This window comes from Salvelinus namaycush, unplaced genomic scaffold, assembly GCF_016432855.1.
Source record: "Salvelinus namaycush isolate Seneca unplaced genomic scaffold, SaNama_1.0 Scaffold4, whole genome shotgun sequence".
Taxonomy (NCBI): domain Eukaryota; kingdom Metazoa; phylum Chordata; class Actinopteri; order Salmoniformes; family Salmonidae; genus Salvelinus; species Salvelinus namaycush.
Window position 1 is genome coordinate 579,913 of NW_024061007.1, and position 144,179 is coordinate 724,091.

At 43.4% G+C, this 144,179-nt stretch overlaps 4 protein-coding genes, 2 long non-coding RNA genes and 1 other non-coding gene across 8 annotated transcripts in view; 3 read left to right on the forward strand and 4 right to left on the reverse strand.

Moving 5' to 3' along the window:
- The window catches only part of LOC120040995 (tripartite motif-containing protein 16-like), an 11,672-nt gene extending 10,208 nt beyond the window's left edge, over positions 1 to 1,464 (reverse strand). The window contains exons 1-2 of one of the 2 annotated variants that reach the window (XM_038985963.1): positions 809 to 1,463; positions 1 to 19 (exon numbers count right to left, since the gene is read on the reverse strand). The exon at positions 1 to 19 is cut by the window's left edge and continues 77 nt beyond it. In XM_038985963.1, the coding sequence (XP_038841891.1) occupies positions 1 to 19; positions 809 to 1,405 (616 nt within the window). In that variant the 5' untranslated portion in view covers positions 1,406 to 1,463. Of the gene's footprint in view, positions 20 to 808 lie in introns of both variants that reach the window. The other variant, XM_038985962.1, reaches the window with a different exon arrangement.
- A 2,516-nt stretch (positions 1,465 to 3,980) lies between these two features.
- Positions 3,981 to 4,717, reverse strand: LOC120041029. The gene is made up of 3 exons (XR_005475814.1): positions 4,429 to 4,717; positions 4,191 to 4,243; positions 3,981 to 4,066 (listed from the first exon to the last, which is right to left on the reverse strand). It is a non-coding gene; the product is annotated as an uncharacterized LOC120041029 (long non-coding RNA).
- A 23,390-nt stretch (positions 4,718 to 28,107) lies between these two features.
- LOC120041008 (stonustoxin subunit beta-like) lies at positions 28,108 to 28,974 on the forward strand (the record flags this gene model as incomplete). The annotated part of the gene is made up of 2 exons (XM_038985976.1): positions 28,108 to 28,132; positions 28,369 to 28,974. Coding segments are annotated over 2 exons (555 nt in total), but the record flags the coding sequence as incomplete, so codon positions are not given.
- A 14,908-nt stretch (positions 28,975 to 43,882) lies between these two features.
- LOC120040986 lies at positions 43,883 to 46,585 on the reverse strand. Its single transcript, XM_038985954.1, has 2 exons — positions 46,411 to 46,585; positions 43,883 to 44,533 (listed from the first exon to the last, which is right to left on the reverse strand). Exons 1-2 carry the CDS (start codon positions 46,411 to 46,413, stop codon positions 43,883 to 43,885), a joined length of 654 nt encoding a protein of 217 aa, XP_038841882.1. The 5' UTR covers positions 46,414 to 46,585.
- trnat-ugu lies at positions 45,921 to 45,993 on the reverse strand. Its single transcript has one exon. It is a non-coding gene; the product is annotated as a tRNA-Thr (tRNA).
- Positions 46,586 to 52,805: 6,220 nt separating the features above from the next.
- On the forward strand, positions 52,806 to 70,044 carry LOC120041001 (tripartite motif-containing protein 16-like). The gene is made up of 6 exons (XM_038985969.1): positions 52,806 to 53,546; positions 53,970 to 54,065; positions 58,868 to 59,101; positions 68,884 to 69,043; positions 69,169 to 69,228; positions 69,465 to 70,044. Exons 1-6 carry the CDS (start codon positions 52,950 to 52,952, stop codon positions 69,971 to 69,973), a joined length of 1,656 nt encoding a protein of 551 aa, XP_038841897.1. The 5' UTR covers positions 52,806 to 52,949; the 3' UTR covers positions 69,974 to 70,044.
- A 60,635-nt stretch (positions 70,045 to 130,679) lies between these two features.
- Positions 130,680 to 131,725, forward strand: LOC120041030. Its single transcript, XR_005475815.1, has 3 exons — positions 130,680 to 130,803; positions 131,164 to 131,263; positions 131,374 to 131,725. It is a non-coding gene; the product is annotated as an uncharacterized LOC120041030 (long non-coding RNA).
- Positions 131,726 to 144,179: the final 12,454 nt, after the last annotated feature.

Here is a 144,179-nt window from a genome sequence, read left to right on the forward strand (position 1 = left end):
GACTCATCCCCAGCTGCCTCTGTGGAGAATCACTCTTCAATGAGCTATCAAGCTTTATTAGTCCAGTAGATCAATAGTATAGTAATGTGACATAGGACCCATAGAGAGGAAGGGCTACAATCCTGAGGAAGTCCCTTTACAATATTATATTATGTTGCTATGTGAATGATTATAGTTTTTATGGTAGGCCTACATGTATCAAGTGGTTGAGACTGAACTTTGGACTCATAAAAGGCCATTCAGAATGATAATAGTGTTTGACTTTAGAAAATGGTGATACATTTGGAGAATCTGGGTTAACATATCTATATACTCAAGGTTTGTGTTCATATTTGTGGATCCATTTCATTTTTATTCTCTCATATTCAAACAGATTTAGTTCCTACTGTATCTTTAATTCTTTGTTTATCAGACAGTCACCAACAAGTTTTTAATAGGCAAGTCAGTTTAGAGCAAATTCTTCTTTACAATGACTGCCTAGGAACAGCAGGTTAACTGCCTTGTTCAGGGGCAGAACGACAGATATTTACCTTGTCAGCTCGGGATTCAATCTAGCAACCTTTCGGTTACTTGCCTAATGCTAGGCTACCTGCCACCTCTACACTCTAACCACTAGGCTACCTGCCACCTCTACACTCTAACCACTAGACTACCTGCCACCTCTACACTCTAACCACTAGACTACCTGCCACCTCTACACTCTAACCACTAGACTACCTGCCACCTCTACACTCTAACCACTAGGCTACCTGCCACCTCTACACTCTAACCACTAGTCTACCTGCCGCCCCTGTTGTTCTGGTCTTACCTGTTTCTCAGTCCTCTCTGCTGCAGCTGACACTGTATCATGGCCTTTATGTTCATCCATTGTACACAGATAACAGATACACTGCTGATCGGTACGACAGTAAACCTCCAGCAGTTTGTCATGATGAGAGCAGATCTTCTCCTGTAGTTGTGCGGTGGCTTTGACCAGCTTGTGCTTCTTCAAAGCAGGAGATTCATAGTGAGATTGGAGGTGAGTCTCACAGTAAGAGGCCAGACACACCAGACAGGACATGAGGGCTTTCTGCTTTCTGGTCCCAGTGCAGAAATCACACGCCACATCTCCAGGTCCAGCATAGCACAGAGCAGGAGGGGGAGCAGCCTGGAGTCCTGTCTTCCTCAGTTTCTCCACCAGCTCAGCCAACATGTTATTTTTCCTCAGATTAGGCCTTGGCGTGAAGGTCTCTCTGCACTGAGGACAGCTATAGACCCCTTTCAGAACATCCTGATCCCAGCAGCCCTCAATACAGCTCCTACAGTAACTGTGTCCACAGGGGATGGTGACCGGCTCCTTCAGTAGATCCAGACAGACAGAACAACAGAACTGGTCCTGGTCCAGCAGAACTCCTTGCTGAGCCATTTGAACGGTTGTTCACTCTCACACAGACAGACGACACAGAGACTCAGATCAGTTTCGTTTCCTCAGAAGAGAGTTTGTGAAGGGGAGGGACTTCCTGGTTCTGCCAGAGGGCTGGGGTTAGATGGAGGGAAGGAGGGAGTGAGAGAGGGAGGGGTTAGAGGAAGGGAGGGAGAGAGAGAAAACTGCAGGCAAAGTTGAGAAGGAGACAATATTTTAGTTCCTAGGTTAGGACCCTTAATATGGAATAAATGAAATAGAGTGGTTAGAATATATAAAGGGTAACAGTTTCTATGAAGTACATATCTATAATGCTTTTAATGAATGTTGTAATGTCTTAAACTGATATGCTGTGATATTAACTATAAGCGTCCATAATAACTCATACGTGGTTGTAAAACTGTACAATGTGTTCTAGATAATTAGCTACAATGGGGGGAGGGGGACTTGAAATGGATACAATGTACTGTAGGTGAAATGAATACTGGATGTATAGACTGATCATTGAGAATGATGTAACACTTTACATTACAGTGTGTTTAGTAGTGTGTAATTGGTTCTGTTAGTACAGTGGTGTAACAGGTACTGTGATGCCTCATTCTTCCACTGTACCAGCAGCAGTAACCCTAACCAGTAATAAGGCTACTGTCATGGAAAGTGGTACAGCAAATATAAAGTAAGGATTTATACATGTCATCTAGGATATACTGTATGTAATGATATGTCTCTGTCTTCTAGATGGTGTTCTATACTGTATGTAATGATATGTCTTCTAGGTGGTGTTCTATACTGTATGTAATGATCTGTCTTCTAGATGGTGTTCTATACTGTATGTAATGATATGTCTTCTAGATGGTGTTCTATACTGTATGTAATGATATGTCTTCTAGATGGTGTTCTATACTGTATGTAATGATATGTCTCTGTCTTCTAGATGGTGTTCTATACTGTATGTAATGATATGTCTCTGTCTTCTAGATGGTGTTCTATACTGTATGTAATGATATGTCTTCTAGATGGTGTTCTATACTGTATGTAATGATATGTCTTCTAGATGGTGTTCTATACTGTATGTAATGATATGTCTATGTCTTCTAGATGGTGTTCTATACTGTATGTAATGATATGTCTCTGTCTTCTAGATGGTGTTCTATACTGTATGTAATGATATGTCTTCTAGATGGTGTTCTATACTGTATGTAATGATATGTCTTCTAGATGGTGTTCTATACTGTATGTAATGATACGTCTTCTAGATGGTGTTCTATACTGTATGTAATGATATGTCTTCTAGATGGTGTTCTATACTGTATGTAATGATATGTCTTCTAGATGGTGTTCTATACTGTATGTAATGATATGTCTCTGTCTTCTAGATGGTGTTCTATACTGTATGTAATGATACGTCTTCTAGATGGTGTTCTATACTGTATGTAATGATACGTCTTCTAGATGGTGTTCTATACTGTATGTAATGATATGTCTCTGAGCTTCGTGAACGGAAAGGCACTGGAGCAACAAACCGCCCTTGCTGTCTCTGCCTGGCCGGTTCCCCTCTCTCCACTGGGATTCTCTGCCTCTAACCCTATTACAGGGGCGGAGTCACTGGCTTACTAGTGCTCTTCCATGCCGTCCCTGGGAGGGGTGTGTCACTTGAGTGGGTTGAGTCACTGATGTGATCTTCCTGTCTGGGTTGAAGCCCCTCCTTGGGTTGTGCTGTGGGGGAGATCTTTGTGGGTTTCAACTGTTCTGCCTGCGGCTATGGAACCCTGACCTGTTCACCGGACGTGCTACCTGTCCCAGACCTGCTGTTTTCAACTCTCTAGAGACAGCAGGAGCGGTAGAGATACTCTTAATGATCGGCTATGAAAAGCCAACTGACATTTACTCCTGAGGTGCTGACTTGCTACACCCTTGATAACTACTGTGATTATTATTATTTGATCATGCTGGTCATTTATGAACATTTGAACATCTTGGCCATGTTCTGCCATAATCTCCACCCGGCACAGCCAGAAGAGGACTGGCCACCCCTCATAGCCTGGTTCCTCTCTAGGTTTCTTCCTAGGTTTTGGCCTTTCTAGGGAGTTTTTCCTAGCCACCGTGCTTCTACACCTGCATTGCTTGCTGTTTGGGGTTTTAGGCTGGGTTTCTGTACAGCACTTTGAGATATCAGCTGATGTACGAATGGCTATATAAATAAATGTGATTTGATATCCAGTCTAGCGCTGCCATCTAGTGTTCATTCATTGTCATAAAAAAAAAGAGAAATGTCATTTAGCAGACTGTTATCCAGAGAGACTTAGTGAGGTTTGAGGAGGGGGGGGGGTGAGGTTTGAGGAGGGGGGGGGGGGAGGTTTGAGGAGGGGGGGGTGAGGTTTGAGGAGGGAGGGGGTGAGGGTTGAGGAGGGAGGGGGTGAGAAGGGAGGGGGTGAGGTTTGATGGGGGAGGGGGTGAGGAGGGAGCGGGTGAGGGTGAGGGTTGAGGAGGGAGGTGGGGTTGAAGGATGGAGGGGGTGAGGGTTGAGGAGGGAGGGGGTGAGGATTGAGGAGGGAGGGGGTGAGGTTTGAGGAGGGAAGGGGGTGAGGGTTGAGGAGGGAGGGGATGAGGTGTATGGAGCAACCCAGACAGCACAGGACTTGACCATCTCAGGGCTTTCTGCGCCTAAAACCCAAACAACATCATATTAGTTCCGCTGTCTTTAGAAATATATTAATGTAGAAAATGTTCAGCAAACACGTTTCAAGGTATCGCAGACAATAAAACCTATGGTAGAAATGAGTCTTACCTCTGATATCCACGGTGCTGGTAGCCTGGACCCTGGATCCATCCAGCCCTCATCTGGAACACACAATGTGGAAGCTTCTAGAATGGTTATGATGACAGCCTGGTACGAGATGAGATTGCGCGGTCTTGAAAACTCCCTTTGGTCAGTCAAGGGCGACAATGACCATACGAGATCTGATCTGGGACCAGACTAAAAACAGTACAATAGCCAGTGTAGTGAGTGAAACACCGTCTCTTACCCTGGTCTCCACGTCTGTCCAGTGTCCCTCCGTACAGTCGTCCCCCTGGGAAGGGCTGCCCTCTGATGACCTTCTCTTACCCTGGTCTCCACGTCTGTCCAGTGTCCCTCCGTACAGTCGTCCCCCTGGGCAGGGCTGCCCTCTGATGACCTTCTCTTACCCTGGTCTCCACGTCTGTCCAGTGTCCCTCCGTACGGTCGTCCCCCTGGGCAGGGCTGCCCTCTGATGACCTTCTCTTACTATACCATACAGTAACCAGGAGGAAACTATACCATACAGTAACCAGTAGGACCAGGAGGAAACTATACCATACAGTAGCCAATAGGACCAGTAGGAAACTATACCATACAGTAGCCAGTAGGAAACTATACCATACAGTAACCAGGAGGAAACTATACCATACAGTAACCAGGAGGAAACTATACCATACAGTAGCCAATAGGTCCAGGAGGAAACTATACCATACAGTAGCCAATAGGACCAGTAGGAAACTATACCATACAGTAGCCAGTAGGACCAGGAGGAAACTATACCATACAGTAACCAGTAGGACCAGGAGAAAACTATACCATACAGTAACCAGGAGGACCAGGAGATAACTATACCATACAGTAACCAGTAGGACCAGGAGGAAACTATACCATACAGTAGCCAGTGGGACCAGGAGGAAACTATACCATACAGTAGCCAATAGGACCAGGAGGAAACTATACCATACAGTAACCAATAGGACCAGGAGGAAACTATACCATACAGTAGCCAATAGGACCAGGAGGAAACTATACCATACAGTAGCCAATAGGACCAGGAGGAAACTATACCATACAGTAACCAGGAGGTAACTATACCATACAGTAACCAGGAGGACCAGGAGGAAACTATACCATACAGTAACCAGGAGGACCAGGAGGAAACTATACCATACAGTAACCAGTAGGACCAGGAGGAAACTATACCATACAGTAACCAATAGGACCAGGAGGAAACTATACCATACAGTAGCCAATAGGACCAGGAGGAAACTATACCATACAGTAGCCAGTAGGAAACTATACCATACAGTAACCAGTAGGAAACTATACCATACAGTAACCAGTAGGAAACTATACCATACAGTAACCAGTAGGAAACTATACCATACAGTAACCAGGAGGAAACTATACCATACAGTAACCAGGAGGAAACTATACCATACAGTAGCCAATAGGACCAGGAGGAAACTATACCATACAGTAGCCAATAGGACCAGTAGGAAACTATACCATACAGTAGCCAGTAGGACCAGGAGGAAACTATACCATACAGTAACCAGTAGGACCAGGAGAAAACTATACCATACAGTAACCAGGAGGAAACTATACCATACAGTAACCAGTAGGACCAGGAGAAAACTATACCATACAGTAACCAGGAGATAACTATACCATACAGTAACCAATAGGACCAGGAGGAAACTATACCATACAGTAGCCAGTAGGACCAGGAGATAACTATACCATACAGTAGCCAATAGGACCAGGAGGAAACTATACCATACAGTAACCAGTAGGAAACTATACCATACAGTAACCAGTAGGAAACTATACCATACAGTAACCAGTAGGAAACTATACCATACAGTAACCAGTAGGACCAGGAGGAAACTATACCATACAGTAGCCAATAGGACCAGGAGGAAACTATACCATACAGTAACCAGTAGGAAACTATACCATACAGTAACCAGTAGGACCAGGAGGAAACTATACCATACAGTAGCCAATAGGACCAGTAGGAAACTATACCATACAGTAACCAGGAGGAAACTATACCATACAGTAACCAGTAGGAAACTATACCATACAGTAACCAGTAGGAAACTATACCATACAGTAACCAGTAGGACCAGGAGGAAACTATACCATACAGTAGCCAGTAGGATTTTGGATCCGTTTTTTTGTCTGAAAACAGCACCAAAAACACAGCTGCAGGTTACATATTACAATTTACACACATTTCTAGGTGGATTAATGCTGTCTGAAAATAGCAAACAAACAAACACAGTCCTTTGACATACAGTACTACAATTACACAGAAGACATTTGATTATTTTCATGCGGACGTCAGTTAGGATTTCTCAGAAGCAGATGATGAATCACATCAGAAAACAGAAACGAGTCGCAGGTCATAGGTCATCCTCAGACGTTCCTGTGCCGGTGTTTTTAGGGACACCCTCGTTGGCTGGTTCTCCCTGTTCTGGCGCTCCAACAGAACATCTAAGCGATTGTGGACCTCCATACCATTCTCATCATCCGCCGTGAACACCTGCACATTTACATCAGGGTGGAAGTAGATAGATAGTGACGTCACGTCTCATCCATTACGGAACGAGTAGAATTCAAAGACGTCTCAAACGGGATCTATATAACAGGTGGAATTAATGGACGAAGCTCGACTTGGGACTAGTTTTTGAAGAACGAAAGTATTGATCTTTAGAGAGCGATTACAACACGTGATGAATGACAAACAAAATGTTGCTTATTTTCCTTATCAAATTGTTTGGCCTGGTACGGGGGGGGGGGGCGATGCTGTTGAAGATCATGTCTAAGGAGCGGGGCAGGAGCCCCCCCTCCCTGTCCTGGTGACCCAGTCATAGCGAAGGTCTTCCCACTGCCCGTCACCCCATAGGTAAACGATCCTCAAGACGATCCTCAACTTGCTCAATTTCCACATTATTTATTACAAGATTTAGTTGAGGTTTAGGGTTTTAGTGAATGATTTGTCCCAAATACAATGCTTTAAGTTTTTTTTAAATATTTAGGACTAACTTACTCTGTGCCAACCATTCTGAAACTAACAGCAGCAGTCATTTCAGTCACTGTGACAGCTGACGTGTTGAGTCATCCACATACATAGACTATATTACCTTTATTTGACCTTTATTGAACTAGGCAAGTCAGTTAAGAACAGATTCTTATTTACAATGACAGCCTACACCGGCCAAACCCAAACCCGGACGACGCTGGGCCAATTGAGCGCCGCCCTATGGGACTCCCAATCACGGCCGGATGTGATACAGCCTGGATTCGAACCAGGGACTGTAGTGATGCCTCTTGCACTGAGATGCAGTGCCTTAGACCACTGTGATGCCTCTTGCACTGAGATGCAGTGCCTTAGACCACTGTGATGCCTCTTGCACTGAGATGCAGTGCCTTAGACCGCTGTGATGCCTCTTGCACTGAGATGCAGTGCCTTAGACCGCTGTGATGCCTCTTGCACTGAGATGCAGTGCCTTAGACCACTGTGATGCCTCTTGCACTGAGATGCAGTGCCTTAGACCGCTGTGATGCCTCTTGCACTGAGATGCAGTGCCTTAGACCACTGTGATGCCTCTTGCACTGAGATGCAGTGCCTTAGACCACTGTGATGCCGCTTGCACTGAGATGCAGTGCCTTAGACCGCTGTGATGCCTCTTGCACTGAGATGCAGTGCCTTAGACCGCTGTGATGCCTCTTGCTTGAGATGCAGTGCCTTAGACCACTGTGATGCCTCTTGCACTGAGATGCAGTGCCTTAGACCGCTGTGAAGCCTCTTGCACTGAGATGCAGTGCCTTAGACCGCTGTGATGCCTCTTGCACTGAGATGCAGTGCCTTAGACCACTGTGATGCCTCTTGCACTGAGATGCAGTGTCTTAGACCACTGTGATGCCTCTTGCACTGAGATGCAGTGCCTTAGACCGCTGTGATGCCTCTTGCACTGAGATGCAGTGCCTTAGACCGCTGTGAAGCCTCTTGCACTGAGATGCAGTGCCTTAGACCGCTGTGATGCCTCTTGCACTGAGATGCAGTGCCTTAGACCACTGTGATGCCTCTTGCACTGAGATGCAGTGCCTTAGACCACTGTGATGCCTCTTGCACTGAGATGCAGTGCCTTAGACCGCTGTGATGCCTCTTGCACTGAGATGCAGTGCCTTAGACCACTGTGATGCCTCTTGCACTGAGATGCAGTGTCTTAGACCACTGTGATGCCTCTTGCACTGAGATGCAGTGCCTTAGACCGCTGTGAAGCCTCTTGCACTGAGATGCAGTGCCTTAGACCACTGTGATGCCTCTTGCACTGAGATGCAGTGCCTTAGACGACCGTACGGAGGGACACTGGACAGACGTGGAGACCAGGGTAAGAGAAGGTCATCAGAGGGCAGCCCTGCCCAGGAGGACGACCGTACGGAGGGACACTGGACAGACGTGGAGACCAGGGTAAGAGAAGGTCATCAGAGGGCAGCCCTGCCCAGGGGGACGACCGCACGGAGGGACACTGGACAGACGTGGAGACCAGGGTAAGAGAAGGTCATCAGAGGGCAGCCCTGCCCAGGGGGACGACCGTACGGAGGGACACTGGACAGACGTGGAGACCAGGGTAAGAGAAGGTCATCAGAGGGCGTCCCTGCCCAGGGGGACGACCGTACGGAGGGACACTGGACAGACGTGGAGACCAGGGTAAGAGAAGGTCATCAGAGGGCAGCCCTGCCCAGGGGGACGACCGTACGGAGGGACACTGGACAGACGTGGAGACCAGGGTAAGAGAAGGTCAGAGGGCAGCCCTGCCCAGGGGGACGACCGTACGGAGGGACACTGGACAGACGTGGAGACCAGGGTAAGAGAAGGTCATCAGAGGGCAGCCCTGCCCAGGGGGACGACTGTACGGAGGGACACTGGACAGACGTGGAGACCAGGGTAAGAGAAGGTCATCAGAGGGCAGCCCTGCCCAGGGGGACGACCGTACGGAGGGACACTGGCTATTGTACTGTTTTTAGTCTGGTCCCAGATCAGATCTCGTATGGTCATTGTCGCCCTTGACTGACCAAAGGGAGTTTTCAAGACCGCGCAATCCCATCTCGTACCAGGCTGTCATCATAACCATTCTAGAAGCTTCCACATTGTGTGTTCCAGATGAGGGCTGGATGGATCCAGGGTCCAGGCTACCAGCACCGTGGATATCAGAGGTAAGACTCATTTCTACCACAGGTTTTATTGTCTGCGATACCTTGAAACGTGTTTGCTGAACATTTTCTAAATTAATATATTTCTAAAGACAGCGGAACTAATATGATGTTGTTTGGGTTTTAGGCGCAGAAAGCCCTGAGATGGTCAAGTCCTGTGCTGTCTGGGCTGCGCCATACACCTCGCCCCCTCCCTCCTCACCCCCACCTCTCTCCTCACCCCCCCACCCCTCCTCAATCCTCACCCCCACTTCCCTCCTCAACCCCTCCCTCCTCAACCCTCACCCCCACTTCCCTCCTCAAACCTCACACGCTCCCTCCTCCCTCCTCACCCTCAACCCCTCCCTCCTCAACCCTCACCCCCACTTCCCTCCTCAAACCTCACCCGCTCCCTCCTCCCTCCTCACCCTCAACCCCTCCCTCCTCAACCCTCACCCCCACTTACCTCCTCAACCCTCACCTGCTCCCTCCTCACCCCCTCCCTCCTCAAACCTCACCCCCTCCCTTCTCAACCATCCCTCCCTCCTCACCCTCAACCCCTCTCTCCTCAACCCTCACCCCCACTTCCCTCCTCAACCCCTCCCTCCGCAACCCTCACCCGCTCCCTCCTCACCCCCTCCCTCCTCAACCCTCACCCCCTCCCTCCTCAAACCTCACCCCTCCCTCCTCAAACCTCACCCCCTCCCTCCTCAAACCTCACCCCCTCCCTTCTCAACCATCCCTCCCTCCTCACCCCCTCCCTCCTCAAACCTCACCCCCTCCCTTCTCAACCATCCCTCCCTCCTCACCCCCTCCCTCCTCCAAACCTCACCCCTCCGTTCTCAACCATCCCTCCCTCCTCACCCCCTCCCTCCTCCAAACCTCACCCCTCCGTTCTCAACCATCCCTCCCTCCTCACCCCCTCCCTCCTCACCCCCTCCCTCCTCACCACCTCCCTCCTCAAGCCTCACCCCCTCCCTCGTCACCCCCACGCGGCTGGTGTGCAATAGCTAACACTCAAAACTGGTGAACTATATATATATAGTATAGAGATGGACTACGGTGTTGTGTTTCATAACTAACGGTCCCACAAAGGTCCCATAACGGTCCCACAAAGGTCCCATAACGGTCCCACAAAGGTCCCATAACGGTCCCACAAAGGTCCCATAACGGTCCCATAATGGTCCCACAAAGGTCCCATAACGGTCCCATAACGGTCCCACAAAGGTCCCATAACGGTCCCATAATGGTCCCACAAAGGTCCCATAACGGTCCCATAACGGTCCCACAAAGGTCCCATAACGGTCCCATAACGGTCCCACAAAGGTCCCATAACGGTCCCATAACGGTCCCATAACGGTCCCATAACGGTCCCATAACGGTCCCATAACGGTCCCATAACGGTCCCACAATACAACAATGGTTCATTTTGTTTTCACACAGGTACCTTTTGGATTTTCTCAGCGATTTTTATTAAAATTTTAGGACCCTTATATTTTCGTTAATTGACACAGTGTGATGTCACTGAAGAGTAGCAGTGTCCCAGATCAGTTTGTGTTGTCTGCTCGACAATGTTTGGATACATTTTGTCTCTGAGTTTTTCTGTCTCTTGTTGCGGTATTATTTAGTTCAAGCCATCATTCATGTTCAGTTGGTATTATATTTACATATTTCTAAATAAAGGTTTAAAGATATTTTCTTCTGGCTCAAACTAAACTGATCTGCGCAGAATTAATTGTAACAATCGTTTAGGAAATAAATTCCTTTCAAAGCACCTTTTTGTGTGTGTTATTTTTATGATAAACAGTGGAATGAGTTTTATCAATGTAAAGCAATGAGTTATTACGGTGTAAAGTGCTGAAACGTCTAACGAACTAAGTTATGGTACACAAATATCCCTGTTTATAATATTACCACGTGGCTGAGTTGGTAGGGCATGGCTCTTGCAATGCCAGAGTTGTGGGTTCAATTCCCACCGGGGACTAGAATGAAAATGTATGAACTCACTAAGTCTCTCTGGATAACAGTCTGCTAAATGACATTCCTCTTTTTTTTTTAAATGACAATAAATGAACACTAGATGGCAGCGCTAGACTGGATATCAAATCACATTTATTTATATAGCCCTTCGTACATCAGCTGATATTTCAAAGTGCTGTACAGAAACCCAGCCTAAAACCCCAAACAGCAAGCAATGCAGGTGTAGAAGCACGGTGGCTAGGAAAAACTCCCTAGAAAGGCCAAAACCTAGGAAGAAACCGAGAGAGGAACCAGGCTATGAGGGGTGGCCAGTCCTCTTCTGGCTGTGCCGGGTGGAGATTATGGCAGAACATGGCCAAGATGTTCAAATGTTCATAAATGACCAGCAGGGTCAAATAATAATAATCACAGTGGTTGTAGAGGGTGCAACAGGTCAGAACCTCAGGAGTAAATGTCAGTTGGCTTTTCATAGCCGATCATTAAGAGTATCTCTACCGCTCCTGCTGTCTCTAGAGAGTTGAAAACAGGAGGTCTGGGACAGGTAGCACGTCCGGTGAACAGGTCAGGGTTCCATAACCGCAGGCAGAACAGTTGATACTGGAGCAGCAGCACGGCCAGGTGGACTGGGGACAGCAAGGAGTCATCATGCCAGGTAGTCCTGACGCATGGTCCTAGGGCTCAGGTCCTCCGAGAGAGAGAAAGAAAGAGAGAAGGAGAGAATTAGAGAGAGCATACTTAAATTCACACAGGACACCGGATAAGACAGGAGAAGTACTCCAGATATAACAAACTGACCCTAGCCCCCCGACACATAAACTACTGCAGCATAAATACTGGAGGCTGAGACAGGAGGGGTCAGGAGACACTGTGGCCCCATCCGATGATACCCCCGGACAGGACCAAACAGGAAGGATATAACCCCACCCACTTAGCCAAAGCACAGCCCCCACACCACTAGAGGGATATCTTCAACCACCAACTTACCATCCTGAGACAAGGCCGAGTATAGCCCACAAAGATCTCCGCCACGGCACAAAGCAAGGGGGGGCGCCAACCAATTGTAGTATGACTACAATGTACTGAGCAGAGGTACCAGCTGTTCTGTTCCCACAAAATGAACTAAGACAGCTCTGGAGGGGAAACAGATGGGGGAGGGGTGATGCATAAACAACAACACCTCCTATCCTCACATGATAACCTCCCAGCCTGTAGGACTCTCTTTTAAAATAAGGGTTAGGGTTAGAAAATCTGATAGCAGCCAGTGTGCCTGAATGATTGGACCAGAGCCGGAGCCACAGGGAGCTGGAGCCACAGGGAGCTGGAGCCGGAGCTACAGGGAGCCGGAGCCACAGGGAGCCGGAGCCACAGGGAGCTGGAGCCACAGGGAGCTGGAGCCGGAGCCACAGGGAGCCGGAGCCACAGGGAGCCGGACCCACAGGGAGCCGGACCCACAGGGAGCTGGAGCCGGAGCCACAGGGAGCTGGAGCCGGAGCCACAGGGAGCTGGAGCCACAGGGAGCTGGAGCCGGAGCCACAGGGAGCTGGAGCCACAGGGAGCTGGAGCCGGAGCCACAGGGAGCTGGAGCCACAGGGAGCTGGAGCCACAGGGAGCTGGAGCCGGAGCCACAGGGAGCCGGAGCCACAGGGAGCCGGAGCCACAGGGAGCTGGAGCCACAGGGAGCTGGAGCCGGAACCACAGGGAGCCGGAGCCACAGGGAGCTGGAGCCACAGGGAGCTGGAACCGGAGCCACAGGGAGCCGGAGCCACAGGGAGCCGGAGCCACAGGGAGCTGGAGCCGGAGCCACAGGGAGCTGGAGCCGGAGCCACAGGGAGCTGGAGCCACAGGGAGCTGGAGCCACAGGGAGCTGGAGCCGGAGCCACAGGGAGCTGGAGCCACAGGGAGCTGGAGCCGGAGCCACAGGGAGCTGGAGCCACAGGGAGCTGGAGCCACAGGGAGCTGGAGCCGGAGCCACAGGGAGCCGGAGCCACAGGGAGCCGGAGCCACAGGGAGCTGGAGCCACAGGGAGCTGGAGCCGGAACCACAGGGAGCCGGAGCCACAGGGAGCTGGAGCCACAGGGAGCTGGAACCGGAGCCACAGGGAGCCGGAGCCACAGGGAGCCGGAGCCACAGGGAGCTGGAGCCGGAGCCACAGGGAGCTGGAGCCACAGGGAGCTGGAGCCACAGGGAGCTGGAGCCGGAGCCACAGGGAGCTGGAGCCACAGGGAGCTGGAGCCGGAGCCACAGGGAGCTGGAGCCACAGGGAGCTGGAGCCACAGGGAGCTGGAGCCGGAGCCACAGGGAGCCGGAGCCACAGGGAGCCGGAGCCACAGGGAGCTGGAGCCACAGGGAGCTGGAGCCGGAACCACAGGGAGCCGGAGCCACAGGGAGCTGGAGCCACAGGGAGCTGGAACCGGAGCCACAGGGAGCTGGAGCCGGAGGCACAGGGAGCTGGAGCCACAGGGAGCTGGAGCCGGAGCCACAGGGAGCTGGAGCCGGAGCCACAGGGAGCTGGAGCCACAGGGAGCTGGAGCCACAGGGAGCTGGAGCCACAGGGAGCTGGAGCCACAGGGAGCTGGAGCCGGAGCCACAGGGAGCTGGAGCCGGAGCCACAGGGAGCTGGAGCCACAGGGAGCTGGAGCCGGAACCACAGGGAGCCGGAGCCACAGGGAGCCGGAGCCACAGGGAGCCGGAGCCACAGGGAGCCGGAGCCACAGGGAGCCGGAGCCACAGGGAGCTGGAGCCACAGGGAGCTGGAGCCGGAGCCACAGGGAGCTAGAGCCACAGGGAATGAGTTTACATTGGATGATTGGACCAGGATTGATGGAGCCACAGGGAATGAGTTTACATTGGACCCTCACTCTAGGTATCTAGTGTGATGGCAGGAATCTGTGAGGTACGGAAGGAGTGATCACTACCCCATTGCACAGCCACAGGAAGTAGGGTCGCTGAGGGTACTGCAGCATCCCCTGAAAAATCTGTATTTGATAAAAAAATACAAATAGTAATAACAATTCCACATTCTAATTCAATTCCCTCAGTATTTCAGGCTGATCACTTCACTTTTCAGACAGCCTAGCTATACTAAGTTTCATTAATTACATTAACTGTGAAATGTACAAATATTTAACTCCAATTCAATTAGTGAATTCAAGAATTGAATTGGAATGTTATATTCAATTGGAATTGACCCTGAAGCTTTCACAGTGTTCACAATTCTAACTTCTAACATTATGAGATCTGGGTTATTTATATGTCTGAGGTCCGGGTTATTTCTATGTCTGAGGTCTGGGTTATTTCTATGTCTGGGTTATTTCTATGTCTGAGGTCTGGGTCATTTCAATGTCTGGGTTATTTAAACTGACTGAATATCACAACCTAAAGAATGAAAATGCCATTCTAGAGCAGTCCATTCTAGAGCAGTACACTTTAGAGCAGTCCATTCTAGAGCAGTCCATTCTAGAGCAGTCCATTCTAGAGCAGTCCATTCTAGAGCAGTCCATTCTAGAGCAGTTCACTCTAGAGCAGTTCACTCTAGAGCAGTCCATTCTAGAGCAGTCCATTCTAGAGCAGTCCATTCTAGAGCAGTCCACTCTAGAGCAGTCCACTCTAGAGCAGTCCACTCTAGAGCAGTCCATTCTAGAGCAGTCCATTCTAGAGCAGTCCATTCTAGAGCAGTCCATTCTAGAGCAGTCCATTCTAGAGCAGTTCACTCTAGAGCAGTCCACTCTAGAGCAGTCCACTCTAGAGCAGTCCATTCTAGAGCAGTCCATTCTAGAGCAGTTCACTCTAGCGCAGTCCACTTTAGAGCAGTCCACTCTAGAGCAGTCCACTTTAGAGCAGTCCATTCTAGAGCAGTCCACTTTAGAGCAGTCCATTCTAGAGCAGTCCATTCTAGAGCAGTCCATTCTAGAGCAGTCCATTCTAGAGCAGTCCACTTTAGAGCAGTCCACTTTAGAGCAGTCCACTCTAGAGCAGTCCACTCTAGAGCAGTCCATTCTAGAGCAGTCCACTCTAGAGCAGTCCACTTTAGAGCAGTCCACTTTAGAGCAGTCCACTTTAGAGCTGTCCATTCTAGAGCAGAGTCCACTCTAGAGCAGTCCTTTCTAGAGCAGTCCACTCTAGAGCAGTCCACTCTAGAGCAGTCCATTCTAGAGCAGTCCACTCTAGAGCAGTCCACTCTAGAGCAGTCCACTCTAGAGCAGTCCACTCTAGAGCAGTCCACTCTAGAGCAGTCCACTCTAGAGCAGTCCACTCTAGAGCAGTCCACTCTAGAGCAGTCCACTCTAGAGCAGTCCATTCTAGAGCAGTCCATTCTAGAGCAGTCCAATTTAGAGCAGTCCACTTTAGAGCAGTCCACTCTAGAGCAGTCCACTCTAGAGCAGTCCATTCTAGAGCAGTCCATTCTAGAGCAGTCCACTCTAGAGCAGTCCACTCTAGAGCAGTCCATTCTAGAGCAGTCCATTCTAGAGCAGTCCACTTTAGAGCAGTCCACTTTAGAGCAGTCCACTCTAGAGCAGTCCACTCTAGAGCAGTCCATTCTAGAGCAGTCCACTCTAGAGCAGTCCACTCTAGAGCAGTCCATTCTAGAGCAGTCCATTCTAGAGCAGTCCATTCTAGAGCAGTCCACTTTAGAGCAGTCCACTCTAGAGCAGTCCACTCTAGAGCAGTCCACTCTAGAGCAGTCCACTCTAGAGCAGTCCATTCTAGAGCAGTCCACTCTAGAGCAGTCCACTCTAGAGCAGGCCACTCTAGAGCAGTCCACTCTAGAGCAGTCCACTCTAGAGCAGTCCACTCTAGAGCAGTCCACTCTAGAGCAGTCCATTCTAGAGCAGTCCACTCTAGAGCAGTCCACTCTAGAGCAGTCCACTCTAGAGCAGTCCATTCTAGAGCAGTCCTCTCTAGAGCAGTCCATTCTAGAGCAGTCCACTCTAGAGCAGTCCACTCTAGAGCAGTCCACTCTAGAGCAGTCCACTCTAGAGCAGTCCACTCTAGAGCAGTCCATTCTAGAGCAGTCCAGTGGAGGCTCCTTAGAGCCGGCTCTATCATCGTTCAATGATAGACCGTTCATGTTTGGAAATGATTCATCACAATATAACGTGGCGTCTTGTTAGTCCTCCCTCAAGGTATTGATTGTAAAAATAGCCACGGCTGATCCAAAGGGTTCCATTATGGATGCAGTCCATGTTTATGAGGCCTTCAGTGTTTTCTCCCCTCCTCCTGGCCTTATGCACACTTAGCAGAGAAATCAAGCTGTGATTTACACTATTTACACCACACTAACTACTCTGATTTACAGTAAATACACCACACCACTCTAACTACTCTGATTTACAGTATTTACACCACACCACTCTAACTACTCTGATTTACAGTATTAGTGTTTACACCACACCACTCTAACTACTCTGATTTACAGTATTTACACCACTCTAACTACTCTGATTTACAGTAAATACACCACACCACTCTAACTACTCTGATTTACAGTATTACACCACACCACTCTAACTACTCTGATTTACAGTATTTACACCACACTACTCTAACTACTCTGATTTACAGTATTTACACCACACCAGACTACCACAGAGAGGCCTGTTTTGTTTCCTGACCTTGACTACCACAGAGAGGCCTGTTTCCTGACCTTGACTACCACAGAGAGGCCTGTTTCCTGACCTTGACTACCACAGAGAGGCCTGTTTCCTGACCTTGACTACCACAGAGAGGCCTGTTTCCTGACCTTGACTACCACAGAGAGGCCTGTTTCCTGACCTTGACTACCACAGAGAGACCTGTTTCCTGACCTTGACTACCACAGAGAGGCCTGTTTCCTGACCTTGACTACCACAGAGAGGCCTGTTTCCTGACCTTGACTACCACAGAGAGGCCTGTTTCCTGACCTTGACTACCACAGAGAGGCCTGTTTTGTTTCCTGACCTTGACTACCACAGAGAGGCCTGTTTCCTGACCTTGACTACCACAGAGAGGCCTGTTTCCTGACCTTGACTACCACAGAGAGACCTGTTTCCTGACCTTGACTACCACAGAGAGGCCTGTTTTGTTTCCTGACCTTGACTACCACAGAGAGGCCTGTTTCCTGACCTTGACTACCACAGAGAGGCCTGTTTTGTTTCCTGACCTTGACTACCACAGAGAGGCCTGTTTCCTGACCTTGACTACCACAGAGAGGCCTGTTTCCTGACCTTGACTACCACAGAGAGGCCTGTTTCCTGACCTTGACTATCACTACTGACACCTGACCACAGACACACGAGCCTCATTTTATAAGTTGACATTATGTCTGTAATGGTGCTAAAGAGACACCTCCATTCCAACACTCCATTATATACCATCATTCACAGACCAGCACGGGGTCCCTCACACCATAACCTAATATAGATTCATAACTGAGCAGTCATATCATGTGCTCTCACTCTAAGGACAGGATCTGTAACCAACTGCACTTTAATCACAGGAGGCTGGTGGCACCTTAATTAAGGGAGGACAGGCTCATAGTGATGTCTGGAATGGAATGATATCAAACACGTGGTTTCCGTTTAAGTCCATTCCAGTCTTTAGTTTGAACTGTCCTCCCTTCACCAACATCTTGTGACTTTAATAGTTAACCTACTTAATGTTACTGGGACAGTCAGGCTATTACCAGTTTTAAGGGGGGGGGGGAGGGCTTGAAATAAATAACATGAATCATACCAGCCTAGACACTCTGTCCAACCTCCAGCAGCCAGAAGAAGAGGTTCATTTATATTTCAACAACACAATTAGATTTTGAACTGAGAGCAAAAATAAATGGAAGGGGCAGAAAGGCGGGGGGCGTGTGTGTGTGTGTGTGTGTGTGTGTGTGTGTGTGTGTGTGTGTGTGTGTGTGTGTGTGTGTGTGTGTGTGTGTGTGTGTGTGTGTGTGTGTGTGTGTGTGTGTGTGTGTGTGTGTGTGTGTGTGTCTGTAAAAGGTGGGGTGACAGGGAGATTCTCGTTTGGCCAACAAAAGAACGTCTTCTGTCCTCCATCCTCTGTGAACCGGAAACCGATGTGGTCGAGGTGTGTGTCAATCAGTTAGTAGGTGAACGGAAGACTGTCCTCCCCTCCTACATAGCCACCTTTGATCGAGGATACGTCTGTATCCTACCGCAGAACACTTTTGAAAATCTACCACACTTTCGAATCTGCTGTTGTTTTGTCAGAAGAGAGAAATTTGCACACGTTTTAAAAACAAAATATGTTACTTATTGACTCTCCTCCGTTAACCTTTGACCTTTTTCAAAAAGGAGGCAAGACAGGATGGAGGTGTTGAGGTAATCTAATTCAAAATAAATGTTATTTGTCACATACACATGTTTAGCAGATGTTATTTGGGGTGTAGTGTAATGCTTGTGTTCCTGGCTCCAGCAGTGCAGTAATATCTAACATTGCTTGTGTTCCTGGTTACAACAGTGCAGTAATATCTAACTAAATGCTTGTGTTCCTGGCTCCAACAGTGCAGTAATATCTAACTAAATGCTTGTGTTCCTGGCTCCAACAATGCAGTAATATCTAACTAAATGCTTGTGTTCCTGGCTCCAACAGTGCAGTAATATCTAACTAAATGCTTGTGTTCCTGGCTCCAACAGTGCAGTAATATCTAACTAAATGCTTGTGTTCCTGGCTCCAACAATGCAGTAATATCTAACTAAATGCTTGTGTTCCTGGCTCCAACAGTGCAGTAATATCTAACAATGCTTGTGTTCCTGGCTCCAACAGTGCAGTAATATCTAATATTGCTTGTGTTCCTGGCTCCAACAGTGCAGTAATATCTAACAATGCTTGTGTTCCTAGCTCCAACAGTGCAGTAATATCTAACAATGCTTGTGTTCCTGGCTCCAACAGTGCAGTAATATCTAACATTGCTTGTGTTCCTGGCTCCAACAGTGCAGTAATATCTAACAATGCTTGTGTTCCTGGCTCCAACAGTGCAGTAATATCTAACATTGCTTGTGTTCCTGGCTCCAACAGTGCAGTAATATCTAACAATGCTTGTGTTCCTGGCTCCAACAGTGCAGTAATATCTAACATTGCTTGTGTTCCTGGCTCCAACAGGGCAGTAATATCTAACCATGCTTGTGTTCCTGGCTCCAACAGTGCAGTAATATCTAACATTGCTTGTGTTCCTGGCTCCAACAGTGCAGTAATATCTAACAATGCTTGTGTTCCTGGCTCCAGCAGTGCAGTAATATCTAACATTGCTTGTGTTCCTGGCTCCAACAGTGCAGTAATATCTAACATTGCTTGTGTTCCTGGCTCCAACAGTGCAGTAATATCTAACATTGCTTGTGTTCCTGGCTCCAACAGTGTAGTAATATCTAACAATGCTTGTGTTCCTGGCTCCAACAGTGCAGTAATATCTAACAATGCTTGTGTTCCTGGCTCCAACAGTGCAGTAATATCTAACAATGCTTGTGTTCCTGGCTCCAACAGTGCAGTAATATCTAACAATGCTTGTGTTCCTGGCTCCAACAGTGCAGTAATATCTAACATTGCCTGTGTTCCTGGCTCCAACAGTGCAGTAATATCTAACAATGCTTGTGTTCCTGGCTCCAACAGTGCAGTAATATCTAACAATGCTTGTGTTCCTGGCTCCAACAGTGCAGTAATATCTAACATTGCTTGTGTTCCTGGCTCCAACAGTGCAGTAATATCTAACATTGCTTGTGTTCCTGGCTCCAGCAGTGCAGTAATATCTAACATTGCTTGTGTTCCTGGCTCCAACAGTGCAGTAATATCTAACAATGCTTGTGTTCCTGGCTCCAACAGTGCAGTAATATCTAACATTGCTTGTGTTCCTGGCTCCAACAGTGTAGTAATATCTAACAATGCTTGTGTTCCTGGCTCCAACAGTGCAGTAATATCTAACTAAATGCTTGTGTTCCTGGCTCCAACAGTGCAGTAATATCTAACAATGCTTGTGTTCCTGGCTCCAACAGTGCAGTAATATCTAACATTGCTTGTGTTCCTGGCTCCAACAGTGTAGTAATATCTAACAATGCTTGTGTTCCTGGCTCCAACAGTGCAGTAATATCTAACAATGCTTGTGTTCCTGGCTCCAACAGTGTAGTAATATCTAACAATGCTTGTGTTCCTGGCTCCAACAGTGTAGTAATATCTAACATTGCTTGTGTTCCTAGCTCCAACAGTGTAGTAATATCTAACAATGCTTGTGTTCCTGGCTCCAACAGTGCAGTAATATCTAACATTGCTTGTGTTCCTGGCTCCAACAGTGCAGTAATATCTAACATTGCTTGTGTTCCTGGCTCCAACAGTGCAGTAATATCTAACTAAATGCTTGTGTTCCTGGCTCCAACAGTGCAGTAATATCTAACAATGCTTGTGTTCCTAGCTCCAACAGTAATATCTAACTATTCAAAGCAATAAACACAAATCTAAAGGTAAAAGATTCGAATTAAGAAATATTTCACTTTTAGATTGAATGTCGGAGTGGCATTGACTAAAATATAGTAGAATCACATACCAACATTCTAATATAATTTCACACAGTCACTATCTCAACATTTGTATCCCTATCTTCTATGGGCCCAATGTCACATGACTATACTATTGATCTACTGGACTAATAAAGCTTGATAGCTCATTGAAGAGTGATTCTCCACAGAGGCAGCTGGGGATGAGTCAGCAGAAGGTCCAGCAGAGATTCCAGGAGAGAGAGAAGGAGCTGAAGGAGCTCCAACAGGCTGTGGAGTCTTTCAAGGTGAGTATTGTTGACCAGAGGAGACACACCATTTCACTTCTCTTCTCCAATCAGAGAGAGGGAGAGGGGTCCTTATCCAATCCCACTGACCCCTCTGTTGGGAACAGGCTGTCTGGACCCCTTTCAGAGAATAGACTGCTTAATGTAACTGACGGGATATGAACCCAGGTCTACCGTGGGAGAAACCAACATCTTGACCGTTACACCAAGAGGACATTCCCTATTGAACCGACACTGATTTAGAAGTAGCAGGCGGGGCTACCTCATCACATAACCATGAGTAACCATGACTGACTCATGTCCCCTATACATTAACATGGAGCTCTCTCTCAATTCAATTCAATTCAAACCGACTCATATGACAGTCATGTTGCAGCAGTTTGTAGGATGGAGACTCCAAGATGTGGGAAGTGTGCAGGAGGTCATGGGATAGAGGATTGTGTAGTTTCAGTGGATAAAGTTGTGTGTGTCGACTGTAGGGGCGTCCATGTTGCTGGGGATCAGAAGTGTCTGGTGAGAGAGAGGCAGGTTGAGGTGGCTAGAGTCAGAGTAGTGCAGAAGGTGTCGTATGCTGAGGCAGTGAAGAAAGTAGAGGAGGATGGGTCAAGGGTGAGGGATCCTGAGAGGAAGAGTAGATCTGTGCAGCACAGAGGGAAAGGCCAACGAGTGATATATGCTTCAGTAAGGTTGGCTTCTTAGCGTTCATAGCAATGGTCATCAACTGTACCGCAGAAATGGAATGTAACAGACAATAGATGTTGTGGTGGCAGCTGCAGAGAAGTATTTGGTCATACAAGATTTGACTTCAGTTGAGTTACAGGGTGTGTTGAGTGGTGGTGTCCCGTCCTCCCAGGTCGTTGTCATGGTGCAGGAGCAGATAGGGTCAAAGTAGTGGAATGGGGTAGTGGGTTTTTAACGATTGTAGGGTTAGTTGGAATGGTGTTACTTAGTATTATCATAATTTCCCCTTTTCCCATTTTGTGTCACAAAGTAAAATAGATTCATATTATTGTCCAGTTGGGGGTGGTAATGCAACATATTGGATGCCAACCACCGTTAAACTCCAAAGAAGAAGAAACGTTATATTATGTCTATGTACAGTGTTGTAACGATGTCTCTCTCTCTCTCATTCCATCACTTTTGTGGTAGTTGGTTGTGTGGGTCTCTGGTTATGAATGGGGTGCTGACAGACAATCGTTGATGGATATTTATAGAGCTCTGATCAGGACGACAATTGATTACAGGTGTATAGTTTATGGAACAGCAGCAAAGACTTGTCTTCAGAAGCTGGACAGAATCCAGTATATAGCTTTAAGGATATGTATTGGTGCATTTAAATCAACATCTGTATGTGTCTTACTAGTGGAGGCAGGTGAGATGCCTTTGGGTATACGGCGTAATAAATTGTCATTAGCTTATTGGGTTGAAAGGCTGTGAGGTTGAGCATCCCACTGCTACTGTTCTAGATGACTGTTGGGAATATACTAGTAGACAAGGCAGTGGTTTTGGTTGGACAGTTGGAAAGCTTGCTGATGAGAGTGGTTTGAGGGAGTTGGAGGTTGGCCCTTCTGTGGTGATAGGGGATGTTCCTCCATGGTTACTCCCAGATCCTGTTGTTGATCTAACCCTGGTAGACAAAAGGAAAGATTGGTCAGAAGTCAGTGATGAAGGGAAACTGGTTGATAATTACATTGGTAGAAGTTACTATGCTTTTTGACCTCTTTTCCCAGATGGATCCAAGGACCCAGATAGTGGGCACACAGGAGCAGGCGTTTACCTTCCTGAATTTGATGTGCAGATATGTAGAAGACTAACAGATGAACTGTCAGTACCCTCAGTTGAACTGTTGGTGATAATAGTTGTCCTCCAGTGGGTGGAGGATGTACAACCTGTTAGAATTATAATATGCTCAGATTCTCTGTCTGTATTGAATAGTTTATCATCTGGTAAATCTAGTCGGAGTGACCTACCAAATCAAATCAAATTGTATTTGTCACATGCGCTGAATGCAACAGGTACAATACAACCTTACAGTGAAATGCTGAATACAACAGGTGTAGTAGACCTTACAGTGAAATGCTGAATACAACAGGTGTAGTAGACCTTACAGTGAAATGCTGAATACAACAGGTGTAGTAGACCTTACAGTGAAATGCTGAATACAACAGGTGTAGACCTTACAGTGAAATGCTGAATACAACAGGTGTAGACCTTACAGTGAAATGCTGAATACAACAGGTGTAGACCTTACAGTGAAATGCTGAATACAACAGGTGTAGACCTCACAGTGAAATGCTGAATACAACAGGTGTAGACCTCACAGTGAAATGCTGAATACAACAGGTATTCAACAATGAAACGGTGGAGCATGTGTTGTTATATTGTTGTAAGGATGTTGAAGAGAGGGAAAGATTGAAGTGTAGGGTCATTGAGGTTGGACGGGGTTGGGGGGGTTTGGAAGGGATTTGGGGGATGGGGGAGGGTCTATTAGAAGTTAGTAGGACTCTTTTTTATTTTCTCATGAGTTCTGAGTTAGGTAGGAGGATTTAGAGTGGTGTAAACCGTGATTGAACACACTCCAGCACAGTAGGTGGCGCCATGTACCTTTAACGTTGGTTTGTGGACGGCTATTATATCATAGAAGAAGAAGTTGGTCTGTGAAGGTTTTGTGGTTCCTGAGGAGGGCTACTATTATTTTTTATTTGGGTTTTCAAGTATTTTCTGAATGTATTAAAGCCAAAGCTAAAGCCCCCCTAAACAATTCAATATATCAGTCAATATATTTTCTCTGTGATTTGTTGTTTTCCCGTCAACCGTTCCATCGCATCTTAACCGTGTTACCGGGCGGGCACTAGGACCCGGGGGAGGCTGCTGCACCGGTAGTGACGTCAGTCCTACTTGTAGCTCATTGTGGTCAACGTCAGCTGTGGCTCGAGACTGCTAGCTAACGGTTAACGGAGAGGAAAAGACTCTGACAGGACACATTCATGTAGATAGGCTATGATGGCAATTTGTGGTAAGTTACAATAGAGAGAGAGACTTTTCACTACTATAGACTTTGGTCAGAATCAAAGCTTTGTTAACCAATACGTTTTTATGTGAGGCTGCCGGTAAGTTACAGTGTAACAGACGTTGTGAGCTAGCTAACGGTAACGTTAACGGTGTATTTTAAATTCCACATAAGTTATGTGGCGATGATATCTAGATAACGTTGTATTTAATGTAGTTTTACTATCTGTGCCAGGCTATAAATTACACAAATGATATCTAGTTAACGTTTTATTTAATGTAGTTTTACTATCTGTGCCAGGCTATAAATGACACAAATGATATCTAGTTAACGTTGTATTTAATGTAGTTTTACTATCTGTACCAGGCTATAAATGACACAAATGATATCTAGTTAACGTTGTATTTAATGTAGTTTTACTATCTGTACCAGGCTATAAATGACACAGATAACGTAACATCATACACATATCTTTTCATACTCAGTTGTTTTCATTCAGTAGCCGTTGTAAAACAGTTATCAGTAGGTCATGTGTAGAAAAGGTGACAGTGTTGATCACAGCTTTCTGCTTTCCATGTAGAGGTTTTGGCAAAAAACATTACATTTGATTATTTTGTCAGTAATGGCTGCAAAAATTGGAAAAAAGCTTTGTTTATCTTTGTCAAACATGAGATGAACACAAACACAGAGAGACAGTGTTGTGGCATGGCAAAGCTACCAGGCAACTATCAATCATGGGAACATTGGTCAGATTTGAACATCTGCCCATGCTAGTGATATTGCAGAGAGAAGGGAGTATCTGAGGAGAATTGTTGTGGTCACATCAATGTTAAGAAGACAGGGACTCTGTTTCCGTGACAATGATGAATCTAGTGGAAGCACAAATAGAGGGAACTTTCTAGAATGTATGGAGCTTTTGAAGGAGTTTGACCCTTTCTGGCAAAGGTACAAGACTCCATCAAATGCGACGTATCTCCAGAATTTAGTAGCAAATAGGAGGTTCACTTTGATGCGTCCACCACAAAATAAGCATCAAAAGAGAGAAGCAGTTCTGTAATATAGGATGTAATATTTGTTTGGGATCTTACTTTTTTCAATCAGATTTTATTCCTAATTATTGTTCAGTTTTTGAAGATGTAATTTAGCTCATTAGTTGTGTTTAGTTTTGCCCCATTGTGGATGATACTGTTTAAGATGGTCCATGTGTCTGAAAAGGTTGGGCAGCGTCCTCTGATGTCATCGATCGTAGACCAGAAATAGTCAGAAGTTGCAGTTGTTTCCTACTTCCTGGTAATGCAGACATAAACACACTTGGCACCATCGAGGACGTTTACTTTCTACACCAGTTGTTATTTTCCAGTTTGGTCCTACGGGGCAGGCTACTGGAGGGGGTACCAGGAGGGAGGAGAGTAGAGCAGGACCAAGAGGTGTTCTGTACCTGCCTGTCCAGGAGGGAGGAGAGTAGAGCAGGACCAAGAGGTGTTCTGTACCTGCCTGTCCAGGAGGGAGGAGAGTAGAGCAGGACCAAGAGGTATTCTGTACCTGTCTGTCCAGGAGGGAGGAGAGTAGAGCAGGACCAAGAGGTGTTCTGTACCTGTCTGTCCAGGAGGGAGGAGAGTAGAGCAGGACCAAGAGGTGTTCGGTACCTGTCTGTCCAGGAGGGAGGAGAGTAGAGCAGGACCAAGAGGTGTTCTGTACCTGTCTGTCCAGGAGGGAGGAGAGTAGAGCAGGACCAAGAGGTGTTCGGTACCTGTCTGTCCAGGAGGGAGGAGAGTAGAGCAGGACCAAGAGGTGTTCTGTACCTGTCTGTCCAGGAGGGAGGAGAGTAGAGCAGGACCAAGAGGTGTTCTGTACCTGTCTGTCCAGGAGGGAGGAGAGTAGAGCAGGACCAAGAGGTGTTCTGTACCTGTCTGTCCAGGAGGGAGGAGAGTAGAGCAGGACCAAGAGGTGTTCTGTACCTGTCTGTCCAGGAGGGAAGAGAGTAGAGCAGGACCAAGAGGTGTTCTGTACCTGTCTGTCCAGGAGGGAGGAGAGTAGAGCAGGACCAAGAGGTGTTCTGTACCTGTCTGTCCAGGAGGGAGGAGAGTAGAGCAGGACCAAGAGGTGTTCTGTACCTGTCTGTCCAGGAGGGAGGAGAGTAGAGCAGGACCAAGAGGTGTTCTGTACCTGTCTGTCCAGGAGGGAGGAGAGTAGAGCAGGACCAAGAGGTGTTCGGTACCTGTCTGTCCAGGAGGGAGGAGAGTAGAGCAGGACCAAGAGGTGTTCTGTACCTGTCTGTCCAGGAGGGAGGAGAGTAGAGCAGGACCAAGAGGTGTTCGGTACCTGTCTGTCCAGGAGGGAGGAGAGTAGAGCAGGACCAAGAGGTGTTCTGTACCTGTCTGTCCAGGAGGGAGGAGAGTAGAGCAGGACCAAGAGGTGTTCTGTACCTGTCTGTCCAGGAGGGAGGAGAGTAGAGCAGGACCAAGAGGTGTTCTGTACCTGTCTGTCCAGGAGGGAGGAGAGTAGAGCAGGACCAAGAGGTGTTCTGTACCTGTCTGTCCAGGAGGGAGGAGAGTAGAGCAGGACCAAGAGGTGTTCTGTACCTGTCTGTCCAGGAGGGAAGAGAGTAGAGCAGGACCAAGAGGTGTTCTGTACCTGTCTGTCCAGGAGGGGGGAGAGTAGAGCAGGACCAAGAGGTGTTCTGTACCTGTCTGTCCAGGAGGGAGGAGAGTAGAGCAGGACCAAGAGGTGTTCTGTACCTGTCTGTCCAGGAGGGGGGACAAGGCCTGGTGGACCTGGAGAGCAGGGTGGCAGAGTTCTGACTCAATGAGGTGTAGAGAGGCTACTGTACCTACTGTCTCTCTCTCTCTCTCTCTCAATTAAATTTGCTTTATTGGCATGACGCAACGGTGTACATATTGCCAAAGCTTATTTACAATATAAAAATGAGAATCAAAATTGTCAGTAACAACTATAACCAAGTCTCTCTCTCTCTCTGTCCCTCTCTCTGTCCCTCTCTCTGTCCCTCTCTCTGTCCCTCTCTCTGTCCCTCTCTCTGTCCCTCTCTCTGTCTCTCTCTCTGTCTCTCTCTCTGTCTCTCTCTCTCTCTGTCTCTCTCTCTCTCTCTCTCTCTCTCTCTCTCTCTCTCTCTCTCTCTCTCTCTCTCTCTCTCTCCAGCGCTCTGCACAGACAGCAGTGGAGGACAGTGATCAGATCTTTACTGAGCTGATCCGCTCCATTGAGAGAAGGAGCTCTGAGGTGAAGGAGCTGATCAGAGCCCAAGAGAAGGCTCAAGTGAGTCAAGCTGAAGGACTCCTGGAGCAACTGAAGCAGGAGATAGCTGAGCTGAGGAAGAGAAGCACTGAGCTGGAGCAGCTCTCACACACAGAGGATCACATCCATTTCCTCCAGGTAACTAAACTGTCTTGTTACATGTGATATGAAATTAACTTCATGTGAAACTATTCATCTCAATCATTATGTTGTCCTGTCTCTCTCTGTCTCTCTGTCTGTCTCTCTGTCTGTCTCTCCCTCTCTCTGTCCGTCCCTCTCTCTCTGTGTCTCTCTCTCTCTCTCTCTCTCTCTCTCTCTCTCTCTCTCTCTCTCTCTCTCTCTCTGTCTCTGTCTCTGTCTCTGTCTCTGTCTCTCTCTCTCTCTCCGTCTCTCTCTCTCCAGAGTTATCAGTCTCTCTCCAGTATCAGTGTATCTTCAGACTTACCCAGCATCGTTGTCCGTCCTCTTCAGTACTTTGGAGATGTGAGTAAGACTGTGTCTGAATTGAGAGAGAAACTAGAAGACTTCCTTAAAGGAGAATGGACCAAGATCTCCACTACAGGTGTGTTGAAAACAATAAGAACATCAACTTTAGACCATTGAAAGTTCCCTACTAGTCATATACATGTGGAATATGGTCTGATGATAACATTCCCTCTCTCTGTCAATGTGTTTGTGTGTCTGTAGTGAATCTAGTGGATGTTGTACTGCCTCAAGAGCCCAAGACCAGAGAACAGTTGTTACAATGTGAGTCTCTTTATTGTGAAGTAACTAACAGTCTCTTTTTACTGACACTCCTAACAATCCCTCTAGAAATATATAGCAATAGTAGATCTAATCAAAGACTGGGTATCTATCTGGCTCCTCATATTTCTCTGATTTGATCTCTGCTGTGCTCTAATCAAAGACAGGGTAGATACAGTATCTGACTTAACTTATTGTTCTGACTCCCCTCATTGGTCTCTGCTCTGCTCTTCTCCCAGATTCCTGTCAGCTCACACTGGACCCAAACACAGCACACACACACCTCTCTCTGTCTAAAGGGAACAGAAAGGTGACACGTACAGACCAAGTCCAACCATATCCTGACCATCTAGACAGATTCACCAACTACTGTCAGGTTCTGTGTAGAGAGGGTCTGTCTGGACGCTGTTACTGGGAGGTGGAGTGGACTGGTAATGTTGTTGAAACAGCAGTCTCATATAAAGACATCAGCAGAACAGGAACAGATGGATTTGGAAACAATAACAAGTCCTGGAGTTTAAAGTACTATAGAGGTGGTTATTATTTCAGACACAATAATGTTGAGAATGAAGTATCAGGCCCTCAGTCCTCCAGAGTAGGAGTGTACCTGGATCACAAGGCAGGTACTCTGTCCTTCTACAGTGTCTCTGACACAATGACCCTCCTCCACAGAGTCCAGACCACATTCACTCAGCCCCTCTATCCTGGATTTAGGCTCAATGATTATAATTGTTTTGATAATGGTACTGCTGAGCTGGTTAAACTGTAGTAGGGTCCACATAGATACTAGTCATGCTGGTGTAGTCTATAGCTGAGCTGGTTAAACTGTAGTAGGGTCCACATAGATACTAGTCATGCTGGTGTAGTCTATAGCTGAGCTGGTTAAACTGTAGTAGGGTCCACATAGATACTAGTCATGCTGGTGTAGTCTATAGCTGAGCTGGTTAAACTGTAGTAGTGTCCACATAGATACTAGTCATGCTGGTGTAGTCTATAGCTGAGCTGGTTAAACTGTAGTAGGGTCCACATAGATACTAGTCATGCTGGTGTGGTCTATAGCTGAGCTGGTTAAACTGTAGTAGGGTCCACATAGATACTAGTCATGCTGGTGTAGTCTATAGCTGAGCTGGTTAAACTGTAGTAGGGTCCACATAGATACTAGTCATGCTGGTGTAGTCTATAGCTGAGCTGGTTAAACTGTAGTAGGGTCCACATAGATACTAGTCATGCTGGTGTAGTCTATAGCTGAGCTGGTTAAACTGTAGTAGGGTCCACATAGATACTAGTCATGCTGGTGTAGTCTAGAGCTGAGCTGGTTAAACTGTAGTAGGGTCCACATAGATACTAGTCATGCTGGTGTAGTCTATAGCTGAGCTGGTTAAACTGTAGTAGGGTCTACATAGATACTAGTCATGCTGGTGGTGATGGTCCCCAGATGTGATGATTCATTCTGCTCTGTTTTATCTACAATGATTTAACTGATTTGATCTTCAGAAGATGTTATGAATTAAAATCCAATGTTTTCATATTCTTGTAATTGCAATGTTTTAATCTTGTACATGTCCATGAATCATGATGTCTGGTGTTGATGTATATTGGTTGTCATTCAGAACCATTGATATGTTTTCTCAGTTGGTTCTCTGTCTCTATGTAATTCTCCTCAGTATCATTGATCAGCTTGTTGGTCCTAATTGATGTGTTCTCTGTCACCTGGAGCTGCATGGAAAATGGTCCAGGAACTAAAGGACAATTCAGGACTAGTCAGCCCACTACAAGCTGGTATCACTTACTTTCTACTAAACTATATGGACTGGTTTCCCAGACACAGATTAATCCTAGTCCTGGACTAAAAAGTATGTTCAATGTAGATGTCCAGGAAACCGTCCCTAAATGTGTCATCTTTCATCCTCCCATACTGCTCAGTCCAGCAACATTAAACCTGTCCAGCAGGTGGTGCTATTGACCAAACAATAAAACCAGCAGATATCTTGACTTGCCACTCAGTATATCAGTAATGTTCAGAATAGTACTTTAATATCAGTGGAGATTGATGGTCTTTTTAATCCACTATCCAGAGTCAGGAACAGATGAAGTTAGGTCTGCTACTGTTCAGTGATTAAATATGATTTATGGTGATGGGAAATAATAAAAAACACTAAACTTCATCTAGTAATAGTTTTCCTTTGTTATTTATTCCAAGGTGTGTCTTTAACTTGTAAATGTATTGTGTGGAGGTGAGCTAGTGGTGTGGCTGATAGAATAGAATGAAAAGGGAGGAGGGGAGGAAGAGGGGAGGAGTGAAGGGCTGTTCAAGAAACCAGATGAGGAAGATGTTCAGGGGAATTACTGTCTCTGTTGCAAATGGTTCCCTATTCCCTACCTAGTGCACTACGGTGCTTCTGACCAGGTCTAAAGTAGTGTTCTACGTAGGGAATAGGGTGTAGATTTATTACAATATCATGCTTTAGTGTTTGGCACAACAATATATTAGATCTCCACCCCCCACTTCCTGTCTGTCATCCCCCAGTTCTGTTAAGACTTCCTCTCATTGAACTGGGCCTCATTCTAAATGGTCACTTTGTATTGATAGTCCATACTGGTCTTTACTATGGTTCTACATACGGTACCTGTATTGATAGTCCATACTGGTCTTTACTATGGTTCTATATACAGTACCAGTATTGATAGTCCATACTGGGCTTTACTATGGTTCTACATACAGTACCTGTATTGATAGTCCTTACTGGTCTTTACTATGGTTCTACATACAGTAACCTGTATTGATAGTCCATACTGGACTTTACTATGGTTCTACATACAGTACCTGTATTGATAGTCCATACTGGTCTTTACTATGGTTCTACATACAGTACCTGTATTGATGAGGGCCTCATTATCCGGCTGCACAAATAAAGCCAGGGACTGCAGTGTGCTCCAGTCTCCAGCAGGGGGCAGTAAAACCCTATGGACCTGAAAGGGACTGCAGTGTGCTCCAGTCTCCAGCAGGGGGCAGTAAAACCCTATGGACCTGAAAGGGACTGCAGTGTGCTCCAGTCTCCAGCAGGGGGCAGTAAAACCCTATGGACCTGAAAGGGACTGCAGTGTGCTCCAGTCTCCAGCAGGGTGCAGTAAAACCCTCTGGACCTGAAAGGGACTGCAGTGTGCTCCAGTCTCCAGCAGGGGGCAGTAAAACCCTATGGACCTGAAAGGGACTGCAGTGTGCTCCAGTCTCCAGCAGGGGGCAGTAAAACCCTATGGACCTGAAAGGGAAAGTGAGGAGTAAAAATCAAAGGTGAATTTACATTGATGTTTCCACGGAGACCTGAATCATATCCACGAGGCACCAAACTGAAGACAATGAACTGAAACAGGGAGGGACTAACTGATCTGAAATAATTATGTTGCTAAATATTTTGCTACAGTGTTCTCTAACGAATACGACCCTGGATTCAAATACTATTTGAAATCTTACAAATACTTAGAGTTTTGCTTTGTCCTCCAGATGGGCGGGGTTTGTTTGTACTTTTAGGACTTTTCTATTTGTTCCATTACAACAAACTCAATCAACCACTGCTTATTAAATATTCAACATTATTTTAACTCAGGTCTGCTTCCATGTGCAATAAGCCTGTAACGTCTTGTATGATCTCATCAGGTAAAGGTGTGTCAAATGGAAGGGCAAGTCTCACCACTGAGAGGAAAACATCACTGGTCCACCTCTGCATCAGGTCAGCTATGTTGATCAGTACTGTCCCAGGGATGCTGGGAGCAGAGATGAACTCCCCTGACCTGGTACCACCTATGGAGTTGTCATTTAAATATCAGTTTAACCCCATTACTGCTATAACACATAAACCATGTTAAAATGGATCCAGGTTCCATTTACGCAATAATATATTTCATCACAGGTCACTTGGTAAGTTTGTTAATATCTCCAAAGTGTCTGAAATCAGGATGACTGCAGGTCTGAATCCCAATCTAATGGGGGAAATGGCTCCATCTAATAAGATGGTATTTAGAGATATGGACGTTTTTTTGTTGTTGACAACTTTGCTATTGGGGTGAAAACGTTCCATTAACATACATAGTCCAGTAAAAATGTACCTAACAAGTCACATAAGTTACATGGACTCACTCTGTGAGCATTAATATTACTAAAGACACAGTTTTTACTGCCAGGAGACGTAGCCAGGAAAACTCCTGGCCCTAATAGAAGCTGCAGAGGATTCAGTGGTGTCTTGTTTACCTGCAGGCCACCCTCTTGGTTCTGGAAGACCAGAGGATTCAGTGGTGTCTTGTTTACCTGCAGGTCACCCTCTTGGTTCTAGAAGACCAGAGGATTCAGTGGCGTCTTGTTTACCTGCAGGCCACCCTCTTGGTTCTAGAAGACCAGAGGATTCAGTGGCGTCTTGTTTACCTGCAGGCCACCCTCTTGGTTCTAGAAGACCAGAGGATTCAGTGTTTTCTTGTTTACCTGCAGGCCACTCTCTTGGTTCTAGAAGACCAGAGGATTCAGTGATGTCTTGTTTACCTGCAGGCCACCCTCTTGGTTCTTGAAGACCAGAGGATTCAGTGTTTTCTTGTTTACCTGCAGGCCACCCTCTTGGTTCTTGAAGACCAGAGGATTCAGTGTTTTCTTGTTTACCTGCAGGACACCCTCTTGGTTCTAGAAGACCAGAGGATTCAGTGGTGTCTTCATTACCTGCAGGTCACCCTCTTGGTTCTAGAAGATCAGAGGATTCAGTGGTGTCTTGTTTACCTGCAGGCCATCCTCTTGGTTCTAGAAGACCAGAGTATTCAGTGTTTTCTTGTTTACCTGCAGACCACCCTCTTGGTTCTAGAAGACCAGAGGATTCAGTGGTGTCTTGTTTACCTGCAGGACACCCTCTTGGTTCTAGAAGACCAGAGGATTCAGTGGTGTCTTGTTTACCTGCAGGCCATCCTCTTGGTTCTAGAAGACCAGAGGATTCAGTGTTTTCTTGTTAACCTGCAGGCCACCCTCTTGGTTCTTGAAGACCAGAGGATTCAGTGGTGTCTTGTTTACCTGCAGGACACCCTCTTGGTTCTAGAAGACCAGAGGATTCAGTGGTGTCTTGTTTACCTGCAGGACACCCTCTTTGTTCTAGAAGACCAGAGGATTCAGTGGAGTCTTGTTTACCTGCAGGACACCCTCTTGGTGTCTTAAACTTTGCATCTGCACTGTTATAAATGTTAAAGCATTTTTCATTGTTTAATGTAGTCCTTTGCATAGAGTGGTAAGGCTTTTTAACTTCTCTAGGGTAGGGGGCAGCATTCGGAATTTTGGATGAAATGCATGCCCAAATTAAACGGTCTGTTTCTCGGGCCCAGAAGATATGATATGCATATAACTGGTAGATTTGGATAGAAAACACTAAATTTTCCAAAACTGTTATAATAGTGTCTGTGAGTTTAACAGAACTTGAATTTGAATTTGGCAGGCAAAAACCAGAGAAAAATTCATTCAGGAAGTATTTTTGTTTTTGTTTTTGTAGTTTTCTGAAAAATGAGGGAGTAAGAGCAGTCAGAATGAGTGGACCTTAAAGTTTCACGGAGCTTTTTCATGTGCACAACCGAGAGAGTGCGTTTCTTGTTTACATTTTATTACGTTATTGTCCGGTTGAAATAGTATCGATTATTTAGGCTAAAAACAACCTGAGGTTTGAATATAAACATCGTTTTGTTTCTATGAACTTTACGGATACAATTTGGCTTTTTTTGTCTTCCTGTTTTTATTGCGTTTGAGCCTGTGGATTACTGAAGAAAACGTGCAAACAAAACGGAGGTTTTTGGGTATAAAGAGACTTTATCGAACAAGAGGAACATTTATTGAGTAAATGAATGTCTGCTGAGTGCAACCATATGAAGATCATTAAAGGTAAGGGATTCATTTTATCTCTATTTCTAAATTGTGTAACTCTTCTACTTGGCTGGTTACTGTTTGTAATGATTTGTCTGCTGGGCTATGTTCTCAAATAATCGTAAGGTATGCTTTCGCCGTAAAGCATTTTTTTAATATGACACCGTGGTGGATTCACAAGAAGTTAATCTTTAAACCTATGTAAAATATGTTTTGTTTTCTGAATTTTTATGAGTATTTCAGTATTTGAATTTGGCGCCCAGGAGTTTCACTGGCTGTTGAAGAGGTGGGACGCTACCATCTCACGTGCCCAAGAGAGGTTAATACTGATAGCAACAACAACCAGACAGACAGACAGGTTGTTTACTATAACTGGATGAAGGGATGCAGTGTTGAAGGCTTCCTTTAAAACCTGTTGAGGACAGAGGGCGCTGTTTTCACTTTGGGGGAAAATCGTGCCCAATTTAAACGGCCTCGTACTCAGTTCTTGCTCGTACAATATGCATATTATTATTACTATTGGATAGAAAACACTCTCTAGTTTCTAAAACCGTTTGAAATATATCTGTGAGTAAAACAGAACTCCTTTTGCAGCAAACTTCCTGACAGGAAGTGGAAGATCTGAAATCGATGCACTGTTTTAGGGGCTGCCTATTAAAGTCCTTGATATTTATTAGTTTAGATGCACTTCATACGTCTTCCACTAGATGTCGACAAGCAGTGAGAGAAGAAATTGAGTGTGTAACTTGATCTGGGCTCGAATAATAGCTCTTGGCATGACGTGTCACCAGTTTCCTGTTTTCTGGAGAGCGCGAGAAGGGACCTGGATTTGCCTTCTGATAAGCTGCCGTTATGGACGACTAATATCTCCGGCTTTGATTTTATTTGATACATGTGACAATATCATCGTAAAGTATGTTTTTTCAATATAGTTTAATCAGATTATTGAAATTTCTTCGGGAGTTTTGCCGTGTTCCGTTCTCTGTGTTTGTTGACGATTTAGAGATTCGCGCCACTTGGCAAGTGTGCTTGCTAAATCGAGAGGGAAAAAGGCCGTTCTAAAACCAAACAACGATTGTTCTGGACAAAGGACCCCTTGTACAACATTCTGATGGAAGATCAGCAAAGGTAGGACCCATTTTATGATGTTATTTCATATATCTGTCGTACATGTGAACTAGTCGTTTGCGCCCAGAGTTTGGGCACTCTCTCGCTATACCTAAGCTTGATGTCGTAATGAAGTTATTTTTAGAATTCTAACACGGCGATTGCATTAAGAACTAGTGTATCTATCATTTCCTATACAACATGTATTTTTTAGTTATGTTTATGAATAGTTATTTGGTCAGAATATGTGTGTCAGAAAAAGTGTCAGAAAAATATCCGGATGTTGTGGGAAAAAGATGCTACGTTAGCACAATGTATAACCACTGATTTCAGCTCTAAATATGCACATTTTCGAACAAAACATAAGTGTATGTATAACCTGATGTCATAGGACTGTCATCTGATGAAGCTTATCAAGGTTAGTCAAAAATTATATATCTTTTGCTGGTTTATTCGCTATCGCTAACGTGCCTATTGCTATCGCTAACGTGCCTTGATGAATGAATGCGGTAGTGTGGTAGGCTATTGTAGTAAGCTAATATAATGCTATATTGTGTTTTCGCTGTAAAACACTTAAAAAATCGGAAATATTGGCTGGATTCGCAAGATGTTTGTCTTTAATTTGCTGTACACCATCGATTTTTCAGAAATGTTTTATGATGAGTATTTAGGTATTTGACGTTGGTGTCTGTAATTACTCTGGCTGCTTCGGTCCTATTTGTGACGGTAGCTGTGATGGTAGCTGCAATGTAAAACTGATTTATACCTCAAATATGCAAATGTTTCGAACAAAACATAGATTTATTGTATAACATGTTATAAGACTGTCATCTGATGAAGTTGTTTCTTGGTTAGTTTGGTTGGTTCTTGGTTAGTTAGGTTGGCTTTGTGCATGCTACCTGTGCTGTGAAAATTTTTTATCTTTTTTGTATTTGGTAGTGAGCTAACATAAATATATGTGGTGTTATCGCTGTAAAACATTTTAAAAATCGGACATGTTGACTGGATTCACAAGATGTGTATCTTTCATTTGCTGTATTGGACTTGTTAATGTGTGAAAGTTAAATATTTCTAAAAAATATCTTTTGAATTTCGCTCTCTGCCTTTTCAGTGGATTGTGGGAGGAGTTCCGCTAGCGGAACGCCAGAGCCAGACAGGTTAAGCAAACCAGATGGCACCATTTTTATTTTATTTATTATTTACAGATAGCCAGGGGTGTCACGGATACCCCCGGTACTGCTGCTCATTCAGTTCACCGGCTCCGGAGGTCTACGTCACCGGTCTTCGTGGCATCACTGAACTGGATCATTACCACCAACCCCGGACTGTCTTCTCTCATTACGCACACCTGGTTCCCATTCCCCCTGATTAGTATGTGTATAAATGACTGTCTTCTCTCATTACGCACACCTGGTTCCCATTCCCCCTGATTAGTATGTGTATAAATGACTGTCTTCTCTCATTACGCACACCTGGTTCCCATTCCCCCTGATTAGTATGTGTATAAATGACTGTCTTGTCTCATTACGCACACCTGGTTCCCATTCCCCCTGATTAGTATGTGTATAAATGACTGTCTTCTCTCATTACGCACACCTGGTTCCCATTCCCCCTGATTAGTATGTGTATAAATGACTGTCTTCTCTCATTACGCACACCTGGTTCCCATTCCCCCTGATTAGTATGTGTATAAATGACTGTCTTCTCTCATTACGCACACCTGGTTCCCATTCCCCCTGATTAGTATGTGTATAAATGACTGTCTTCTCTCATTACGCACACCTGGTTCCCATTCCCCCTGATTAGTATGTGTATAAATGACTGTCTTCTCTCATTACGCACACCTGGTTCCCATTCCCCCTGATTAGTATGTGTATAAATGACTGTCTTCTCTCATTACGCACACCTGGTTCCCATTCCCCCTGATTAGTATGTGTATAAATGACTGTCTTCTCTCATTACGCACACCTGGTTCCCATTCCCCCTGATTAGTATGTGTATAAATGACTGTCTTCTCTCATTACGCACACCTGGTTCCCATTCCCCCTGATTAGTATGTGTATATATATGTGCCCTCTGTTCCACATTGTCCTTGTCGGTTATTGTTACCAAGTCCGTTGGTCTTGTGAGTACCTGTGCTCTGTTGTATCGGCTTGCATGTTACCGTGTTAATGTGCACTTGTTAGCTGATACCCACGTGCCATCTCCTCATTGGTTATACTTCCTCGGGTGACTGGAAGACAAACAGAGGTCAGTGGTGGTAATACACCTTATGAAAGTTAGTTGCCAACCGCCATATAAAGTCCAAAGAAGAAAAAGCCTGGAAGGAGGAGAGATGATCAGAAACGATTTGGTTGACTGTTTTATGTGTGGCTTAATTGTCGAAATAGAGGACCTTGTGCATTTCAGGTAAAATAACAACTCAACGTTTATATCCCTGGACAAATTAGCAACAGCTAGCTAGCTAGCTACATTGCCATAAATGTTTAATGCCGTCCGACCTGTCCCCAGATTAATGTAATTGGTTCAGAGTTTGTTTTTATATTGTAACCTGCGTGTTGTGATCGCGTTTGGTGTGGGGGGACAAAATCAATTTGCGCACGGCCCGTCAGGGGGGGGGGGGTGGGTGGGGGGGGTTTGGAGGATTATAAGGGCCTGTGACAGAACTCCCCTAAAATGATTAGAACATTAGGTTAATCATTTATTATAGACTTTTTTATATACTTTTTTACCTATCATTAATATAATATTTTATCTACAATGTACTAATAAGACTAACGGTTTCTTTTCATTTTCTGTTTTTTGGCAACAAGTAAACATCCAGAGGGCCCCCCTCTATTTGGTCCTGCCCCCAAACCAGGCACGAACGGTACTTGCTAGCAGTGAATTGGCCCAACAGATGCAGCTTCAGGCTCAGCTGCATTGTCTCCCCATCCCCCTGAACCAGCCCTGTCTCCCCATACCCCTGAACCAGCCCTGTCTCCCCATACCCCTGAACCAGCCCTGTCTCCCCATACCCCTGAACCAGCCCTGTCTCCCCATCTCCCTGAACCAGCCCTGTCTCCCCATCCCCCTGAACCAGCCCTGTCTCCCCATCCCCCTGAACCAGCCCTGTCTCCCCATACCCCTGAACCAGCCCTGTCTCCCCATACCCCTGAACCAGCCCTGTCTCCCCATACCCCTGAACCAGCCCTGTCTCCCCATACCCCTGAACCAGCCCTGTCTCCCCATCTCCCTGAACCAGCCCTGTCTCCCCATCTCCCTGAACCAGTCCTGTCTCCCCATCCCCCTGAACCAGCCCTGTCTCCCCATACCCCTGAACCAGCCCTGTCTCCCCATACCCCTGAACCAGCCCTGTCCCCCCATACCCCTGAACCAGCCCTGTCTCCCCATACCCCTGAACCAGCCCTGTCTCCCCATCCCCCTGAACCAGCCCTGTCTCCCCATCCCCCTGAACCAGCCCTGTCTCCCCATCCCCCTGAACCAGCCCTACTTCCAACTGAAGAGGAAGGTGAGCAGCATTGTGTTGAATGACATGTCAGTTGGCATAATTGCAGGGGCTCTGTGAGAATTTATTTTATTATTATGAAAAGTATTAAAGATTAAGTCCTTTTCAATGATAATAATTCAAACACTGTAATTATTTTTCCACGTAATGATCATTATATGAAACAAAAACAGCCTGTAGTCTTGGATGCTGGACAGTTTGAAGCATTGAATGACTCAGTCTGTATAAGTGACAGCCAATGTTAAAATAATACCTTCAAGTCATATGTCCAAGGTATGTCTCCATGGCTTTGATGCAGACTGAAATATGGTCGTTTACTGACATCTAGTGGCGGTGATACGCTACTGCAGGTAATTTGGGTCAATATTCTGCAGGATTCAGTGCTGTTTAATTTTTTCAACAAAATGGTAGTAACTTGAAATGTTGTTTGTTGGAAGAGGTGAAAGACAGTTCTGGCAGAACCAATGAGGATGGAGCAAATGAGAGAAGGTGCACAGAAAGACAAAGTGAGGATGCTGAAAAACAAGCTGATCAGTGACTTTGCTAGCAAGGAAGCTGGGCTCTTGGTGAGTAAGGCTGAGCAAGGGCCAGTGACAGCTGTTAAATGGCAGGGCTATGGATATTGGATCACTATACACATGAGGCCCACAGACAGAGAACAAGATATATCTCAAAGTAATGGCTGGATTGCCATAAAATTTGTTGTTCACAATCAAGATCCCAAGTGGAAGAAACCTGTTGATTTGGTGACCTCTTGACCTTTCCTCTAGCGCCACCATCAGGCCTTTTCATTTCCATGTTGTTTTCCATTTCCACTTTTACAGCTGCTTATTGTCTCGTTGGTATGTATACTTAGTTAAAATATCTGCTGCTGATTTTATTAGTTTGTTAAATCATTCTATAGATGATCAAGTTCGTTTATTTTAATTGAAGAGGTTATAATGTATATTTAAGTTATATTTCTTTTAAGTTATTCATTAATGTTAAGATAATTTTCCATTCAAGAATTTTCCCATTAAAATTACATTTAGACTGTAAAAGATGCCTTTTAGCACATTTCATCAAATAGTGAATTCCACTGTATGCAGAATGTTGCCTGTGTTATACCTTCACAGCTCACTGTCAGTAAATATCCTACAGTAAATATTGGACTACAAGAGTTGCAAGCCTGCAAAGGTAGAGTTATTTAAATCTTTGAATGGGTGGATTGTGTTCTGGAGGTGTGTGGTTACAGCAGTTGTGCAGGGTTGGTGTGGTGGTGGGGCCCAATGTGATATCTTTTCATGGGGCCCCAAATCCATGACGGCGCCCCTGGGTGAAACTAAACTGATAGTGAAACTATAGTTTCACTCCTCCATATGTGCACAGCAATATGCCTTCTTTATTCCTTAAAGCAGAGAGCTCTTTACCATCTCTATGCTCCTATTATTAAGCTATGATATAGTTATATAGGTACATCTAATAGATCCTGCAGAGCATCATCAGAGCAAAGGGTGGCTACTTAAACAAATCAAAATGTTTTTTATTTTTCAAACACTTTTTTGTTGGTTAATACATGATTATATGTTATTTCAAAGTTGATGTCTTCACTATTATTCCACAATGTAGAAAATAAAGAAAAACCCTTGAATGAGAAGGTGTGTTCAAACTTTTAACTGGTACTGTATGTCAAGACAACGTTAGCGGTGTGACTTCTCAGAAATGTTCATCTGTTTCCCAGAACTGCCTGTTGCGCTGTTGTCCAGCGGGCTGGTATCATTTGCAATGGATGTAAAAACAGACTTTGTTGACTTGTGAGGCCAGTGGTGTACATGGTGAGTTAAGATAATCAGAAATCAGACATTGCCAAATGGGCACTTTCCTACATCTGAATGCATTCTGGAGAGAGACACACCATAACTTCACCACCTCCCCTTCTTCTTGAGGCAAAATGTTAAATTATACTCATGACACTGTCACGCCCTGACCATAGAGCCCTTGGTTCTCTATGGTGTAGTAGATCAGGGCGTGACTAGGGGGTGTTCTAGGTTATATATTTCTATGTTGGTGCTCTTGGTATGGTTCCCAATTAGAGGCAGCTGATGTTGGTTGTCTCTAATTGGGGATCATACTTAAGGGTTCCCTGTTCCCACCTGCTCTGTGGGGTATTGTTTTGAGTGAGAGCTTGGTGCACCTCAGTAGGTCGTTGTTTGTTTCTTGGTTTGTTTTAAGTTTCTCTAAAAATAAAGATGTGGAACTCCAATCACGCTGCACCTTGGTCTGTCTCTCCACACGCCCGTGACAGACACATTATCTTCACACAATCACACTGCACCTTGGTCTGTCTCTCCACACGCCGTGACAGACACATTATCTACACACAATCACACTGCACCTTGGTCTGTCTCTCCACACGCCGTGACAGACACATTATCTACACACAATCACACTGCACCTTGGTCTGTCTCTCCACACGCCGTGACAGACACATTATCTACACACAATCACGCTGCACCTTGGTCTGTCTCTCCACACGCCGTGACAGACACATTATCTACACACAATCACACTGCACCTTGGTCTGTCTCTCCACACGCCGTGACAGACACATTATCTACACACAATCACGCTGCACCTTGGTCTGTCTCTCCACACGCCGTGACAGACACATTATCTACACACAATCACACTGCACCTTGGTCTGTCTCTCCACACGCCGTGACAGACACATTATCTACACACAATCACGCTGCACCTTGGTCTGTCTCTCCACACGCCCGTGACAGACACATTATCTACACACAATCATGCTGCACCTTGGTCTGTCTCTCCACACGCCGTGACAGACACATTATCTACACACAATCACGCTGCACCTTGGTCTGTCTCTCCACACGCCGTGACAGACACATTATCTACACACAATCACACTGCACCTTGGTCTGTCTCTCCACACGCCGTGACAGACACATTATCTACACACAATCACGCTGCACCTTGGTCTGTCTCTCCACACGCCTTGACAGACACATTATCTACACACAATCACGCTGCACCTTGGTCTGTCTCTCCACACGCCGTGACAGACACATTATCTACACACAATCACACTGCACCTTGGTCTGTCTCTCCACACGCCGTGACAGACACATTATCTACACACAATCACACTGCACCTTGGTCCGTCTCTCCACACGCCGTGACAGACACATTATCTACACACAATCACGCTGCGCCTTGGTCTGTCTCTCCACACGCCGTGACAGACACATTATCTACACACAATCACACTGCACCTTGGTCTGTCTCTCCACACGCCCGTGACAGACACATTATCTACACACAATCACACTGCACCTTGGTCTGTCTCTCCACACGCCCGTGACAGACACATTATCTACACACAATCACGCTGCACCTTGGTCTGTCTCTCCACACGCCGTGACAGACACATTATCTACACACAATCACGCTGCACCTTGGTCCGTCTCTCCACACGCCGTGACAGACACATTATCTACACACAATCACACTGCACCTTGGTCTGTCTCTCCACACGCCGTGACAGACACATTATCTTCACACATGTTTAAGGCGCTTTTCACTGACAGTCGCAACTCAATCAACTACACCTACTGCCATGCCCACTACCCAAATAGCAGGCTTCCCAAACACACTGGGGGGATTTGAAACAATCCACAGCATTTCTTTTAATGAAGTGAATGTTCCTCTGTGGCTAAGATGCTACCTGGTGAAGTATTTTTATAATGTTATTTAGACAGGAGTAATTCTATAATGTTGGTGAAACATCACGTTACTTTAGGGCAATCCAGCATCCTAACTGTGCACTGTGAACGTGCTAACTTTCCTTTCCATTTCACAAGAAGCTGAAACCAGAGATCTGTAAATAATGATGAGATGCTCATGTCTCCGCCCTAACAATGGGGGTCTTAGACTCTACACCGGTTATAAAGAGGATTCATGTGCTTCATTTGAAGGAGTTATTTGGCCACTTTGGTACAGACCTTATCAAAACATATAGGACTATGGGCTAGGCTACATGAGGTGTGATACTAACCTTATTAAACATATAGGACTATGGGCTAGGCTACATGAGGTGTGATACTAACCTTATTAAAACATTTAGGACTATGCTACATGAGGTGTGATACTAACCTTATTAAAACATATAGGGCTATGGGCTAGGCTACATGAGGTGTGATACTAACCTTATTAAAACATGGCTACATGAGGTGTGCAACTCTGATTGGCCATTAATTTGTTAATTAACTCAGGAACCACACCTATGTGGAAACACCTACTTTCAATATCCTTTGTATCCTTCATTTACTCGTATTTCCTTTAATTTAGTCAGTTACCTGTCTGCATTTGTCATCTGTTACCTTTTTCTTGTTCAAATCATGTGTTTTATTGAAAATATTCCATTCCTATTGTTATAAACAGGGACAATCGTGACTTTGACTCCACACAACATAAATCCACAGATGTTTGAAATATATCTCTCAACATTGATCACTTTTCTACAGTGTTTCAAAGATATATCTTGTGTTTCAGATGTTTTATATACCTCTGTTTCTGGTGATAAATTGTTACTTTTTATAAACTTTTTATACTGTATTAAAAAAGCGAATTTTGATCTTGAACTTGATTGTGTATTTATTCTTCCCCGTAAACTGATGAATAGTTAATCTGGTCCCTTAAACCGATGAATAGTTAATCTGGTACCTTAAACTGATGAATAGTTAGCCTGGTACCTTAAACTGATGAATAGTTAATCTGGTCCCTTAAACTGATGAATAGTTAATCTGGTCCCTTAAACTGATGAATAGTTAGCCAGGTCCCTTAAACTGATGAATAGTTAGCCTGGTACCTTAAACTGATGAATAGTTAGCCTGGTACCTTAAACTGATGAATAGTTAATCTGGTACCTTAAACTGATGAATAGTTAGCCTGGTACCTTAAACTGATGAATAGTTAATCTGGTACCTTAAACTGATGAATAGTTAATCTGGTCCCTTAAACTGATGAATTATTAATCTGGTCCCTTAAACCGATGAATAGTTAATCTGGTCCCTTAAACTGATGAATAGTTAATCTGGTCCCTTAAACTGATGAATAGTTAGCCAGGTCCCTTAAACTGATGAATAGTTAGCCTGGTACCTTAAACTGATGAATAGTTAGCCTGGTACCTTAAACTGGTATTTTGCAATACAGCACAAAGAGATCTGGGACCAGGCTAATGAACAGTCTGTATTCAAATCTAAGTAAATGTTGTGATGGCTTCCGGTCTACGCAGTTTGTTGACTGTAACATTAGCTAAACGTTTCAGCACCTCTCCCCATTTCTCCTGGTCCTCCTCTCTCTCCTGGAGCTTGGCCTGCTGGGCAGAGTAGACTATGCCCAGGATGAGGCTCTCAAAGCGGGGTGCAGCCAGAGGGATAGCCCCTCTCTGGTCCTCCAGGGCCTTCACCATCTGCTCCATGGAAGAGAGGGTCTTGGGGATGTTGTGGTTGATGCGAGCCAGGAAGGCCCGTCCCTGCCTCATAGATGCCATCTCCAGGTCCTTCACCATCTGCTCCATGGAAGAGAGGGTCTTGGGGATGTTGTGGTTGATGCGAGCCAGGAAGGCCCGTCCCTGCCTCATAGATGCCATCTCCAGGTCCTTCACCATCTGCTCCATGGAAGAGAGGGTCTTGGGGATGTTGTGGATGATGCGAGCCAGGAAGGCCCGTCCCTGCCTCATAGATGCCATCTCCAGGTCCTTCACCATCTGCTCCATGGAAGAGAGGGTCTTGGGGATGTTGTGGTTGATGAGAGCCAGGAAGGCCCGTCCCTGCCTCATAGATGCCATCTCCAGGTCCAGCAAGTTGATGTTGTTGTCTTTGTCGATCTCTACTCCACCCAACAAGAACTATATGGAGAGGAAAGAAACTTACGATCAGTGAAATGTGGGTAGATAATAACATATGTATAAGAAAGAAGTTTAGGAGTGAGCCGATATGGGTGAGCGGAGGAAAAACAAAGAGTTTAAGACAACATGCCCATTAAAGTGTAGCCTGGTCCCAGACCTGTTTGTGTTTTCTTGTTGACTTTGATGGTCGTTGTCAGTAAGACATCCCAAACTGATCTGGGACCAGGCTAATAGAAGTGTAACCTCAAACATCAGGTTGGCATCACTGAGGGATTGGCCCTGGGTAGGAAGATCACCATGTACGGCACCAGACACGTCTGAGAGAGAAACATGTTGTTCCTTTTAAATGATTCATTATGAGAAAAACTATATTGTTCCACTCAGGACCTGTTGTGGTATTCTATCACATTATATAACATACTAATTATGTAACTGGACTTCCACTCAGAACCTGTTGTGGTATTCTATCACATTATATAACATACTAATTATGTAACTGGACTTCCACTCAGAACCTGTTGTGGTATTCTATCACATTATATAACATACTAATTATGGAACTGGACTTCCACTCAGAACCTGTTGTGGTATTCTATCACATTATATAACATACTAATTATGTAACTGGACTTCCACTCAGAACCTGTTGTGGTATTCTATCACATTATATAACATACTAATTATTTAACTGGACTTCCACTCAGAACCTGTTGTGGTATTCTATCACATTATATAACATACTAATTATGTTTGATGGGGATGTCTACACAGACCTTTTGACCTGGCTACTGTCTACACAGACCTTTTGAGCTGGCTACTGTCTACACAGACCTTTTGACCTGGCTACTGTCTACACAGACCTTTTGAGCTGGCTACTGTCTACACAGACCTTTTGAGCTGGCTACTGTCTACAGGAAAAACAATTGAGTGAAAAACTTGACCTTCCTATGATTGCTCCTTGATCTGTCTGAAATCATATTTCTGTTTGTCATGTTGCTGTATGATGATAGTGTTGCTACTTGTTTTATCTGCCCTCTGTAAGATAACACTGCAACATATTGTTACCTGTTTTAAATTTATTTAAAAAACAAAATACTTATCCTTACTGAACAAACTAGTTGTGACACATTCTGTAATCACTCTGTACTACGACCTGCTGTAAGGAGATTTGACAGCTTTAAAAGATGACTTTCTCTTTAGGACGCTGTTCTTCTTTGTCTTTGGCGCAAGACAGGGAGATGAGGTAGAGAAGAGACTTCCTAATTTTTTTGTTTTCTGGGGCTGGGTTAGTTTGAGTTGCTGGCTAACTAGAGAGCAACAGTACAATGGCTGCTGCTGTGTGACAACAGGTGCTACTGGCCTCAAATCAGCTGGGCCAAAATATGTCAGGCCCCAGCGAGAATTGAACTCGCGACCCCTGGTTTACAAGACCAGTGCTCTAACCACTGAGCTATGGAGCCTTACTTGTATAGCAACTCAGAGACTATGCTATTTAATTACCACACCCCTACTGGCTACAATGCAGATGCCACACCTCAGTAATATGTCAGACTCCTTATATAAACACAAGTAACGATAGCTGCCGGTATGATCCCACAAAGCCTTCAGAACTGCCATTGTAAATGATATCAAGTGAGTACCACATTGAGATGTACTAAGACCCAAGACAAGGTTTAGGCTTATCAATGACAGTTGGGTAGAAAGATTCTCTGGGTAGCTTGTAAGTCGCTCTGGATAAGAGCGTCTGCTAAATGACTTAAATGTAAATGTAAATGTAAAATTATGTAACTGGATATCTACTCAAGGCATTCAAGACACAGAATATTTAAAATATCTAAAGACAATCACACTAACTATAAATGAGTCTGATAACTCACCATCTAAGAGATTCTGAACCCATAGAGTTCCCAGAGTGACCCAGAGCAGGATTCAGAGTTGAGATTTCACCACCATTTCTCTTTTCTGAACGTATAACTCTGATTGGACGATGGTTTCACTGCCTCCTGTCTCTCTGATTGGACGATGGTTTCACTGCCTCCTGTCTCTCTGATTGGACGATGGTTTCACTGCCTCCTGTCTTTCCTGAGCTTCTCCTTCAAGTTCTGTTTTTATACACTAAAAACCCCAGTGTGATAGCCAGTGAGTTAAAGGCTAGAATGCCATACATTCTTCAACCTAGGAAACAGGGCATCGGGGCCAGTTGGCTCATAGGTTTACAGTTACAGTTACAGTTTACACTACCGTTCTTCATTCCTGGTCCTACTGGGTGTACAGGCTCATTATTCCAGCCAGTACACACCCAACTGTTCAACTACCGTAATCACTAAGGCATTAACTGAATGTGTGTTAGTATTTGAACCAAGTCAATAACACAATAAAAAAGTATATATACAGTGTGTGCAAATGAAGTAAGATTAGGGAGGTGAGGCAATAAATAGGCCGTAGTGGCGAAATAATTACAATTTAGCAAATAAACACTGGAGTGGTAGATGTGCAGAAGAGGAATGTGCAAGTAGAGATACTGGGGTGCAAAGGAGAATGAAAAGAAATACATATAAATAAAATAAATAACAAAATGGGGATGAGGTAGTTGGATGGGCTATTTTACAGATGGGCTATGTACAGGTGCAATGATCTGTATGCTGCTCTGATAGCTGATGCTTCAAGTTAGTGAGGGAGATATGAGTCTCCAGCTTCAGTGATTTAGTGACAGCACCACAGATTCACTGGCAGCATCAGCTGAGCTGGGTCGTCACTAATTACCACAGCCACAAAGTGATAAACATCGCCTAATTATACAATTTCTCTTCTTAAAACGTGATTTTAAACCACACTAATAACCGTATGCCTAACATGCTGTCTACACCGGGATGTTGATTTTGTCCATCCACACCAGACATGATCAGGACATGCAGGCTGAAATATCAAAACTCTTAACCAACTATACTTTTACTTTCTTCCTGGATCTTTTGTAGAATTTTGACCCATTTTGATTCACACAAAATCTTGTTCTCTACTCCGACAATTAACCCACAGATAAACGGGGGAAATGTAGTTTCTAGTAATCTCTTCTTCTTCTTCTGTGGACTTTATGTGTTTAAGTTGGTAACCAACTTTAAGGTGCATTACCACCACCAACTGGACTGGAGTGTGGACCTCAGTTCAGCTTTCAATCACCCACGTGGGTATATGCTCCTAATAACCAATGAGGAGATTGGAGAGGCGGGACTTGCAGCGCATCAAAAAATAGAACCAAGTTCTATTTTAGCGCCTGGCTACGCAGACACGTGCACGAGCAGTTTGGATGAAATGATTGAAAAATATCAAAAATCAATCAATAAAATGTATTTATAAAGCCCTTCTTACATCAGCTGATGTCACAGAGTACTGTACAGAAACCCAGCCTAAAACCCCAAACAGCAAGCAATGCAGGTGTAGAAGCACGGTGGCTGGGAAAAACTCCCTAGAAAGGCCAAAACCTAGGAAGAAACCTAGAGAGGAACCAGGCTATGAGGGGTGGCCAGTCCTCTTCTGGCTGTGCCGGGTGGAGATTATAACAGAACATGGCCAAGATTTTCAAATGTTCATAGATGACCAGCATGGTCAAATAATAAAAATCACAGTGGTTGTAGAGGGTGCAACAGGTCAGCACCTCAGAAGTAAATGTCAGTTGGCTTTTCATAGCCGATCATAAAGAGTATCTCTACCGCTCCTGCTGTCTCGAGAGAGTTGAAAACAGCAGGTCTGGGACAGGTAGCACGTCCGGTGAACAGGTCAGGGTTCCATAGCCGCAGGCAGAACAGTTGAAACTGGAGCAGCAGCATGGCCAGGTGGACTGGGGACAGCAAGGAGTCATCATGCCAGGTAGTCCTGAGGCATGGATCTAGGGCTCAGGTCCTCCGAGAGAGAGAGAGAGAGAGCATACTTGAATTCACACAGGACACCGGATAAGACAGGGGAAATACTACAGATATAACAGACTGACCCTAGCCCCCCGACACATGAACTACTGCAGCATAAATACTAGAGACTGAGACAGGAGGGGTCAAGAGACACTGTGACCCCATCCGATGATACCCCCGGACAGGACCAAACAGGAAGGATATAACCCCACCCACTTTGCCAAAGCACAGCCCCACACCACTAGAGGGATATTTTCAACCACCAACTTACCACCCTGAGACAAGGCAGAGTATAGCCCACAAAGATCTCCCCCACGGCACAACCCAAGCGGGGGCATCAACCCGGACAGGAAGATCACATCAGTGACTCAACCCACTCAAGTGACACACCCCTCCCAGGGACGGCATGGAAGAGCACTAGTAAGCCAGTGACTCCGCCCCTGTAATAGGGTTAGAGGCAGAGAAGCCCAGTGGAGAGAGGGGAACCGGCCAGGCAGAGACAGCAAGGGTGGTTCGTTGCTCCAGTGCCTTTCCGTTCACGAAGCTCAGAGACATATCATCACATACAGTATAGAAAACCATCAAGAAGACATATCATTACATACAGTATAGAACACCATCTAGAAGACAGAGACATATCATTACATACAGTATAGAACACCATCTAGAAGATATATCATTACATACAGTATAGAACACCATCTAGAAGACATATCATTACATACAGTATAGAACACCATCTAGAAGACAGAGACATATCATTACATACAGTATATAACACCATCAAGAAGACATATCATTACATACAGTATAGAACACCATCTAGAAGACAGAGACATATCATTACATACAGTATAGAACACCATCTAGAGGACATATCATTACATACAGTATAGAACACCATCTAGAAGACATATCATTACATACAGTTTAGAACACCATCCAGAAGACATATCATTACATACAGTATAGAACACCATCTAGAAGACATATCATTACATACAGTATAGAACACCATCTAGAAGACATATCATTACATACAGTTTAGAACACCATCCAGAAGACATATCATTACATACAGTATAGAACACCATCTAGAAGACAGAGACATATCATTACATACAGTATAGAACACCATCTAGAAGACAGAGACATATCATTACATACAGTATAGAACACCATCTAGAAGACATATCATTACATACAGTATAGAACACCATCTAGAAGACATATCATTACATACAGTATAGAACACCATCTAGAAGACAGAGACATATCATTACATACAGTATAGAACACCATCTAGAAGACAGAGACATATCATTACATACAGTATAGAACACCATCTAGAAGACAGAGACATATCATTACATACAGTATAGACCACCATCTAGAAGACAGAGACATATCATTACATACAGTATATAACACCATCTAGAAGACACATCATTACATACAGTATAGAACACCATCTAGAAGACATATCATTACATACAGTATAGAACACCATCTAGAAGACATATCATTACATACAGTATAGAACACCATCTAGGAGACATATCATTACATACAGTATAGAACACCATCTAGAAGACATATCATTACATACAGTATAGAACACCATCTAGGAGACATATCATTACATACAGTATAGAACACCATCTAGAAGAAAGAGACATATCATTACATACTGTATAGAACACCATCTAGAAGACATATCATTACATACAGTATAGAACACCATCTAGAAGACATATCATTACATACAGTATAGAACACCATCTAGGAGACATATCATTACATACAGTATAGAACACCATCTAGAAGACATATCATTACATACAGTATAGAACACCATCTAGGAGACATATCATTACATACAGTATAGAACACCATCTAGAAGACAGAGACATATCATTACATACTGTATAGAACACCATCTAGAAGACATATCATTACATACAGTATAGAACACCATCTAGAATACATATCATTACATACAGTACAGAACACCATCTAGAAGACATATCATTACATACAGTATAGAACACCATCTAGAAGACATATCATTACATACAGTATAGAACACCATCTAGAAGCCATATCATTACATACAGTATAGAACACCATCTAGAAGACATATCATTACATACAGTATAGAACACCATCTAGAAGACATATCATTACATACAGTATAGAACACCATCTAGAAGACATATCATTACATACAGTATAGAACACCATCTAGGAGACATATCATTACATACAGTATAGAACACCATCTAGAAGACATATCATTACATACAGTATAGAACACCATCTAGGAGACATATCATTACATACAGTATAGAACACCATCTAGAAGAAAGAGACATATCATTACATACTGTATAGAACACCATCTAGAAGACATATCATTACATACAGTATAGAACACCATCTAGAAGACATATCATTACATACAGTATAGAACACCATCTAGGAGACATATCATTACATACAGTATAGAACACCATCTAGAAGACATATCATTACATACAGTATAGAACACCATCTAGGAGACATATCATTACATACAGTATAGAACACCATCTAGAAGACAGAGACATATCATTACATACTGTATAGAACACCATCTAGAAGACATATCATTACATACAGTATAGAACACCATCTAGAATACATATCATTACATACAGTACAGAACACCATCTAGAAGACATATCATTACATACAGTATAGAACACCATCTAGAAGACATATCATTACATACAGTATAGAACACCATCTAGAAGCCATATCATTACATACAGTATAGAACACCATCTAGAAGACATATCATTACATACAGTATAGAACACCATCTAGAAGACATATCATTACATACAGTATAGAACACCATCTAGAAGACATATCATTACATACAGTATAGAACACCATCTAGAAGCCATATCATTACATACAGTATAGAACACCATCTAGAAGACATATCATTACATACAGTATAGAACACCATCTAGAAGACATATCATTACATACAATATAGAACACCATCTAGGAGACAGAGACATATCATTACATACAGTATAGAACACCATCTAGGAGACAGAGACATATCATTACATACAGTATAGAACACCATCTAGAAGACATATCATTACATACAGTATAGAACAACATCTAGAAGACAGAGACATATCATTACATACAGTATAGAACACCAGCTAGAAGACATATCATTACATACAGTATAGAACACCATCTAGAAGACATATCATTACATACAGTATAGAACACCATCTAGAAGACATATCATTACATACAGTATAGAACACCATCTAGAAGACAGAGACATATCATTACATACAGTATAGAACACCATCTAGAAGACAGAGACATATCATTACATACAGTATAGAACACCAGCTAGAAGACATATCATTACATACAGTATAGAACACCATCTAGAAGACATATCATTACATACAGTATAGAACATCATCTAGAAGACATATCATTACATACAGTATAGAACACCATCTAGAAGACAGAGACATATCATTACATACAGTATAGAACACCAGCTAGAAGACATATCATTACATACAGTATAGAACACCATCTAGAAGACATATCATTACATACAGTATAGAACACCATCTAGAAGACATATCATTACATACAGTATAGAACACCATCTAGAAGACACATATCATTACATACAGTATAGAACACCATCTAGAAGACATATCATTACATACAGTATAGAACACCATCTAGAAGACAGAGACATATCATTACATACAGTATATCCTAGATGACATGTATAAATCCTTACTTTATATTTGCTGTACCACTTTCCATGACAGTAGCCTTATTACTGGTTAGGGTTACTGCTGCTGGTACAGTGGAAGAATGAGGCATCACAGTACCTGTTACACCACTGTACTAACAGGACCAATTACACACCAATAAACACACTGTAATGTAAAGAGTTACATCATTCTCAATGATCAGTCTATACATCCAGTATTCATTTCACCTACAGTACATTGTATCCATTTCAAGTCCCCCTCCCCCCATTGTAGCTAATTATCTAGAACACATTGTACAGTTTTACAACCACGTATGAGTTATTATGGACGCTTATAGTTAGTATCACAGCATATCAGTTGAAGACATTACAACATTCATTAAAAGCATTATAGATATGTACTTCATAGAAACTGTTACCCTTTATATATTCTAAACACTCTATTTCATTTATTCCATATTAAGGGTCCTAACCTAGGAACTAAAATATGTGTCTCCTTCTCAACTTTGCCAGTAGTTTTCTCTCTCTCTCCCTCCCTTCCTCTAACCCCTCCCTCTCTCACTCCCTCCTTCCCTCCCTCTAACCCCAGCCCTCTAGCAGAACCAGGAAGTCCCTCCCCTTCACAAACTCTCTTCTGAGGAAACGAAACTGATCTGATTCTCTCTGTCGTCTGTCTGTGTGAGAGTGAACAACCGTCCAAATGGCTCAACAGGGAGTTCTGCTGGACCAGGACCAGTTCTGTTGTTCTGTCTGTCTGGATCTACTGAAAGAGCCGGTGGTTATTCCCTGTGGACACAGTTACTGTAGGAGCTGTATTGAGGGCTGCTGGGATCAGGATGTTCTGAAAGGGGTCTATAGCTGTCCTCAGTGCAGAGAGACCTTCACTCCAAGACCTAATCTGAGGAAAAATAACATGTTGGCTGAGCTGGTGGAGAAACTGAGGAAGACAGGACTCCAGGCTGCTCCCCCTCCTGCTCTGTGCTATGCTGGACCTGGAGATGTGGCGTGTGATTTCTGCACTGGGACCAGAAAGCAGAAAGCCCTCATGTCCTGTCTGGCATGTCTGGCCTCTTACTGTGAGACTCACCTCCAGCCTCACTATGAATCTCCTGCTTTCAAGAAGCACAAGCTGGTCAAAGCCACCGCACAACTACAGGAGAAGATCTGCTCTCATCATGACAAACTGCTGGAGGTTTACTGTCGTACCGATCAGCAGTGTATCTGTCTGCTGTGTGTGATGGATGAACATAAAGGCCATGATACAGTGTCAGCTGCAGCAGAGAGGACTGAGAAACAGGTAAGACCAGAACAACTTGTTGGTGACTGTCTGATAAACAAAGAATTAAAGATACAGTAGGAACTAAATCTGTTTGAATATGAGAGGATTCAAATGAATTCGATCCACAAATATGAACACAAACCTTGACTATATAGATATGTGAACCCAGATTCTCCAAATGTGTCACCATTTTCTAAAGTCAAACACTATTATCATTCTGAATGGCCTTTTATGAGTCCAAAGTTCAGTCTCAACCCCTTGATACATGTAGGCCCACCATAACAACTATAATCATTCACATAGCAACATAATATCATATTGTAAAGGGACTTCCTCAGGATTGTAGACCTTCCTCTCTATGGGTCCTATGTCACATTACTATACTATTGATCTACTGGACTAATAAAGCTTGATAGCTCATTGAAGAGTGATTCTCCACAGAGGCAGCTGGGGATGAGTCAGCAGAAGGTCCAGCAGAGATTCCAGGAGAGAGAGAAGGAGCTGAAGGAGCTCCAACAGGCTGTGGAGTCTTTCAAGGTGAGTATTGTTGACCAGAGGAGACACACCATTTCCCTTCTCTCCTCCAGTCAGAGAGAGGGAGAGTGGTCCTTATCCAATCGCACTGACCCCACTGTTGAGAACAGGCTGTCTTGACCCCTTTCAGAGAATAGACTGTTTAAAACTTCTTCTGGCTGCAAGCCCGAGGCCGCCCACAATATGACAACAGCCACTTCAAGTGCAGGGCGCAAAATTCAAAATATATTTTTTAGAAATATTTAACTTTCACACATTAACAAGTCCAATACAGCAAATGAAAGGTAAACATCTTGTGAATCCAGCCAACATGTCCGATTTTTAAAATGTTTTACAGCAAAAACACCACGTATATTTATGTTAGCTCACCACCAAATACAAAAAAGGACAGACATTTTTCACAGCACAGGTAGCATGCACAAAGCCAACCTAACTAACCAAGAACCAACCAAACTAACCAAGAAACAACTTCATCAGATGACAGTCTTATAACATGTTATTCAATAAATCTATGTTTTGTTCGAAAAATGTGCATATTTCAGGTATAAATCATAGTTTACATTGCAGCTACAATCAGATATTTCACCGAAAGCAGACAGAATAATTACAGACACCAACGCCAAATACCCAAATACTCATCATAAAACATTTCTGAAAAATACATGGTGTACAGCAAATGAAAGACAGGCATCTTGTGATTCCAGACAATATTTCCGATTTATTAAGTGTTTTACAGCGAAAACACAATATAGCGTTATATTAGCTTACCACAATAGCCAAAAACACAAGCCATTTCCCAGCAGTAAAAGTTAGCGATCGTAACAAACCAGTAAAAGATATATAATTTTTGACTAACCTTGATATTCTTCATCAGATGACAGTCCTATATTCATAAGGTTATACATACACTTATGTTTTGTTCGAAAATGTGTATATTTAGAGCTGAAATCAGTGGTTATACATTGTGCTAACTTAGCTACTTTTCCCACAACGTCCGGATTTTCTTCTGACACTTTTTCTGACACACATATTCTGACCAAATAGCTATTCATAAACATAACTAAAAAATACATGTTGTATAGGAAATGATAGATCCACTAGTTCTTAATGCAATCGCCGTGTTAGAATTCTAAAAATAACTTCATTTCGACATACAGTTTCGGTATAGCTAGAGTACCCAAAAGCTGGGCACCAACGACTAGTTCACATGTACGACAGGTATATGAAATAGCATCATAAAATGTTTCTTACTTTTGTTGAACTTTCATCAGAATGTCAGACAAAGTGTCATTTATCAAGAACAATTATTGTTTAGATTTAAAACGTCCATTTTTCCTCTTGATATAGTGGCACGAATCTCTCCATGTCAACAAACGGAAGAGAACGGAACACGGCAAAACTCCCGAAAAATTTCAGTAATCTGATTAAACTATATTGAAAAAACATACTTTACGATGATATGGTATGTATCAAATAAAATCAAAGCCGGAGATATTAGTCATCCGTAACGACAGCTTATCAGAAGGCAAATCCAGGTCCCATGACTCTCTCTCCAGACTCTCTCTCCAGAAAACAGGAAACTGGTGACACGTCATAGAAAGAGCAATTATACGAGCCCAGATCAAGTTACACAGTTCATTTCTTCTCTCACTCCTTGTTGACATCTAGTGGAAGACGTATGAAGTGCATCTAAACGAATAAATCTCAAGGACTTTAATAGGCAGCCCCTACAAGAGAGCATCGATTTCAGATTTTCCACTTGCTGTCAGGAAGTTTGCTGCAAAAGGAGTTCTGTTTTACTCACAGATATAATTCAAATAGTTTTAGAAACTAGAGAGTGTTTTCTATCCAATAGTAATAATAATATGCATATGCAAGGCTGTGAGGTTGAGCATCCCACTGCTACTGTTCTAGATGACTGTTGGGAATATACTAGTAGACAAGGCAGTGGTTTTGGTTGGACAGTTGTAGGTATCAATGTTATTATGGAGAAATGAGAGAATGGGTGTAGTAGTGAGATTCTGCTGGGTCCCAGCACATTCAGGTGTGGAAGGAAATTAAATTGGTGACCAGTTATCTAAAAGAGCTTTGAAACAAGATATAATTGATATTAATGTTCCACTGGGTAGAGGTGAGGCCAAATGTAAGATCAGAGACATTTTGATAGATGTGTGGCAGAAGAGATGGGACTCTGAGAACAAGGGACGGCATTTATATGTCCTCTAAAGGTCGGTGGACCAAGGATCAAAGGTCAGATTAGGAAGGAAGAGGTGGTGTTTACTCGATTGTGTTTAGGACATTGTACATTGAACTGGTCCTTACATCTGGTTGGCAGCATGTGAATGGTTTGTGTCTGGAGGGTATGGTCAATGAAACGGTGGAGCATGTGTTGTTATATTGTTGTAAGGATGTTGAAGAGAGGGAAAGATTGTGTAGGGTAATTGAGGTTGGACGGGGTTGGGGGGGTTTGGAAGGGATTTGGGGGATGGGGACGGTCTATTAGAAGTTAGTAAGACTCTTTTTTATTTTCTCTGAAGTTCTGAGTTAGGTAGGAGGATTTAGAAATGTTGTAAACCGTGATTGGACACACTCCAGCACAGTAGGTGGCGCCATGCACCTTTAACGTTGGTTTGTGGACCGCCATTATATCATAGAAGAAGAAGTTGGTCTGTGAGGGTTTTGTGGTTCCTGAGGAGGGCTACTATTCTTTTTTATTTTGGTTTTCAAGTATTTTCTGAATTTATTAAAGCCAAAGCTAAAGCTACCCTAAACAATTCAATATATCAGTCAATATATTTTCTCTGTGATTTGTTGTTTTCCCGTCAACCGTTCCATCGCATCTTAACCGTGTTACCGGGCGGGCACTCGGACCCGGGGGAGGCTGCTGCTGCAGAGGCTGCTGCACCGGTAGTGACGTCAGTCCTACTTGTAGCTCATTGTGGTCAACGTCAGCTGTGGCTCGAGACTGCTAGCTAACGGTTAACGGAGAGGAAAAGACTCTGACAGGACACATTCATGTAGATAGGCTATGATGGCAATTTGTGGTAAGTTACAATAGAGAGAGAGACTTTTCACTACTATAGACTTTGGTCAGAATCAAAGCTTTGTTAACCAATACATTTTTATTTGAGGCTGCCGGTAAGTTACAGTGTAACAGACGTTGTGAGCTAGCTAACGGTAACGTTAACGGTGTCTTTTAAATTCAACATAAGTTATGTGGCGATGATATCTAGTTAACGTTGTATTTAATGTAGTTTTACTATCTGTGCCAGGCTATGAATGACACAAATGATATCTAGTTATTAACGTTGTATTTAATGTAGTTTTACTATCTATACCAGGCTATAAATTACACAAATGATATCTAGATAACGTTGTATTTAAATGTAGTTTTACTATCTGTGCCAGGCTATAAATGACACAAATGATATCTAGTTAACGTTGTATTTAATGTAGTTTTAATATCTGTGCCAGGCTATAAATGACACAAATTATATCTAGTTAACTTTGAATTTAAGTTTACATGTGAGTCATTTAGCAGACACTCTTATCCAGAGCCACCAGGGTTAAGAGCCTAAATCTGCCTAAAAAAGGCGATTTACAGATTTTTCACCTAGTCTGCTACTTAACACCAAGCGGTCCAGAAGGGGAGACAAGTTGTTATTTTCCAGTTCCGTCCTAAGAACAGGTTTTAGTGGTCAAATAAAAAGGGAGACATTTTTTGGTGCCATTTAGGGGAAATGGAATTCTAAGGATCATTCCAGTCAGAAGAGGCTCTGTGAAGGTTCGTTTCAATTCATTTGCTATTGCCTCGCTAGTGTTCCAGCTCAGACAACGTTCTTTGGCCGTTTGGACTCGTTCTATTGTCCAGCCTGCTAGGACTCAGGGGACAGAGGCTGGGTCTAGCTCTGCTACGGGGCAGGCTACTGGAGGGGGTACCAGGAGGGAGGAGAGTAGAGCAGGACCAAGAGGTGTTCTGTACCTGTCTGTCCAGGAGGGAGGAGAGTAGAGCAGGACCAAGAGGTGTTCTGTACCTGTCTGTCCAGGAGGGAGGAGAGTAGAGCAGGACCAAGAGGTGTTCTGTACCTGTCTGTCCAGGAGGGAGGAGAGTAGAGCAGGACCAAGAGGTGTTCTGTACCTGTCTGTCCAGGAGGGAGGAGAGTAGAGCAGGACCAAGAGGTGTTCTGTACCTGTCTGTCCAGGAAGGAGGAGAGTAGAGCAGGATCAAGAGGTGTTCTGTACCTGCCTGTCCAGGAGGGAGGAGAGTAGAGCAGGACCAAGAGGTGTTCTGTACCTGCCTGTCCAGGAGGGAGGAGAGTAGAGCAGGACCAAGAGGTGGTCTGTACCTGTCTGTCCAGGAAGGAGGAGAGTAGAGCAGGACCAAGAGGTGTTCTGTACCTGCCTGTCCAGGAGGGAGGAGAGTAGAGCAGGACCAAGAGGTGTTCTGTACCTGTCTGTCCAGGAGGGAGGAGAGTAGAGCAGGACCAAGAGGTGTTCTGTACCTGTCTGTCCAGGAGGGAGGAGAGTAGAGCAGGACCAAGAGGTGTTCTGTACCTGCCTGTCCAGGAGGGAGGAGAGTAGAGCAGGACCAAGAGGTGTTCTGTACCTGTCTGTCCAGGAGGGGGGACAAGTCCTGGTGGAACTGGAGATCAGGGTGGCAACTTTCTGACTCAATGAGGTGCAGAGGCTACTGAACCTACTGTCTCTCTCGCTCTCTCTGTCTCTCTCTCTGTCTCTGTCCCTCTCTCTGTCTCTCTATCACTCTCTCTCTCTCTCTCTCTCTCTCTGTCTCTCTCTCTTAACAGCGCTCTGCACAGGCAGCAGTGGAGGACAGTGATCAGATCTTTACTGAGCTGATCCGCTCCATTGAGAGAAGGAGCTCTGAGGTGAAGGAGCTGATCAGAGCCCAAGAGAAGGCTCAAGTGAGTCAAGCTGAAGGACTCCTGGAGCAACTGAAGCAGGAGATAGCTGAGCTGAGGAAGAGAAGCACTGAGCTGGAGCAGCTCTCACACACAGAGGATCACATCCATTTCCTCCAGGTAACTAAACTGTCTTGTTACATGTGATATGAAATTAACTTCATGTGAAACTATTCATCTCCATCATTATGTTGTCCTGTCTCTCTCTCTGTCCGTCCCTCTCCCTTTGTCCATCTCTCTCTCTCTGTCCGTCCCTCTCTCTCTGTCCGTCCCTCTCTCTCTGTCCGTCTCTCTCTCTCTGTCCGTCTCTCTCTATCTGTCCGTCTCTCTCTCTGTCCGTCCCTCTCTCTCTGTCCGTCCCTCTCTCTCTGTCCGTCCCTCTCTCTCTGTCCGTCTCTCTCTCTCTGTCCGTCTCTCTCTATCTGTCCGTCTCTCTCTCTGTCCGTCCCTCTCTCTCTGTCCATCCCTCTCTCTCTGTCCGTCTCTCTCTCTCTGTCCGTCCCTCTCTCTCTGTCCGTCTCTCTCTCTCTGTCCGTCCCTCTCTCTCTGTCCGTCCCTCTCTCTCTGTCCGTCTCTCTCTCTCTGTCCGTCCCTCTCTCTCTGTCCGTCTCTCTCGCTCTGTCCGTCTCTCTCTATCTGTCTGTCCCTCTCTCTCTATCTGTCTGTCCCTCTCTCTCTGTCCGTCCCTCTCTCTCTGTCCCTCTCTCTCTGTCCGTCTCTCTCTCTCTGTCCATCTCTCTCTCTCTGTCCGTCCCTCTCTCTCTGTCCGTCCCTCTCTCTCTGTCTGTTCATCCCTCTCTCTCTCTGTTCATCCCTGTCTCTCTCTGTCGGTCCCTCTCTCTCTATCTGTCTGTCCCTCTCTCTCTATCTGTCTGTCCCTCCCTCTCTGTCCATCCCTCTCTCTCTCAGTCCATCCCTCTCTCTCTGTCCGTCTCTCTCTCTCTGTCCGTCCCTCTCTCTCTGTCCGTCTCTCTCTGTCCGTCCCTCTCTCTCTGTCCGTCTCTCTCTCTCTGTCCGTCTCTCTCTCTCTGTCCGTCTCTCTCTGTCCGTCCCTCTCTCTCTCTGTCCGTCTCTCTCTCTCTGTCCGTCTCTCTCTCTCTGTCCGTCTCTCTCTCTCTGTCCGTCTCTCTCTCTCTGTCCGTCTCTCTCTCTCTGTCCGTCTCTCTCTCTCTGTCCGTCTCTCTCTCTCTGTCCGTCTCTCTCTCTCTGTCCGTCTCTCTCTCTCTGTCCGTCCCTCTCTCTCTGTCCGTCTCTCTCCCTCTGTCGGTCCCTCTCTCTCTATCTGTCTGTCTGTCCCTCTCTCTCTATCTGTCTGTCCCTCCCTCTCTGTCCATCCCTCTCTCTCTCTGTCCGTCTCTCTCTCTCTGTCCGTCCCTCTCTCTCTGTCCGTCCCTCTCTCTCTGTCCGTCTCTCTCTCTCTCTGTCCGTCTCTCTCTCTCTCTGTCCGTCTCTCTCTCTCTCTCTGTCCGTCCCTCTCTCTCTGTCCGTCTCTCTCTGTCCGTCTCTCTCTGTCCGTCTCTCTCTCTCTGTCCGTCTCTCTCTCTCTGTCCGTCCCTCTCTCTCTGTCCGTCCCTCTCTCTCTGTCCGTCTCTCTCTCTCTGTCCGTCTCTCTCTCTCTGTCCGTCTCTCTCTCTCTGTCCGTCCCTCTCTCTCTGTCCGTCCCTCTCTCTCTGTCCGTCTCTCTCTCTCTGTCCGTCTCTCTCTATCTGTCCGTCTCTCTCTCTGTCCGTCCCTCTCTCTCTGTCCGTCCCTCTCTCTCTGTCCGTCCCTCTCTCTCTGTCCGTCTCTTTCTCTCTGTCCGTCTCTCTCTATCTGTCCGTCTCTCTCTCTGTCCGTCCCTCTCTCTCTGTCCATCCCTCTCTCTCTGTCCTTCTCTCTCTCTCTGTCCGTCCCTCTCTCTCTGTCCGTCTCTCTCTCTCTGTCCGTCCCTCTCTCTCTGTCCGTCTCTCTCTCTCTGTCCGTCTCTCTCTCTCTGTCCGTCCCTCTCTCTCTGTCCGTCTCTCTCTCTCTGTCCGTCTCTCTCTATCTGTCTGTCCCTCTCTCTCTATCTGTCTGTCCCTCTCTCTCTGTCCGTCCCTCTCTCTCTGTCCCTCTCTCTCTGTCCGTCTCTCTCTCTCTGTCCGTCTCTCTCTCTCTGTCCGTCCCTCTCTCTCTGTCCGTCCCTCTCTCTCTGTCTGTTCATCCCTCTCTCTCTCTGTTCATCCCTGTCTCTCTCTGTCGGTCCCTCTCTCTCTATCTGTCTGTCCCTCTCTCTCTATCTGTCTGTCCCTCCCTCTCTGTCCATCCCTCTCTCTCTCAGTCCATCCCTCTCTCTCTGTCCGTCTCTCTCTCTCTGTCCGTCCCTCTCTCTCTGTCCGTCTCTCTCTGTCCGTCCCTCTCTCTCTGTCCGTCTCTCTCTCTCTGTCCGTCTCTCTCTCTCTGTCCGTCTCTCTCTGTCCGTCCCTCTCTCTCTGTCCGTCTCTCTCTCTCTGTCCGTCTCTCTCTCTCTGTCCGTCTCTCTCTCTCTGTCCGTCTCTCTCTCTCTGTCCGTCTCTCTCTCTCTGTCCGTCTCTCTCTCTCTGTCCGTCTCTCTCTCTCTGTCCGTCTCTCTCTCTCTGTCCGTCTCTCTCTCTCTGTCCGTCTCTCTCTCTCTGTCCGTCCCTCTCTCTCTGTCCGTCTCTCTCCCTCTGTCGGTCCCTCTCTCTCTATCTGTCTGTCTGTCCCTCTCTCTCTATCTGTCTGTCCCTCCCTCTCTGTCCATCCCTCTCTCTCTCTGTCCGTCTCTCTCTCTCTGTCCGTCCCTCTCTCTCTGTCCGTCCCTCTCTCTCTGTCCGTCTTTCTCTCTCTCTGTCCGTCTCTCTCTCTCTCTGTCCGTCTCTCTCTCTCTCTCTCTGTCCGTCCCTCTCTCTCTGTCCGTCTCTCTCTGTCCGTCTCTCTCTGTCCGTCTCTCTCTCTCTGTCCGTCTCTCTCTCTCTGTCCGTCCCTCTCTCTCTGTCCGTCCCTCTCTCTCTGTCCGTCTCTCTCTCTCTGTCCGTCTCTCTCTCTCTGTCCGTCTCTCTCTCTCTGTCCGTCTCTCTCTCTCTGTCTGTCCCTCTCTCTCTGTCCCTCTCTCTCTGTCCGTCTCTCTCTCTCTGTCCCTCTCTCTCTGTCCGTCCCTCTCTCTCTGTCCGTCCCTCTCTCTCTGTCCGTCTCTCTCTCTCTGTCGGTCCCTCTCTCTCCCTCTGTCTGTCCCTCTCTCTCCATCTGTCTGTCCCTCTCTCTCCCTCTGTCTGTCCCTCTCTATCTGTCTGTCCCTCTCTCTCTCTGTCGGTCTCTCTCTCTCTCTGTCGGTCCCTCTCTCTCCCTCTGTCTGTCTCTCTCTCTCCATCTGTCGGTCCCTCTCTCTCTCTGTCGGTCTCTCTCTCTCCATCTGTCGGTCCCTCTCTCTCCATCTGTCGGTCCCTCTCTCTCTCTGTCGGTCCCTCTCTCTCTCTCTGTCGGTCCCTCTCTCTCTCTGTCGGTCCCTCTCTCTCCCTCTGTCGGTCCCTCTCTCTCCCTCTGTCGGTCCCTCTCTCTCCCTCTGTCGGTCCCTCTCTCTCCCTCTGTCGGTCCCTCTCTCTCCCTCTGTCGGTCCCTCTCTCTCCCTCTGTCGGTCCCTCTCTCTCCCTCTGTCGGTCTCTCTCTCTCCCTCTGTCTGTCCCTCTCTCTCCCTCTGTCGGTCCCTCTCTCTCCCTCTGTCGGTCCCTCCCTCTGTCTCTGTCTCTGTCTCTCTCTCTCTCTCTCTGTCTCTGTCTCTGTCTCTGTCTCTCTCTCTCTCTTTCTGTCCGTCTCTCTCTCTCTCTCTCTCTCTCTCTCTCTCTCTCTCTCTCTCTCTCTCTCTGTCCGTCTCTCTCTCTCTCTCTCTCTCTCTCTCTCTCTCTCTCTCTCTCTCTCTCTCTCTCTCTCTCTCTCTCTCTCTCAATTCAATTCAATTCAATTCAATTCAAGGGGCTTTATTGGCATGGGAAACATGTGTTAACATTGCCAAAGCAAGTGAGGTAGATATTATACAAAAGTGAAATAAACAATACAAATTAACAGTAAACATTACACATACAGAAGTTTCAAAACAATAAAGACATTACAAATGTTATATTATATATACACAGTGTTGTAACAATGTACAAATGGTTAAAGCACACAAGTTAAAATAAATAAGCATAAATTTGGGTTGTATTTACAATGGTGTTTGTTCTTCACTGGTTGCCCTTTTCTTGTGGCAACAGGTCACAAATCTTGCTGCTGTGACGGCACACTGTGGAATTTCACCCAGTAGATATGGGAGTTTATCAAAATTGGATTTGTTTTCGAATTCTTTGTGGATCTGTGTAATCTGAGGGAAATATGTGTCTCTAATATGGTCATACATTTGGCAGGAGGTTAGGAAGTGCAGCTCAGTTTCCACCTCATTTTGTGGGCAGTGTGCACATAGCCTGTCTTCTCTTGAGAGCCATGTCTGCCTACGGCGGCCTTTCTCAATAGCAAGGCTATGCTCACTGAGTCTGTACATAGTCAAAGCTTTCCTTAAGTTTGGGTCAGTCACAGTGGTCAGGTATTCTGCCACTGTGTACTCTCTGTTTAGGGCCAAATAGCATTCTAGTTTGCTCTGTTTTTTTGTTAATTCTTTCCAATGTGTCAAGTAATTATCTTTTTGTTTTCTCATGATTTGGTTGGGTCTAATTGTGCTGTTGTCCTGGGGCTCTGTGGTTTGTGTTTGTGAACAGAGCCCTAGGACCAGCTTGCTTAGGGGACTCTTCTCCAGGTTCATCTCTCTGTAGGTGATGGCTTTGTTATGGAAGGTTTGGGAATCGCTTCCTTTTAGGTGGTTGTAGAATTTAACGTCTCTTTTCTGGATTTTGATAATTAGTGGGTATCGGCCTAATTCTGCTCTGCATGCATTATTTGGTGTTCTACGTTGTACACGGAGGATATTTTTGCAGAATTCTGCATGCAGAGTCTCAATTTGGTGTTTGTCCCATTTTGTGAAATCTTGGTTGGTGAGCGGACCCCAGACCTCACAACCATAAAGGGCAATGGGCTCTATGACTGATTCAAGTATTTTTAGCCAGATCCTAATTGGTATGTTGAAATTTATGTTCCTTTTGATGGCATAGAAGGCCCTTCTTGCCTTGTCTCTCAGATCGTTCACAGCTTTGTGGAAGTTACCTGTGGTGCTGATGTTTAGGCCGAGGTATGTATAGTTTTTTGTGTGCTCTAGGGCAACGGTGTCTAGATGGAATTTGTGGTCCTGGTGACTGGACCTTTTTTGGAACACCATTATTTTGGTCTTACTGAGATTTACTGTCAGGGCCCAGGTCTGACAGAATCTGTGCAGAAGATCTAGGTGCTGCTGTAGGCCCTCCTTGGTTGGTGACAGAAGCACCAGATCATCAGCAAACAGTAGACATTTGACTTCGGATTCTAGTAGGGTGAGACCGGGTGCTGCAGACTGTTCTAGTGCCCGCGCCAATTCGTTGATATATATGTTGAAGAGGGTGGGGCTTAAGCTGCATCCCTGTCTCACCCCACGACCCTGTGTGAAGAAATGTGTGTGTTTTTTGCCAATTTTAACCGCACACTTGTTGTTTGTGTACATGGATTTTATAATGTTGTATGTTTTACCCCCAACACCACTTTCCATCAATTTGTATAGCAGACCCTCATGCCAAATTGAGTCGAAGGCTTTTTTGAAATCAACAAAGCATGAGAAGACTTTGCCTTTGTTTTGGTTTGTTTGGTTGTCAATTAGGGTGTGTAGGGTGAATACATGGTCTGTTGTACGGTAATTTGGTAAAAAGCCAATTTGACATTTGCTCAGTACATTGTGTTCATTGAGGAAATGTACGAGTCTGCTGTTAATGATAATGCAGAGGATTTTCCCAAGGTTACTGTTGACGCATATTCCACGGTAGTTATTGGGGTCAAATTTGTCTCCACTTTTGTGGATTGGGGTGATCAGTCCTTGGTTCCAAATATTGGGGAAGATGCCAGAGCTAAGGACGATGTTAAAGAGTTTTAGTATAGCCAATTGGAATTTGTTGTCTGTATTTTTGATCATTTCATTAAGGATACCATCAACACCACAGGCCTTTTTGGGTTGGAGGGTTTTTATTTTGTCCTGTAACTCATTCAAGGTAATTGGAGAATCCAGTGGGTTCTGGTAGTCTTTAATAGTTGATTCTAGGATTTGTATTTGATCATGTATATGTTTTTGCTCTTTATTCTTTGTTATAGAGCCAAAAAGATTGGAGAAGTGGTTTACCCATACATCTCCATTTTGGATAGATAATTCTTCGTGTTGTTGTTTGTTTAGTGTTTTCCAATTTTCCCAGAAGTGGTTAGAGTCTATGGAGTCTTCAATTACATTGAGCTGATTTCTGACGTGCTGTTCCTTCTTTTTCCGTAGTGTATTTCTGTATTGTTTTAGTGATTCACCATAGTGAAGGCGTAGACTCAGGTTTTCCGGGTCTCTATGTTTTTGGTTGGACAGGTTTCTCAATTTATTTCTTAGATTTTTGCATTCTTTATCAAACCATTTGTCATTGTTGTTCATTTTCTTCGGTTTTCTATTTGAGATTTTTAGATTTGATAGGGAAGCTGAGAGGTCAAATATACTGTTAAGATTTTCTACTGCCCAGTTTACACCTTCACTATTGCAGTGGAACGTTTTACCCAGGAAGTTGTCTAAAAGGGATTGAATTTGCTGTTGCCTAATTGTTTTTTGGTAGGTTTCCAAACTGCATTCTTTCCATCTATAGCATTTCTTAATGTTACTCAGTTCCTTTGGCTTTGATGCCTCATGATTGAGTATTGCTCTGTTCAAGTAGTCTCTCTCTCTCTCTCTCTCTCTCTCTCTCTCTCTCTCTCTCTCTCTCTCTCTCTCTCTCTCTCTGTCCCTCTCTCTCTCTCTCTCTGTCCCTCTCTCTCTCTCTCTCTGTCCCTCTCTCTCTCTCTCTCTGTCCCTCTCTCTCCCTCTGTCGGTCCCTCTCTCTCTCTGTCGGTCCCTCTCTCTCCCTCTCCCTCTGTCGGTCTCTCTCTCTCTCTCTCTCTCTCTCTCTCTCTCTCTCTCTCTCTCTCTCTCTCTCTCTCTCTGTCTCTATGTCTCTCTCTCTGTCTCTCTGTCTCTCTCTCTCTCTCTCTCTGTCCCTCTCTCTCTCTCTCTCTGTCTCTATGTCTCTCTCTCTGTCTCTCTCTCTCTTTCTCTCTCTGTCCCTCTCTCTCAATTCAATTCAATTCAAGGGGCTTTATTGGCATGGGAAACATGTGTTAACATTGCCAAAGCAAGTGAGGTAGATATTATACAAAAGTGAAATAAACAATACAAATTAACAGTAAACATTACACATACAGAAGTTTCAAAACAATAAAGACATTACAAATGTTATATTATATATATACAGTGTTGTAACAATGTACAAATGGATAAAGCACACAAGTTAAAATAAATAAGCATAAATATGGGTTGTATTTACAATGGTGTTTGTTCTTCACTGGTTGCCCTTTTCTTGTGGCAACAGGTCACAAATCTTGCTGCTGTGATGGCACACTGTGGAATTTCTCCCAGTAGATATGGGAGTTTATCAAAATTGGATTTGTTTTCAAATTCTTTGTGGATCTGTGTAATCTGAGGGAAATATGTCTCTCTAATATGGTCATACATTGGGCAGGAGGTTAGGAAGTGCAGCTCAGTTTCCACCTCATTTTGTGGGCAGTGTGCACATAGCCTGTCTTCTCTTGAGAGCCATGTCTGCCTACGGCGGCCTTTCTCAATAGCAAGGCTATGCTCACTGAGTCTGTACATAGTCAAAGCTTTCCTTAAGTTTGGGTCAGTCACAGTGGTCAGGTATTCTGCCACTGTGTACTCTCTGTTTAGGGCCAAATAGCATTCTAGTTTGCTCTGTTTTTTTGTTAATTCTTTCCAATGTGTCAAGTAATTATCTTTTTGTTTTCTCATGATTTGGTTGGGTCTAATTGTGCTGTTGTCCTGGGGCTCTGTGGGGTGTGTTTGTGTTTGTGAACAGAGCCCTAGGACCAGCTTGCTTAGGGGACTCTTCTCCAAGTTCATCTCTCTGTAGGTGATGGCTTTGTTATGGAAGGTTTGGGAATCGCTTCCTTTTAGGTGGTTGTAGAATTTAACGGCTCTTTTCTGGATTTTGATAATTAGTGGGTATCGGCCTAATTCTGCTCTGCATGCATTATTTGGTGTTCTACGTTGTACACGGAGGATATTTTTGCAGAATTCTGCATGCAGAGTCTCAATTTGGTGTTTGTCCCATTTTGTGAAATCTTGGTTGGTGAGCGGACCCCAGACCTCACAACCATAAAGGGCAATGGGCTCTATGACTGATTCAAGTATTTTTAGCCAGATCCTAATTGGTATGTTGAAATTTATGTTCCTTTTGATGGCATAGAAGGCCCTTCTTGCCTTGTCTCTCAGATCGTTTACAGCTTTGTGGAAGTTACCTGTGGTGCTGATGTTTAGGCCGAGGTATGTATAGTTTTTTGTGTGCTCTAGGGCAACGGTGTCTAGATGGAATTTGTGGTCCTGGTGACTGGACCTTTTTTGGAACACCATTATTTTGGTCTTACTGAGATTTACTGTCAGGGCCCAGGTCTGACAGAATCTGTGCAGAAGATCTAGGTGCTGCTGTAGGCCCTCCTTGGTTGGTGACAGAAGCACCAGATCATCAGCAAACAGTAGACATTTGACTTCGGATTCTAGTAGGGTGAGACCGGGTGCTGCAGACTGTTCTAGTGCCCGCGCCAATTCGTTGATATATATGTTGAAGAGGGTGGGGCTTAAGCTGCATCCCTGTCTCACCCCACGACCCTGTGTGAAGAAATGTGTGTGTTTTTTGCCAATTTTAACCGCACACTTGTTGTTTGTGTACATGGATTTTATAATGTCGTATGTTTTACCCCCAACACCACTTTCCATCAATTTGTATAGCAGACCCTCATGCCAAATTGAGTCGAAGGCTTTTTTGAAATCAACAAAGCATGAGAAGACTTTGCCTTTGTTTTGGTTTGTTTGGTTGTCAATTAGGGTGTGTAGGGTGAATACATGGTCTGTTGTACGGTAATTTGGTAAAAAGCCAATTTGACATTTGCTCAGTACATTGTTTTCATTGAGGAAATGTACGAGTCTGCTGTTAATGATAATGCAGAGGATTTTCCCAAGGTTACTGTTGACGCATATTCCACGGTAGTTATTGGGGTCAAATTTGTCTCCACTTTTGTGGATTGGGGTGATCAGTCCTTGGTTCCAAATATTGGGGAAGATGCCAGAGCTAAGGATGATGTTAAAGAGTTTTAGTATAGCCAATTGGAATTTGTTGTCTGTATATTTGATCATTTCATTAAGGATACCATCAACACCACAGGCCTTTTTGGGTTGGAGGGTTTTTATTTTGTCCTGTAACTCATTCAAGGTAATTGGAGAATCCAGTGGGTTCTGGTAGTCTTTAATAGTTGATTCTAGGATTTGTATTTGATCATGTATATGTTTTTGTTCTTTATTCTTTGTTATAGAGCCAAAAAGATTGGAGAAGTGGTTTACCCATACATCTCCATTTTGGATAGATAATTCTTCGTGTTGTTGTTTGTTTAGTGTTTTCCAATTTTCCCAGAATTGGTTAGAGTCTATGGAGTCTTCAATTACATTGAGCTGATTTCTGACGTGCTGTTCCTTCTTTTTCCGTAGTGTATTTCTGTATTGTTTTAGTGATTCACCATAGTGAAGGCGTAGACTCAGGTTTTCCGGGTCTCTATGTTTTTGGTTGGACAGGTTCCTCAATTTATTTCTTAGATTTTTGCATTCTTTATCAAACCATTTGTCATTGTTGTTCATTTTCTTCGGTTTTCTATTTGAGATTCTCTCTCTCTCTCTCTCTCTCTCTCTCCAGAGTTATCAGTCTCTCTCCAGTATCAGTGTATCTTCAGACTTACCCAGCATCGTTGTCCGTCCTCTTCAGTACTTTGGAGATGTGAGTAAGACTGTGTCTGAACTGAGAGAGAAACTAGAAGACTTCCTTAAAGGAGAATGGACCAAGATCTCCACTACAGGTGTGTTGAAAACAATAAGAACATCAACTTTAGACCATTGAAAGTTCCCTACTAGTCATATACATGTGGAATATGGTCTGATGATAACATTCCCTCTCTCTGTCAATGTGTGTGTGTGTCTGTAGTGAATATAGTGGATGTTGTACTGCCTCCAGAGCCCAAGACCAGAGAACACTTGTTACAATGTGAGTCTCTTTATTGTGAATTAACTAACAGTCTCTTTTTACTGACACTCCTAACAATCCCTCTAGAAATATATAGCAATAGTAGATCTAATCAAAGACTGGGTATCTATCTGACTCCTCATATTTCTCTGATTTGATCTCTGCTGTGCTCTAATCAAAGACAGGGTAGATACAGTATCTGACTTAACTTATTGTTCTGACTCCCCTCATTGGTCTCTGCTCTGCTCTTCTCCCAGATTCCTGTCAGCTCACACTGGACCCAAACACAGCAAACACACAACTCTCTCTGTCTGAAGGGAACAGAAAGGTGACCTATACAGACCAAGTCCAACCACATCCTGACCATCCAGACAGATTCACCAACATCTACCAGGTTCTGTGTAGAGAGGGTCTATCTGGACGCTGTTACTGGGAGGTGGAGTGGACTGGTGATGTTGAAACAGCAGTCTCATATAAAGACATCAGCAGAACAGAGACAGATGGTGGATTTGGAGACAATAACAAATCCTGGAGTTTAGAGTGCTCTAGTGGTGGTTATTATTTCATACACAATAATGTTGAGACTAAAGTATCAGGCCCTCAGTCCTCCAGAGTAGGAGTGTACCTGGATCACAAGGCAGGTACTCTGTCCTTCTACAGTGTCTCTGACACAATGACCCTCCTCCACAGAGTCCAGACCACATTCACTCAGCCCCTCTATCCTGGGTTTAATCTCACTGGTACTGCTGAGCTGGTTAAACTGTAGTAGGGTCCACATAGATACTAGTCATGCTGGTGTAGTCTATAGCTGAGCTGGTTAAACTGTAGTAGGGTCCACATAGATACTAGTCATGCTGGTGTAGTCTATAGCTGAGCTGGTTAAACTGTAGTAGGGTCCACATAGATACTAGTCATGCTGGTGTAGTCTATAGCTGAGCTGGTTAAACTGTAGTAGGGTCCACATAGATACTAGTCATGCTGGTGTAGTCTATAGCTGAGCTGGTTAAACTGTAGTAGGGTCCACATAGATACTAGTCATGCTGGTGTAGTCTATAGCTGAGCTGGTTAAACTGTAGTAGGGTTCACATAGATACTAGTCATGCTGGTGTAGTCTATAGCTGAGCTGGTTAAACTGTAGTAGGGTCCACATAGATACTAGTCATGCTGGTGTAGTCTATAGCTGAGCTGGTTAAACTGTAGTAGGGTCCACATAGATACTAGTCATGCTGGTGTAGTCTATAGCTGAGCTGGTTAAACTGTAGTAGGGTCCACATAGATACTAGTCATGCTGGTGTAGTCTATAGCTGAGCTGGTTAAACTTTAGTAGGGTCCACATAGATACTAGTCATGCTGGTGTAGTCTATAGCTGAGCTGGTTAAACTGTAGTAGGGTCCACATAGATACTAGTCATGCTGGTGTAGTCTATAGCTGAGCTGGTTAAACTGTAGTAGGGTCCACATAGATACTAGTCATGCTGGTGTAGTCTATAGCTGAGCTGGTTAAACTGTAGTAGGGTCCACATAGATACTAGTCATGCTGGTGTAGTCTATAGCTGAGCTGGTTAAACTGTAGTAGGGTCCACATAGATACTAGTCATGCTGGTGTAGTCTATAGCTGAGCTGGTTAAACTGTAGTAGGGTCCACATAGATACTAGTCATGCTGGTGTAGTCTATAGCTGAGCTGGTTAAACTGTAGTAGGGTCCACATAGATACTAGTCACGCTGGTGTAGTCTATAGCTGAGCTGGTTAAACTGTAGTAGGGTCCACATAGATACTAGTCACGCTGGTGTAGTCTATAGCTGAGCTGGTTAAACTGTAGTAGGGTCCACATAGATACTAGTCATGCTGGTGTAGTCTATAGCTGAGCTGGTTAAACTGTAGTAGAGTCCACATAGATACTAGTCATGCTGGTGGTGATGGTCCCCAGATGTGATGATTCATTCTGCTCTGTTTTATCTATAATGATTTAACTGATTTGATCTTCAGAAGATGTTATGAATTAAAATTCAATGTTTTCATATTTTTGTAATTGCAATGTTTTAATCTTGTACATTTCCATGAATCATGATGTCTGGTGTTGATGTATATTGGTTGTCATTCAGAACCATTGATATGTTTTCTCAGTTGGTTCTCTGTCTCTATGTAATTCTCCTCAGTATCATTGATCAGCTTGTTGGTCCTAATTGATGTGTTCTCTGTCACCTGGAGCTGCATGGAAAATGGTCCAGGAACTAAAGGACAATTCAGGACTAGTCAGCCCACTACAAGCTGGTATCACTTACTTTCTACTAAACTATATGGACTGGTTTCCCAGACACAGATTAATCCTAGTCCTGGACTAAAAAGTATGTTCAATGTAGATGTCCAGGAAACCGTCCCTAAATGTGTCATCTTTCATCCTCCCATACTGCTCAGTCCAGCAACATTAAACCTGTCCAGCAGGTGGTGCTATTGACCAAACAATAAAACCAGCAGATATCTTGACTTGCCACTCAGTATATCAGTAATGTTCAGAATAGTACTTTAATATCATTGGAGATTGATGGTCTTTTTAATCCACTATCCAGAGTCAGGAACAGATGAAGTTAGGTCTGCTACTGTTCAGTGATTAAATATGATTTATGGTGATGGGAAATAATAAAAAACACTAAACTTCATCTAGTAATAGTTTTCCTTTGTTATTTATTCCAAGGTGTGTCTTTAACTTGTAAATGTATTGTGTGGAGGTGAGCTAGTGGTGTGGCTGATAGAATAGAATGAAAAGGGAGGAGGGGAGGAAGAGGGGAGGAGTGAAGGGCTGTTCAAGAAACCAGATGAGGAAGAGGAAGATGTTCAGGGGAATTACTGTCTCTGTTCCAAATGGTTCCCTATTCCCTACGTAGTGCACTACGGTGCTTCTGACCAGGTCTAAAGAAGTGTTCTACGTAGGGAATAGGGTGTAGATTTATTACAATATCATGCTTTAGTGTTTGGCACAACATATATTAGATCTCCACCCCCCCACTTCCTGTCTGTAAACTGGTCTTTACTATCATTCTACATACAGTACCTGTATTGATAGTCCATACTGGTCTTTACTATGGTTCTACATACAGTACCTGTATTGATAGTCCATACTGGACTTTACTATGGTTCTACATACAGTACCTGTATTGATAGTCCATACTGGTCTTTACTATGGTTCTACATAAAGTATCTGTATTGATAGTCCATACTGGTCTTTACTATGGTTCTACATACAGTATCTGTATTGATGAGGGCCTCATCATCCGGCTGCACAAAGAAAGCCAGGGACTGCAGTGTTCTCCCGTCTCCAGCAGGGGGCAGTAAAACCCTATGGACCTGAAAGGGACTGCAGTGTGCTCCAGTCTCCAGCAGGGGGCAGTAAAACCCTATGGACCTGAAAGGGACTGCAGTGTGCTCCAGTCTCCAGCAGGGGGCAGTAAAACCCTATGGACCTGAAAGGGAACGTGAGGAGTAAAAATCAAAGGTGAATTTACATTGATGTTTCCACGGAGACCTGAATCATATCCACGAGGCACCAAACTGAAGAAAATGAACTGAAACACGGAGGGACTAACTGAGCAAGAAATGTTTTCAATGTTTGTACTTTTAGGACTTTTCTACTGGTTCCATTATAACAAACTCAATCAAGCACTGCTTATTGTTAGGTTCTAAGTGAACCTGTTAAAACTCACGGACGCTTAACAAAGATCACACCAAGTTTATTCACCCATTGGGTCGATACAGCTACAAAAGACTTATTCACATCAGTGGTAGTATATATACCCCAATTAGGGTGGAATCTCCTCCTGTCTAAACATATTACTAGGCAGGAAGTGACGTTATACGGGCCTCAAACTGTTCCTTCTCCCTTAATCTGACCTGTCCTGACCTCAACCCCCTTCCTCACTAATCCACAGCTCTGCATCCTTATCAGCGCCTGTCAACATGTGATGATCTTTTCTTCACTCAGTACATTCCTGGTTAACTGCCTCCACCAGATACATTCCTCCTACAGATACTAACTTCTGAGACCCTCTAGACCACTCAGTGTTTCAATAGGATACCTGATAATTAACACTAGTCCAAGTTTAGGAGTCACAACCCAGAATCCATCAGTCCCCCGTTCTGAACATTTAACTCCATACTGTTCAACATTACATAAACCTGGAAATAACTTATAAATGAACAAACAGTGATAAAACATTTAACTCCATACTGTTCAACATTACATAAACCTGGAAATAACTTATAAATGAACAAACAGTGATAAAACATTTAACTCCATACTGTTCAACATTACATACACCTGGAAATAACTTATAAATGAACAAACAGTGATAAAACATTTAACTAAAAAATGAAACATAATTAGCACTAACATTCCCAGTGTCCAACTCCGAGACTTAAGGCCTCTGTTCTATAGTCACACCGTGAACACTCTTATATCTGTTTCTCATAGAACCCTGATAATAACGTGTCGTCTGGAGCTCTTCCTCCTGTTGAACTTCCTCCTGAGAGAGTGACGGCACAGGACTTGAAACGCAACGAGAAACACACAACATAACACTACTAACAACATGGTAAGCTATGCATCATTTAATATGCAACGAGAAACACACAACATAACACTACTAACAACATGGTAAGATATGCATCATTTAATATGCAACGAGAAACACACAACATAACACTACTAACAACATGGTAAGCTATGCATCATTTAATATGCAACGAGAAACACACAACATAACACTACTAACAACATGGTAAGCTATGCATCATTTTATATGCAACGAAAAACCAAAGTCTGATAACATGACAATTCCCAGTCTCTCATCACCTGACTCTGCCTTCAGGACACTTTCCTGCTGAGGTTGGTCCTAAAAAAGCTTCTGCTTTCACCCAGTCTTCCCCGTCAGACCACCGGATCCAAGAGGTCTTCCCAAGACATGTCATTCTCTCTTTGTTCCCCATCTCCTTCCTCCTCCATTGTCATCTGAAAGGCACGTGCATATCCCTAATCAACGCTACATCCTCTTGATGTAACTCAGCACTGTATATGCTCTCACATCGATGCCTTCATCATGTTGTTTAGAGTACAATTACCCCAACATCTATCCTTTCATCTGATGCATTAACCAATAAAACAGTTAACCCAACCCATCTATGATGTTAAAGTAGCTCCCAGACCAACCCATCTATGATGTTAAAGTAGCTCCCAGACCAACCCATCTATGATGTTAAAGTAGCTCCCAGACCAACCCATCTATGGTGTTAAAGTAGTTCCCAGACCAACCCATCTATGATGTTAAAGTAGTTCCCAGACCAACCCATCTATGATGTTAAAGTAGTTCCCAGACCAACCCATCTATGACGTTAAAGTAGCTCCCAGACCAACCCATCTATGGTGTTAAAGTAGTTCCCAGACCAACCCATCTATGATGTTAAAGTAGTTCCCAGACCAACCCATCTATGGTGTTAAAGTAGTTCCCAGACCAACCCATCTATGATGTTAAAGTAGTTCCCAGACCAACCCATCTATGATGTTAAAGTAGTTCCCAGACCAACCCATCTATGGTGTTAAAGTAGTTCCCAGACCAACCCATCTGTGATGTTAAAGTAGCTCCCAGACCAACCCATCTGTGATGTTAAAGTAGTCCCCAGACCAACCCATCTATGATGTTAAAGTAGCTCCCAGACCAACCCATCTATGATGTTAAAGTAGTCCCCAGACCAACCCATCTATGATGTTAAAGTAGTTCCCAGACCAACCCATCTATGATGTTAAAGTAGTTCCCAGACCAACCCATCTATGATGTTAAAGTAGTTCCCAGACCAACCCATCTATGATGTTAAAGTAGTTCCCAGACCAACCCATCTATGATGTTAAAGTAGCTCCCAGACCAACCCATCTATGATGTTAAAGTAGTTCCCAGACCAACCCATCTATAATGTTAAAGTAGTTCCCAGACCAACCCATCTATGGTGTTAAAGTAGTTCCCAGACCAACCCATCTATGGTGTTAAAGTAGTTCCCAGACCAACCCATCTAGGATGTTAAAGTAGTCCCCAGACCAACCCATCTATGATGATAAAGTAGTTCCCAGACCAACCCATCTATGATGTTAAAGTAGTTCCCAGACCAACCCATCTATGATGTTAAAGTAGTTCCCAGACCAACCCATCTATGGTGGTAAAGTAGTTCCCAGACCAACCCATCTATGATGTTAAAGTAGTTCCCAGACCAACCCATCTATGATGATAAAGTAGTTCCCAGACCAACCCATCTATGATGTTAAAGTAGTTCCCAGACCAACCCATCTATGATGTTAAAGTAGTTCCCAGACCAACCCATCTATGATGTTAAAGTAGTTCCCAGACCAACCCATCTATGGTGTTAAAGTAGTTCCCAGACCAACCCATCTATGATGTTAAAGTAGTTCCCAGACCAACCCATCTATGGTGTTAAAGTAGTTCCCAGACCAACCCATCTATGATGTTAAAGTAGTTCCCAGACCAACCCATCTATGATGTTAAAGTAGCTCCCAGACCAACCCATCTATGATGTTAAAGTAGTTCCCAGACCAACCCATCTATGATGTTAAAGTAGTTCCCAGACCAACCCATCTATGATGTTAAAGTAGTTCCCAGACCAACCCATCTATGATGTTAAAGTAGTTCCCAGACCAACCCATCTATGATGTTAAAGTAGTTCCCAGACCAACCCATCTATGATGTTAAAGTAGTTCCCAGACCAACCCATCTATGATGTTAAAGTAGTTCCCAGACCAACCCATCTATGATGTTAAAGTAGTTCCCAGACCAACCCATCTATGATGTTAAAGTAGTCCCCAGACCAACCCATCTATGATGTTAAAGTAGCTCCCAGACCAACCCATCTATGATGTTAAAGTAGTCCCCAGACCAACCCATCTATGATGTTAAAGTAGTCCCCAGACCAACCCATCTATGATGTTAAAGTAGTCCCCAGACCAACCCATCTATGATGTTAAAGTAGCTCCCAGACCAACCCATCTATGATGTTAAAGTAGTCCCCAGACCAACCCATCTATGATGTTAAAGTAGTTCCCAGACCAACCCATCTATGATGTTAAAGTAGTCCCCAGACCAACCCATCTATGATGTTAAAGTAGTCCCCAGACCAACCCATCTATGATGTTAAAGTAGTCCCCAGACCAACCCATCTATGATGTTAAAGTAGTCCCCAGACCAACCCATCTATGATGTTAAAGTAGTTCCCAGACCAACCCATCTATGATGTTAAAGTAGTCCCCAGACCAACCCATCTATGATGTTAAAGTAGCTCCCAGACCAACCCATCTATGATGTTAAAGTAGTCCCCAGACCAACCCATCTATGATGTTAAAGTAGTCCCCAGACCAACCCATCTATGATGTTAAAGTAGTTCCCAGACCAACCCATCTATGATGGTAAAGTAGCTCCCAGACCAACCCATCTATGATGTTAAAGTAGTTCCCAGACCAACCCATCTATGATGTTAAAGTAGCTCCCAGACCAACCCATCTATGATGTTAAAGTAGTTCCCAGACCAACCCATCTATGATGTTAAAGTAGCTCCCAGACCAACCCATCTATGATGTTAAAGTAGTCCCCAGACCAACCCATCTATGATGTTAAAGTAGTCCCCAGACCAACCCATCTATGATGTTAAAGTAGTCCCCAGACCAACCCATCTATGATGTTAAAGTAGTTCCCAGACCAACCCATCTATGATGGTAAAGTAGCTCCCAGACCAACCCATCTATGATGTTAAAGTAGTTCCCAGACCAACCCATCTATGATGTTAAAGTAGTTCCCAGACCAACCCATCTATGATGATAAAGTAGTTCCCAGACCAACCCATCTATGATGTTAAAGTAGCTCCCAGACCAACCCATCTATGATGTTAAAGTAGTCCCCAGACCAACCCATCTATGATGTTAAAGTAGTCCCCAGACCAACCCATCTATGATGTTAAAGTAGTCCCCAGACCAACCCATCTATGATGTTAAAGTAGTTCCCAGACCAACCCATCTATGATGGTAAAGTAGCTCCCAGACCAACCCATCTATGATGTTAAAGTAGCTCCCAGACCAACCCATCTATGATGTTAAAGTAGTCCCCAGACCAACCCATCTATGATGTTAAAGTAGTTCCCAGACCAACCCATCTATGATGTTAAAGTAGTTCCCAGACCAACCCATCTATGATGTTAAAGTAGTTCCCAGACCAACCCATCTATGATGTTAAAGTAGTTCCCAGACCAACCCATCTATGATGTTAAAGTAGTCCCCAGACCAACCCATCTATGATGTTAAAGTAGTTCCCAGACCAACCCATCTATGATGTTAAAGTAGTTCCCAGACCAACCCATCTATGGTGTTAAAGTAGTTCCCAGACCAACCCATCTATGATGTTAAAGTAGTCCCCAGACCAACCCATCTATGATGTTAAAGTAGTTCCCAGACCAACCCATCTATGGTGTTAAAGTAGTTCCCAGACCAACCCATCTATGATGTTAAAGTAGTCCCCAGACCAACCCATCTATGATGTTAATGTAGTTCCCAGACCAACCCATCTATGATGTTAAAGTAGTTCCCAGATCAACCCATCTATGATGTTAAAGTAGTTCCCAGACCAACCCATCTATGATGTTAAAGTAGTTCCCAGACCAACCCATCTATGATGTTAAAGTAGTTCCCAGATCAACCCATCTATGATGTTAAAGTAGCTCCCAGACCAACCCATCTATGATGTTAAAGTAGTTCCCAGACCAACCCATCTATGATGTTAAAGTAGTTCCCAGACCAACCCATCTATGATGTTAAAGTAGCTCCCAGACCAACCCATCTATGATGGTAAAGTAGTTCCCAGACCAACCCATCTATGGTGTTAAAGTAGTTCCCAGACCAACCCATCTATGATGTTAAAGTAGTTCCCAGACCAACCCATCTATGATGTTAAAGTAGCTCCCAGACCAACCCATCTATGATGTTAAAGTAGCTCCCAGACCAACCCATCTATGATGTTAAAGTAGTTCCCAGACCAACCCATCTATGATGTTAAAGTAGTTCCCAGACCAACCCATCTATGATGTTAAAGTAGTTCCCAGACCAACCCATCTATGATGTTAAAGTAGTTCCCAGACCAACCCATCTATGATGTTAAAGTAGTTCCCAGACCAACCCATCTATGATGTTAAAGTAGTTCCCAGACCATCTATGATGTTAAAGTAGTTCCCAGACCAACCCATCTATGATGTTAAAGTAGCTCCCAGACCAACCCATCTATGATGTTAAAGTAGCTCCCAGACCAACCCATCTATGATGTTAAAGTAGCTCCCAGACCAACCCATCTATGATGTTAAAGTAGTTCCCAGACCAACCCATCTATGATGTTAAAGTAGTTCCTAGACCAACCCATCTATGATGATAAAGTAGTTCACAGACCAACCCATCTATGATGTTAAAGTAGTTCCCAGACCAACCCATCTATGATGTTAAAGTAGTTCCCAGACCAACCCATCTATGATGTTAAAGTAGCTCCCAGACCAACCCATCTATGATGTTAAAGTAGTTCCCAGACCAACCCATCTATGATGTTAAAGTAGTTCCCAGACCAACCCATCTATGATGTTAAAGTAGTTCCCAGACCAACCCATCTATGATGTTAAAGTAGTTCCCAGACCAACCCATCTATGATGTTAAAGTAGTTCCCAGACCAACCCATCTATGATGTTAAAGTAGTTCCTAGACCAACCCATCTATGATGTTAAAGTAGTTCCCAGACCAACCCATCTATGATGATAAAGTAGTTCCCAGACCAACCCATCTATGATGTTAAAGTAGTTCCCAGACCAACCCATCTATGATGTTAAAGTAGTTCCCAGACCATCTATGATGTTAAAGTAGTTCCCAGACCAACCCATCTATGATGTTAAAGTAGTTCCCAGACCAACCCATCTATGATGTTAAAGTAGCTCCCAGACCAACCCATCTATGGTGTTAAAGTAGTTCCCAGACCAACCCATCTATGATGTTAAAGTAGTTCCCAGACCAACCCATCTATGATGATAAAGTAGTTCCCAGACCATCTATGATGTTAAAGTAGGTCCCAGACCAACCCATCTATGATGTTAAAGTAGTTCCCAGACCAACCCATCTATGATGTTAAAGTAGTCCCCAGACCAACCCATCTATGATGTTAAAGTAGTTCCCAACCCATCTATGATGTTAAAGTAGTTCCCAGACCAACCCATCTATGATGGTAAAGTAGTTCCCATTATGTTAAAGTAGTTCCCAGACCAACCCATCTATGATGTTAAAGTAGTTCCCAGACCAACCCATCTATGATGTTAAAGTAGTTCCCAGACCAACCCATCTATGATGTTAAAGTAGTTCCCAGACCAACCCATCTATGATGTTAAAGTAGTTCCCAGACCAACCCATCTATGATGTTAAAGTAGTTCCCAGACCAACCCATCTATGATGTTAAAGTAGTTCCCAGACCAACCCATCTATGATGTTAAAGTAGTTCCCAGACCAACCCATCTATGATGTTAAAGTAGTTCCCAGACCAACCCATCTATGATGTTAAAGTAGTTCCCAGACCAACCCATCTATGATGTTAAAGTAGTTCCCAGACCAACCCATCTATGATGTTAAAGTAGTCCCCAGACCAACCCATCTATGATGTTAAAGTAGTTCCCAGACCAACCCATCTATGGTGTTAAAGTAGTTCCCAGACCAACCCATCTATGGTGTTAAAGTAGTTCCCAGACCATCTATGATGTTAAGTAGTTCCCAGACCAACCCATCTATGATGTTAAAGTAGTTCCCAGACCAACCCATCTATGATGTTAAAGTAGTTCCCAGACCAACCCATCTATGATGTTAAAGTAGTTCCCAGACCAACCCATCTATGATGTTAAAGTAGTCCCCAGACCAACCCATCTATGATGTTAAAGTAGTTCCCAGACCAACCCATCTATGATGTTAAAGTAGTTCCCAGACCAACCCATCTATGATGTTAAAGTAGTTCCCAGACCAACCCATCTATGATGTTAAAGTAGTTCCCAGACCAACCCATCTATGATGTTAAAGTAGTTCCCAGACCAACCCATCTATGATGTTAAAGTAGTTCCCAGACCAACCCATCTATGATGTTAAAGTAGTTCCCAGACCAACCCATCTATGATGTTAAAGTAGTTCCCAGACCAACCCATCTATGGTGTTAAAGTAGTTCCCAGACCAACCCATCTATGATGTTAAAGTAGCTCCCAGACCAACCCATCTATGATGTTAAAGTAGTTCCCAGACCAACCCATCTATGATGTTAAAGTAGTTCCCAGACCAACCCATCTATGATGTTAAAGTAGTTCCCAGACCAGCCCATCTATGATGTTAAAGTAGTTCCCAGACCATCTATGATGTTAAAGTAGTTCCCAGACCAACCCATCTATGATGTTAAAGTAGTTCCCAGACCAACCCATCTATGATGTTAAAGTAGTTCCCAGACCAACCCATCTATGATGTTAAAGTAGTTCCCAGACCAACCCATCTATGATGTTAAAGTAGTCCCCAGACCAACCCATCTATGATGTTAAAGTAGTCCCCAGACCAACCCATCTATGGTGTTAAAGTAGTTCCCAGACCATCCCATCTATGATGTTAAAGTAGCTCCCAGACCAACCCATCTATGATGTTAAAGTAGCTCCCAGACCAACCCATCTATGATGTTAAAGTAGTCCCCAGACCAACCCATCTATGATGTTAAAGTAGTCCCAAGACCATCCAATCTATGATGGTAAAGTAGTTCCCAGACCAACTATGATGTTAAAGTAGTTCCCAGACCAACCCATCTATGATGTTAAAGTAGTTCCCAGACCAACCCATCTATGGTGTGAAAGTAGTTCCCAGACCAACCCATCTATGATGTTAAAGTAGTTCCCAGACCAACCCATCTATGATGTTAAAGTAGTTCCCAGACCAACCCATCTATGATGTTAAAGTAGTTCCCAGACCAACCCATCTATGATGTTAAAGTAGTTCCCAGACCAACCCATCTATGATGTTAAAGTAGTTCCCAGACCAACCCATCTATGATGTTAAAGTAGTTCCCAGACCAACCCATCTATGATGTTAAAGTAGTTCCCAGACCAACCCATCTATGATGTTAAAGTAGTTCCCAGACCAACCCATCTATGATGTTAAAGTAGTTCCCAGACCAACCCATCTATGTTGTTAAAGTAGTTCCCAGACCAACCCATCTATGATGTTAAAGTAGTTCCCAGACCAACCCATCTATGATGTTAAAGTAGTTCCCAGACCAACCCATCTATGATGTTAAAGTAGTTCCCAGACCAACCCATCTATGATGTTAAAGTAGTCCCCAGACCAACCCATCTATGATGTTAAAGTAGCTCCCAGACCAACCCATCTATGATGTTAAAGTAGTCCCCAGACCAACCCATCTATGATGTTAAAGTAGTCCCCAGACCAACCCATCTATGATGTTAAAGTAGTTCCCAGACCAACCCATCTATGATGGTAAAGTAGCTCCCAGACCAACCCATCTATGATGTTAAAGTAGTTCCCAGACCAACCCATCTATGATGTTAAAGTAGCTCCCAGACCAACCCATCTATGATGTTAAAGTAGTCCCCAGACCAACCCATCTATGATGTTAAAGTAGTCCCCAGACCAACCCATCTATGATGTTAAAGTAGTTCCCAGACCAACCCATCTATGATGGTAAAGTAGCTCCCAGACCAACCCATCTATGATGTTAAAGTAGTTCCCAGACCAACCCATCTATGATGTTAAAGTAGTTCCCAGACCAACCCATCTATGATGGTAAAGTAGCTCCCAGACCAACCCATCTATGATGTTAAAGTAGTTCCCAGACCAACCCATCTATGATGTTAAAGTAGCTCCCAGACCAACCCATCTATGATGTTAAAGTAGTTCCCAGACCAACCCATCTATGATGTTAAAGTAGCTCCCAGACCAACCCATCTATGATGTTAAAGTAGCTCCCAGACCAACCCATCTATGATGTTAAAGTAGCTCCCAGACCAACCCATCTATGATGTTAAAGTAGTTCCCAGACCAACCCATCTATGATGTTAAAGTAGCTCCCAGACCAACCCATCTATGATGTTAAAGTAGTTCCCAGACCAACCCATCTATGATGTTAAAGTAGCTCCCAGACCAACCCATCTATGATGTTAAAGTAGCTCCCAGACCAACCCATCTATGATGTTAAAGTAGTTCCCAGACCAACCCATCTATGATGTTAAAGTAGTTCCCAGACCAACCCATCTATGATGTTAAAGTAGTTCCCAGACCAACCCATCTATGATGTTAAAGTAGCTCCCAGACCAACCCATCTATGATGTTAAAGTAGCTCCCAGACCAACCCATCTATGATGTTAAAGTAGTTCCCAGACCAACCCATCTATGGTGTTAAAGTAGTTCCCAGACCAACCCATCTATGATGTTAAAGTAGTCCCCAGACCAACCCATCTATGATGTTAAAGTAGTTCCCAGACCAACCCATCTATGATGTTAAAGTAGTTCCCAGATCAACCCATCTATGATGTTAAAGTAGTTCCCAGACCAACCCATCTATGATGTTAAAGTAGTTCCCAGACCAACCCATCTATGATGTTAAAGTAGTTCCCAGATCAACCCATCTATGATGTTAAAGTAGCTCCCAGACCAACCCATCTATGATGTTAAAGTAGTTCCCAGACCAACCCATCTATGATGTTAAAGTAGTTCCCAGACCAACCCATCTATGATGTTAAAGTAGCTCCCAGACCAACCCATCTATGATGGTAAAGTAGTTCCCAGACCAACCCATCTATGGTGTTAAAGTAGTTCCCAGACCAACCCATCTATGATGTTAAAGTAGTTCCCAGACCAACCCATCTATGATGTTAAAGTAGCTCCCAGACCAACCCATCTATGATGTTAAAGTAGTTCCCAGACCAACCCATCTATGATGTTAAAGTAGTTCCCAGACCATCTATGATGTTAAAGTAGTTCCCAGACCAACCCATCTATGATGTTAAAGTAGCTCCCAGACCAACCCATCTATGATGTTAAAGTAGCTCCCAGACCAACCCATCTATGATGTTAAAGTAGCTCCCAGACCAACCCATCTATGATGTTAAAGTAGTTCCCAGACCAACCCATCTATGATGTTAAAGTAGTTCCTAGACCAACCCATCTATGATGATAAAGTAGTTCCCAGACCAACCCATCTATGATGTTAAAGTAGTTCCCAGACCAACCCATCTATGATGTTAAAGTAGTTCCCAGACCAACCCATCTATGATGTTAAAGTAGCTCCCAGACCAACCCATCTATGATGTTAAAGTAGTTCCCAGACCAACCCATCTATGATGTTAAAGTAGTTCCCAGACCAACCCATCTATGATGTTAAAGTAGTTCCCAGACCAACCCATCTATGATGTTAAAGTAGTTCCCAGACCAACCCATCTATGATGTTAAAGTAGTTCCCAGACCAACCCATCTATGATGTTAAAGTAGTTCCCAGACCAACCCATCTATGATGTTAAAGTAGTTCCCAGACCAACCCATCTATGATGTTAAAGTAGTTCACAGACCAACCCATCTATGATGTGAAAGTAGTTCCCAGACCAACCCATCTATGATGTTAAAGTAGTTCCCAGACCAACCCATCTATGATGTTAAAGTAGCTCCCAGACCAACCCATCTATGGTGTTAAAGTAGTTCCCAGACCAACCCATCTATGATGTTAAAGTAGTTCCCAGACCAACCCATCTATGATGTTAAAGTAGTTCCCAGACCAACCCATCTATGATGTTAAAGTAGTCCCCAGACCAACCCATCTATGATGTTAAAGTAGTTCCCAACCCATCTATGATGTTAAAGTAGTTCCCAGACCAACCCATCTATGATGGTAAAGTAGTTCCCAGACCAACCCATCTATGATGTTAAAGTAGTTCCCAGACCAACCCATCTATGATGTTAAAGTAGTTCCCAGACCAACCCATCTATGATGTTAAAGTAGTTCCCAGACCAACCCATCTATGATGTTAAAGTAGTTCCCAGACCAACCCATCTATGATGTTAAAGTAGTCCCCAGACCAACCCATCTATGATGTTAAAGTAGTTCCCAGACCAACCCATCTATGGTGTTAAAGTAGTTCCCAGACCAACCCATCTATGGTGTTAAAGTAGTTCCCAGACCATCTATGATGTTAAGTAGTTCCCAGACCAACCCATCTATGATGTTAAAGTAGTTCCCAGACCAACCCATCTATGATGTTAAAGTAGTTCCCAGACCAACCCATCTATGATGTTAAAGTAGTTCCCAGACCAACCCATCTATGATGTTAAAGTAGTCCCCAGACCAACCCATCTATGATGTTAAAGTAGTTCCCAGACCAACCCATCTATGATGTTAAAGTAGTTCCCAGACCAACCCATCTATGATGTTAAAGTAGTTCCCAGACCAACCCATCTATGATGTTAAAGTAGTTCCCAGACCAACCCATCTATGATGTTAAAGTAGTTCCCAGACCAACCCATCTATGATGTTAAAGTAGCTCCCAGACCAACCCATCTATGATGTTAAAGTAGTTCCCAGACCAACCCATCTATGATGTTAAAGTAGTTCCCAGACCAACCCATCTATGATGTTAAAGTAGTTCCCAGACCAGCCCATCTATGATGTTAAAGTAGTTCCCAGACCATCTATGATGTTAAAGTAGTTCCCAGACCAACCCATCTATGATGTTAAAGTAGTTCCCAGACCAACCCATCTATGATGTTAAAGTAGTTCCCAGACCAACCCATCTATGATGTTAAAGTAGTCCCCAGACCAACCCATCTATGATGTTAAAGTAGTTCCCAGACCAACCCATCTATGGTGTTAAAGTAGTTCCCAGACCAACCCATCTATGATGTTAAAGTAGTTCCCAGACCAACCCATCTATGATGTTAAAGTAGTTCCCAGACCACCCATCTATGATGTTAAAGTAGTTCCCAGACCAACCCATCTATGATGTTAAAGTAGTTCCCAGACCAACCCATCTATGATGTTAAAGTAGTTCCCAGACCAACCCATCTATGATGTTAAAGTAGTTCCCAGACCAACCCATCTATGATGTTAAAGTAGTTCCCAGACCAACCCATCTATGATGTTAAAGTAGTCCCCAGACCAACCCATCTATGATGTTAAAGTAGTTCCCAGACCAACCCATCTATGATGTTAAAGTAGTTCCCAGACCAACCCATCTATGATGTTAAAGTAGCTCCCAGACCAACCCATCTATGATGTTAAAGTAGTTCCCAGACCAACCCATCTATGATGTTAAAGTAGTCCCCAGACCAACCCATCTATGATGCTAAAGTAGTCCCCAGACCATCCCATCTATGATGGTAAAGTAGTTCCCAGACCAACTATGATGTTAAAGTAGTTCCCAGACCAACCCATCTATGATGTTAAAGTAGTTCCCAGACCAACCCATCTATGGTGTGAAAGTAGTTCCCAGACCAACCCATCTATGATGTTAAAATAGTTCCCAGACCAACCCATCTATGATGTTAAAGTAGTTCCCAGACCAACCCATCTATGATGTTAAAGTAGTTCCCAGACCAACCCATCTATGGTGTTAAAGTAGTCCCCAGACCAACCCATCTATGATGTTAAAGTAGTTCCCAGACCAACCCATCTATGATGTTAAAGTAGTTCCCAGACCAACCCATCTATGATGTTAAAGTAGTTCCCAGACCAACCCATCTATGATGTTAAAGTAGTTCCCAGACCAACCCATCTATGATGTTAAAGTAGTTCCCAGACCAACCCATCTATGATGTTAAAGTAGTCCCCAGACCAACCCATCTATGATGTTAAAGTAGCTCCCAGACCAACCCATCTATGATGTTAAAGTAGTCCCCAGACCAACCCATCTATGATGTTAAAGTAGTTCCCAGACCAACCCATCTATGATGTTAAAGTAGTTCCCAGACCAACCCATCTATGATGTTAAAGTAGTTCCCAGACCAACCCATCTATGATGTTAAAGTAGTTCCCAGACCAACCCATCTATGATGTTAAAGTAGTTCCCAGACCAACCCATCTATGATGTTAAAGTAGTTCCCAGACCAACCCATCTATGATGTTAAAGTAGCTCCCAGACCAACCCATCTATGATGTTAAAGTAGTTCCCAGACCAACCCATCTATGATGTTAAAGTAGTTCCCAGACCAACCCATCTATGATGTTAAAGTAGTTCCCAGACCAACCCATCTATGATGTTAAAGTAGTTCCCAGACCAACCCATCTATGATGTTAAAGTAGTTCCCAGACCAACTATGATGTTAAAGTAGTTCCCAGACCAACCCATCTATGATGGTAAAGTAGCTCCCAGACCAACCCATCTATGATGTTAAAGTAGTTCCCAGACCAACCCATCTATGATGTTAAAGTAGTTCCCAGACCAACCCATCTATGATGTTAAAGTAGTTCCCAGACCAACCCATCTATGATGTTAAAGTAGTTCCCAGACCAACCCATCTATGATGTTAAAGTAGTTCCCAGACCAACCCATCTATGGTGTTAAAGTAGTTCCCAGACCAACCCATCTATGATGTTAAAGTAGTTCCCAGACCAACCCATCTATGATGTTAAAGTAGCTCCCAGACCAACCCATCTATGATGTTAAAGTAGTTCCCAGACCAACCCATCTATGATGTTAAAGTAGTTCCCAGACCAACCCATCTATGATGTTAAAGTAGTTCCCAGACCAACCCATCTATGATGTTAAAGTAGTTCCCAGACCAACCCATCTATGATGTTAAAGTAGTTCCCAGACCAACCCATCTATGATGGTAAAGTAGTTCCCAGACCATCTATGATGTTAAAGTAGTTCCCAGACCAACCCATCTATGATGGTAAAGTAGTTCCCAGACCAACCCATCTATGATGTTAAAGTAGTTCCCAGACCAACCCATCTATGATGTTAAAGTAGTTCCCAGACCAACCCATCTATGATGATAAAGTAGTTCCCAGACCAACCCATCTATGATGATAAAGTAGTTCCCAGACCAACCCATCTATGATGTTAAAGTAGTTCCCAGACCAACCCATCTATGATGTTAAAGTAGTTCCCAGACCAACCCATCTATGATGTTAAAGTAGTTCCCAGACCAACCCATCTATGATGTTAAAGTAGTTCCCAGACCAACCCATCTATGATGTTAAAGTAGTTCCCAGACCAACCCATCTATGATGTTAAAGTAGTTCCCAGACCAACCCATCTATGATGTTAAAGTAGTTCCCAGACCAACCCATCTATGATGTTAAAGTAGTTCCCAGACCATCCCATCTATGATGTTAAAGTAGTTCCCAGACCAACCCATCTATGATGTTAAAGTAGTTCCCAGACCAACCCATCTATGATGTTAAAGTAGTTCCCAGACCAACCCATCTATGATGTTAAAGTAGTTCCCAGACCAACCCATCTATGATGTTAAAGTAGTTCCCAGACCAACCCATCTATGATGTTAAAGTAGTTCCCAGACCAACCCATCTATGATGTTAAAGTAGTTCCCAGACCAACCCATCTATGATGTTAAAGTAGTTCCCAGACCATCTATGATGTTAAAGTAGTTCCCAGACCAACCCATCTATGATGGTAAAGTAGTTCCCAGACCAACCCATCTATGATGTTAAAGTAGTTCCCAGACCAACCCATCTATGATGTTAAAGTAGTCCCCAGACCAACCCATCTATGATGTTAAAGTAGTTCCCAGACCAACCCATCTATGATGTTAAAGTAGTTCCCAGACCAACCCATCTATGATGTTAAAGTAGTTCCCAGACCAACCCATCTATGATGTTAAAGTAGCTCCCAGACCAACCCATCTATGATGTTAAAGTAGTTCCCAGACCAACCCATCTATGATGTTAAAGTAGTTCCCAGACCAACCCATCTATGATGTTAAAGTAGTTCCCAGACCAACCCATCTATGATTTTAAAGTAGTTCCCAGACCAACCCATCTATGATGTTAAAGTAGTTCCCAGACCAACCCATCTATGATGTTAAAGTAGCTCCCAGACCAACCCATCTATGATGTTAAAGTAGTTCCCAGACCAACCCATCTATGATGTTAAAGTAGTTCCCAGACCATCTATGATGTTAAAGTAGTTCCCAGACCAACCCATCTATGATGGTAAAGTAGTTCCCAGACCAACCCATCTATGATGTTAAAGTAGTTCCCAGACCAACCCATCTATGATGTTAAAGTAGTTCCCAGACCAACCCATCTATGATGTTAAAGTAGTTCCCAGACCAACCCATCTATGATGTTAAAGTAGCTCCCAGACCAACCCATCTATGATGTTAAAGTAGTTCCCAGACCAACCCATCTATGGTGTTAAAGTAGTTCCCAGACCAACCCATCTATGATGTTAAAGTAGTCCCCAGACCAACCCATCTATGATGATAAAGTAGTTCCCAGACCAACCCATCTATGATGTTAAAGTAGTTCCCAGACCAACCCATCTATGATGTTAAAGTAGTTCCCAGACCAACCCATCTATGATGGTAAAGTAGCTCCCAGACCATCCCATCTATGATGTTAAAGTAGCTCCCAGACCAACCCATCTATGATGTTAAAGTAGTTCCCAGACCAACCCATCTATGATGTTAAAGTAGTTCCCAGACCAACCCATCTATGATGTTAAAGTAGTTCCCAGACCAACCCATCTATGATGTTAAAGTAGTTCCCAGACCAACCCATCTATGATGTTAAAGTAGTCCCCAGACCAACCCATCTATGATGTTAAAGTAGTTCCCAGACCAACCCATCTATGATGTTAAAGTAGCTCCCAGACCAACCCATCTATGATGTTAAAGTAGTTCCCAGACCAACCCATCTATGATGTTAAAGTAGCTCCCAGACCATCCCATCTATGATGTTAAAGTAGTCCCCAGACCAACCCATCTATGATGTTAAAGTAGTCCCCAGACCAACCCATCTATGATGTTAAAGTAGCTCCCAGACCAACCCATCTATGATGTTAAAGTAGTTCCCAGACCAACCCATCTATGATGTGAAAGTAGTTCCCAGACCAACCCATCTATGATGTTAAAGTAGCTCCCAGACCAACCCATCTATGATGTTAAAGTAGCTCCCAGACCAACCCATCTATGATGTTAAAGTAGCTCCCAGACCAACCCATCTATGATGTTAAAGTAGCTCCCAGACCAACCCATCTATGATGTTAAAGTAGTCCCCAGACCAACCCATCTATGATGTTAAAGTAGTTCCCAGACCAACCCATCTATGATGTTAAAGTAGCTCCCAGACCAACCCATCTATGATGTTAAAGTAGTCCCCAGACCAACCCATCTATGATGTTAAAGTAGTTCCCAGACCAACCCATCTATGATGTTAAAGTAGTCCCCAGACCAACCCATCTATGATGTTAAAGTAGTTCCCAGACCAACCCATCTATGATGTTAAAGTAGCTCCCAGACCAACCCATCTATGATGTTAAAGTAGTTCCCAGACCAACCCATCTATGATGTTAAAGTAGTCCCCAGACCAACCCATCTATGATGTTAAAGTAGTTCCCAGACCAACCCATCTATGATGTTAAAGTAGTTCCCAGACCAACCCATCTATGATGTTAAAGTAGTTCCCAGACCAACCCATCTATGATGTTAAAGTAGTTCCCAGACCAACCCATCTATGATGTTAAAGTAGTTCCCAGACCAGACCATCTATGATGTTAAAGTAGTTCCCAGACCAACCCATCTATGATGTTAAAGTAGCTCCCAGACCATCTATGATGTTAAAGTAGTTCCCAGACCAACCCATCTATGATGTTAAAGTAGTTCCCAGACCAACCCATCTATGATGTTAAAGTAGTTCCCAGACCAACCCATCTATGATGTTAAAGTAGTTCCCAGACCAGACCATCTATGATGTTAAAGTAGTTCCCAGACCAACCCATCTATGATGTTAAAGTAGCTCCCAGACCATCTATGATGTTAAAGTAGTTCCCAGACCAACCCATCTATGATGTTAAAGTAGTTCCCAGACCAACCCATCTATGATGTTAAAGTAGCTCCCAGACCAACCCATCTATGATGTTAAAGTAGTTCCCAGACCAACCCATCTATGATGTTAAAGTAGCTCCCAGACCATCCCATCTATGATGTTAAAGTAGTTCCCAGACCAACCCATCTATGATGTTAAAGTAGTTCCCAGACCAACCCATCTATGATGTTAAAGTAGTTCCCAGACCAACCCATCTATGATGTTAAAGTAGTTCCCAGACCAACCCATCTATGATGTTAAAGTAGTTCCCAGACCATCTATGATGTTAAAGTAGTTCCCAGACCAACCCATCTATGATGTTAAAGTAGCTCCCAGACCAACCCATCTATGTTGTTAATTCGTATTTTTTTGAAAAATGTAAAATTATTATTCCGCCATTAATTTCGGAACGGTCTCGCTTTAACGCACGCTGTATGTCGTAGTAACGTTAATTAAAAAAATCTAACACAGCGGTTGCATTAAGAACTAAGGTATCTTTAATTTGCTGTCAAACCTGTATTTTTTAGTCAAGTTTATGATTAGTTATTGATTAGATTAGGTGCCTCTCCAAGATGGCGCCGGACAGATTGTTTGAAGTTTGGCTACTATTCACATTGTATAACCACGATTTGTGCTACTAAATATGCACATTTTCGAAAAAACCCTATATGCATTGTGTAATATGATGTTACAGGACTGTCATCTGATGAAGTTTATGAAGGTTAGTCAAAAATTATATATCTTTTGCTGGTTTGTTACGATCGCTAACCTTTGCTGCTGGTAAATGGCTTGTGTTTCTGGCTATTGTGGTAAGCTAATATAATGCTGTATTGTGTTTTCGCTGTAAAACACTTAAAAAATTGGAAATATTGGCTGGATTCACAAGATGTTTGTCTTTCATTTGCTGTACACCATATATTTTTCAGAAATGCTTTATGATGAGTATTTAGGTATTTGACTTTGGTCTCTGTAATTATTCTGGCTGCTTCGGCGCTATTTCAGATTGCAGCTGCAATGTAAAACTGTGATTTATACCTGAAAAATGCACATTTGTCTAACAAAACATATGCTATACAATAAATCTGTTATAAGACTGTCATCTGATGAAGTTGTTTCTTGGTTAGTGACTATTTATATCTTTATTTGGTCAATTGGTGATAGCTACCTATGCAGTAAAAAAATGGTGAAAAAAAAAGTTGGGTCTTTTGCTATCGTGGTTAGCTAATATAAATACATATCGTGTTTTCCCTGTAAAACATTTTAAAAATCCAAAATGATGGCTGGATTCACAAGATGTTTATCTTTCATCTGGTGTCTTGGACTTGTGATTTCATGAACATTTTATTATATGATATCCCTGTGGCTTTAGGCTAGGCTATGCTGGGGAAATATCCTGGTGTACAACCAGACTCCTTGGAAATCAGATGACAATCCTGCATGGAAGAGAAAACATGTCGTGCCTTGGAGTATGGTATCTATCTTGGAAATCAGATGACAAACCTGCCTGGATTAGCAAGAGAAAACATGGTACGTGTATTTAGACAATTGTATTTAGACAATTGTAGTCAATTGTAGTACAGCTACAGTTTACACCAGAGTATACAGGTTCCAGTACTCTACTAACACTTCAGACAACTAATTGTTGTCTAAATTGAAGACCACAATCATTTTAATGAGATTTTGGTGCTAGCCAGTAATTCAAATGTGCACACAGTCCAGTAAGTTTCCCAGAATCCCCAGTTTTCCAAAATCCTGGATGGAGGATTCCAGATTTCCTGCTTATTCCTTCTTGATTCCGGGAATCTCCCAACCGGGTTTTCAAAGAATGTTGGGGAAGTTACCAGATTTTTGCATCTACCTGGGACAGAACTCACCCACGTCTGTATTATAGAACGAGCTCCCTAAGGATCAATGAGATGACAACTGGGACCGACCGGCTCGATTCGGTCATATGTATCAATATTAGAAATTGTGTTTTTTACATTGGATAAAAGTAGAGACTCAGAGCTAGAAAATGGTTTATCAGACACTACAGTTGAGGAACAATGGGAAAGGAATTCTGCTTTGAAAGTTGATAAACTTGTAACACCACTTTTATAAAAATGACCCTTGAATGTTTTGGTACACCTACCTGAGAGCTCTTTGTCTACCCTCATTCAGTATCGACCCCACCCATCTCTTTAAGGATTCACATGTGAGGCCATGTGCTAAACAGAGTGAGTACAGTACTGTGCTAAACAAACACAGATGACAAGACTACGTTTATCGACATGTCTGTAGACAGTTGTCGCATTGACATCATGAACATATTTTAGTCTGACATCCATTTTTTTGTTGTCGTTATGAAAAAGTATAAACACAAAAATGACACTGCATAATATTAGCAGCCTGGTGGTCCAAAATAGCGTGACAGGTGTATATTTCCACACTATGAGGTTGGAATGATACTGAGAAATTGGTGGTGGTCCAAAATAGCGTGACTGGTGTATATTTCCACACTATGAGGTTGGAATGATACTGAGAAATTGGTGGTGGTCCAAAATAGCGTGACAGGTGTATATTTCAACACTATGAGGTTGGAATGATTCTGAGAAATTGGTGGAGGTCCAAAATAGCGTGACTGGTGTATATTTCAACACTATGAGGTTGGAATGATTCTGAGAAATTGTGAAAATGATGATACCCTCTTAAAGATCGAACCCTTTTTTTCAATGTTTGTCTAAAATGAGATGTCCAAATCTAACTGTCTGTAGCTCAGGACCTGAAGCAGGGATATGCATTTTCTTGATACCATTTACAGCGACGCTTTGAAGTTTGTGGAAATGTAAAATGAATGTAGGAGAATATAACACATTAGATCGGGTAAAAGATAATACAAACCCCAACAGTTTTTCTTCCCATCTTTGGAATACAAGAGAAAGGCCATAATGTAATAAATGGTGCTGTTACAGATACTGCTTCTGTTTGTCATCATGTGACTGCACGGGAAGATTAAAACATGTCACCACCCTTTTCTTTATGTTTAATGTGAAAACAAGGTTCATTTAATTCTAATTCTGAAGACGAATAAAAACATGTAGGCGTTCATGTAAATACATCGAAGTAAGGTGTTAAGTTGTAAACAGAGTATGAACTCAAACGAATGCAGAGAAAAGCTCAAACCAAGTTTATTCTCCCCACTGGATTCTGCATCTATATACAATAGCTTGTACAAAACCAAACAATAATTTATATGTCAAGACAAAGGTAGGAGTGTGACTTCTCAGAAATGTTCATCTGTTTCCCAGAACTGCCTGTTGGTCTGTTGTTGAGCGGCTGGTATCACCCTCCCCCCCCATTATCCCCCACGTTGTTCCACCTCCGCTTCTGGGAGGAACCAGGCGGGGCCACAGATCAGGTAAGTACAGATTCTTCTCCAGTGATGTCAACGTGATACTACCTCTGTTACACTGAACACGTATCCTAGATCTAGAGGAACTTGATTTACAAACAGCAGAATGTTCTGAAGGTGTGATGATTGGGGTGATGTGTGTTCCAGCTTCCACTGCCAACAAGGAACACAACTGCTCTACACATTGCATTGGTGTCAACCATACTTTTATTCAGTCTAATCCAGCTGAACCCAGTTATACCTGTTGTAAATGTTGTTTTATCATAACAAACTGTCTAAAGTTTCCTGACATATATTTGAGACTTTAACAGTTAAATCAGTATTTCTGATGTTTTCTTGTTTTGTTTGTTCATCATGTTTTGACCTCCAGACTCCATCTCATCCCACCAACTCTGTCAGTCCACCAGGTCGCACAATGCAGCCTCCACACCACTGCAGTAACAGCCACATCTCCCATCACAAAGCCTCAGAACTATCTGAATGTGTTATGTCCTGTACAGCACTTGGTATTCATCACTGTTGAGACAATGTTACAGATGATAACATGTAATGACATTTTCAACCTAACCAACCCCCTCTGATTCTTCTCATTCAGGAAGTACCATCCAGGATCCTGTGGCAACGTCAATGTGAAACAGCATTGACCCCTGATCACCACCAACCAGGGCTCCACATGCAACGTCAATGTGAAACAGCATTGACCCCTGATCACCACCAACCAGGGCTCCACATGCAACGTCAATGTGAAACAGCATTGACCCCTGATCACCACCAACCAGGGCTCCACATGCAACGTCAATGTGAAACAGCATTGACCCCTGATCACCACCAACCAGGGCTCCACAGCGGTATCCTTCGATGCCCAGGCTTCGCTCAAGTTTAACTAAAGGAGATTTGGAAGGATCCCAGTGAGCAAAATTGAGTTGTTGTATTTATGTTTTTTCAAGGTCTTTTGATCATAGGGATGGCCTCCCGAGAGAGCACACCAGGCAGCAAAGAGCACTTTGATGTGATTGGCTGGTCAGCAGGAAGTATTATCTGGCTAAACAGAAGGGATGATGGATCTGACAGAGAACGTTTTTTATGGAATGATGTCAGGTTAATATTGTAAATAAAAAAGGTGAAATGTACAAAATGACTTGATTGATCAATTAATAACACACCAAACTGTTGTTTTAATACATGGAAGAATTTGATTAGTCACAAGGTACAATACACAAAAACATTTATGGAATGACTAGACTAGTCAAAGTATATGGAATAACTTGAGCAGTAAATGCATGATACTGACTTGGACTTTCAACATGAGACAGTCATTAGTTTATCAGTCCTGCCTCTAGTAACACATTGCCCCCTTGTCAGTGGCACTAGGAGTGAAGGGCCCGACAGGCATACTGCAAATTATAATGTAATAACCAAATATTACTGTAATAACTTAAGGTATTATGTAATTTCCCCCCATTTTAATTAAGTATCAAAAGTCTGTTTATCAAACGATCATGAACATCATCTGCCTTAAAACGGTGCTGTTTAAGATACTGCTTGTGTTTATCATATAAATGCACGAGAAGATTAAAAACATGTCACCGAGGCGGAGGTGACAACGGTAGATAGCTAGCCGTAAACTGGTAGACAGTGTCCTTCGTCCCGCCGGTCAGCCACTGTTTTTCTGTCGGTCTATTACAGAAGGCAATTGCAGATGTTTGGCAGGCGGGAGCGAAGGACACTCTCTGCTAGCATGCTAGCTAGCTAGCACACGGTGTCCCTAACTAGCAAGCTAGCAAGTTAGCTAACACACTGTGTATCTCAAGCCTCCCACCTGCTCTGCTTGCGGGAGGCGGGGGTGACAGGTAGACAGTGTCCTTCGCACCTTCCTGTTGGGCACGGTTTTCTCTGATACACAGCAGTAGAGAGGCAGGGCGATACCATGTGCTTGCTAACTAGCAAGCTAGCACAAAGTTTAGCTAACTAGCAAGCTAGCTGGTTAGCTAGAACATGGTGTCGCTGCAGCCTCCCACCTGCTGTGCCATCAGGAAGCGGGAGCGACCGGTAGACAGTGTCCTCTGCCCCAGCCTGACAGGCACATTTTTCCCACAGTTCTGTTAATGACAGTGAGTGCAGGTGTTCGGCAGGTGGTCGCGAAGGACACTGTACAAAAATAAAAATAACTCCGATAATACTTTTATTACCCTTTTGACCCAAATTCAAAAGTCTCACAAGCAAAGGTCGTACTTTTCTCTGTTGTAAAAGCAAGCAGAGCAGAAACCAGCTACTCTTTAATTGGCTGATGTAGCTGGCAAGGTAACTGATTGACTCAACAGAAAAAAAACTACACTAGTGTTTATTCCCACTGTTGAGCTAGTAGTGAAACTGACATTTAACGTTAGCTAATGTTTCATCCCGTCTCGACTGTTGCAAATGCAAATAAGCGAACAAAAAAACACAATAGGCTGGGTGCATGTAAAACGTCTGCCATCTCAAACTAACATGTAACGTTAGTGTTGTAATGGTTCATCCCGTCTCGACTGAGGTGAATGAACTAGCTAGCTAGTAGCTACCACAGCCAGTTCAGGTCTAGCATCCAGCCTTAGCCTCTAGCTATCTGTCAGATAGGGCAGCAGGTAGCCTAGAGCGTTGGGTAAGTAAATGAAAGGTCTCTGGATCTAATCCCCGAACAAATGATGTGAAAAGTCTGTCAATGTGCCCTTGAACAAGACACTTAACCCGAGCTCTGGATAAGAGTGTCTGCTAAATGATGTAAATAGTGCTGTAACAATAGCAACATCATATTGCTATCTAACAGCTTTCCACAGTTGGTGTAGCGTTAGAGCCAGAGCTAGCCAAAACAGTTGTCTAATGCTGCTATTTATGCCTCAATCACACTAGATCTGAATCGGGCCTGGCGTTTTATGTCCCTGCATAAAAATATCAAAACGTTTCAATGATTGAGTAACAGGTTGGGGCCCAAAAAAATCTTATTCCTTCCTGATTCTTTTCAAATAATTTTTGGAAAGTTACCAGATTTTTGCATCTACCTGGGACAGAAATCACCCACGTCTGTGTTATAGACCGAGCTCCCTAGGTAACAATGAGATAACAACTGTGACCTACTGGCTCTATTCGGTCTTATGTATCAATATTAGAAATTGTGTTTTTTTACATTGAATAAAAGTAGAGACTCAGAGCTAGAAAATGGTTTATCACACACTACAGTTGAGGAACAATGGGAAAGTAATTCTGCTTTGAAAGTTGATAAACTTGTAACACCACTTGAGGTAATGGGCCTTGAATGTTTTGGTACACCTACTGGAGAGCTCTTCTTTGTCTACCCCCATTCAGTATCGACCCCACCCATCTCTTTAAGGATTCACTTGCGAGGCCATGTGCTAAACAGAGTGAGTACAGTGGTGTAGTAAACAACCAAAGATTTCAAGACTAAAGACTGGTTTATACTACATCTATTGACATGTCTGGAGACAGTTGTCACATTGACATCATGAACATTAAATTATGGAAATTATGATAATGTCCTTTGAGTGTAACACCAGATCCCAAATGAGTGCAATTTACAAATCTGTTCACATTGACATCTTATCTAGTGTTTTTACTACTTATATGTGTGTGGAGCACAAAATAGGGGTAAAATACTTTTAAATTTGAGCATTTCTTATGAAAGTTAACTGAAGAGGTAAAGTTTGTGTTAAGAAACGCAGTTTGGCTAGTCATGTTTCGGGAAGACTCATGACTCAGCCTTTGCCTCTCGAGCCTTGGGGAGAAAAAGGGGGTAAAAAAAGACCTCTGGAAATTTCTGCCTGTTTTAGGATGGAGTTTTGGGATGGAGTTTTGGAGTGGAGTTGGTGTAGAGTTTGAGTTGATTTTTTTACGGGTGGAGTTTTGAAATGGAATTTCAGGATGGAGTTTTGGCCTGCAAAATGAGTCAATAGACCAATAAGAAAGAGATTCCCAAGTGAACACCAGATCCCAAATGAGTGCATTTCACAATTTCTTTCTGTTCACATTGACATTTTATCAAGTGTTTTTAATTGTGGTGGAGCATAAAATGGGGTTAAGATTTTCATTTTGACTATTTTTTATGAAAGTTATCTGAAAAGGTAAAGTTTGTTATAATATATAATCTAATTCTAATAGTCTGTTTATCAAAACATCATCTGTTGTCTGTCTAGAAATGGTGCAGTTAAAGATACTGCTTGTGTTTGTCATCATATGTGACTCACCACCTGGATTTGGTCTTATGTAGCAACATTTGAAATTGTGTTTTTTTATATTGCATAAAAGCAGAGACTCAGAGCTACAAAAATGGTATATCATACACTGCATTTGAGCAACAATGGGAAAGTAATTGCTTTGAAAGTAGACCAACTTGTAAACTCACTTTTGAAGAAATGGCCTTTGAATGTTTTGGTATCTAGTGAAGAGCTCCTCTTTGTCTACACCCATTCAGCATCGTTCACACCCTCTTACGCTTTAGCCCTACCCATCTCGTTTCGTTCTCGGAGCGCACAATTGACGCTCTGGCCGATGATTTATTTACCTTTGGATAACATCTGCTGGCAACAATTTCATTACGCTTTTTTGCAGATGTTTACTGGCCCCGACCATATTTAACGGTTGTGGTACACATGTCACGTAACGTTAGCTAATGAGCCAGCCAGCTAACTTTAGCTAGTTAAACAACAATGAACAGTGCCAACAGTGCTGGGAGCTAACATACCAGGTTCAATGTTAGGCTCTAACTAGAAAAGCAAATGGCTCTGGAATACGAATAATGATGTCAGCTAGGAAACCAGCCAGCTAACATTAGCTAGCTAGCTAACAGTAGACTTTAGCTTAAGACATAAAGACATAGCTAGCTAGGTAAAAAAAATGAACCTAGCTAGGTAAACAAAGAGTAAGTTCACACACGTCATGTAACGTTAGCTAATGAGCCAGCCAGCTAAAAAAAACATTTTTTATCAATCGGCTCTCCTGTGAAGTCGTGACTTGTGACATGTGCTTCCTGAATCGGGTCACCTATGAAGTCGTGACATGTGACATGTGCTTCCTGAATCGGGTCACCTATGAAGTCGTGACATGTGACATGTGCTTCCTGAATCGGGTCACCTATGACTGCATGGGAAGTTTAAAAACATGTCGCTGATAAACCCCACAGAAGAAGAGACGGGGCAACAACGGTAGCTAGCTAGTAGTACACCGGTAGACAGTGTGTCCCACCTATCGGGCACTGTTTTCCCTCAGTTCTGTTAACAACGGGGAGTGCAGATGTTTGGCAGGCTGGAGAGAAGGACACTCTATGCTAGCCAGCTAACTAGCATGCTAGCTAGCACACAGTGCCCCTAACTAGCAAGCTAGCTAACACACAGTGTCGTTCCAGCCTCCCACTCTGCTGTGCTAGTGAGAGGGGGCAATTGGTAGACAGTGTCATTTGCCCCCACCAGTTGGGGGAAAAAAATTATTCCGGTAAACAGCATTAGGGAGGCAAGGCGACACCATGTGCTTGCTAACTAGCAAGCTAGCACAACGTCTCACTACCTAGCAAGCTAGAGAGTTAGATACCACATGGTGTCACCCCAGCCTCCCACCTGCTCTGCCATTGGGAAGTGGGAGCGACCGGTAGACAGTGTCCTCTGCCCCCGCCTGTCAGGCACTGTTTTCCCACAGTTCTCTTAACGGCAGTGAGGGCAGGTATCGGCAGGCAGTCGCGAAGGACTGAAAAATGTAAATAACTCACTTAATACTTTCATTTCCCTTCTGACCCATATTAAAAAGTCTCACAAGCAAAAGTCGTACTTTCTCCCAGACGTAGAGCAAGCAGAACCGGAACTGGCTACTCTTTAGATGACTGATAAAGCTGGCAAGGTAACTGCTGTTTGACTTAACAGAGAAAAACTACACTAGTGTTTATTACCAGTGCTGAGCTAGTAGTGAAACTCAAATCAAATGTTATTAGTCACATGCGCCAAAAACAACAGGTGTTGACCATACAATGAAATGCTTACTTACGAGCCCCTAACCAACAATGCAGTTTAAAAAAAATACAGATATTAATAAGAGATAAAAGTAACAAGTAATTAAAGAGCAGCAGTGAAATAACAATAGCGAGACTATATACAGGGGGCACCGATACAGAGTCAATGCGCTGGGGCATCGGTTAGTTGAGGTAGTATGTACATGTAGGTAGAGTTATTAAAGTGACTATGCTTAGATGACAACAGAGAGTAGCAGCAGTGTAAAAGAGGGGGGTGGGGGGGGGGGGTGTTGGCGCACTGCAAATAGTCTGGGTAGTCATTTGACAAGAAGTTCAAGAGTCTTATGGCTTGGGGGTAGAAGCTGTTTAGAAGTCTCTTGGACCTAGACTTGGCACTCTGGTACCACTTGCCGTGCGGTAGCAGAGATAACAGTCTAAGTCTAGGGTGGCTGGGGTCCTTGACAATTTTTAGGGCCTTCCTCTGACACCGCCTGGTATAGAGGTCCTGGATGGCAGGAAGTGATGTACTTGGCAGTTCGCACTACCCTCTGTAGTGCCTTGTGGTCGGACGTCGAGCAGTTGCCATACCAGGCAGTGATGCAACTAGTCAGGATGCTCTCGATGGTGGAGCTGTAGTATCTTTTGAGGATCTGAGGACCCTTGCCAATTCTTTTCAGTCTCCTGAGGGGGAATATGTTTTGTTGTGCCCTCTTCAGGACTGTCTTGGTGTGCTTGGACCATGTTAGTTTGTTGGTGATGTGGACACTCTCACTCTCAAGCTCTCAACCAGCTCCACTACAGCCCCGTCGATGAGAATGGGGGAGTGCTCGGTCCTCTTTTTCCTGTAGTCCACAATCATCTCCTTTGTCTTGATCACGTTGAGGGAGAGGTTGTTGTCCTGGCACCACATGGCCAGGTCTCTTACCTCCTCCCTATAGGCTGTCTCGTCGTTGTCGGTGATCAGGCAAATTTAATGATGGTGTTGGATTTGTACCTGGCCGTGCAGTCATGAGTGAACAGGGAGTACAGGAGGGGACTGAGCACGAAACCCCTGAGAGGCCCTTGTGTTGATGATCAGCGTGGCGGATGTGTTGCTACCTACCTGTTACCGATTGTCAGGAAGTCCAGGATCCAGTTATAGAGGGAGGCATTTAGTCCCAGGGTCACTAGCTTAGCTGTTGTCTGTAGTCAATGAATAGCATTCTCACATAGGTGTTCCTTTTATCCAGGTGGGAAAGGGCAGTGTGGAGTGCAATGGAGGTTGCATCATCTGTAGATCTGTTGGGGCGGTATGCAAATTGGAGTGGGTCTAGGGTTTCTGGGATGATGGTGTTGATGTGAGCCATGACCAGCCTTTCAAAGCACTTCATAGATACAGACATGAGTGCTATGGGTCGGTAGTCGTTTAGGCAGGTTGCCTTAGTGTCTTTGGCACAGGGACTATGGTGGTCTGCTTAAACATGTTGATATTACAGACTCGGACAGGGAGAGGTTGAAAATGCCAGGGAAGACATTTGCCAGTTGGTCAGCGCATGCTCGCAGTAAACGTCCTGGTAATCCATCTGGCCCTGTGGCCTTGTGAATGTTGACCTGTTTAAAGTTCTTACTATCATCAGCTGCGCAGAGCGTGATCACACAGTCTTCTGGAACAGCTGGTGCTCTCATGCATGTTTCATTTTTATTTGCCTCAAAGCGAGCATAGAAGTAGTTTAGCTCGTCTGGTAGGCTCGTGTCACTGGGTAGCTTTCCGCTGTGATTTCCCTTGTAGTCTGTAATGGTTTGCAAGCCCTTCCACATCTGACGAGCTTCAGAGCCGGTGTAGTACGATTCGATCTTAGTCCTGTATTGATACTTTGCCTGTTTGATGGTTCGTCGGAGGGCATAGCGGGATTTCTTATAGGCTTCCGGGTTAGAGTCCCGCTCCTTGAAAGCGGCAGCTCTAGCCTTTAGCGCAGTGCGGATGCTGCCTGTAATCCATGGCTTCTGGTTGGGGTATGTATGTACGGTCACTGTGGGGACGACGTCATCGATGCACTTATTGATAAAGCCAGTGACTGATGTGGTGTTCTCCTCAATGCCATCAGAGGAATCCCAGAACATATTCCAGTCAGTGCTAGCAAAACTGTCCTGTAGCTTAGCATCTGCTTCATCTGAACACATTTTTATTGATCTAGTCACTGGTGCTTCCTGCTTTAATTTTTTGCTTGTAAGCAGGAATCAGGAGGATGGAATAATGGTCAGATTTGCCAAATGGAGGGCGAGGGAGAGCTTTGTATGCGTCTCTGTGTGTTTAGTAAAGGTGGTCTAGAGTTCCTTCTCCTCTGGTTGCGCATTTAACATGCTGATAGAAATTTGGTAAAACGGATTTATGTTTCCCTGCATTAAAGTCCCCGGCTACTAGGAGCGCTGCCTCTGGGTGAACGTTTTCTTGTTTGCTTATGGAGGAATACAGCTCATTCAATGCTGTGTTAGTGCCAGCCTCTGACTGTGGTGGCATGTAAACAGCTTCAAATAATACAAATGAAAACTCTAGGTAGATGGTTTGGTCTTCCGGTACAGCGTATAACCAGCCGCCCCTTGTCTTACCAGAGGCTGCTGTTCTATCCTGCCGGTACAGCGTATAACCAGCCGCCCCTTGTCTTACCAGAGGCTGCTGTTCTATCCTGCCGGTACAGCGTATAACCAGCCACCCCTTGTCTTACCAGAGGCTGCTGTTCTATCCTGCTGGTACAGCGTATAACCTGCCGCCCCTTGTCTTACCAGAGGCTGCTGTTCTATCCTGCCGGTACAGCGTATAACCAGCCGCCCCTTGTCTTACCAGAGGCTGCTGTTCTATCCTGCCGGTACAGCGTATAACCAGCCGCCCCTTGTCTTACCAGAGGCTGCTGTTCTATCCTGCCGGTACAGCGTATAACCAGCCGCCCCTTGTCTTACCAGAGGCTGCTGTTCTATCCTGCCGGTACAGCGTATAACCAGCCGCCCCTTGTCTTACCAGAGGCTGCTGTTCTATCCTGCCGGTACAGCGTATAACCAGCCGCCCCTTGTCTTACCAGAGGCTGCTGTTCTATCCTGCCGGTACAGCGTATAACCAGCCGCCCCTTGTCTTACCAGAGGCTGCTTTTCTATCCTGCCGGTACAGCGTATAACCAGCCGCCCCTTGTCTTACCAGAGGCTGCTGTTCTATCCTGCCGGTACAGCGTATAACCTGCCGCCCCTTGTCTTACCAGAGGCTGCTGTTCTATCCTGCCGGTACAGCGTATAACCAGCCGCCCCTTGTCTTACCAGAGGCTGCTGTTCTATCCTGCCGGTACAGCGTATAACCAGCCGCCCCTTGTCTTACCAGAGGCTGCTGTTCTATCCTGCCGGTACAGCGTATAACCAGCCGCCCCTTGTCTTACCAGAGGCTGCTGTTCTATCCTGCCGGTACAGCGTATAACCAGCCGCCCCTTGTCTTACCAGAGGCTGCTGTTCTATCCTGCCGGTACAGCGTATAACCAGCCGCCCCTTGTCTTACCAGAGGCTGCTGTTCTATCCTGCCGGTACAGCGTATAACCAGCCGCCCCTTGTCTTACCAGAGGCTGCTGTTCTATCCTGCCGGTACAGCGTATAACCTGCCGCCCCTTGTCTTACCAGAGGCTGCTGTTCTATCCTGCCGGTACAGCGTATAACCAGCCGCCCCTTGTCTTACCAGAGGCTGCTGTTCTATCCTGCCGGTACAGCGTATAACCAGCCGCCCCTTGTCTTACCAGAGGCTGCTGTTCTATCCTGCCGGTACATCGTATAACCAGCCGCCCCTTGTCTTACCAGAGGCTGCTGTTCCATCCTGCCGGTACAGAGTATAACCAGCCAGTTGTATGTTGATGTTGTTGTAGTTCAGCCACGACTTCGTGAAGCAGAAGATATTGCAGTCGTGAAAGTCTTGAAGGGGAAAAAATAGAGGATTATGCTAGTCTGTGGTGAGAAATCGCAGTCCTGATGTATAGAAATTATTTTGGGTCATGAGAGACGGTAGCGGCAACATAATGTACAAAACAATAAGTTACAAACAACGCAAGTAAGCGAACAAAAAAAACACAATTAGCCCGCTCATTTCAAACTTTTTTGTTTTATGTCCCTGTTTAAAAATAGCAAAAAAGTTTCAATGATTGAGTGACAGGTTGGCGCCAAAAAGTATGTATCTCTTCTGCATTGTGTGTAGACAGCCTCGTCTCATAGACTAGATGTACTGTGTCATGTAGACAGCCTGGTCTCATAGACTAGATGTACTGTGTCATGTAGACAGCCTGGTCTCATAGACTATATGTACTGTGTCTTGTAGACAGCCTGGTCTCATAGACTAGATGTACTGTGTCACTGTGTGTAGACAGCCTGGTCTCATAGACTATATGTACTGTGTCATGTAGACAGCCTGGTCTCATAGACTAGATGTACTGTGTCACTGTGTGTAGACAGCCTGGTCTCATAGACTAGATGTACTGTGTCACTGTGTGTAGACAGCCTGGTCTCATAGACTAGATGTACTGTGTCACTGTGTGTAGACAGCCTGGTCTCATAGACTAGATGTACTGTGTCATGTAGACAGCCTGGTCTCATAGACTAGATGTACTGTGTCACTGTGTATAGACAGCCTGGTCTCATAGATTAGATGTACTGTGTCACTGTGTATAGACAGCCTGGTCTCATAGACTAGATGTACTGTGTCACTGTGTGTAGACAGCCTGGTCTCATAGATTAGATGTACTGTGTCATGTAGACAGCCTGGTCTCATAGACTAGATGTACTGTGTCATGTAGACAGCCTGGTCTCATAGACTAGATGTACTGTGTGTAGACAGCCTGGTCTCATAGACTAGATGTACTGTGTCACTGTGTATAGACAGCCTGGTCTCATAGACTAGATGTACTGTGTCATGTAGACAGCCTGGTCTCATAGACTAGATCTACTGTGTCACTGTGTGTAGACAGCCTGGTCTCATAGACTAGATGTACTGTGTTATGTAGACAGCCTGGTCTCATAGACTAGATGTACTGTGTCACTGTGTATAGACAGCCTGGTTTCATAGACTAGAAGCACTGTGTCATGTAGACAGCCTGGTCTCACAACCTAGATGTACTGTGTCACTGTGTTTAGAAATTCTGGTCTCATAGACTAGATGTACTGTGTCATGTAGACAGCCTGGTCTCATAGACTAGATGTACTGTGTCATGTAGACAGCCTGGTCTCATAGACTAGATGTACTGTGTCATGTAGATAGCCTGGTCTCATAGACTAGATGTACTGTGTCATGTAGACAGCCTGGTCTCATAGACTAGATGTACTGTGTCATGTAGACAGCCTGGTCTCATAGACTAGATGTACTGTGTCACTGTGTGTAGACAGCCTGGTCTCATAGACTAGATGTACTGTGTCATGTAGACAGCCTGGTCTCATAGACTAGATGCACTGTGTCATGTAGACAGCATGGTCTCATAGACTAGATGTACTGTGTCATGTAGACAGCCTGGTCTCATAGACTAGATGCACTGTTTTACTGTGTGTAGACAGCCTGGTCTCATAGACTAGATGTACTGTGTCACTGTGTGTAGACAGCCTGGTCTCATAGACTATATGTACTGTTTCACTGTGCATAGACAGCCTTGTCTCATAGACTAGATGTACTGTGTCACTGTGTGTAGACAGCCTGGTCTCATAGACTAGATGTACTGTGTCACTGTGTGTAGACAGCCTGGTCTCAGAGACTAGATGTACTGTGTCACTGTGTGTAGACAGCCTGGTCTCATAGACTAGATGTACTGTGTCATGTAGACAGCCTGGTCTCATAGACTAGATGCACTGTTTCACTGTGTGTAGACAGCCTGGTCTCATAGACTAGATGTACTGTGTCACTGTGTGTAGACAGCCTGGTCTCATAGACTAGATGCACTGTGTCATGTAGACAGCATGGTCTCATAGACTAGATGTACTGTGTCATGTAGACAGCCTGGTCTCATAGACTAGATGCACTGTTTCACTGTGTGTAGACAGCCTGGTCTCATAGACTAGATGTACTGTGTCACTGTGTGTAGACAGCCTGGTCTCATAGACTATATGTACTGTTTCACTGTGCATAGACAGCCTGGTCTCATAGACTAGATGTACTGTGTCACTGTGTGTAGACAGCCTGGTCTCATAGACTAGATGTACTGTGTCACTGTGTGTAGACAGCCTGGTCTCATAGACTAGATGTACTGTGTCACTGTGTGTAGACAGCCTGGTCTCATAGACTAGATGTACTGTGTCATGTAGACAGCCTGGTCTCATAGACTAGATGCACTGTTTCACTGTGTGTAGACAGCCTGGTCTCATAGACTAGATGTACTGTGTCACTGTGTGTAGACAGCCTGGTCTCATAGACTAGATGTACTGTGTCACTGTGTGTAGACAGTTTGGTCTCATAGACTAGATGTACTGTGTCATGTAGACAGCCTGGTCTCATAGACTAGATGCACTGTTTCACTGTGTGTAGACAGCCTGGTCTCATAGACTAGATGTACTGTGTCACTGTGTATAGACAGCCTGGTCTCATAGACTAGATGTACTGTGTCACTGTGTGTAGACAGCCTGGCCTCATAGACTAGATGTACTGTGTCACTGTGTGTAGACAGCCTGGCCTCATAGACTAGATGTACTGTGTCATGTAGACAGCCTGGCCTCATAGACTAGATGTACTGTGTCACTGTGTGTAGACAGCCTGGTCTCATAGACTAGATGTACTGTGTCATGTAGACAGCCTGGTCTCATAGACTAGATGTACTGTGTCATGTAGACAGCCTGGTCTCATAGACTAGATGTACTGTGTCACTGTGTATAGACAGCCTGGTCTCATAGATTAGATGTACTGTGTCATTGTGTGTAGACAGCCTGGTATCATAGACTAGATGTACTGTGTCATGTAGACAGCCTGGTCTCATAGACTAGATGTACTGTGTCATGTAGACAGTCTGGTCTCATAGACTAGATGTACTGTGTCATGTAGACAGCCTGGTCTCATAGACTAGATGTACTGTGTCATGTAGACAGCCTGGTCTCATAGACTAGATGTACTGTGTCACTGTGTGTAGACAGCCTGGTCTCATAGACTAGATGTACTGTGTCACTGTGTATAGACAGCCTGGTCTCATAGACTAGATGTACTGTGTCACTGTGTGTAGACAGACTGGTCTCATAGATTAGATGCACTGTGTCATGTAGACAGCCTGGTCTCATAGACTAGATGTACTGTGTCACTGTGTATAGACAGCCTGGTCTCATAGACTAGATGTACTGTGTCACTGTGTGTAGACAGCCTGGTCTCATAGACTAGATGCACTGTGTCATGTAGACAGCCTGGTCTCATAGACTAGATGTACTGTGTCACTGTGTGCAGACAGCCTGGTCTCATAGACTAGATGTACTGTGTCATGTAGACAGCCTGGTCTCATAGACTAGATGTACTGTGTCACTGTGTGTAGACAGCCTGGTCTCATAGACTAGATGTACTGTGTCACTGTGTGCAGACAGCCTGGTCTCATAGACTAGATGCACTGTGTGTAGACAGCCTGGTCTCATAGACTAGATGTACTGTGTCACTGTGTGTAGACAGCCTGGTCTCATAGACTAGATGCACTGTGTCATGTAGACAGCCTGGTCTCATAGACTAGATGTACTGTGTCATGTAGACAGCCTGGTTTCATAGACTAGATGTACTGTGTGTAGACAGCCTGGTCTCATAGACTAGATGTACTGTGTCATTGTGTGTAGACAGCCTGGTCTCATAGACTAGATGTACTGTGTCATGTAGACAGCCTGGTCTCATAGACTAGATGTACTGTGCCATGTAGACAGCCTGGTCTCATAGGCTAGATGTACTGTGCCATGTGGACAGCCTGGTCTCATAGACTAGATGTACTGTGTCACTGTGTATAGACAGCCTGGTCTCATAGACTAGATGTACTGTGCCATGTAGACAGCCTGGTCTCATAGACTAGATGTACTGTGTCACTGTGTATAGACAGCCTGGTCTCATAGACTAGATGTACTGTGTCACTGTGTGTAGACAGCCTGGTCTCATAGACTAGATGTACTGTGTCACTGTGTGTAGACAGCCTGGTCTCATAGACTAGATGTACTGTGTCACTGTGTGTAGACAGCCTGGTCTCATAGACTAGATGTACTGTGTCATGTAGACAGCCTGGTCTCATAGACTAGATGCACTGTTTCACTGTGTGTAGACAGCCTGGTCTCATAGACTAGATGTACTGTGTCACTGTGTGTAGACAGCCTGGTCTCATAGACTAGATGTACTGTGTCACTGTGTGTAGACAGTTTGGTCTCATAGACTAGATGTACTGTGTCATGTAGACAGCCTGGTCTCATAGACTAGATGCACTGTTTCACTGTGTGTAGACAGCCTGGTCTCATAGACTAGATGTACTGTGTCACTGTGTATAGACAGCCTGGTCTCATAGACTAGATGTACTGTGTCACTGTGTGTAGACAGCCTGGCCTCATAGACTAGATGTACTGTGTCACTGTGTGTAGACAGCCTGGCCTCATAGACTAGATGTACTGTGTCATGTAGACAGCCTGGCCTCATAGACTAGATGTACTGTGTCACTGTGTGTAGACAGCCTGGTCTCATAGACTAGATGTACTGTGTCATGTAGACAGCCTGGTCTCATAGACTAGATGTACTGTGTCATGTAGACAGCCTGGTCTCATAGACTAGATGTACTGTGTCACTGTGTATAGACAGCCTGGTCTCATAGATTAGATGTACTGTGTCATTGTGTGTAGACAGCCTGGTATCATAGACTAGATGTACTGTGTCATGTAGACAGCCTGGTCTCATAGACTAGATGTACTGTGTCATGTAGACAGCCTGGTCTCATAGACTAGATGTACTGTGTCATGTAGACAGCCTGGTCTCATAGACTAGATGTACTGTGTCATGTAGACAGCCTGGTCTCATAGACTAGATGTACTGTGTCACTGTGTGTAGACAGCCTGGTCTCATAGACTAGATGTACTGTGTCACTGTGTATAGACAGCCTGGTCTCATAGACTAGATGTACTGTGTCACTGTGTGTAGACAGACTGGTCTCATAGATTAGATGCACTGTGTCATGTAGACAGCCTGGTCTCATAGACTAGATGTACTGTGTCACTGTGTATAGACAGCCTGGTCTCATAGACTAGATGTACTGTGTCACTGTGTGTAGACAGCCTGGTCTCATAGACTAGATGCACTGTGTCATGTAGACAGCCTGGTCTCATAGACTAGATGTACTGTGTCACTGTGTGCAGACAGCCTGGTCTCATAGACTAGATGTACTGTGTCATGTAGACAGCCTGGTCTCATAGACTAGATGTACTGTGTCACTGTGTGTAGACAGCCTGGTCTCATAGACTAGATGTACTGTGTCACTGTGTGCAGACAGCCTGGTCTCATAGACTAGATGCACTGTGTGTAGACAGCCTGGTCTCATAGACTAGATGTACTGTGTCACTGTGTGTAGACAGCCTGGTCTCATAGACTAGATGCACTGTGTCATGTAGACAGCCTGGTCTCATAGACTAGATGTACTGTGTCATGTAGACAGCCTGGTTTCATAGACTAGATGTACTGTGTGTAGACAGCCTGGTCTCATAGACTAGATGTACTGTGTCATTGTGTGTAGACAGCCTGGTCTCATAGACTAGATGTACTGTGTCATGTAGACAGCCTGGTCTCATAGACTAGATGTACTGTGCCATGTAGACAGCCTGGTCTCATAGACTAGATGTACTGTGCCATGTAGACAGCCTGGTCTCATAGACTAGATGTACTGTGTCACTGTGTATAGACAGCCTGGTCTCATAGACTAGATGTACTGTGCCATGTAGACAGCCTGGTCTCATAGACTAGATGTACTGTGTCACTGTGTATAGACAGCCTGGTCTCATAGACTAGATGTACTGTGTCACTGTGTGTAGACAGCCTGGTCTCATAGACTAGATGCACTGTGTCATGTAGACAGCCTGGTCTCATAGACTAGATGTACTGTGTCACTGTGTGCAGACAGCCTGGTCTCATAGACTAGATGTACTGTGTCATGTAGACAGCCTGGTCTCATAGACTAGATGTACTGTGTCACTGTGTGTAGACAGCCTGGTCTCATAGACTAGATGTACTGTGTCACTGTGTGCAGACAGCCTGGTCTCATAGACTAGATGCACTGTGTGTAGACAGCCTGGTCTCATAGACTAGATGTACTGTGTCACTGTGTGTAGACAGCCTGGTCTCATAGACTAGATGTACTGTGTCATGTAGACAGCCTGGTCTCATAGACTAGATGCACTGTTTCACTGTGTGTAGACAGCCTGGTCTCATAGACTAGATGTACTGTGTCACTGTGTGTAGACAGCCTGGTCTCATAGACTAGATGTACTGTGTCACTGTGTGTAGACAGTTTGGTCTCATAGACTAGATGTACTGTGTCATGTAGACAGCCTGGTCTCATAGACTAGATGCACTGTTTCACTGTGTGTAGACAGCCTGGTCTCATAGACTAGATGTACTGTGTCACTGTGTATAGACAGCCTGGTCTCATAGACTAGATGTACTGTGTCACTGTGTGTAGACAGCCTGGCCTCATAGACTAGATGTACTGTGTCACTGTGTGTAGACAGCCTGGCCTCATAGACTAGATGTACTGTGTCATGTAGACAGCCTGGCCTCATAGACTAGATGTACTGTGTCACTGTGTGTAGACAGCCTGGTCTCATAGACTAGATGTACTGTGTCATGTAGACAGCCTGGTCTCATAGACTAGATGTACTGTGTCATGTAGACAGCCTGGTCTCATAGACTAGATGTACTGTGTCACTGTGTATAGACAGCCTGGTCTCATAGATTAGATGTACTGTGTCATTGTGTGTAGACAGCCTGGTATCATAGACTAGATGTACTGTGTCATGTAGACAGCCTGGTCTCATAGACTAGATGTACTGTGTCATGTAGACAGCCTGGTCTCATAGACTAGATGTACTGTGTCATGTAGACAGCCTGGTCTCATAGACTAGATGTACTGTGTCATGTAGACAGCCTGGTCTCATAGACTAGATGTACTGTGTCACTGTGTGTAGACAGCCTGGTCTCATAGACTAGATGTACTGTGTCACTGTGTATAGACAGCCTGGTCTCATAGACTAGATGTACTGTGTCACTGTGTGTAGACAGACTGGTCTCATAGATTAGATGCACTGTGTCATGTAGACAGCCTGGTCTCATAGACTAGATGTACTGTGTCACTGTGTATAGACAGCCTGGTCTCATAGACTAGATGTACTGTGTCACTGTGTGTAGACAGCCTGGTCTCATAGACTAGATGCACTGTGTCATGTAGACAGCCTGGTCTCATAGACTAGATGTACTGTGTCACTGTGTGCAGACAGCCTGGTCTCATAGACTAGATGTACTGTGTCATGTAGACAGCCTGGTCTCATAGACTAGATGTACTGTGTCACTGTGTGTAGACAGCCTGGTCTCATAGACTAGATGTACTGTGTCACTGTGTGCAGACAGCCTGGTCTCATAGACTAGATGCACTGTGTTTAGACAGCCTGGTCTCATAGACTAGATGTACTGTGTCACTGTGTGTAGACAGCCTGGTCTCATAGACTAGATGCACTGTGTCATGTAGACAGCCTGGTCTCATAGACTAGATGTACTGTGTCATGTAGACAGCCTGGTTTCATAGACTAGATGTACTGTGTGTAGACAGCCTGGTCTCATAGACTAGATGTACTGTGTCATTGTGTGTAGACAGCCTGGTCTCATAGACTAGATGTACTGTGTCATGTAGACAGCCTGGTCTCATAGACTAGATGTACTGTGCCATGTAGACAGCCTGGTCTCATAGACTAGATGTACTGTGCCATGTGGACAGCCTGGTCTCATAGACTAGATGTACTGTGTCACTGTGTATAGACAGCCTGGTCTCATAGACTAGATGTACTGTGCCATGTAGACAGCCTGGTCTCATAGACTAGATGTACTGTGTCACTGTGTATAGACAGCCTGGTCTCATAGACTAGATGTACTGTGTCACTGTGTGTAGACAGCCTGGTCTCATAGACTAGATGTACTGTGTCACTGTGTGTAGACAGCCTGGTCTCATAGACTAGATGTACTGTGTCACTGTGTGTAGACAGCCTGGTCTCATAGACTAGATGTACTGTGTCATGTAGACAGCCTGGTCTCATAGACTAGATGCACTGTTTCACTGTGTGTAGACAGCCTGGTCTCATAGACTAGATGTACTGTGTCACTGTGTGTAGACAGCCTGGTCTCATAGACTAGATGTACTGTGTCACTGTGTGTAGACAGTTTGGTCTCATAGACTAGATGTACTGTGTCATGTAGACAGCCTGGTCTCATAGACTAGATGCACTGTTTCACTGTGTGTAGACAGCCTGGTCTCATAGACTAGATGTACTGTGTCACTGTGTATAGACAGCCTGGTCTCATAGACTAGATGTACTGTGTCACTGTGTGTAGACAGCCTGGCCTCATAGACTAGATGTACTGTGTCACTGTGTGTAGACAGCCTGGCCTCATAGACTAGATGTACTGTGTCATGTAGACAGCCTGGCCTCATAGACTAGATGTACTGTGTCACTGTGTGTAGACAGCCTGGTCTCATAGACTAGATGTACTGTGTCATGTAGACAGCCTGGTCTCATAGACTAGATGTACTGTGTCATGTAGACAGCCTGGTCTCATAGACTAGATGTACTGTGTCACTGTGTATAGACAGCCTGGTCTCATAGATTAGATGTACTGTGTCACTGTGTGTAGACAGCCTGGTCTCATAGACTAGATGTACTGTGTCACTGTGTATAGACAGCCTGGTCTCATAGACTAGATGTACTGTGTCACTGTGTGTAGACAGACTGGTCTCATAGATTAGATGCACTGTGTCATGTAGACAGCCTGGTCTCATAGACTAGATGTACTGTGTCACTGTGTATAGACAGCCTGGTCTCATAGACTAGATGTACTGTGTCACTGTGTGTAGACAGCCTGGTCTCATAGACTAGATGCACTGTGTCATGTAGACAGCCTGGTCTCATAGACTAGATGTACTGTGTCACTGTGTGCAGACAGCCTGGTCTCATAGACTAGATGTACTGTGTCATGTAGACAGCCTGGTCTCATAGACTAGATGTACTGTGTCACTGTGTGTAGACAGCCTGGTCTCATAGACTAGATGTACTGTGTCACTGTGTGCAGACAGCCTGGTCTCATAGACTAGATGCACTGTGTGTAGACAGCCTGGTCTCATAGACTAGATGTACTGTGTCACTGTGTGTAGACAGCCTGGTCTCATAGACTAGATGCACTGTGTCATGTAGACAGCCTGGTCTCATAGACTAGATGTACTGTGTCATGTAGACAGCCTGGTTTCATAGACTAGATGTACTGTGTGTAGACAGCCTGGTCTCATAGACTAGATGTACTGTGTCATTGTGTGTAGACAGCCTGGTCTCATAGACTAGATGTACTGTGTCATGTAGACAGCCTGGTCTCATAGACTAGATGTACTGTGCCATGTAGACAGCCTGGTCTCATAGACTAGATGTACTGTGCCATGTAGACAGCCTGGTCTCATAGACTAGATGTACTGTGTCACTGTGTATAGACAGCCTGGTCTCATAGACTAGATGTACTGTGCCATGTAGACAGCCTGGTCTCATAGACTAGATGTACTGTGTCACTGTGTATAGACAGCCTGGTCTCATAGACTAGATGTACTGTGTCACTGTGTGTAGACAGCCTGGTCTCATAGACTAGATGCACTGTGTCATGTAGACAGCCTGGTCTCATAGACTAGATGTACTGTGTCACTGTGTGCAGACAGCCTGGTCTCATAGACTAGATGTACTGTGTCATGTAGACAGCCTGGTCTCATAGACTAGATGTACTGTGTCACTGTGTGTAGACAGCCTGGTCTCATAGACTAGATGTACTGTGTCACTGTGTGCAGACAGCCTGGTCTCATAGACTAGATGCACTGTGTCACTGTGTGTAGACAGCCTGGTCTCATAGACTAGATGTACTGTGTCATGTAGACAGCCTGGTCTCATAGACTAGATGCACTGTTTCACTGTATGTAGACAGCCTGGTCTCATAGACTAGATGTACTGTGTCACTGTGTGTAGACAGCCTGGTCTCATAGACTAGATGTACTGTGTCACTGTGTGTAGACAGTTTGGTCTCATAGACTAGATGTACTGTGTCATGTAGACAGCCTGGTCTCATAGACTAGATGCACTGTTTCACTGTGTGTAGACAGCCTGGTCTCATAGACTAGATGTACTGTGTCACTGTGTATAGACAGCCTGGTCTCATAGACTAGATGTACTGTGTCACTGTGTGTAGACAGCCTGGCCTCATAGACTAGATGTACTGTGTCACTGTGTGTAGACAGCCTGGCCTCATAGACTAGATGTACTGTGTCATGTAGACAGCCTGGCCTCATAGACTAGATGTACTGTGTCACTGTGTGTAGACAGCCTGGTCTCATAGACTAGATGTACTGTGTCATGTAGACAGCCTGGTCTCATAGACTAGATGTACTGTGTCATGTAGACAGCCTGGTCTCATAGACTAGATGTACTGTGTCACTGTGTATAGACAGCCTGGTCTCATAGATTAGATGTACTGTGTCATTGTGTGTAGACAGCCTGGTATCATAGACTAGATGTACTGTGTCATGTAGACAGCCTGGTCTCATAGACTAGATGTACTGTGTCATGTAGACAGCCTGGTCTCATAGACTAGATGTACTGTGTCATGTAGACAGCCTGGTCTCATAGACTAGATGTACTGTGTCATGTAGACAGCCTGGTCTCATAGACTAGATGTACTGTGTCACTGTGTGTAGACAGCCTGGTCTCATAGACTAGATGTACTGTGTCACTGTGTATAGACAGCCTGGTCTCATAGACTAGATGTACTGTGTCACTGTGTGTAGACAGACTGGTCTCATAGATTAGATGCACTGTGTCATGTAGACAGCCTGGTCTCATAGACTAGATGTACTGTGTCACTGTGTATAGACAGCCTGGTCTCATAGACTAGATGTACTGTGTCACTGTGTGTAGACAGCCTGGTCTCATAGACTAGATGCACTGTGTCATGTAGACAGCCTGGTCTCATAGACTAGATGTACTGTGTCACTGTGTGCAGACAGCCTGGTCTCATAGACTAGATGTACTGTGTCATGTAGACAGCCTGGTCTCATAGACTAGATGTACTGTGTCACTGTGTGTAGACAGCCTGGTCTCATAGACTAGATGTACTGTGTCACTGTGTGCAGACAGCCTGGTCTCATAGACTAGATGCACTGTGTGTAGACAGCCTGGTCTCATAGACTAGATGTACTGTGTCACTGTGTGTAGACAGCCTGGTCTCATAGACTAGATGCACTGTGTCATGTAGACAGCCTGGTCTCATAGACTAGATGTACTGTGTCATGTAGACAGCCTGGTTTCATAGACTAGATGTACTGTGTGTAGACAGCCTGGTCTCATAGACTAGATGTACTGTGTCATTGTGTGTAGACAGCCTGGTCTCATAGACTAGATGTACTGTGTCATGTAGACAGCCTGGTCTCATAGACTAGATGTACTGTGCCATGTAGACAGCCTGGTCTCATAGACTAGATGTACTGTGCCATGTGGACAGCCTGGTCTCATAGACTAGATGTACTGTGTCACTGTGTATAGACAGCCTGGTCTCATAGACTAGATGTACTGTGCCATGTAGACAGCCTGGTCTCATAGACTAGATGTACTGTGTCACTGTGTATAGACAGCCTGGTCTCATAGACTAGATGTACTGTGTCACTGTGTGTAGACAGCCTGGTCTCATAGACTAGATGTACTGTGTCACTGTGTGTAGACAGCCTGGTCTCATAGACTAGATGTACTGTGTCACTGTGTGTAGACAGCCTGGTCTCATAGACTAGATGTACTGTGTCATGTAGACAGCCTGGTCTCATAGACTAGATGCACTGTTTCACTGTGTGTAGACAGCCTGGTCTCATAGACTAGATGTACTGTGTCACTGTGTGTAGACAGCCTGGTCTCATAGACTAGATGTACTGTGTCACTGTGTGTAGACAGTTTGGTCTCATAGACTAGATGTACTGTGTCATGTAGACAGCCTGGTCTCATAGACTAGATGCACTGTTTCACTGTGTGTAGACAGCCTGGTCTCATAGACTAGATGTACTGTGTCACTGTGTATAGACAGCCTGGTCTCATAGACTAGATGTACTGTGTCACTGTGTGTAGACAGCCTGGCCTCATAGACTAGATGTACTGTGTCACTGTGTGTAGACAGCCTGGCCTCATAGACTAGATGTACTGTGTCATGTAGACAGCCTGGCCTCATAGACTAGATGTACTGTGTCACTGTGTGTAGACAGCCTGGTCTCATAGACTAGATGTACTGTGTCATGTAGACAGCCTGGTCTCATAGACTAGATGTACTGTGTCATGTAGACAGCCTGGTCTCATAGACTAGATGTACTGTGTCACTGTGTATAGACAGCCTGGTCTCATAGATTAGATGTACTGTGTCATTGTGTGTAGACAGCCTGGTATCATAGACTAGATGTACTGTGTCATGTAGACAGCCTGGTCTCATAGACTAGATGTACTGTGTCATGTAGACAGCCTGGTCTCATAGACTAGATGTACTGTGTCATGTAGACAGCCTGGTCTCATAGACTAGATGTACTGTGTCATGTAGACAGCCTGGTCTCATAGACTAGATGTACTGTGTCACTGTGTGTAGACAGCCTGGTCTCATAGACTAGATGTACTGTGTCACTGTGTATAGACAGCCTGGTCTCATAGACTAGATGTACTGTGTCACTGTGTGTAGACAGACTGGTCTCATAGATTAGATGCACTGTGTCATGTAGACAGCCTGGTCTCATAGACTAGATGTACTGTGTCACTGTGTATAGACAGCCTGGTCTCATAGACTAGATGTACTGTGTCACTGTGTGTAGACAGCCTGGTCTCATAGACTAGATGCACTGTGTCATGTAGACAGCCTGGTCTCATAGACTAGATGTACTGTGTCACTGTGTGCAGACAGCCTGGTCTCATAGACTAGATGTACTGTGTCATGTAGACAGCCTGGTCTCATAGACTAGATGTACTGTGTCACTGTGTGTAGACAGCCTGGTCTCATAGACTAGATGTACTGTGTCACTGTGTGCAGACAGCCTGGTCTCATAGACTAGATGCACTGTGTGTAGACAGCCTGGTCTCATAGACTAGATGTACTGTGTCACTGTGTGTAGACAGCCTGGTCTCATAGACTAGATGCACTGTGTCATGTAGACAGCCTGGTCTCATAGACTAGATGTACTGTGTCATGTAGACAGCCTGGTTTCATAGACTAGATGTACTGTGTGTAGACAGCCTGGTCTCATAGACTAGATGTACTGTGTCATTGTGTGTAGACAGCCTGGTCTCATAGACTAGATGTACTGTGTCATGTAGACAGCCTGGTCTCATAGACTAGATGTACTGTGCCATGTAGACAGCCTGGTCTCATAGACTAGATGTACTGTGCCATGTAGACAGCCTGGTCTCATAGACTAGATGTACTGTGTCACTGTGTATAGACAGCCTGGTCTCATAGACTAGATGTACTGTGCCATGTAGACAGCCTGGTCTCATAGACTAGATGTACTGTGTCACTGTGTATAGACAGCCTGGTCTCATAGACTAGATGTACTGTGTCACTGTGTGTAGACAGCCTGGTCTCATAGACTAGATGCACTGTGTCATGTAGACAGCCTGGTCTCATAGACTAGATGTACTGTGTCACTGTGTGCAGACAGCCTGGTCTCATAGACTAGATGTACTGTGTCATGTAGACAGCCTGGTCTCATAGACTAGATGTACTGTGTCACTGTGTGTAGACAGCCTGGTCTCATAGACTAGATGTACTGTGTCACTGTGTGCAGACAGCCTGGTCTCATAGACTAGATGCACTGTGTGTAGACAGCCTGGTCTCATAGACTAGATGTACTGTGTCACTGTGTGTAGACAGCCTGGTCTCATAGACTAGATGCACTGTGTCATGTAGACAGCCTGGTCTCATAGACTAGATGTACTGTGTCATGTAGACAGCCTGGTTTCATAGACTAGATGTACTGTGTGTAGACAGCCTGGTCTCATAGACTAGATGTACTGTGTCATTGTGTGTAGACAGCCTGGTCTCATAGACTAGATGTACTGTGTCATGTAGACAGCCTGGTCTCATAGACTAGATGTACTGTGCCATGTAGACAGCCTGGTCTCATAGACTAGATGTACTGTGCCATGTAGACAGCCTGGTCTCATAGACTAGATGTACTGTGTCACTGTGTATAGACAGCCTGGTCTCATAGACTAGATGTACTGTGCCATGTAGACAGCCTGGTCTCATAGACTAGATGTACTGTGTCACTGTGTATAGACAGCCTGGTCTCATAGACTAGATGTCCTGTGTCATGTAGACAGCCTGGTCTTATAGACTATATGTACTGTGTCATGTAGACAGCCTGGTCTCATAGACTAGATGTACTGTGCCATGTAGACAGCCTGGTCTCATAGATTAGATGTACTGTGTCATGTAGACAGCCTGGTCTCATAGACTAGATGTACTGTGTCATGTAGACAACCTGGTCTCATAGACTAGATGTACTGTGTCATGTAGACAGCATGGTCTCATAGACTAGATGCACTGTGTCATGTAGACAGCCTGGTCTCATAGACTAGATGTACTGTGTCACTGTGTGTAGACAGCCTGGTCTCATAGACTAGATGTACTGTGTTACTGTGTGTAGACAGCCTGGTCTCATAGACTAGATGTACTGTGTCATGTAGACAGCCTGGTATCATAGACTAGATGTACTGTGTCATGTAGACACCCTGGTCTCATAGACTAGATGTACTGTGTGTAGACAGCCTGGTCTCATAGACTACATGTACTGTGTCATTGTGTGTAGACAGCCTGGTCTCATAGACTAGATGTACTGTGTCATTGTGTGTAGACAGCCTGGTCTCATAGACTAGATGTACTGTGTCATGTAGACAGCCTGGTCTCATAGACTAGATGTACTGTGTCACTGTGTATAGACAGCCTGGTCTCATAAACTAGATGTACTGTGTCACTGTGTGTAGACAGCCTGGTCTCATAGACTAGATGTACTGTGTCACTGTGTGTAGACAGCCTGGCCTCATAGACTAGATGTACTGTGTCATGTAGACAGCCTGGCCTCATAGACTAGATGTACTGTGTCACTGTGTGTAGACAGCCTGGTCTCATAGACTAGATGTACTGTGTCATGTAGACAGCCTGGTCTCATAGACTAGATGTACTGTGTCATGTAGACAGCCTGGTCTCATAGACTAGATGTACTGTGTCACTGTGTATAGACAGCCTGGTCTCATAGATTAGATGTACTGTGTCATTGTGTGTAGACAGCCTGGTATCATAGACTAGATGTACTGTGTCATGTAGACAGCCTGGTCTCATAGACTAGATGTACTGTGTCATGTAGACAGCCTGGTCTCATAGACTAGATGTACTGTGTCATGTAGACAGCCTGGTCTCATAGACTAGATGTACTGTGTCATGTAGACAGCCTGGTCTCATAGACTAGATGTACTGTGTCACTGTGTGTAGACAGCCTGGTCTCATAGACTAGATGTACTGTGTCACTGTGTCCAGACAGCCTGGTCTCATAGACTAGATGTACTGTGTCACTGTGTGTAGACAGACTGGTCTCATAGATTAGATGCACTGTGTCATGTAGACAGCCTGGTCTCATAGACTAGATGTACTGTGTCACTGTGTATAGACAGCCTGGTCTCATAGACTAGATGTACTGTGTCACTGTGTGTAGACAGCCTGGTCTCATAGACTAGATGCACTGTGTCATGTAGACAGCCTGGTCTCATAGACTAGATGTACTGTGTCACTGTGTGCAGACAGCCTGGTCTCATAGACTAGATGTACTGTGTCACTGTGTGCAGACAGCCTGGTCTCATAGACTAGATGCACTGTGTGTAGACAGCCTGGTCTCATAGACTAGATGTACTGTGTCACTGTGTGTAGACAGCCTGGTCTCATAGACTAGATGCACTGTGTCATGTAGACAGCCTGGTCTCATAGACTAGATGTACTGTGTCATGTAGACAGCCTGGTTTCTTAGACTAGATGTACTGTGTGTAGACAGCCTGGTCTCATAGACTAGATGTACTGTGTCATGTAGACAGCCTGGTCTCATAGACTAGATGCACTGTGTCATGTAGACAGCCTGGTCTCATAGACTAGATGTACTGTGTCACTGTGTGTAGACAGCCTGGTCTCATAGACTAGATGTACTGTGTCATGTAGACAGCCTGGTCTCATAGACTAGATGTACTGTGCCATGTAGACAGCCTGGTCTCATAGACTAGATGTACTGTGCCATGTAGACAGCCTGGTCTCATAGACTAGATGTACTGTGTCACTGTGTATAGACAGCCTGGTCTCATAGACTAGATGTACTGTGTCATGTAGACAGCCTGGTCTCATAGACTATATGTACTGTGTCATGTAGACAGCCTGGTCTCATAGACTAGATGTACTGTGCCATGTAGACAGCCTGGTCTCATAGATTAGATGTACTGTGTCATGTAGACAGCCTGGTCTCATAGACTAGATGTACTGTGTCATGTAGACAGCCTGGTCTCATAGACTAGATGTACTGTGTCATGTAGACAGCATGGTCTCATAGACTAGATGCACTGTGTCATGTAGACAGCCTGGTCTCATAGACTAGATGTACTGTGTCACTGTGTGTAGACAGCCTGGTCTCATAGACTAGATGTACTGTGTTACTGTGTGTAGACAGCCTGGTCTCATAGACTAGATGTACTGTGTCATGTAGACAGCCTGGTATCATAGACTAGATGTACTGTGTCATGTAGACACCCTGGTCTCATAGACTAGATGTACTGTGTGTAGACAGCCTGGTCTCATAGACTACATGTACTGTGTCATTGTGTGTAGACAGCCTGGTCTCATAGACTAGATGTACTGTGTCATTGTGTGTAGACAGCCTGGTCTCATAGACTAGATGTACTGTGTCATGTAAACAGCCTGGTCTCATAGACTAGATGTACTGTGTCACTGTGTATAGACAGCCTGGTCTCATAAACTAGATGTTCTGTGTCACTGTGTGTAGACATCCTGGTCTCATAGACTAGATGTACTGTGTCACTGTGTGTAGACAGCCTGGACTCATAGACTAGATGTACTGTGTCACTGTGTATAGACAGCCTGGTCTCATAGACTAGATGTACTGTGTCACTGTGTGTAGACAGCCTGGTCTCATAGACTAGATGTACTGTGTCACTGTGTGTAGACAGCCTGGTCTCATAGACTAGATGTACTGTATCACTGTGTGTAGACAGCCTGGTCTCATAGACTAGATGTACTGTATCACTGTGTGTAGACAGCCTGGTCTCATAGTAAATGTAAATCCAGGACACTCAGATTAGTATGATATGTTATGTTTGTATGATTACATAAGACAGAAGGTTACTTAAAAGTGCAATATGCAGAAATTGCTCCTCCATTTGCTGATTGATAAAATTCTAATGGTTTGCGACAAAACAAACAGTAATTGTGTAGAGAATCATTATACCATATGAACCCGCCGTGAAATATATTTTCCATAAGCAAAAATATTGTATTTTCATCTGTTCGAAGCTGGTGTTGAAAACCGAAAGTAAAAGATGCAGAAACTAAACTTAAGAACGGGAAGCATAGAAAAAGTGCATATAGAACACATCTACAGCTGATTAGACTTTAAATAATAATATATATAAGGCTTTAAATGAGAAATTAAAGAGCTTTAACTCAATGTTTCTATGTGAATTTGTTCTGGTCGGCCAACGAGTTACGTATTGCAGGGTAAGGCAAAAACATATTGTATGTTTCTAGGCTAAAATATATGAGGTGCTCCGTGTTCCTGCTGATAGCCTTAACCTGGATGCTGGGAAACGTCCTGCCTTGGACTATGGTGCTCCGTGTTCCTGCTGATAGCAGGCCTTAACCTGGATGCTGGGAAACGGCCTGCCTTGGACTATGGTGCTCCGTGTTCCTGCTGATAGCCTTAACCTGGATGCTGGGAAACGGCCTGCCTTGGACTATGGTGCTCCGTGTTCCTGCTGATAGCCTTAACCTGGATGCTGGGAAACGTCCTGCCTTGGAGTATGGTGCTCCGTGTTCCTGCTGATAGCAGGCCTTAACCTGGATGCTGGGAAACGTCCTGCCTTGGAGTATGGTATCTATCTTGGAAATCAGATGACAAACCTGCATGGATTAGCAAGAGAAAACATGGTACGTGTATTTAGACAATTGTAGTCAAGACAGCTACAGTTTACACCAGAGTATACAGGTTCCAGTACTCTACTAACACTTCATACAACTAATTGTTGTCTAAATTGAAGACCACGATCATTTGAATGAGATTTTGGTGCTAGGCAGTAATATAAACATGTACACAGTCCAGTAAGTTTCCCAAAATCCCCAGTTTTCAAAAATCCTGGATGGAGGATTCCAGATTCCTCCTTATTCCTTCCTGATACCGGGAATCTCCCAACCGGGTATTCAAAGAATGTTGGGGAAGTTACCAGATCTTTGCATCTACCTGGGACAGAACTCACCCACGTCTGTATTATAGAACGAGCTCCCTAAGTAACAATGAGATGACAACTGTGACCGACCGGCTCGATTCAACGTAGCAAAATTAGAAATTGTGTTTTTTACATTGGATAAATGTAGAGACTCAGAGCTAGAAAATGGTTTATCATACACTACAGTTGAGGAACAATGGGAAAGTAATTCTGCTTTGAAAGTTGATAAACTTGTAACACCACTTTTGAGGTAATGGGCCTTGAATGTTTTGGTACACCTACTGGAGAGCTCTTCTTTGTCTACCCCCATTCAGTATCGACCAAACCCATCTCTTTAAGGATTCACATGTGAGGCCATGTGCTAAACAGAGTGAGTACATTACTGTAGTAAACAGAGTGATTACAGTAGTGTAGTAAACAGAGTGATTACAGTAGTGTAGTAAACAGTGTGAGTACAGTAGTGTAGTAAACAAAGTGATTACAGTAGTGTAGTAAACAGAGTGATTACAGTAGTGTAGTAAACAGAGTGATTACAGTAGTGTAGTAAACAGAGTGATTACAGTAGTGTAGTAAACAGAGTGAGTACAGTAGTGTAGTAAACAGAGTGATTACAGTAGTGTAGTAAACAGAGTGATTACAGTAGTGTAGTGAACAGAGTGAGTACAGTAGTGTAGTAAACAGAGTGATTACAGTAGTGTAGTGAACAGAGTGAGTACAGTAGTGTAGTAAACAGAGTGATTACAGTAGTGTAGTAAACAGAGTGATTACAGTAGTGTAGTAAACAGAGTGATTACAGTAGTGTAGTAAACAGAGTGAGTAGTGTAGTTAACAGAGTGATTACAGTAGTGTAGTAAACAGAGTGATTACAGTAGTGTAGTAAACAGAGTGATTACAGTAGTGTAGTAAACAGAGTGATTACAGTAGTGTAGTAAACAGAGTGAGTAGTGTAGTAAACAGAGTGAGTAGTGTAGTAAACAGAGTGATTACAGTAGTGTAGTAAACAGAGTGATTACAGTAGTGTAGTAAACAGAGTGAGTAGTGTAGTTAACAGAGTGAGTACAGTAGTGTAGTAAACAGAGTGATTACAGTAGTGTAGTAAACAGAGTGATTACAGTAGTGTAGTAAACAGAGTGAGTAGTGTAGTAAACAGAGTGATTACAGTAGTGTAGTAAACAGAGTGATTACAGTAGTGTAGTAAACAGAGTGATTACAGTAGTGTAGTAAACAGAGTGATTACAGTAGTGTAGTAAACAGAGTGATTACAGTAGTGTAGTAAACAGAGTGATTACAGTAGTGTAGTAAACAGAGTGATTACAGTAGTGTAGTAAACAGAGTGAGTAGTGTAGTAAACAGAGTGATTACAGTAGTGTAGTAAACAGAGTGATTACAGTAGTGTAGAAAACAGAGTGAGTAGTGTAGTTAACAGAGTGATTACAGTAGTGTAGTAAACAGAGTGATTACAGTAGTGTAGTAAACAGAGTGATTACAGTAGTGTAGTAAACAGAGTGATTACAGTAGTGTAGTAAACAGAGTGATTACAGTAGTGTAGTAAACAGAGTGATTACAGTAGTGTAGTAAACAGAGTGATTACAGTAGTGTAGTAAACAGAGTGAGTAGTGTAGTTAACAGAGTGAGTACAGTAGTGTAGTAAACAGAGTGATTACAGTAGTGTAGTAAACAGAGTCATTACAGTAGTGTAGTAAACAGAGTGAGTAGTGTAGGAAACAGAGTGATTACAGTAGTGTAGTAAACAGAGTGATTACAGTAGTGTAGTAAACAGAGTGATTACAGTAGTGTAGTAAACAGAGTGATTACAGTAGTGTAGTTAACAGAGTGATTACAGTAGTGTAGTAAACAGAGTGATTACAGTAGTGTAGTAAACAGAGTGATTACAGTAGTGTAGTAAACAGAGTGAGTAGTGTAGTAAACAGAGTGATTACAGTAGTGCAGTAAACAGAGTGATTACAGTAGTGTAGTAAACAGAGTGATTACAGTAGTGTAGTAAACAGAGTGATTACAGTAGTGTAGTAAACAGAGTGAGTAGTGTAGTTAACAGAGTGAGTACAGTAGTGTAGTAAACAGAGTGATTACAGTAGTGTAGTAAACAGAGTGATTACAGTAGTGTAGTAAACAGAGTGAGTAGTGTAGTAAACAGAGTGATTACAGTAGTGTAGTAAACAGAGTGATTACAGTAGTGTAGTAAACAGAGTAATTACAGTAGTATAGTAAACAGAGTGATTACAGTAGTGTAGTTAACAGAGTGATTACAGTAGTGTAGTAAACAGAGTGAGTAGTGTAGTAAACAGAGTGATTACAGTAGTGTAGTAAACAGAGTGATTACAGTAGTGTAGTAAACAGAGTGAGTAGTGTAGTAAACAGAGTGATTACAGTAGTGTAGTAAACAGAGTGATTACAGTAGTGTAGTAAACAGAGTGATTACAGTAGTGTAGTAAACAGAGTGATTACAGTAGTGTAGTAAACAGAGTGATTACAGTAGTGTAGTAAACAGAGTGATTACAGTAGTGTAGTAAACAGAGTGAGTAGTGTAGTAAACAGAGTGATTACAGTAGTGTAATAAACAGAGTGATTACAGTAGTGTAGTAAACAGAGTGAGTAGTGTAGTAAACAGAGTGAGTACAGTAGTGTAGTAAACAGAGTGATTACAGTAGTGTAGTAAACAGAGTGATTACAGTAGTGTAGTAAACAGAGTAATTACAGTAGTGTAGTAAACAGAGTGATTACAGTAGTGTAGTAAACAGAGTGATTACAGTAGTGTAGTAAACAGAGTGAGTAGTGTAGTAAACAGAGTGATTACAGTAGTGTAGTAAACAGAGTGAGTGCAGTAGTGTAGTTAACAGAGTGATTACAGTAGTGTAGTGAACAGAGTGAGTACAGTAGTGTAGTTAACAGAGTGATTACAGTAGTGTAGTAAACAGAGTGATTACAGTAGTGTAGTAAACAGAGTGAGTAGTGTAGTTAACAGAGTGATTACAGTAGTGTAGTAAACAGAGTGAGTAGTGTAGTAAACAGAGTGAGTAGTGTAGTAAACAGAGTGATTACAGTAGTGTAGTAAACAGAGTGATTACAGTAGTGTAGTAAACAGAGTGATTACAGTAGTGTAGTAAACAGAGTGATTACAGTAGTGTAGTAAACAGAGTGATTACAGTAGTGTAGTTAACAGAGTGATTACAGTAGTCTAGTAAACAGAGTGATTACAGTAGTGTAGTAAACAGAGTGATTACAGTAGTGTAGTAAACAGAGTGAGTAGTGTAGTAAACAGAGTGATTACAGTAGTGTAGTAAACAGAGTGAGTAGTGTAGTAAACAGAGTGATTACAGTAGTGTAGTAAACAGAGTGAGTAGTGTAGTTAACAGAGTGATTACAGTAGTGTAGTAAACAGAGTGATTACAGTAGTGTAGTAAACAGAGTGATTACAGTAGTGTAGTAAACAGAGTGATTACAGTAGTGTAGTAAACAGAGTGAGTAGTGTAGTTAACAGAGTGAGTACAGTAGTGTAGTAAACAGAGTGATTACAGTAGTGTAGTAAACAGAGTGATTACAGTAGTGTAGTAAACAGAGTGAGTAGTGTAGTAAACAGAGTGAGTACAGTAGTGTAGTAAACAGAGTGATTACAGTAGTGTAGTAAACAGAGTGAGTAGTGTAGTAAACAGAGTGATTACAGTAGTGTAGTAAACAGAGTGAGTAGTGTAGTAAACAGAGTGATTACAGTAGTGTAGTAAACAGAGTGAGTAGTGTAGTTAACAGAGTGATTACAGTAGTGTAGTAAACAGAGTGATTACAGTAGTGTAGTAAACAGAGTGATTACAGTAGTGTAGTAAACAGAGTGATTACAGTAGTGTAGTAAACAGAGTGAGTAGTGTAGGAAACAGAGTGATTACAGTAGTGTAGTAAACAGAGTGATTACAGTAGTGTAGTAAACAGAGTGATTACAGTAGTGTAGTAAACAGAGTGATTACAGTAGTGTAGTAAACAGAGTGATTACAGTAGTGTAGTTAACAGAGTGATTACAGTAGTGTAGTAAACAGAGTGATTACAGTAGTGTAGTAAACAGAGTGATTACAGTAGTGTAGTAAACAGAGTGATTACAGTAGTGTAGTAAACAGAGTGATTACAGTAGTGTAGTAAACAGAGTGATTACAGTAGTGTAGTAAACAGAGTGATTACAGTAGTGTAGTAAACAGAGTGAGTAGTGTAGTAAACCGAGTGATTACAGTAGTGTAGTAAACAGAGTGAGTACAGTAGTGTAGTTAACAGAGTGATTAAAGTAGTGTAGTGAACAGAGTGAGTACAGTAGTGTAGTTAACAGAGTGATTACAGTAGTGTAGTAAACAGAGTGATTACAGTAGTGTAGTAAACAGAGTTATTACAGTAGTGTAGTAAACAGAGTGATTACAGTAGTGTAGAAAACAGAGTGAGTAGTGTAGTTAACAGAGTGATTACAGTAGTGTAGTAAACAGAGTGATTACAGTAGTGTAGTAAACAGAGTGATTACAGTAGTGTAGTAAACAGAGTGATTACAGTAGTGTAGTAAACAGAGTGATTACAGTAGTGTAGTAAACAGAGTGATTACAGTAGTGTAGTAAACAGAGTGAGTAGTGTAGTTAACAGAGTGAGTACAGTAGTGTAGTAAACAGAGTGATTACAGTAGTGTAGTAAACAGAGTCATTACAGTAGTGTAGTAAACAGAGTGAGTAGTGTAGGAAACAGAGTGATTACAGTAGTGTAGTAAACAGAGTGATTACAGTAGTGTAGTAAACAGAGTGATTACAGTAGTGTAGTAAACAGAGTGATTACAGTAGTGTAGTTAACAGAGTGATTACAGTAGTGTAGTAAACAGAGTGATTACAGTAGTGTAGTAAACAGAGTGATTACAGTAGTGTAGTAAACAGAGTGAGTAGTGTAGTAAACAGAGTGATTACAGTAGTGCAGTAAACAGAGTGATTACAGTAGTGTAGTAAACAGAGTGATTACAGTAGTGTAGTAAACAGAGTGATTACAGTAGTGTAGTAAACAGAGTGAGTAGTGTAGTTAACAGAGTGAGTACAGTAGTGTAGTAAACAGAGTGATTACAGTAGTGTAGTAAACAGAGTGATTACAGTAGTGTAGTAAACAGAGTGAGTAGTGTAGGAAACAGAGTGATTACAGTAGTGTAGTAAACAGAGTAATTACAGTAGTGTAGTAAACAGAGTGAGTAGTGTAGGAAACAGAGTGATTACAGTAGTGTAGTAAACAGAGTGATTACAGTAGTGTAGTAAACAGAGTGATTACAGTAGTATAGTAAACAGAGTGATTACAGTAGTGTAGTTAACAGAGTGATTACAGTAGTGTAGTAAACAGAGTGAGTAGTGTAGTAAACAGAGTGAGTAGTGTAGTAAACAGAGTGATTACAGTAGTGTAGTAAACAGAGTGATTACAGTAGTGTAGTAAACAGAGTGATTACAGTAGTGTAGTAAACAAAGTGATTACAGTAGTGTAGTAAACAGAGTGATTACAGTAGTGTAGTAAACAGAGTGAGTAGTGTAGTAAACAGAGTGATTACAGTAGTGTAATAAACAGAGTGATTACAGTAGTGTAGTAAACAGAGTGAGTACAGTAGTGTAGTAAACAGAGTGATTACAGTAGTGTAGTAAACAGAGTGATTACAGTAGTGTAGTAAACAGAGTGAGTAGTGTAGTAAACAGAGTGAGTAGTGTAGTAAACAGAGTGATTACAGTAGTGTAGTAAACAGAGTGATTACAGTAGTGTAGTAAACAGAGTGATTACAGTAGTGTAGTAAACAGAGTGATTACAGTAGTGTAGTAAACAGAGTGATTACAGTAGTGTAGTAAACAGAGTGATTACAGTAGTGTAGTAAACAGAGTGAGTACAGTAGTGTAGTAAACAGAGTGATTACAGTAGTGTAGTAAACAGAGTGAGTACAGTAGTGTAGTAAACAGAGTGATTACAGTAGTGTAGTAAACAGAGTGATTACAGTAGTATAGTAAACAGAGTGATTACAGTAGTGTAGTAAACAGAGTGATTACAGTAGTGTAGTAAACAGAGTGAGTACATCAGCCCACTGAATGGTGCATCTACATAGCATAGCTTGTACATAACCAATCAATCATGTATTACAGTATGTCAAGTTGATGTTGTGACTTCTCAGAAATGTTCATCTGTTTCCCAGAACTTCCTGTTGCGATGTCGTCAAGCAGCTGGTGCCACAATGACAATGGATTCCTGACATAGTTGGAGCGCCTTCCACCAGCACCTGCCACCTCTAGCTGGGGGAACTTGGAAAAATAAACAGGGGTACTTTCCGAAATGTACAAAACAACAGGCAGATTTAATCCTCATTTCCTGTCACTGTTCCTTAAAATTGGTAAGTCAGTCAGTCAGTCAGTCAGTCAGTCAGTCAGGCAGTCAGTCAGTCAGTCAGTCTGTCTGTCTGTCTGTCTGTCTGCAGTGTGTTATCAAACGGTATATTGTTATTCCTGTTTGAATAGAGGAAAGTAATCCTGAAGATTGAAATAGTGTTCTTCAATTATTTTAAATCCTAATCTTATAAGTGAATGTGTAGTGATTTTACAAATACATTTTGCTCTATCAGGAAACTGAACAGACAGGCCAGCAGGCAAGATGGAACACGCATCCACACACATGACACACCCACTTCCTGTTTGATCACCTGATTAAGCTGATAAATACTCTGTCCCAAGTGAAAATATGTTAAACTCAAATATTGATGTAAAAGGCTTTTCAATTTTTGACATCAGCCTGTGTTTAATTTCATCTACAACTTTTCCGATCGTTTTAGAGTCACATCTACAACTTTTAGTACTTACTTATACTTACATTTGCGGAGTTGGAGCATAACATGGGGGTAAGATTCTTTTATTATTTTAAAACTAATTTGAAACAGTTCTTATGAAAGTTAACTGAAGAGGTAATGTTTATGTTAACGTACATTCTAATAGTCTGTTTATCAAAACATCATGAACATCCTCTGTTGTCTGTCTAGAAACGGTGCTGTTACAGATACTGCTTCTGTTTGTCATCATATGTCTGCACGGGAAGATTGAAAAATCATGTCACTCACTTCCTCTTCGTGTTTAATGTAAAAACAATGTTAAACTAATACTGATCTTGTCTTTTTATACATTTTTTTCAGGGTACTGGGGCTGAAAACCAACATTTTGTCAGTAATGTAAATGTTGAGGGAAAGGGCAATGACAAAAACATTTTTAAAAGTATCAAAATTATTATACAAGGTGAACAAGTTACTATTAACACCGCTGAACCAAACTTTATACAAAAAAAATTAGCAATATATTTATACAAAATAAATGAACAAAAAAATGTACTATGTACTAAAGTTACTTTTAACACTGCTAAACCAAACTTTATACAGGATTTCTCAAAAGACAATTGCAAGTTACGTCCTTCTGATCCAAAAACTATATTTAAAACAATGAGTTTCCTAAAAAACAATAAAACCATCCCTGAAGAACAGGACTATGTGATTTACAACAATAGTTTGTATGATTATGTCAACGTAATTGTGTATTTCTGGGACAATAAGGAACAAATAAAAAATTTAACAGGCCCGATTTATATAATATCTGGGTGTTATATTTCTATAATTAATAAGATTGACTTCTATATTAATACTGTCCTCAGAATTGATGATAAAGATATTAAGCGTGCAATTCAGCAAGGCAAACTTAACGTATCTGATATTGTAATTAAAGGAAAACATTCAAATCACATCTCATATAGTACTTTAGATAATAAGGTATCGAAGGACCTAGATTTCCGTCAAGCTCTCACTGATATGATCACTGGAAATCAAGAAAAACTTCTTTGTATAACTAATAATTTTGACATCACTGCTTTAGTTGCGGTATTATTTTCAGAGGTAATCAGAAATCCAGTGATGATATTTATAAACCTAATTGCAATGACAATGGATTCCTTACATTGTTGGACTGACTTCCACCAGCACCTGCCACCTCTAGCTGGGGGAACCTGGAAAAATAAACAGGAGTACTGTCCCAAATTTATGAAACGGCTAAAACTTTTTTTTTCAAAAACATTTTCTGAAACATTTTCTGAAATTATTATTGAAGATGGATTTTCTTTGAAAATTGAATTATTTTGAGAACGTTGTCCTTCATGGAAGAGGTGGGTGGTGGAGGGTCCAAATAAAACAAAATAAAACATCCCAAAATGTTATAAAATATCAACAAATTCATCTCCATTATCCCCCATGTTGCTCCACCTCCGCTTCTGGGAGGAGCCAGGCGGGGCCACAAAGCGGGTAAGTTCAGACTCTGTGACGTCAACGTGATACTACCTCTGTTACACTGAACACGTATCCTAGATCTAGAGGAACTTGATTTACAAATAGCAGAATGTTCTGTAGGTGTGATGATTGGGGTGATGTGTGTTCCAGCTTCCACTGCCAACAAGGAACACAACTGCTCTACACATTGCATTGGTGTCAACCATACTTTAATTCAGTCTAATCCAGCTGAACCCAGTTATACCTGTTGTAAATGGTGTTTTATCATTACAAACTGTGTCTAAAGTTTCCTGACATATATTTGAGACTTTAACAGTTAAATCAGTATTTCTGATGTTTTCTTGTTTTGTTTGTTCATCATGTTTTGACCTCCAGACTCCTCCATCTCATCCCACCAACTCTGTCAGTCCACCAGGCCACTGCAGTAACAGCCACATCTTCACATCACAAAGCTGCAGTACTATCTCAATCGGTTGTAAGTCCTGTACAGCACTTGGTATTCATCACTATTCAGACAATGTTATAACTGATAACATGTAATGACATTTCCAACCTAACCAACCCCCTCTGATTCTTCTCATTCAGGAAGTACCATCCAGGATCCTGTGGCAACGTCAATGTGAAACAGCATTGACCCCTGATCACCACCAACCAGGGCTCCACAGTGGTTGCCTTGGACACCCAGTGAAACAGCATTGACCCCTGATCACCACCAACCAGGGCTCCACAGTGGTTGCCTTGGACACCCAGTGAAACAGCATTGACCCCTGATCACCACCAACCAGGGCTCCACAGTGGTTGCCTTGGACACCCAGTGAAACCAGAGAGAGCACACCAGGCAGCAGGGAGCACTTTGATGTGATTGGCTGTTCAGCAGGAAGATTCATCTGGCTACACAGAAGGGATGATGGCTCTGACCAATACATTTTTTGTTATGAAAATCTTTTATTCAATTCTATACTACTGATAATTGAATAAATGATGATTTAAAAAAAAAAAAAAAAGTTTTTGGGAAATTATACTTTTATTAATTAAGATATTAACAAACAAATATGATTGCTATACCTGGGGCGACAGGGTAGCCTAGTGGTTAGAGCACTGGACTAGTAAGTTATTACATTATAATGAGTTATTACAGTAATTATTGGTTATTACATTATGGATCAATTAATAATACACCAATCTGTTATAATACATGTAAGAATTTGATTAGTCAAGGTACAATACACAAAAACATTTATGGAATGACCAGACTAGTCAAGGTAAAATACACAATAACATTTATGGAATGACTAGACTAGTCAAAGTATATGGAATAACTTGAGCAGTAAATGCATGATACTGACTTGGACTTTCAACATGAGACAGTCATTAGTTTATCAGTCCTGCCTCTAGTGACACATTGGCCCCTTGTCAGTGGCACTAGGAGTGAAGGGCCCGACAGGCATACTGCAAATTATAATGTAATAACCAAAAATTACTGTAATAACTCATTATAATGTAATAACTTAAGTTATGTAATTTCCCCCCATTTTAGTTAAGTATTCATTTCTTTCTAATTTATTAAGCATTTGCCCCAATTTCAGGTGCAGAATGTTTTAAGGCCCAGGTAAATGTGATTTTCCTACGTTTTTATATATATTTTCACACTATGATGTTGGAATAATACTGTGACATTGAGAAAATGATAATGTCCTTTTAGTGTAACAGCTGTTTGAAAAGACCACTTGACATTTCAGCCTGTTTTGGTGGGATGGAGTTTTGACCTGCAAAATGTGTTAATATACCAGTAAGAAAGAGAGTCCCAGGTGAACACCAGATTCCAAATGGGTGCATTTCACACATTTAATCTGTTCTCTTTGAAATGTTATCAAGTCTGTTTAATACTTCAAATTGTGAAGGTGGAGGACAAAATGGGGGTAAGATTCTTTTAAAACTCATTTTTATTTTTATTTTAATGAAAGTGAACTAAAGAGGTGAAGATTATGTTAACCTAAATTCTAATTACAAAAGTCTGTTTATCAAACGATCATGAACATCGTCTGTTGTCTGCCTTGAAACGGTGCTGTTAATTCATAGGGATAGGGGGCAGTGTTTCCACTTTGAACAAATTGCGTGCCCAAACGAAATTTCCTCCTACTCTGTCCCAGAAGTTAATACATGCATATTATTATTACTATTGTATAGAAAACACTCTGACATTTCTAAAACTGTTTGAATTATTTCTGTAAGTATAACAGAACTCATTTGGCAGACAAAAACCTGAGAAGAGGTCAAAACAGGAAATGAGAAGTCGATTTTCAAAACAGTGTCAAATGGAACCCCGTCTAGATATGGCTGAACAAACACTGCCTAGGGCTTCCACTAGATGTCACCGTCTTTAGATTTTAGTCTTATTATTCTACTATAAGGGAGGGGCTCATAGGATCTGTTCTAGTGAGTGGTCGTCAGAATTCTCAGTGAGGATTTGCGCGCGAGGGAGAGAGAGAGCTCTCGTTCCAATGCTCTTTCTTCAGACAATGAAATTCTCCGGTTGGATCCTTATTGATGATTAACCTGTTGAGGATAGAGGGTGCTATTTTCACTTTGGGGAAAAATTGTGCCCAATTTAAACAGCCTCGTACTCTATTCTTGCTCGTACAATATGCATATTATTATTACTATTGGATAGAAAACACTCTCAAGTTTCTAAAACCGTTTGAATTATATCTGTGAGTAAAACAGAACTCATTTTGCAGCAAACTTCCTGTCAGAAAGTGAAAAATCTGAAATCGAGGCTCTGTTCCAGGGCCTCCCCAATAATTTGCTTGAAATGTATGACTATACATGTACTTCATACGCCTTCCACTAGATGTCAATAGGCTGTGAGAGGTGGAATGGGGTTTCTAGCTGTATCTATGGTCAAAAGAGAGCTCTTGGAACGACATGACCCCAATTTCCTTTGTTCAGGAAGACGCGGGAAGGACCAGTATTGGTTTCTGAAAAGCTTTCCTTATAGACGGCTAATATCTCCGGCTTTGATTTTATTTGATAAATGTGATAATATCATCGTAAAGTATGTTTTTTCAATATAGTTTTATCAGATTATTGAATTTTTTTCGGGAGTGTTGGCGTGTTCCGTTCTCTGCGTTTGGTGACGATGGACAGCTTAGCGCCACTTGGCAAGTTTTGGTTGCCAAATCAACAGACGAAGAGAACATTCTAAATCCAAACAACGATTGTTCTGGACAAAGGACCCCTTGTACAAGATTCTGATGGAAGCTCACCAAAAGTAGGACCCATTTATGATGTTATTTCGTATATCTGTCGAAAATGTTTACTATTAGTTTCTGCCCAGATTTTGGGCGCTCTCTCGCTATAACGTAAAGTTATTTTTAGAATTCTAACACGGCGATTGCATTAAGAGTAACGTTTATGATTAGTTATTTGGTCAGAATAGGTCAGAAATATATCCGGAGATTCTGGAAAATAGTTGCTACGTTTTCACAATGTATAACCACGGATTTCAGCTCTAAATATGCACATTTTCGAACAAACCATATATGTATTGTGTAATATGATGTTATAGGACTGTCATCTGATGAAGTTTATGAAGGTTAGTGAAATAATTAATATCTTTTGCTGGTTTTGTCGCTATCGCTACTGTTGCCTTGAATCAATGCTGTTGTGTGGTTGGCTATTGTAGTAAGCTAATATAATGCTATATTTTGTTTTCGCTGTAAAACACTTAAAAAAACGAACGAAAACACGAAACAGTTCCGTGTGGTGCATACAGACACAGACACAGGAACAATCACCCACAAACAAACAGTGAGAACAGCCTACCTTAAACTGTTATGGCTGAAGGGGCAGTATTGAGTAACCTGGAAAGAGGTGCCCATTTCAAACGGCCTCGTACTCAATTCTTGCTCGTACAATATGCATATTATTATTACTATTGGATAGAAAACACTCTCTAGTTTCTAAAACCGTTTTAATTATTTCTCTAAGTGAAACAGAACTCCTTCTGCAGCCCATTTCCTATCCGGAAGTGAGATTTCCGAAAGCGAGGTCTCTCTTCAAGAGCTTGTCTATAAAAGGGCATGTCACTTAGGACTGTAGAAACACGTCATACACCTTCCCCTGGGTGTCAAGCGGAAGTGAGAGCAGAAATGAGTTGATTATCTTGTTCAGAGATTGAATACACCCTCTTGGAATGAGAGGTCCGCCATTATTTTTTTTCTTCCAGAGCGCGAAGTAGGACCTGGAATCACCTTCTGGAAACCCGTCGTTATAGGTGAATACAACCTCCGGCTTAGATTTTTTTTGATACATGTTACAATATCATCCTAAAGTATGTTTTTTCAATATAGTTTTATTATATTATTGAAATTTATTCGGGAGTTTTAGCGTGATGCGTTGTATGACTTTGCTCATGAAGGAGAGGTTGGCGTCGCACGACCAGTGTGCTTGCTAATTCAAGAGGGAAATAGTTCGTTCTGGATCCAAACAAAGACGGTTCTGAACAAAGGACCCCTTGTACAACATTCTGATGGAAGATCAACAAAGATAAGGACCCAATTTGGGATGCTATTTCATATATCTGTCGAACTGTGCTATCGCTACCGTTTGCCTTGATTCAATGCTGCTGTGTGTTAGCTATTGTAGTAAGCTAATATAACGATATATTGTGTTTTCGCTGTAAAACACTTAAAAAATCGGAAATATTGGCTGTATTCACAAGATCTTTGTCTTTCATTTGCTATCCACCATATATTTTTCTGAAATGTTTTATGATGAGTAATTAGGTAGTTGACGTTGGTGTCTGTATTTACTCTGGCTACTCCCGTGCTATTTCTGACTGTAGCTATGATGGTAGCAGTAATGTAAAACTGATTTATAGCTCAAATATGCACATTTTTCGAACAAAACATAGATTTATTGTGTAACATGTTATAGGACTGTCATCTGAGGGAGTTGTTTCTAGGTTAGTTTGGTTGGTTCTAGGTTAGTTAGGTTGGCTTTGTGCATGCTACCTGCATGCTACCTGTGCTGTGAAAAATGTCTGTCCTCTTTTTTATTTGGTGGTGAACTAACATAAATATACGTGGTGTTTTCGCTGTAAAACATTTTAAAAATCGGACATGTTGGCTGGATTCACAAGATGTTTATCTTTCAAATGCTGTATTGGACTTGTTAATGTGTGAAAGTTAAATATAAAAAAAAAATAGATTTTGAATTTCGCGCCCTGCACTTGAGCTGGATGTTGTCATAGGTGTACCGGCCTCGGGCTTGCAGCCCTAACAGGTTTTAAGAGGGTATCATAATTTTCACAATTTCTCAGAATCATTCCAACCTCATAGTGTTGAAATATACACCTGTCACGCTATTTTGGACCACCACCAATTTCTCAGTATCATTCCAACATCATAGTGTGGAAATATACACCTGTCACGCTATTTTGGACCACCAGGCTGCTAATATTATGCAGTGTCATTTTTCTGTTTATACTTTTTCATAACAACAACAAAAAAATGGATGTCAGACTAAAATATGTTCATGATGTCAATGCGACAACTGTCTACAGACATGTCGATAAACGTAGTCTTGTCATCTCTGATTGTTTAGCACAGTACTGTACTCACTCTGTTTAGCACATGGCCTCACATGTGAATCCTTAAAGAGATGGGTGGGGTCGATGCTGAATGAGGGTAGACAAAGAGCTCTCAGGTAGGTGTACCAAAACATTCAAGGGCCATTTTTATAAAAGTGGTGTTACAAGTTTATCAACTTTCAAAGCAGAATTACTTTCCCATTGTTCCTCAAATGTAGTGTATGATATACCATTTTCTAGCTCTGAGTCTCTAGTTATATCCAATGTAAAAAACACAATTTCAAATATTGATACATAAGACCAAATCGAGCCGGTCGGTCCCCGTTGTCGTCTCATTGTTACTTAGGGAGCTCTGTGTATTATACAGACGTGGGTGAGTTCTGTCCCAGGTAGATGCAAAGATCTGGTAACTTTCCCAAAATTCTTTGAAAACCCGGTTGGGAGATTCCCGGTATCAGGAAGGAATAAGCAGAAAATCTGGAATCCTCCAAACAGGATTTTTGAAAACTGGGGATTTTGGGAAACTTACTGGACTGTGTGCATGTTTATATTACTGCCTAGCACCAAAATCTCATTCAAATGATCGTGGTCTTCAATTTAGACAACAATTAGTTGTGTGAAGTGTTAGTAGAGTACTGGAACCTGTATACTCTGGTGTAAACTGTAGCTGTCTTGACAACAATTAGTTGTGTGAAGTGTTAGTAGAGTACTGGAACCTGTATACTCTGGTGTAAACTGTAGCCGTCTTGACTACAATTAGTTGTATGAAGTGTTAGTAGAGTACTGGAACCTGTATACTCTGGTGTAAACTGTAGCTGTCTTGACAACAATTAGTTGTGTGAAGTGTTAGTAGAGTACTGGAACCTGTATACTCTGGTGTAAACTGTAGCTGTCTTGACTACAATTAGTTGTATGAAGTGTTAGTAGAGTACTGGAACCTGTATACTCTGGTGTAAACTGTAGCTGTCTTGACTACAATTAGTTGTCTGAAGTGTTAGTAGAGTACTGGAACCTGTATACTCTGGTGTAAACTGTAGCCGTCTTGACTACAATTGTCTAGAAACACGTACCATGTTTTCTCTTGCTAATCCAGGTTTGTCATCTGATTTCCAAGGAGTCTGGTTGTAGCCATCTCCACCAGACTCCAGGATATTTCCCCATATCCTTGTTGAGGCTACCAGCAGGAACACGGAGCACCTCACATGTCTTTCAGAAACAATAGGTTTTTGCCTTACCGCTGCAATTTGTCACATCTTTTTCGGCGACCTGACCAAATCCACATAGAAATGTGTGTTTTAGATCTGTCATTCTCATTTAAAGCAAGTCTAATAATGTCACGTTCCTGACCTTATTTCCTTTGTTTAGTCTTTGTTTAGTTGGTCAGGACGTGAGCTGGGTGGGTGTAGTCTATGTTATGTGTTTCTATGTTTAGGTTGTCATTTGGCCTGATATGGTTTTCAATCAGAGGCAGGTGTTTTACTGATTGGGAACCATATTAAGGTAGGCTGTTTTCACTGTTTGTCACGTTCCTGACCTTATTTCCTTTGTTTAGTCCGGTTTAGTTGGTCAGGACGTGAGATGGGTGGGCATTCTATGTTAGGTGTTTCTAAGTTGGGTTCATTGTCAACTAGCCTGATATGGTTCTCAATCAGGGCAGGTGTTTTACGTTTCCTCTGATTGAGAACCATATTAAGGTAGGCTGTTCTCACTGTTTGTTTGTGGGTGATTGTTGCTGTGTCTGTGTTTGTTTCACCACACGGTACTGTTTCCTTTCGTTCGTTCTTTCATTTTGTTCCTGTTCGTGCGTTCATGTGTTGTGTTCTCAAGTTCAGGTCTGTTAACGTCGTTTATTATTTTGTAGTTTGTTTAACTTCTAACGAGTCACAACCCGGGATCCGGGATCCCCCCATCAAAAAAGCTGACTAGCATAGCCTAGCGTAAAGCGACAGGGATACCATATAATAAAATGTTCATGAAATCACAAGTCCAAGACACCAATTGAAAGATAAACATTTTGTGAATCCAGCCATCATTTTGTTTTTTAAAAATGTTTCACAGGGAAAACACAATATGTATTTATATTAGCTAACCACGATAGCAAAAGACCCAACTTTTTTTCCCACCATTTTTTTACTGCATAGGTAGCTATCACCAATTCGACCAAATAAAGATATAAATAGTCACTAACCAAGAAACAACTTCATCAGATGACAGTCTTATAACAGATTTATTGTATAGCATATGTTTTGTTAGACAAATGTGCATTTTTCAGGTATAAATCACAGTTTTACATTGCAGCTGCAATCTGAAATAGCGCCGAAGCAGCCAGAATAATTACAGAGACCAACGTCAAATACCTAAATACTCATCATAAAACATTTCTGAAAAATATATGGTGTACAGCAAATGAAAGACAAACATCTTGTGAATCCAGCCAATATTTCCGATTTTTTAATTGTTTTACAGCGAAAGCACAATATAGCATTATATTAGCTTACCACAATAGCCAGAAACACAAGCCATTTACCAGCAGCAAAGGTTAGCGATCGTAACAAACCAGCAAAAGATATATAATTTTTGACTAACCTTCATGAACTTCATCAGATGACAGTCCTGTAACATCATAATACACAATACATATAGGGTTTGTTCGAAAATGTGCATATTTAGTGGCACAAATCGTGGTTATACAATGTGAATAGTAGCCAAACTTCAAACAATCTGTCCGGCGCCATCTTGGAGAGGCACCTAATCTAATCAATAACTAATCATAAACTTGACTAAAAAATACAGGTTGGACAGCAAATTGTTAGATTTTTTAAATTAACGTTACTACGACATACAGCGTGCGTTAAAGCGAGACCGTGCCAAGACCGTGCATACGATTTCCCCTAGATGTCAGTAAGCAGTGAGAATTGGAATGGTGTTGCTAGGTAGATCTGAGGCCGTATAAAGGCTCTTGGAACGCGGGGTGCAGCCTTTTCAACGTTCGCCATGACGCGAGACAGACCTCAGGATGGCATTCTGAAAAGCTCACGTTATAGGCCTTAGATATATCCGGCTCTGATTTTATTCGATATAGGTGTTAAAAACATCATAATGTAGTTATTTTAAACCGAGTTATGTTTGATGTTGTCTTCCAATGCGGTAGAAACATGGTGAAAATATGCGGTTGAGTCTTTGGCTATTGTGGTTAGCTAATAGAAATACATATTGTGTTTTCGCTGTAAAACATAAAAAAAATCGGAAATGATGGCTTGATTCACAAGATGTTTATCTTTCATTTGCTGTATTGGACTTGTGATTTCATGAAAATTATGTTATATGATATCCCTGTGGCGTTAGGCTAGGCTATGCTAGTCAGCTTTTTTGAGCCCCCCATCTCACAGCTAGCCTTCAGGAAGCTGCTCATCCAGGAGCTTGCTAGCTACAGCAAGAACACTGTAGCACCTTCTGTCCCCTCTACCTCTGTCCCTTCTGCTCCAACCAGCGGTACGCACATGCTGAAATTCATCATTGCAGGCAGGAATGTGCCTCAGGGAAAAAAGGGCTCAGTAGGGCGGCTTCGTTGTGCCCTGTGCCATAAGAAGTCCCCTGTCACCTGCACCACCTGTTCTGTGACCCTCTGTTTCACACCAGAGAGAGTGTCACGCCCTGGCCTTAGTATTCTTTGTTTCCTTTATTATTTTAGTTAGGTCAGGGTGTGACATGGGGAATGTATGTGTTTTTGTATTGTCTAGGGTGGTTGTATGGTTTAGGGGGTTAAGTAGAGTAGATGGGTTTGTGTTTAGTGTAGGTGTCTAGCTGTGTCTATGGTTGCCTGAATGGTTCTCAATCAGAGACAGATGTCATTAATTGTCTCTGATTGAGAGCCATATTTAAGACAGCCATAGGCACTAGATTAATGTGGGTAATTGTCTATGTTGTACGTTTGTAGCTTGTGTGTGCACTTACGTCTTTAGCTTCACGATCGTTTGTTGTTTTGGTTTCAGTTTGTTAAAGTGTTCGTTGCGTGTTTTTTTTCTCTAAAAATAAAAGAGAATGTATTTTGCACACGCTGCGCCTTGGTCCACTCTCTCTCAGCAAGACGATCGTGACAGAGAGACTGCTATGGGCTATGGCATCAGGAGCGCAACATTGTGTAGAGGACTGAGAGTCTTCACATGATTGAACATTGAAGTGTAAATAACCCTTGTTATTCTTTTTTTTTGAAATAGTCTTTTTTTTTAGAATTTTTCAAATATATATGTTTTGGGGTATGTTAGAATACTTGTTTTGTATTTTGTATATAGTTATTTGTATCAATGTACCAATTCGGCCACTTGGGTACATTTAGGAAACTTGTGAGGGACACCTGGGTGACTTCATGCTCAATGGCATGTACCTCACTCATTCCTGAAGGTATCCATCTGAAACTTTGATCAAATACTGTTGCCTACTTATGTTCTGATTTGAAATTATCCCCAGTATCATAACTGAATGTTTGGCCTTTCTTGTTGATTTTAAAGATGCAACAACAGTAAAAGAACAAAAAACGTCTGTTGATTTCCTTGTATTTTCTTCTACCAGATCTACTGTGTTATATTCTCCTACATTCAATTCACATTTACACAAACGTCAGAGTGTTTCCTTTCAAATGATACCAATAATATGCCTATCCTTGCTTCTGGGCCTGAGCTACAAGCAGTTAGATTAGGGTATGTTTTCAGGCGGAAATTGAGAAAAGGGGGTGGGGGGGGGGGGGGGGGGGGGCACAGCTCGCATTGATGTGCCATCCTGGATGAACTGCACTACCTGAGCCACTTGTGTGGGTTGTAGACTCCGTCTCATGCTACCACTAGAGTGAGAGCACCGCCAGCATTCAAAAGTGACCAAAACATCAGCCAGGAAGCATAGGAACTGAGAAGTGGTCTGTGGTCACCACCTGCAGAATCACTCCTTTTTTGGGGGTGTCTTGCTAATTGCCTATAATTTCCACCTTTTGTCTATTCCATTTGCACAACAGCATGTGAAATTTATTGTCAATCAGTGTTGCTTCCTAAGTGGACAGTTTGATTTCACAGAAGTGTGATTGACTTGGAGTTACATTGTGTTGTTTAAGTGTTCCCTTTATTTTTTTGAGCAGTGTATATGTGCCCTCTGTTCCACATTGTCCTTGTCGGTTATTGTTACCAAGTCCGTTGGGGGGGGGGGGGGGTTGGAGGATTATAAGGGTCTGTGACAGAGGGAACTGGGGGGGGGGGGGTTGGAGGATTATAAGGGTCTGTGACAGAGGCCCTAAAATGATTAGAACATTAGGTTAATAATTTAATATAGACTTATTTTTTTACCTATCATTAATATAATATTTTATTTACAATGTACTAATAAGACTAACGGTTTCTTTTTATTTTCTGTTTTTTGGCAACAAGTAAACATCCAGAGAGCCCCCCTCTATTTGGTCCTGCCCCCAAACCAGGAACCAACGGTACTTGCTAGCAGTGAATTGGCCCAACAGATGCAGCTTCAGGCTCAGCAGCACTGTCTCCCCATCCCCATACCCCTGAACCAGCCCTGTCTCCCCATCCCCATCCCCCTGAACCAGCCCTGTCTCCCCATACCCCTGAACCAGCCCTGTCTCCCAATCCCCATACCCCTGAACCAGCCCTGTCTCCCCATACGGCAGCGTAGCCTAGTGGTTAGAGCGTTGGACTAGTAACCGAAAGGTTGCAAGATCGAATCCCCGAGCTGACAAGGTACAAATCTGTCGTTCTGCCCCTGAACAGGCAGTTAACCCACTGTTCCTAGGCCGTCATTGAAAATAAGAATTTGTTCTTAACTGACTTGCCTAGTAAAATAAAGGTAAAAAAAATAAAAAATAAAATAAATAATAAAAATACCCCTAAACCAGCCCTGTCTCCCCATACCCCTGAACCAGCCCTGTCTCCCATACCCCTGAACCAGCCCTGTCTCCCCATACCCCTGAACCAGCCCTGTCTCCCCATACCCCTGAACCAGCCCTGTCTCCCCATACCCCTGAACCAGCCCTGTCTCCCCAAACCGCTGAACCAGCCCTGTCTCCCAATTTCCTCTGGCAGTCTCTATGGAGGTACCACAGGGTTCAATTCTCGGGCCGACTCTTTTCTCTGTATATATCAACGATGTCGCTCTTGCTGCGGGTGTTTCCCTGATCCACCTCTACACAGACAACACCATTCTGTATCCATCTGGCCCTTTGGACACCGTGTTAACAAACCTCCAAACGAGCTTCAATGCCACACAACACTCCTTCTGTGGCCTCCAGCTGCTCTTGAACACTAGTAAAACTAAATGCTTTTCAACCGTTCGCTGCCCGCACCCGCACGAGTAGCATCACTACCCTGGACGGTTCTGACCTAGAATATGTGGACAACTACAAATACCTAGGTGTCTGGCAAGACTGTAAACTCTCCTTCCAGACTCATATTAAACATCTCCAATCCAAAATTAAATCTAGAATCGACTTTCTATTTCGCAACAAAGCCTCCTTCACTCATGCTGCCAAACATACCCTCGTAAAACTGACTATCCTACCGATCCTCGACTTCGGCGATGTCATTTACAAAATAGCTTCCAAAACTCTACTCAGCACACTGGATGTTGTCTATCACATTGCCATCCGTTTTGTCACCAAAGCCCCATATACCACCCACCACTGCGACCTGTATGTTCTCGTTGGCTGGCCCTCGCTACATATTCGTTGCCAGACCCACTGGCTCCAGGTCATCTACAAGTCTCTGCTAGGTAAAGCCCCGCCTTATCTCAGCTCACTGGTCACGATAACAACACCCACCCGTAGCACGCGCTCTAGCAGGTATATTTCACTGGTCATACCCAAAGCCAAAACCTATTTTGTCCGCCTTTCATTCCAGTTCTCTGCTGCCAGTGACTGGAACGAATTGCAAAAATCGCTGAAGCTGGAGACTTATATTTCCCTCACTAACTTTAAACATCAGCTAACCGATTGCTGCAGCTGTACGTAGCCCATCTGTAAATAGCCCACCCAATCTATCTACCTCATCCCCATATTGTTTTATTTACTTTGCTGCTCTTTTGCACACCAGTATCACTACTTACACACCTTCATCTGCTCATCATCATCTGCTCATCTATCATTCCAGTGTTAATCTGCTCAATTGTAATTACTTCGCTACAATGGCCTATTTATTGCCTTACCTACTCAAGCCATTTGCACACACTGTATATAGACTTTTTTTCTATTGTGTTATTGACTGTACGCTTGTTTATTCCATGTGTAACTCTGTGTTTGTCGCACTGCTTTGCTTTATCTTGGCCAGGTTGCATTTGTAAATGAGAACTTGTTCTCAACTAGCCTACCTGGTTAAATAAAGGTGAAATCAAATAAAATTCAAATGTCTCCATGGCTTTGATGCAGACTGAAATATGGTCGTTTACTGACATCTAGTGGTGGTGATACGCCACTGCAGGTAATTTGGGTCAATATTCTGCAGGATTCAGTGCTGGTTAATTTTTTCCGTGGTGCATTCAGTTAATCTAAGTCAACAGAATGGTAGTAACTGACATTTTGGTTGTTATTACAAATGGTAGTATATTATAGGATATATTATCATATGAGTCATGTACTCTACAGAGCCAGGAATCTCTTCAAGTGATACAGTTTTGTCAGGGTGTGGAGGAAGAGGTGAAAGACAGTTCTGGCAGAACCAATGAGGATGGAGCAAATGAGAGAAGGTGCACAGAAAGACAAAGTGAGGATGCTGAAAAACAAGCTGATCAGTGACTTTGCTAGCAAGGAAGC

Bases quoted from the DNA above. Each gene is read 5' to 3' on its own strand.
- LOC120041001 (XM_038985969.1), top strand. From the start codon at position 52,950: ATGGCTCAACAGGGAGTTCTGCTGGACCAGGACCAGTTCTGTTGTTCT. The intron at 53,547-53,969 runs GTAAGACCAGAA...GATTCTCCACAG, and splicing joins CAGAGAGGACTGAGAAACAG to AGGCAGCTGGGGATGAGTCA. The intron at 59,102-68,883 runs GTAACTAAACTG...CTCTCTCTCCAG, and splicing joins ATCACATCCATTTCCTCCAG to AGTTATCAGTCTCTCTCCAG.